Source organism: Oncorhynchus keta, chromosome 17 (genome assembly GCF_023373465.1).
Source record: "Oncorhynchus keta strain PuntledgeMale-10-30-2019 chromosome 17, Oket_V2, whole genome shotgun sequence".
Taxonomy (NCBI): domain Eukaryota; kingdom Metazoa; phylum Chordata; class Actinopteri; order Salmoniformes; family Salmonidae; genus Oncorhynchus; species Oncorhynchus keta.
In genome coordinates, this window is record NC_068437.1 from 11153344 (window position 1) to 11273622 (window position 120279).

Genomic DNA, 120279 nt, shown 5'->3' on the forward strand with positions numbered 1-120279 from the left:
ACCATGACATCTGACAGGAGACGAGTCCATCCATGCTGTATATGGTTAAGATGGTCTAGCTAGCTACATTTTCAGATATTACACATTTCTAATTGACATTGCTAGCTAACGTTACGTGTATCATCTTATTATTTGTATCTCAGAGCCATTTGAGATACCCCAAATTAACCTGAAGTCAACAATCCAATTAAAGTCAATAGTAATCATCCGTGAGTCATTTAGGCTCGTAACTATTTATCATCAATCATGAAAGAATACAAACAGTTGTTATTCAATCTATAATCCCCATTAGTTTGATATCAAAGTCGATCAGTTAGCAAACAATGACGTTTCTCATTTCACCCTATCAATTGTCTTCATGTGTACTTATAATTAATTTCATTACATATTAACCATATCTATTGCATAATTGGCCTATGAGGATCCGTAGGGCCATGATCATTGACAATTCACATTACACAATATGTTTGAAGCGTGCGCTCCAAGCCGCGCTCCGCGGTAATAATGATAAGCAATAACTGATGGCCCACTCCCCCGATTGATAGTTCAGATGAAAGGTAACAGAGTCGGTGGATTTACGCGGATTCATGGACGCACAGAACTTCTGGATCAGACGGAGTTAAGGAAGAGAAAGCAGTGAGATCAGGCGATGGCAATTTCCTCCTTTTATGGAGTTGTGATCTGTCGGACATTTCCACCTGACCTAATTAAAGCTCCCCTGGCCCAGCTGAGTAAGTGGCAATGAATTAAAGGATTCTTCCCCCAACTCCATGGGCCTTTTCTACACTGATCATACATAAGTCACAAACTAGCATGAAAAAGTAAATCATGTCTAGAAAATAACCATGACACGAATACACAATCTAGTGGGCTAAATGTGGGACATTCAGAGTCAGTGAGGGTCAGCGTTTACAATCAACACCACAGCCCGCGTTTGGCTGGTTAGCAGTGCTAATCCTCTTATGAGAGTCCCACTTTCAATATTATAAATTTAGCATATTCATTCTCAGTTTACACAGCATGTTTCAAGTTGTGGTCTTTATATCTGTGGAGAAGAAGGAGACCGACGTTGTGCCTTCATCGTGGGTCCAGGATGGCATGAGCTACTGGCCCCCTTTATATATCCACAGAATGGTGCACAAGGGCAGTGAAACGGCAAGCACCTGGGTTTGTTTGATGTGAACTTCAGGTACACTAGAGGTGAGTTAATGTTATATTTGCAGTCAACTATTTATAACTGACGTCAACCTCCTGAGATAACAATATGTATCTGCAATCTAAACACAATACATTAATATTCCCTTACAGACACATATGAAGAGGCTCGCCGTAGGCATCCTATGGCTGTGGTCCGATCTGATCTTCAGACTGAGGAGGAGGATGACCGCCCCATATATATGAAGAGAAAAGGAAGGTATACTGTAACAACTATATATACTTTTCTCAGTGGATGGCCTAAATATCCAACATATGTTTACTTCACTTGTCGTTCTTATGAGTTTAATAACCTTGTATTTTTTACCAGGTAAGTTGACTGAGAACACATTCTCATTTACAGCAACGACCTGGGGAATAGTTACAGGGAATGAATGAGCCAATTGTAAACTAGGGATTATTAGGTGACCGTGATGGTTTGAGGGCCAGATTGGGAATTTAGTGAGGACACCAGGGTTAACACCCTAACTCTTACAATAAGTGCCATGGGACAGGACACCCATTTAACATCCCATCTGAAAGACGGCACCCTACACAGGGCAGTGTCCCCAATCACTGCCCTGGGGCATTGGGATATTTTTTTAGACCAGAGGAAAGAGTGCCTCCTACTGGCCCTTCAACACCACTTCTAGCAGTATCTGGTCTGCCATCCAGGGACTAACCAGGATCAACCCTGCTTAGCTTCAGAAGCAAGCTAGCAGTGGTATGCTGCTGCTAATGTACCTGGAATTTCAGATGGAATTTAAACAGATAGGCCAACAAGGAGCTGGTTTTTGCAGATGCTCCAGGCAAAAACAGAACTGTGTTCTGTTTTGTATTTTTGCAGCAATTCTTCATTATGTATTGCTGAAAAGAATTGGTACCATTTCAGCTTTCTTCAAATTAGTATTACATTCATCATATACAAGTTTAGTTTTTTCAGTCCGTCCATGTATTTGGTACTGTCTGGAGGGATGACCACTAAGGAGAATCTTTGGAGAATCCTCTCAAATCTCCTTTCAAATGGCCTGGCCATGAAAATGAGTTGGAGAGGGGCCAATTGGGAAACAGGCTTTTGAACTTCTTTCCTTAAAAAGTGTTGTTATCGGTAAGTTTGCATGGGACAGAGAGGCATAATGTCACAGAAGTGATTAATGAAATAAAACAGGCAATAAATTTGATTGTCAGTAGGGAAGTTCATTATCACAACACAGTTTTCAAGGCAGGAAGAATATAATGAAATGGAAATATTTCACAAAAACCCATTGATAAAACAATTTTGTAGGGATAGGGGAGTTGCATATACTACGAGTCATATTTCAGGCTGTATCTCAATAAGTGTTTTATTTTCTCTCTAGCTGATATTTACAAAGGTGATGTGTGTCGCAGACATTCTGAAGTTCCTGATGTGGAGATAAATCCATCCACTGACTGACATGGATGGAGAAAAAGGAGAGAGCGAGTGAGAAGTGACCAGACCTTGGAGGAGTGATGGAGAACTGAATGCCTACCAGAGCTTAAATATAAAGAAAGCTTAAATAGACAAAAGACATCAAACTACTTCTCATGGTTTCTGTGATCAAAATGTTTTAATTAACATTTAAATATAATTCTTTGAGTCTTTCCTGTTTAAGTAGTATTTTAGTATTTTGATACTTTGCGCAAGGCAATTAATCAGCATGAAAAACTTTGGATGGGTATAATTTGTACGTATAAAATGTATAAAAGTAATATTTAAAATGACTAATAATAATTTTGTATACATTTATTTAAATTTGCATCGGCAGAAAGAAACGGCCCGATGTACTTCTATAACCTTACAAATATGGTCACTTGTTTGCTTTCTTGAGTAAGGCAGCTCCAAAATGCAGGTGTTTCAGCCTAGCTCATTGCTCTCTGTGGTGATGGGGCAGCCAGTGGAAAACACAGAGCGTAGGGGTTGGTAATGTTCTCTAGTTGTGCCGTGATTGGCTCAGTGTTCTGTCAGTCATGGGGACACTACGTCACCGCAAATTCCACGGGGAGAGCTCGAAAATTCAAGCATCTTGGCTGCTGCCATAGAGTTACATTAGTAGTGCCGATCAAAGAAGGCTCAAGGTCATTGGCCATGGATAAAATGACATCAAATCACGTTACATCAAAATCTAGACAAGCAGTCATAATCGAGAATGAAGTCATCAATCTACTAGCAAATCCTTTTCAAACCTTGTCATATGAAGAGAAATTATAGATAAAATGTATCTGTACTCATCGGCCATTGGACATTACACAACAAGTTGGAAATCGCAAATTCAACAATGAGTGGTTTTGTAGGAATCAGTGGCTAACTGCTGTTTTGGAGACATGTAATCTAATCAAATGTTATTAATCACATGCACCGAATACAACAGGTTACCTTAGAGTGAAATGCTGAGTACAACAGGTGTAGTAGACCTTACAGTGAAATGCTTACTTATGAGCCCCTAACCAACAACGCAGTTTAAAAAAAATACAGATAAGAATAAGAGATAAAAGTAAAAAGTAATTAAAGAGCAGCAGTAAAATATGATAGTGTTGATGTGAGCCATGACCAGCCTTTCAAAGCACTTCATGGCTACAGACGTGAGTGCTGCGGGTCGGTAGTCATTTAAGCAGGTTACCTTAGTGTTCTTGGGCACAGGGACTATGGTGGTCTGATTAAAACATGTTGGCATTACAGACTCGGACAGGGAGAAGTTGAAAATGTCAGTGAAAACACCAGTTGGTCAGTGCATGCTCACAGTATATGTCCTGGTAATCCTTTTGGCCCGGCGGCCTTGTGAATGTTGAGCAGTTTTAAGGTCTTACTCACATCGGCTGCGGAGAGTGTGATCACACAGTCTTCCAGAACAGTTGGTGCTCTCATGCCATTTTCAGTGTTATTTTCCTCTAAACGAGCATAAAAGTAATTTAGCTCGTCTGGTAGTGACTCGCGTCACTGGGCAGCTCTCAGCTGTGCTTCCCTTTGTAGTCTGTAATAGTTCCCAAGCCCTGCCACATCTGACAAGCGTCAGAGCCGCTGTAGTACGATTCTATCTTGTATGTCTGGCAGTGTAGCAGCTCTCGTGAGAGAGGCGTGGCTCCAGACCTTGGGCCATCATTAGGCCTTATGAAGGGATATAATGCATCATTAATAATTGAACAGTCATCTCCTGTGACATGGTCTCGCTTTGATGAGCCAAGTTCTACCTTTGGCGTGGCATGTTACACTTGTTCTTCATAGTTTTTTCTGGTCACATTAGCACAGTAGTGAAGCCGAGTTTCAATGTTCAGTTCCTGAATGGATACTTGTCTTGACAGTGACAAACCAAAACAACATTCCATTAAAAGATGTGCTCCCTTTATTACAGTATATGCATGCTATACAATGTCATTTATTTTTTAAATATATATATATTTCTAAACAGTTTCACTGCAGATATTGTGTTTTACGTTCCATTTACGTTTCTTAGTAGCAAATACAATGTTTGAGATCCAAGGCGAGATTGTAAAATACAATATGATCAATTTCAAAGAACTTTGTTGCCAGATAAACCTACTTCAGGAGTCGTCTTCCGCTCCAAACAGTAACCTATTTTATTAACTCCTCTGAACTAGGAAGGTTTAATTAGATCATGTAATCAAATACCTTGACAATATACTGTTTGTGCCACAAACTCATTATACAAATTCTTATCTGAAAGTAACAGAGCACAATAGTCATTTCTAATATATTAACAACTGGTTAAATTGGCAGCTGACAAGATGTAAAATAGACCGTCAGTGAAATCTTTGACAAACTGACTGATTTAAAATGATGAAGGAACTGACCAACAAGCTGTTCATTTCCAACACCTACAGTGTGTTGGGAGCCTGACACTTTAGGAGGTAGACTCGGTGAAACTATGTTGCAACGAGCAGCACCTCAGATATTGAGATGAGCAAGATGCTGGACTATACCGCTGTTTACGTTCTGCTTCTACGTCATATCGCTGAGTCTACCTTTAAAGTGTTCTTGGTTCATTATCTGTCACTTTGAATTTGAATAACTAGCACCCACAGTGTTAGGAGCCTAACACTTTAAAAACAGCTCTTGATTCATTATGGGTAACTTTGTAAAGTTCCAACACCCACAGACTTTTTAACACTTGGTTGAATGATGGTCCCATATGTACACTGTGGGTGTTAAAAAACTAATTCATGAATGCTTCCATCATGTACATTATTTTAGCTTACCAGCTTGTCCTCGAATTTTGGTGTTTTGTACTCTGAGAATGGAAGTACTGAACTGACTAACGGAAATTCCGTTCATGCTCAGATTTTTTGGTAAACAGTCAGGGCGTGCTTTGGGATATAGGGACTGATTTCATCAACTCTTCCTTTGTCTGTGTTTTTAAGTCTCAGGCTGAAGCAAAAGCTCACTGCGACTACCCCAGTACCTGTGCACCAGTGGAGGCTGCTGAAGGGATGACGACTCATAATAATGTCCAGAACGGAGTCAAACACATGTTTGATACCATTCCATTTACTCCAATCCAGACAATACTATGAGGCGACCTCCCCGCAGCAGCCTCCACTGCTGAGCACCCAACCCCTCTGCTCTGGCTCTTCCTATACAAAGCTCTCTTCCATGTTGGAGCACAGCAGGAAAGAGTCCACCAGTCTGGGCTTGATCAGCTGCTGGTGGTCGGCGGCTTCAATGCTGTCTGGACACCCTGCCGCCAGCCTCCTCAGGGCAGCCTGCAAAGCACAAGGAGAGGAATGGATCAGTGAAAACACTCAACACCTATTCCAATGACTGCACTATAGCACATGACATAGCATAAAATAAGATTGATCATTATAAATACACAGGTAACTGACAAAATGAGCGTTGGGCCACCACGAGCCGCCAGAACAGCTTCAATGCACTTTGGCATAGATTTTACAAGTGTCTGGAACTCTATTGGAGGGATGCGACACCATTCTTCCACGAGAAATTCCATAATTTGTTGTTTTGTTGATGGTGGTAGAAAACGCTGTCTCGGGCACTTCTCCAGAACCTCGAATAAGTGTTCAATTGGGTTGAGATCTGGTGACTGAGACACACAACCTTTAAACCCACTATGCTCTTTTAAGACCCCTCTTTCAAAGTCACAGATCTCTTCTTCTAGCCATGGTAGCCAAAATAAATGGCATATTTATACATGGCACTTAATTGCTCAATTAACTCAGGAACCACACCGGTGTGGAAGCACCTGCTTTCAATATACTTTGTATCCATCATTTACTCAAGTGTTTCCTTTATTTTGACAGTTACCTGTAGGTCAATAGACTATAGAACTAGATATGGCTGATTCGCAGATATACAGTGCCTTCTGAAAGTATTCAGACCCCTTGACTTTTTCCACATTTTGTTATGTTACAGCCCTATTCTAAAATGGATTAAATAAAAGAAAAAACATCAGCAATCTACACAATACCCCATAATGACAAAGCAAAAACTGGTTCAGAATTTTTGGAAAATATATATTTTTAAAAAACAACTTATTTACATAAGTATTCAGACACTTTGCTATGAGACTCGAAATTGAGCTCAGGTGCATCCCGTTTCTATTCTATCATCCTTGATGTTTCTACAACTTGATTGGAGTCCACTTGTGGTAACATACATTATTTGGAAAGGCACACACACACCTGTATATATAAAGTCATGTCAGAGCAAAAACCAAGCCAAAAGGTCGAAGGAATGGTCCTTAGTGCTCCGAGACAGGATTGTGTTGAGGCACAGATCTGGGGAAGGGTACCAAAACTGAGCAATCAGGGAAGAAGGGTCTTGGTCAGGGAGGTGACCAAGAACCCAATGGTCACTCTGACAGAGCTCTAGAGTTCCTATGTCGAGATGGGAGCACTCAACCAATCAGGTCTTTATGGTAGAGCGGCCAAACGGAAGCCAATCCTTAGTGAAAATGCACATGACAGCCTGGTTGGAGTTTGCCAAAAGGCACCCAATAGGCTGACCACACCACGAGCGCTGCAAAATAAATTTAGAAATGTATCTTATTCAATTATTGCATCCACACTGCTCGCGCGCGCCAACAAGTGTCTGCGTTGCCAAGGGCTAAAATAGAAATTGGTTCTATTTCTGATGCAGATCGCGCTGCAGGTCCTGCCTCTCCCATCTCATTGGTTTGTAGAAGCAGGTACCCACGTGCCATCTCCTCATTGGTTATACCCACGTGGGTGACTGAAGACGAATAAGGTCAGTGGCGATAATGCACCTAATTTATGAACGTTGCCAATCGCAATATAATGTCAAGAGAAGAAAAAGCCTGGAAGGTTGAGAAATGACTAGAAACGATTCGGTTGACCATTTTATGTGTGGACTAATTGTAGGAGTACCTTGGGCATTTCAGGTAAAATAACAACTCAAAGTTTATATCACAGGACAAATTAGCTAGCAAGTGCAAGCTAACTAGCTAAATTGCCATACATGTTTAATGCTTTTCGACCTGTCCCCAAATTAAAGTAATTGGTTCAGAATTTGTTTTGATATTTTAATCTGCATGTCGTGATCGCGTTTGGTGTAGGGGAACAAAATACATTTATGCACGATGGCGCACACGCGCAGCCGGTTTGGGTTTCGTGTAAAGACTCTCAGACCATGAGAATCAAAATTCTCTCATAAAACCAAGATTGAACTCTTTGGCCTGAATGCCAAGTGTCACGTCTGGAGGAAACCTGACACCATCCCTGCATCATGCTGTGGGGATGTTTTTCAGCGGCAGGGACTGGGAGACTAGTCGGGCTTGAGGCAAAAATTGAACGGAGCAAAGTACAGAGAGATCCTTGATGAAAATCTGCTCCAGTGCACTCAGGACCTCAGACGAGGGTGAAGGTTCACCTTCCAACAGGACAATGACCCTAAGCATACAGCCAAGACAACGCAGGAGTGGCTTCAGGACAAGTCCTTGAGTAACCCAGGCAGAGCCCGGACAGACCTGAAAATAGCTGTGTAGCAACGCTCCCCATCCAAACTGACAGAGCTTGAGAGCATCTGCAGAGATGGGAGAGACTCCCCAAATACAGGTGTGCCAAGCTTTTACCGTCATACTGAGTAAAGGGTCTGAATACCTGTGTAAATGTGATATTAGCAAACCTGTTTTTTTGCTTTGTCATTATGGGGTATTGTGTGTAGATTGATGAGGGGAAAGGCTGTAACCTAACAAAATGTGGAAAATGTCAAAGGGTCTGAATACTTTCCGAAGACACTGTAAATACTTCAGCTACTTGCTGATGGGCTGAGGATTGACTGACTCTGCAGTGCATGACTGCTTCAGTATTCTGCATTAAAACAGAGGGAGCATGGCAGTATGAAACAAAATTACAGTTCTGCAGCAGGGGAATACCACATATTTACATATCAGTTAACAACATTATCTCTGAAAGCCAACCCTCTTTGAAGGCTGGTTCAAGACCTACAATATCTCAATTTTACCCCTGGCGATAACGATTAAAACAATTTGCCTATTAAATTGACTTGATTATAGCAAACACTGTAAGACAGTGAAGGAGAGAGCCATCCATCAGTCTTAATTAAGCCTATGACTCTTATACACAGATCTAAAGAGTTCTTTATCTAGCCTGTGATCTGGCCTTATCAATTATGAGCAGGATGACTGAATGATAAAGGATGAACAGGAATATGTATGATATGTGCCTATTTAAGCATACCCGGCTACATAGTGGGATCTCCTTATAATGAGAAGACTGGTTCAGATGCAAGGACTGCAGTGTCTTTCAACTTTGCCCCATGGACATCAACCTCTCATTACTTACATCTAAGTAATTAGCTACACTTATGCACTATGCCCTGGAAAGATATTACTTCAGAGTGCTGTACAGGTATATGGGAAATATACATAGCAAATGCTTTAAAAATGTACATAAAATACACATTCAAACACATTCTCAGGAATATCACTATTGTACACAGACAATCATACTAACATATACTCAAAGATCTAGTACATACCAGACATGCAACCAGTACAGAGTCGCTGTTGTTCCTCTCTGCTGGTGAGCGACACAGTTCGATTAGTCGAGGAACAGCTGGAGAAATGAAAGACCATGGTTAGTTTAGCATGGTTAGTTTGTGTTGCTGATTGATCCACATAAAGTTCCTTTGATTACTGTGATTTAGGGCTGGATTCAATCCATATCACCGAAGATCCGCGGTATAGCGCAATTCAAATTTAAGGTCATTTCCGATTGAGCGTTTATCCTTAATGCAGTCTCCACAAACATTACTTGGGGCCCCACGAGGGTGCGTACTCAGTCCCCTCCTGTACTCCCTGTTCACCCATGACTGTGTGGCCATGCACGCCTCCAACTCAATCATCAAATTTGCAGACAACACACACAACAGTAGTGGGCTTGATTACCAACAACCACGAGACTACAGGGAGGTGGTGAGGGCAGACTACCACCTCACTCAACAAAACTGGACTTAGAGACTGGAAAAACAGCAGTAGTTTTATCTTCAGACAAAGAAATGTCATCAGACTGTTAAACAGCACTTCTTCAATCACTAACATTAAAAGTGGCTGCTGCCTGCATCATACAGACTCAAATCATTGGCTACCTGCCCTCCACTTCACAGGAAGGCCATAAAGATCATCAAGGACAACAACCACCCGAGCCACTGCCTGTTCACCCCGCTACGATCTCGAAGGCTAGATCAGTACAGCTGCATCAAAGCTGGGACCGAGAGACTGGAAAAACAGCTTTTATCTTAAGGTCATCAGACTGTTAAACAGCAATCACTAACATTGAGTGGCTGCTGCCTACATACAGACTCAAATCATTGGCCACTTTAATAAATGGATCACAAGGCACTTTAAATAATGACACTTGTTTGTATATTGTTTACATATTGTAGCAGGTTCAAGGGTGTGAGGTGTCCACATCACCAAGTTCAATAACCAAACACACCCAAGGAGCACAACTAGAATGCAAAATTTGGTGTTTGGCAGTGGGGAAAGGGGGGGAATTCACCAACCATTTCACAGTCCACAATCCGTTTTCGTTGTCCGTTCCATTCTCCGGGGGTAATCCTAAAACTCGGGTCCTCAGCCTGGTTGGGTACACAGTGGGGGTAATCAGACAGATAGTTTTCTCTTCTCACACCCTCTCCCATTCTCTGCCCCTTTGTGAAGGCCGCTCCGTCCTTTATCCCCAAGCACTCCCTGGGTTAATGAAGTCCATACAAGGCTCGGGGATGGAGCAAGCAAGCAAGGTATCTCCTTTCAATCACCACTCCTCCCCCCAGCTCCGGGATGGAGGGGCGGTCCAACTCCCTAGAGCATCCCTTCTGGAGAGGGCATCGGCATTTTCATGGGCTGCGGCTGATCAGTGTACGACAGAGAAAGCAAAGGGCTGTAAGGATAGGAACCAGAGGGTGTTCTTATTCCGTAACATCCTAACTAGGGTGAAGTGCCGTCCCAATAGGTAATATTTCAGCGTCACCAGGTGCCCACTTGATCGCTAGACATTCTTTCTCCACAGTGGAATATATTTGTTCCCACGGCAACAACTTCCGGCTAATGTACATGACTGTGTTCCTCACTTTATTGTAGCTGTGATAGGACGGCATCCACCCTTGTTTCAGACGCATCGGTCTCGACCTCCAGTGGTTTGGAGAAGTCCGGGGTCACCAGCACAGGTCCAGAACACAGTGCTCCCTTTAGGTCCTTGAAGTCTTTCTCCATCTCCTCTGTCCACGTCACCTGGGCGAGCAGACGGCTCCTGGTCAGATCTGTCAGGGGGCTGGCTAGGGAGGCAAAGTGGGGAATAAATCTACGGTAGTAACTAGTCAACCCCACAAATGTGCGTACCTGCTTCTTGGTGAGGGGGCGGGGCCAGTCCCGAATAGCCTATACTTTCTTCACCTGGAGTTTGACATCCCCTCCCGATTTTGTGTACCCCAGGTACTCAGCCTCCCGCAGGCATAACTGACATTTCTTTGGGTTCGCTGTTAGCCTCGCCTCCCGTAAGGCCTGCAGTACCGTGCTCGCCTGGTTTAGATGTGTCTCCCACTCGCTCCCATGGATCACAATATCATAGTTGTAGGCTGCGGCATACTCACGATGGGGATGGAGAATCCGGGCCATCAACCGCTGGAAGGTGGCTGGGGCCCTGTGCAGCCCAAAGGGCATCTTCTGGTAATGGAACAGGGGTGGCGAAAGCGGTTTTCTCCCGTGCCTCGGGAGCTAAAGGCACCTACCAATAACCCTGATAAAGCAGACGGTCCCCAGCCATTCGATTAATTCATAACTTCGAGACATGGCTTGGGCGTCAAACTTTGAGAGTTCTTTCTAAAATCAGTTTGAGTTACCTTTCTAAAATCATTACAGAAGCAAATGGTGCCGTCTGGTTTCAGCACCAACACTATGGGGCTGCACCACTCACTATTCGATAATATCAACTTTTAACATTGTTTTTACCTCGGTCTTAACAGCCTCTCTCCTTGCTTCCGGTATGCGGTAAGGTCTCAACTTCACCTTTTTCCCGGGTTCGGGCATGATGCTTTGCTTTACCAGATTGGTGTGTTCTGGTTCACTGGAGAACACATCCTGGTTCCGGCCGACCAACTCCCTCAGCTCGTGCTTCTGTGCTTGGTTCAGCTGCTCACACAGTGGCACCTCCCACGGCTTGGTCTATGTGGTAGCCTTCTTCGGGGAAATAGAGTACATCACATGCATTCCATTTCTTTAGCAAATTCACATGGTAAATCTGGGTCAGATATCTACATCCCCGCTGTCTGACCCTATAGTTAACTTCACCCACCTTCTCAAGGACTTCGTATGGCCTGTTCCATTGGGCCATAAACTTACATTCTGAGGTGGGGATCAACAACAACTCTGTCTCCTGGCTGGAAGTCCCTTCATTGTGCCCCTCTGTTGTACACCCGCACTTGGGCCTCCTGGGCCCTGCAGCGTGTGTTCCTATACCAGGTGCCAGAGGGTTGCCATCCGGTTTCTCATGTCCTCCACGTGCTCCACCATGGTTCGGTGGGGCGACGGTTGCTGTTCCCAGGCTTCTTTAGTCATGTCCGGCAGTCCTCGGGCTCGTCTCCCATACAGGAGTTCGAAGGGAGAGAATCCTGTTGAAGCTTGGGGCACTTCTTGGCTCGAGAACATCAGGTGGGGTAGCAGCTGGTCCCAATTCTTTATGTTTGCCTCCATCACCTTGTTTTGCATCTGCTTCAGGGTTCGATTGAATTGTTCCACCAACCCATCGGTCTGCTGGTGATACACTGAGGTGAGCAACTGGGTTATTTTCATTAGTTTGCATAGAACCTTCATGATTCGCGACATGAACATGGTGCCCTGGTCGGTCAATATCTCATCGGGAATGCCTACTCGGGAGAACAGCATAACCAACTTACGTGCGATTCCCTTGGTGGCCATGGTGCGCAGGTGAATGGCTTCCGGGTAACTGGTGGCATATTCCAGAATCACTAGGATGTATTGGTGCCTTCGGTTGCTCTTGGGTAGAGGTCCCACGAGATCCATTGCGATCCTGCTGAAAATGGACTGAAATAATGGGTAGGGGGATTAAGGGGCATCAAATGGGGTTTAGGCGCCACCTTCTGGCACTCTGGGCAACTGCGGCAGTAATCTTCCATTGCTCTCTTCACCCCCAGCCAGTAAAATCGTGCCTTGAACCTGTTTAAGGTTTTCTCCACCCCAAGGTGAGCCCCAAGAAAGTGGGAGAGCGCCAACTGCAGGACAGATGGTACAAAGGGACGGGGTACCAACAACAACGCCATACATTCGTCATTCTTCTTCACAACCTGATATAGCAACTTCTCCTTTATAGAAAAATGGGGGTAGGTGATTTGAATTACCCCCTCCATGTGCTTTCCATCCACCATGGTCACCTGCTAAAGAGCGCTGGCCAAGTTGGGATCCTTCAGTTGGGCCGTGCCGAACCGCTAGAGAAGTGGGCTCTGGTGCCACCTCATGGTCCATCGGGAACATGTCTTCTAGACTCGCCACCTCACCCTCCAGTCTGGCTTCCCCCGAGTCGCCCCCTGAGAGGGGTTCTGTAGAAGCCTGGGGGTCCACTTCCTGGAATCCACACATCTGGGCATCCGTCCTTCTGGCATCCTTCCCACCTCTACGGCTTCTTGTTCCCTCAGTTCCTCACGTCTCCGGACATACTGGTCCACGGTTGGTCGAACATCAGGAAATCCCTCTCGGTAAGGCACCGGCACAGGCAGGTTCGGGACGATTCCCACTGGCCCCGTGTGTTGTCCCTTTGTCATTGTCCCTGAGGCCGAAGGACATTTCCTGCTGTCCAGGAAGGGCGTTGTCTCGGGGAGCTGGCGGTTGTTGATCCCCCCAACCTTGGCCGGGGTCCCAGCGTGGTCCTCCACTCCTTCAGGGGAGTGGAGGGTTCCGCCTTCCGTGATTGTCCGCTGTGCAGGAACTCCAAAGCCACCTGTTGTCCTTTCAACAGTTCCACCAGCTGATCTGGGCTCTGCGGGTTAGCTTGGCTTTCTAACTTTTTAGCTTCGAACAGGAGAGAGCATAGAAATGTATCTATGACCTCTTTCTCAATGGGCGTGAGCATCAGTGATTCAGCAGTTAGCCAGCTCTTGGCCAGTCTAATTTGATCATGCATTTACGATCGGGGGAATGCTTTAGCATCATATGCCCAATCATGGAATCTTTGTGCACTGCTAATCAGGGTGTAACCATACCGGCGCAGGATTTCCTTTTTCAGCCCCTCGTAATGCGTCTCCTGGTCAGCTATCAGATCCTGATAGGTCTTCTGTGCCATGCCTACCTGGAAGGATGATAGCAGACTGGCCCGTTGCTCATGAGGCCATTTCTCCCTATCCGCCGTCCTCTCGAAGGCTTGGAGATAAGCCTCAATGTCATCAGCTTTAGTATAAACCTACTGGGTTTGGAACGAGAGACTGCTGCGCCTCTTCTCACACTCTTCTCACACTCTTCTCACACTCTTCTCACACTCTTCATAACATACTTGACCCTCTCCATTCTCTGCCCTTTTGTGCAGGCAGCTACCTCTTTTATCCCCAAGCAGTCCCTGGCTTAATGAACCACAGGCTCGCCTCGTTGGGGCATGAAGTCCATACACGGCTCAAGGTATCTCCCTTCAATCACCAATCCCCTCACCTCTCCCTGCAGTCTTCCACAATATCTTACATTACTCATCTCATATGTATATACTGTATCTTATAACATCTATTGCATCTTGCCTATGCCGCTCGGCCATCGCTCATCCATATATTTATATGTACATAATCTTATTTCATCTCTTTAGATTTGTGTAGTTGTTGTGGAATTGTTCGATTACTTGTTAGATACTGCTGCACTGTCGGAACTAGAAACACAACCATTTCGCTACACTCACATTAACATCTACTAAACATGTGTATGTGACCAATAAAATGTGATTTGATTTGCTTTGATTTTAAATTTCAGTCATGCTATACTGCAGATCTTCCACGATGTGGATTGAATCGAGCCCTAAGAGAGCCAAAAAAGGCTTGAAAGGTAAGAATTTCCTCTAGTAAAATCAGTCCCTATAAATAGATATCCCCCTAGACGGAACTTCTGTTGCGAGTTGGACACATATGCGTTCATCACACCAAAATGTCTCAAAAATGGGGTCATCCCAGTCGATCTTGAGTGCAACTAAAAGCAAAAGGCCAAAAGAGTGGTCTAAATGCTATACGCTTAGGTGGCAGAGAAGCCAATGGCCTATGAAGTAGGGGGAAGTTGCCTCTAGACACTAATCTTGAATAGGTTTAGCATTTTCCCCACTAATTGTGAAATGTACGATTGGGGGAGGGGAAGCTAATCCTAGATCTGTACCTAAGGGAAACTTGACGCCAGAGCAATGGCCTATACCTTGCAGCTGGATGGCTGTTTGGGCCACGTCCGGGTCTCTGCTCAGACGGGCCAGTGTGACAGCGGCTTTCTGCTGGACCCGCTCGCACGCCGCGCCCTCCGATGGACTGGAGGAGGATGGCTTCTCGCCCAGCAGCTGGAGCAGTCTCTCAATACCTAGCAAACAACAGACACGCAGTCAGAGGACGTAGACACACAACACAGACAGTCAGAGGCCGTAGACCAGGGATCATCAACTAAATTCAACCGCGGGAAGATTTTTTTCTTGAGCGGATGGTCGGGGGGCATGAACATAATTACAAATCATTTGTAGACTGCAAATTGACTGCAAGAAGCCCAAACAGATATAATGTTTGACTAAAACATAATAATTTCAGACCTTGTTTACATTTGTATACGATCCCATCTCTATTATGCATAGTAATACTTGGGAACAGATTTCTTAAATTAAAATCACTTGGAGCTGATTTCCTGGGGTTTTTACAGTATTTTATATCCAACAATAAAATCAAATAAATGTATACATTTTTTGGGGCTCAGAAAACTCTGGGGCCCTGCCGTAGACCATGCCCGCTACTGGCCGTTCTCCCGCCATAGGCAAGGCCAAAAATTGCAGCCCTCCTATACCCTGCAAATCTAGAATAGTCCCAGTAAGCTTAATTATGTTGAAAAGATGTTTAACATATATATATATATATATACACTTAACCAAAATATAAACGCAACATGCAACAATTTCAACGATTTTACTGAGTGACAGTTCATACCTGTATAAGGAAATTATTAAATTCATTAGGCCCTAATCTATGGATTTCACATGACTGGGCAGGGGCGCAAACATCGGTGTTCATAATTTTTGGGGGGGAATTAGTTTTTCCCTACAAAAGGGTTTTATTACAGACAGAAATACTCCTCAGTTTCATCAACTGTCCGAGTGGCTGGTCTCAGATGGTCCCGCAGGTGAAAAAGGTGTGGAGGTCCTGGGCTGACGTGGTTACAAATGGTCTGCGGTTGTGAAGCCGGTTGGACGTACTGCCAAATTCTCTCAAACAACGTTTGAGGCAGCTTATGGTAGGGAAATGAACATGCTCTGGTGGACATTCCTGCAGTCAGCGTGCCAATTGCAAGCTCCCTCAAAACTTGAGAGTGGCACAGCGGTCTAAGGCACTGCATCTCAGTGCTAGAGGGGTCACTACAGACCCTGGTTTGATTACAGGCTGTATCATAACCGGTCGTGATTGGGAGTCCCGTAGGGTGGCACACAATTGGCCCAGCGTCGTCCGTGTTAGGGTTTGGCCGGGGTAGACCGTCATTGTAAATAAGAATTTGTTCTTAACTGACTTGCCTAGTTAAATAAAGGTAAAATAAATATTAAAAAAACTGACATTGGGTTGTGTAACAAAACTGCACATTTTAGAATGGCCTTTTGTCCCCAGCACAAGGTGCACCTGTGTAATGAGCATGCTGTTTAATCAGCTTCTTGATATACCACACCTGTCAGGTGGATGGATTATCTTGGCAAAGGAGAAATGCTCACTAATAGGGATGTAAACAAATTTGTGCACAAAATGTGAGAGAAATATGCTTTTTGTGCATATAGAACATTTCTGGGATCTTTAATTTCAGCTCATGAAACAAGGAACCAACACTTTACATGTTGCGTTTATATTTTTGTTCAGTATATTTTCCAGACGTTTAAGTTAGGTTAATTTAAAGTTCTAAACAAAAGGTGAAAACACATGTTTTCCAGACATTGAAAATACGTATTTTCCGGATGTTGAAAACAGGTTCATTTTTCAGTTCTGAATGAAAGTTGAAAATACGTCATTTATAGATGTCTTTTTTGGACCAAATCAAGACCGGTCCAGACCGGACCAAATCTGAACCAAACATTGACGTGTATGTTTGGGCCAAAAAAATTATGACAGGACCAAAAAAAGATGTCGCCGTCAGCCTGTGTTTACTGGGGTGTAGCCTACAGTGTCAGCCTGCTACGGAATTGTATAAATGCCCATCCATATGGTAGGCTTACCGTTTGTAAAACAGGCTTATTTATTCCTGATTTCTGTGACTAATCAATTTGGCTATTTAAACTCTGAATATCAGCTACCCAACTTTATCAGGAGTTATCCTGAGCTTATTTGCAATGTGTTTACACAGAGGGAAATGCAGAAGTATTTTCTTTTTCACTATGATCAGCTCGTAAAAAAATGTATGGATACAAACTTAAAACTACTGATTCATGACAATTTAGCCCACGAGTTGAAACTCCTAGACAGCAGTTGTGAGTATCTTTATTGTCCATTCCATATTGTCCATTTGACTTTGACCTGTTTGTGCACTATTTAGGTTATTTGATCGGAGAAACATGCATGAAAAAAAAAAAGTGTGCACTGATTATCACAGGGCAGCATCAGCGCTCACCAAAAAGACTAAATGCCACTGGTTGAGAGAAATTGTTTTGGGGCAGAATTATGCGAGAGTTTTATGTGTTGTTACAGGTGCGTCGTTGTCAATTAACTTGGAAAATACCGCCCTTGTCAATCCGCCACCCTAGGCGGCGGCCTAATCCTGCCTCATGGGCGGGCGGGCCCTGCAGTAAGAGGACGTAGACACAGAACACACAGAATATGAAAAAATAGACGCAGAGGCAAGGGCTCAATAGAAAACATAAACAGCAACAGGTTCGACGACAAAACTAATAGGGCTGAAGAAGCAGTCGACATGATAAAAATGTGGGTTTACGTTGCCATCTTGAGGATTATAACTGCAATACAATGGATGGGTTCTTTCCCCTTTAGCTGTCCTGTGGGATTCTGTCATTTATCTGCAATACTTTTGATAGCATTCTTTGATATTAATCCATTTCTCCATCATGACCAGTGAACACACGTGTGGAGATGTCAATTGTGAAGTCATCCTCATTCAGTGCCTTCCTGTATTATACTAATGCTCAAATGTTTATTTTACTCTACTGGGCCATTTACTTTATATTCATATTCTTATATTTGATTATTTCTTATTGTTGAGAAGGAACCTGCAAGTAAACATTCCAATGAACTGTATATACCATGTGTATTCTGGACATATCACTAATGAAACTTGAAACTTGAGATATCAAATACTGTTAAAAATGTGTTTTATTTGCATACCCTTCTCTTGTAGGACTTCAGATGAAGACTGCTCCAAAACAGAGAGGTTTGCCAAGATGGTCACCACCTGAAAAAGGACCACAGTCAACAGGGTATGTTATACCAGAGATTTGACCACGCGCAACACATTTTAGCTATGGATCAGTGTGTCCTCTACCTGGTCTTTAGAGTAGGGAGTATCCACTCTTTGGCGGTCTTTGCAGGACTGGAGGAGGATGTGGATGGCGTTGAGCTGGAGAAGGATCTCACAGGCCATGCTGTCGAAGAAAGTGATGTTGGCAAGGGCAGCAGACGCCAGGAGGAAGACCTCGCCACAGGAGGCACTCTCGCACAACTCTGGAAGAAACGCATGCACGCGTTTATCTCCGGAAATCACCTCGACCTCATCTTGACCTTACATTCATAGCTCCGTCGATGAATTTGAGAGTGGTCACATTTCTGCAGCCCCACCCCAGGACAAAGTTAGCTGCCGTTCTCTTGTTTTTCATATTAAAGAGTGGGCCTTTAAAGTGTTTCCGAACGAATAATGATCCAGCTCAAGGACCTTTGGAAATATATCAAAGCCCTGAAGTACAGCAGCCATGCACTCACTGATGAGGGCGGTGACGATGTCCTGCATGCTCTCTAAGAAGCTGCCCAGGTGCTGGGTGGAGGTGTGGTGGGGCGAGGTGATCTGGGCCACCACGGCCGCTGCCTCTGCCCTCGCCGCCTCAGCACTGTTCCCGTCGGTCAGGATGTCCGCCAGGCACAGGATCCCATCCACCTAGAGTATAGAAGGATTGACACGTTGCACACGACAACAAGCACATTCTGTTATGTCAAATCATCTCGTGACATAAGGGTGACACGACAACTTGGCAACTGGTTCAATGACATCCAACCAGTAGTGGGAAAAGTACCCAATTGTCATACTTGAGTAAAAGTAATAGAAAATAACTTGCATAAAAGTGAAAGTCACCCGGTAAAATACTACTTAAGTATCAAATTACATGCAATTGCTCAAATATACTTAAGTATCAAAAGTGCAAGTATTAATGATTTAAAATTCCTTATATTAAGCAAACCTGGCGGCGCCATTGTTTTTGTCTATTGTTTTTTTTGATGGATACACAGAGGCACACTCCAACACTCAGGCATAATTTACAAATGAAGCATGTGTGTTTAGTGAGTCCGCCAGATGGCAGTAGGGATGACCAGGGAAGTTCTCTTGATAAGCATGTGAATTGCACCATTTTCCGGTCCTGCTAAGCATTCAACATTTTTGGCAGTCAAGGAAAATGTATGGAGTAAAAAGTATATGATTTTCTTTAGGAATTTAGTCAAGTAAATGTTACTTCAGTTGACAGAGCATGTCAGAGCAAAAACAAAGCCATGAGGTTGAATGAATTGTCCATAGAGCTCAGAGACAGGATTGTGTTGAGGCCCAGATCTGGGGAAAGGAACCAAAAAATGTCTGCAGCATTGAAGGTCACCAAGAACACAGTGGCCTTCATCATTCTTATATGGAAGAAGTTTGGAACCACCAAGACTCTTCCTAGATCTGGCCGCCCAGTCAAACTGAGCAATCAGGGGAGAAGGGTGTTGGTCAGGGAGGTGACCACGAACCCAATGGTCATTCTGGCAGAGCTCCAGAGTTCCTCTGTGGAGATGGAGAACCTTCCAGAAGGACAACAATCTCTGCAGAACTCCACCAATCAGGTCTTTATGGTAGATTGGCCAGACTGAAGCCACTCCTCAGTAAAAGGCACATGACAGCCTGCTTGGAGTTTGCCAAAAGGCACCTAAAGGACTCTCCGACAATGAGAAACAAGATTATCTGGTCTGATGAAACCAAGATTTGAACTCTTTGGCTTGAATGCAAAGTGTCACGTCTGGATGAAACCTGGCACCATCCCTACGGTGAAGCATGGTGGTGGCAGTTTCATGCTGTGGGGATGTTTTTCAGCATTAACGACTGGTAGACTAGTCATAATCGAGGGAAAGATGAACAAAGCAAAGTACAGAGAGATCCTTCATGAAAACCTGTTTTTCTTTGCAGTTATGGGGTATTGTGTGTAGATTGATGAGGAAAAAACAATATTTATTTTTAGAATAAAGCTGTAACGTAATAAAATTTGGAAAAAGTCAAGGGGTCTGAATACTTTCTGAATGCACTGTACATGCATTTGGCCTTGTTTCGACGACGGAGGTCATTAGAATAATATCCAGCATGCTTTGAAAGTATTAATGTTTCCATTTCGGTCATTTAGCTGACACTCTTGTCATAACATAGTGCCATCAGACTTCTGATACCAATGTAGGGTGAAAAGGGGAATTGCAGTGAAAAAAATGGTATAGAAAAGTATTTTGAACATACAAATTAAATATAAATACTGCCCACCTCTGGCCATGTACAGAGCCACATATGATGTAACAAGCCCCGAGCAGGCGCCTTTGATTAACCAAAGAATACCTTTATAGTAGTTATATTTTTAGGCGGTCCAGACAGATTGTTAAGTGTCGGGGTCAACCTGGGTGAGACTTATTAGCTCTGCCGATAAAGCCATCACAATTAAACAACACCACTCCAAGCTGACTCCGGTTGTCAGTCGAACAGTGTTTCCTCCAACACATTGGTGTGGCTGAAATCCGGGTTAAGTGAGCAGTGTGATAAGAAGTAGGCGGCCAGGCAGGTCATGTTTTGGATGAGGCGTGACCCTTCTCCTCTACCCGAGCCAAGAAACCTAATTCGGGGAGAAAAGGGGGTGAACAAAAATAAGCTGGTGGCCATACCACCTGGGACGCAGTGGTGTAAAATTACTTTGAAGTACTACGTACGTTTTTTTATTGGTATCTGTACTTCAATTGACTATTTATATTTTTTTGGCAACTTTTACTTCACTACATTCCTGACACCTGAAAGTACTTGTTACATTTTGAATGCTTAGCAGAACAGACAAAACGTCCTATTCACACACTTATCAAGGGAAAACCCTTGGTCAAACCTACTGCCTCTGATCTGTCGGATTCACTAAATACAAATGCTTCATTTGTAAATGGTGTCTAAGTGTTGGAGTGTGGCCCCGGCTATCTGTAATAAAAAATAATAAAAACGGTGCCGTCTAGTTTGCTTAATATAAGCAATTTGAAAGGATTTGTACTTTTACTTTTGATACTTAAGTATATTTGATCAATTACATTTACTTTTGATACTTAAGTATATTTCAAACCAAATACTTCTAGACTTTTACTCAAGTAGTATTTTACTGGATGACTTTCACTTCAGTCATTTTCTATAAAGGTATCTTTACTTTTACTCAAGTATGTAAATGTGTTACTTTTTCCACCACTGCTGGAAGGGAGACCGCCTGGGAATACCAGGTGCCGTAAGTTCCTCCCCAAAATGTCTGGATGTTTTTGCCCTGCTTTTATCTTAATTCTGATTGTACGTTGTTTAAGATGGCCGAGGGTTGTGGGTGGGTATGTGTATGTATGCGTGTGTGTTGTGTGGTGGGGGTAGGCAAACTAAGAGACATACATAACATGTTTGTGTGTGTGTGAGAGAGTGCACGTAAACGCAAGGAATTTGAGTCAAATGAGGAGTGTCTGTCTATACAGTGAACTTTGTCATCCAGGTTTGGAAATAAAATCTTTATCCACATGGTGGCAATGTTGTACAGACAAAGCTCTGTGGTACACTTCCCACTGCTACTCTAAACCATTTTGACCTTGTGTCTTTGAGCAGTGGTGCCAGTGACCTAGCATATATTAATTAGTGCCCAAATATACTGTGGATGAAATTTCTAAATTTTGAATTCATATTAGCACAAGATGTTACCTTAAAACAAATAACCTGTACAACTCAGCCTTTTGAAGGATTTGAAAGTCTAGTCCGTAAGAGTAGCGAGCAAATGACAACACAGGGCACGCAAACAGAAAAACATTGAAGTAATTGGCACTTTTTGCTTTTATGTCTCAGCTTGAGTAGAATCGTTTGAGGGAGCTCATACAATCTATCCCTCATAGATTCACCTGTCAGTCCTTTCCTGAAGACCATCACTATGAGCTTCATGATAGGGCAACTCCATATTTCTGGCTCCTAATCCGTCACCAGTGTGCCAACACAGCCCATTGAAGCGGAACAATCCACCTCTAACTCCCGTCTTCCTCAGCAATATTCTGCACTGAGATGAACTTCTCATTCATATTTTGCCCCCCGGGTCTACTCCGGGTCTTTTCCTACAATTGTTTCTCATCGTATGGAAGAAGACACTCACATGGCTTGATTTATGGCAGTTTTGTAGCCTAATAACAAATGTCTACTACCTACTTTTTGAAAGGGGCATATATAATAACTTTGTTCTGAAGTTAAGCTGCCCAAAAACGAAGTACTTTTTGTCAGTGTGGATTTTTTCTCCGAGTGCAGTAGACACTCAACCAAGCTCCACGACCATGGAGGTTAAACTTCATCGTGATCATTTGTGATATTTTAGGGCTCTATTCGATATGTATCGCTGAAGCATTGCAGATTGCGCAACAGAAATGATAAGGTCATTTCCGACTGAGCCGACATATGCAGCGTTTACCAAAGGAATGCAGTCTCCGCTGACGCGGAAACATTGCCTTTAAATTTCAATCAAGCTGTAACGCTGAACTTCCACGAATTGAATAGAGCCCTTACTGTTTTAACCACCTGCTCCAGCAGACGTAAACAAACAGTTTCCAACCAATGAGATAAAAAGGTGGGAATCAGTCTCTTTCCTCCATCACCCGGCAACTGCGACAGGTGTGGTTGTCGCGGCTGAGCGGTGGCTTGCGTTCGGTTCGTAGCATCAACTTCAGCAACAGTTCCCCCCTGGAGGCATTGGATCTAATCTGGGGCCCATTGTCGTTCTTGTTCTGTCTGGCGTTTCTACACCTGACTGCCTCCGTTCTCCAAGCTGCTCTTTGAGCAAACACAGACGCCGGTGTGGCATCATTAATCAGGGAATGGGATTGTATTTGTCTTTCATGGCTGCCACTGGGTTGAGATACTTTGTGTTTTTTGTGTATTCTCAAAAGGGGGGGGGACACAGAAAATACTGTTTATATAGGTCGAAAAGCACGAGAACTTGCAGGCGTGCACACTATGCATTCAAACACACACACACACACACACACACACACACACACACACACACACACACACACACACACACACACACACACACACACCACACGCACATCAACTGTGTCTCGGTCCAGTGGTCTCTTACCAACCTAAAATTCTTACTTGCAGAGCAAATTGAAACGCAACATTACATAAATCAATCTGCAAAGAGCCTATGGTGAGCAGCGAAATAAACGCTCCTTTGTACGGTGTCTGTGAGCTCCTGATCAGCGAGCATCGCTTACATGGCCAAGTCTCCCGCTACTATCATTGTTAGCATGTTTTCACCTGTGAAAATAAACTTGCGCCCCTGTGAAAATAAGCCATGCCTGTGTGAGGCCTACAGTCCCAGTGTGTATTAGTGGAGCATTATACCTGCCCACAGGGAGACTAAACATCTCCCACCAAAGCTCTCACTCCAGCAGACCAATGGAAAGAAGTCTGTGTCTGTCTGTCTCTCAGCCTGTCTGGTCTGCCTGTCTGCTTATCCTCTGCTGCTTATTAGTACAGACATTTTAGTGTATGGATGTACAGTACCAGTCAAACGTTTGGACACGCCTTATTCAAGGGTTTTTCTTCATTTTAGACTATTTTAGAGTGATGGAGTGAGATGGTTTGGGATGAGTTGGACTGCAGAGTCAAGGAAAAGCAGCCAACAAGTGCTCAGCATTTGTGGGAACTCCTTCAAGACTGTCGGAAAAGCATTCCAGGTGAAGCTGGTTGAGAGAATGCAAAGAGTGTGCAAAGCTGTCATCAAGGCAAAGGGTGGCTTACTTTGAAGAATCTAAATATAAAGTATATTTTGATTTGTTTAGCACTTTTTTGAATACTACATGATTCCATATGTATTGTTTCACAGTGTTGATATCTTCACTATTATTCTACAATGTAGAAAATAGTAAAAATAAAGAAAAACCCTGCAATGAGTAGGTGTGTCCACATTTTTTAAATATTTATTTATTTTGTTACTTTTACCCCTTTTCCTCCCCAATTTCGTAGTTACAGTCTTGTCTCATCGCTGCAACTCCCGTACGGACTCAGGAGAGGCGAAGGTCGAGAGCCGTGCATCCTCCGAAACACAACCCAACCAAGCCGCACTGCTTCTTGACACAATGCCCACTTAACCTAGAAGCCAGCCACACCAATGCGTCGGAGGAAACACTGTGCATGGCAACCGTGTCAGCGTGCACTGCGCCCGGCCCGCCACAGGAGTCACTAGTGTGCGAAGGGACAAGGATATCCCTGCCGGCCAAACCCTTCCCTAACCCAGGCGGCGCTGGGCCAATAGTGTGCCGCCCCATGGGTCTCCCGGGCGCAGCCGGCTGCGACAGAGCCTGGACTTGAACCCAGAAACTCTAGTGGCACAGCTAGCATCACCTTAGACCACTGCGCAACTCGGGAGGCCTAGGTGTGTCCAGACTTATGACTGGTACTGTATGTGTGTCAGTTTGTATCTGCATCCATACGTTTCTGTGTAAATCCTTTTGTTTGTGTATCAGACACCAGTAGTGGTGTCCAACCACACCCCCAACCAGCACCTGGGCAGCTTTCTGGAGTGCATGCAGGACATATTCCACTGCCCACATCGGTGAGTACCAACCTCTGAATGTGTGTGTGCGCTAGTGTCTACATGTTTAAACGCTGCACTACAGTACCTTCTCTAGCTGGTTGATGCCCTCCTCCACGCAACATATGGAGGCCACCGTCCTCAGGGCATGTGCGTAGAGGTCGCTGAAGCAGTCCTGCCGGCAGATCTTAAACAGGGCCACCACAGCGCCCTCCTGTGGACAGACAAAAACAACACCATTAGCATCATTAGCATCGCAAACAACGCTCAGTGCTAAACAAGCTAGCCTGAGCTTATGTTAAACATGGTTTGATATGTTCAAGGGTCCGAGCACAAGGTTTTGACATGCTTCCTATAATGGTTGTTTATGTCGTTTGCATTGCAGATTGGGGTAAGCAAACATAAGCAGTCCGGTCATTTCCACACGCAGCCATTTCCTCTCACAAAAACACTTGCTGGCAGAATTCTATTCACCATGGAGATTGATAGAATTACCTGCAAGACAAGGCCCTGTAACTACCACCATTATCCTAATAAGGCCCATTATAGGAGGTGGTGGTATGTCTCATGCACAGATAGGGCCACACAGCCAAGCCTGGAGTGGCTAATCGTCCTGCCCCTACACCCTAAACACTCTTACCTTCTCTGCCCACGCAATACATTCCCTAGAAAACCAAACATTTTAGCCAATCCCCGAGCAGCATTCTTCATTCAATCTTACACCCATTCTAAAGAGCGAAACTCCAAAACAAGTTATTATTTGTCAATCTAATGGAGGAGGGCTGTAATCGTTTCATCACTTTTCTGTGACGCAGTTGTTGATGTTAGCCCTCAGAGGTTTCATGCATTTTTTCAATTTAATTGAACCTTTTGAGGTTTTGAGGAGAGGAAAGAGGTTTACCCATTTGCTTTATATGTGTATATTTAAATATTTCATATTATATATTTAAATATCACATTATACAACTCAATGGCGTTCTGACGTGTGTTTGTGAGAGTGGATTCAGAAGGGGAAAAAAAGGCATTACAGTAGACTTACCACACATGCAAGTGTATGAAGTATAGCACGAGACTAACTCATGAAACAGCTGATCTACATTTATGATGTAAAGCCTGCATGGCCGTCGCCTTTGAAGGAGTTGAAAAAGACTGAACTCCATCTAAATCAATCAAGGAAATGGTGCCTCTCCAACACAAGGTTTGAATGAATCCATGATTCATCCACGTTTTATCCATGAAGCTGTCTTTGACATGTTAACATATGGTTTGTCTCTGGGAAGCCTAATGATACATTTTAGCGAATAGAGACAGAAAGAGAGCGAGAGAACACAGCCTCTGTCCTTACATGGTGCAATCTTAGTAATGGATTTGAAAACTCTGTGGGAACCCCCGCATGGTTTGAACAGGACTCACGAGACGATTGCGTGCTACAATTATAACTACATTATGCTTTCATGCCCCAGCTCTTTCTTCGTTTCAAACGGCTGCAGGAGAGCCAAGATGTAGATTTGTGGAATCTGCAGATTGTGTATATGCACCAAAACACAGCTCTGTCTATTCTCCTCATACTAAAGCAAATGTCTTTCTTTCATGGCTCAATTCATATTTAGGCTAAGGGCCAGACTCATGCGTGAGTCTGGCAAGGAAGCAGGGTGTGCATTGACATGAGTGAGCGCTGCCTGTATATACTGTGCAGAATGAGCAGACCTAGAATACATAATGGATTGGTGGGAGGATTTAACCAACGGTGATTGAAACACCAACAGACAATTAATTATACAGTAACATACTCCAGGCTAAAAAACAGACAGGCTGGGCTTCGCACACACCCTCATCTCATGGAGTCAAGTTAGCTCCCTGGACACCTGATTGGGTTCCAGTACACTCACCGGACCTGCTGCATCCGGGCTTCTCATCTCGCCACAGCCAGACTTTATGCAGACCGTTATGCAGCACATCGTAGACTAAAAGCACATCTATCAACAGTTCCAGGAAAGCAGGGGGACAGAGGGGAGAGGAAATAGATGGCAAATGGCAGATATTCAACAGCTAAAAAGAAGGGGGATGTCAGCGCTACCAAGGCACAAAGATGACAGAGGAGCTTGGCCATCCACCCGAGAGACAAAGGCTTTCGAAAGAAAGCCGAGTAATTACATTCAGATGCCAACAGATGTTTTTATTCATTAGCCCCATTGGCAGCCATGATTTCTTAACCAGCCCTCTGAGGGTTCTCAGAGTGGAGAGAGAGAGATGCTGTATGGGGGAAGGTAGAGCGGAGTGATAGGTAAAACAGTGGCAGGGAGGCGGTGTGATCAATGCCCAGTCCTAATGGTAACTGACACTATTGATCTCATCTGGCAATGAGGGAGGTGTGTGTGTGTGTGTGTGTGGGGGGGGGGGGGGGCTCAGTCTCCCACCCGGAAAATTCTTATCAAGAGCATCCTGGAAGCGTCTGGTTGGCTAATGGCCACATGGACATAGTGTCTGGCCTGTCCTCTCTTATCTCCTGGAGCAAATTACTCTTTAGCTATAGAGCTTATTATGGTGGATGGGTTCCCAATCCCAAATAAATCCCTAGCCCCTTTACGACCTGCAAGGAAGAGTGAACAGGGACATACAGGGGCCCAGGGATCTGTTTTGGATCGGGCCAAGGGTTCATGTGGAAGGATGGGGAAGTTGATGGCAGAGAGAGGTGGGACTGTGTTAACATGGGGATGTAGCAGGGCCATGTTCATTTGGCACAAAACAGAAGAAAACAGACTGAGACAGGGAGGGACTACTTGCACTTGTCCAATAAGAAACGCTCTATTTCTGTTGCAAAAGTTTTTTTGGGGGGGGTGGGGGAATCTGTTGCGTGTCCTAATGAAAATGACCTAGACCATCATCCCCTCACATAATGGTCTTCCTGTGTGTATGCAGACACAAGGGTGCGTCTGCCTGAGGGGTGTGTCTCACCTTGGCGATGATTCTGCAGAGCTGCGGGCCGTCCTGGGTGAGGGAAAGCAGGTTGCTGATGGCACTGCCGATGGTGTACACACTGTCTGATGACTCAATCTGCCTGATCAGGATCTGGAGAGGACCCCGGGACCGACACACACACACACACATACACACGGAAGTCACTGAGATTGACATCTCTTTTCAGCAAGTGGGAAGCAGCAAGTTCAATTTCAATGAAAGGAGGAAGTTTTGGAAGATCAATAGTAGCACTAATTAATGACTGTATTGTGGATCGCACTGTGGTTAAGTTTATATGCTATATTATATACAACAAACTCAGCGTCATTTCATTATCTGAATACAGGTTTAATTTTCTATTGAACTCAGTACGCAATTCCTTATTACCAGTTCATACTCCACACTATTGTGATCATTCAAATAGAGGCGAAAGTCTAAACCAGTGATGCAGGAATGATGTAATCCCATATTATAGTGGCGGCTATATTAGACTTGGTAAATGTTTACCTTTGCATTCGCCCTTCCTGAACTGTTCTGGTTTGTTTTTAGTCTCTATAACAATACATCAGGGAGACTAACGAGCTAGCCAGGAATGGGTCTGATTGTGGAGTGTTTGTGTGAGTGGCTATCTATCAACCACGTCAAGAATGAGTAAGGCATGAACACATCATTGTCCTTTTCTGTCCGTCAACGATACAAGTCAAGTCAACTATTCTCTAACAAATTTGCCCATCAAAAGTTGACAGTTTATGGGGGGGGGTTTTTGTCGGACAGTCGTTCGTTGTCATTCATCCGGCAACGGATGACTTCTATTGAGTAAGCATTGGCTCCATTCGAAATTCTAGGAATCTAAATCCCAGGAATTCTGGGTGTAGTCAAAGCCTCATACCTGGATCTCATTGGCCAGGGCCATGTCAATCATGTGGCTGAACGAATCGCTGACATCAGTGAGGATCTCGTGAATGGCCTCCCTCATGGACTTCAGGAAGAATTCATCCTCGGTATGAAGGCATCTGGAGAAGAGAGGGCAATGGTTTGGGTAAACCTTGAACATAAACACGTATTTAGCTACTGTGTTCAAATGTGTACGACAATATTCAGAGGTCATTAAGAGTTTTTGTGTGAATGTTTTACCTCTCTGTTATGGTGGTCAGCTCCATGCACTTCTCAAGCAAAGACTTCTCATACTGCACTCAAAGAGGAGAGACACATTTCAAGTTCCAATAAGACAAACACACATTAGACACAGACAGTAGAACACTCACACGCACACACAGACAATACACACACACAAACGCACACACAGACAGTAAAACACCCACACACAGACAGTAAAACACCAACACACAGACAGTGCACACGCACGCACACAGAGACAGTAAAACACCCACACACAGACAGGACAAACATACACACACACACAGGCAGTAAAACACCCACACACAGACAGTACAAACATACACACACAAAGCCGAAGCTAATGCAATTCTCCAGTCACGGCGGATGATCAGCTATATGTAACAGAAGCGGAACCTTCACATCATCATGTTAAAACGGATGAAGTGGGTGTACTCCGTATCATACGTTGCAAGTGTGATTCCATTCGACGGGAAACCTGCATGAACTGCTTTGGGGAAAGGGCCATCAGTGGCGGCTCATTCGTGTCTTCAACAGCCCGTCCGAGATGGAACCAGACGGGTGGCTCTCAGAGACTCATTTTAATATCATATTTGTCTGAATTTCGCTCTGGGCATGAATAGCGTACGGGACCTATAATAGGGACTATTTACATGCGGCAAATGTACAAGAGAGTATTCCGGAAGTCTTTATTCATTTGTCCCTCTGGTGTTACTGACTAAGAGCCAAGCAAATGCAAATACAGTAGAATCACACAGACAGAAGATGGAAGCGCGTAGTTTTGAGTCAACAATACTCCTTTTGTGTTAAACGAGTGAGTGAAGGAAACTCCTTTAAAAAAAGCCGGTTCTCATCCCCCCCCAGAAGAAGGCCACCCACTGGGCACACACTGGATGAATCAATGTTGTTTCCACGTCATTGCAATTAAATGAAATTGAACCAACGTGGAATAGACAATGGGCAGTGCCACAAACACCGAACCTTCTCTCTAGAGTTTTAGACCACCCCTCCATCCTCCACTTGCTCAACCAGCCCAGTCCACCCCTCCTCCATCCTCACCTTCTGCATCTCTGCGGGGGTGTTGCGAGCGGTGCTATACTCATGCACCAGCGAGCGCACGTGGCAGTTTGCCCGGACGGCGGTGCTGTGGACCCGCTGCCAGCGGCCCTTCTCCAGCCGCTGGAACATCTTGCCCAGCTCGGTGCTGACCACCAGCGCCCGCCGCAACAGCGTCTGCAGGTTGTTGCGGGCCACGTGGTCCCCTGTGGCCACGATGAGTTCGCCCTGGGTGTCCTCCTCCACGCCGATGGGCTTGGCCTGCAGCACGCACATGCACTCCACCTCCGTCATGTGACGCAGGTCCTCCATCCAGCGCTGCACCGAGTCCACCTGGAGCGAGTGCATCCTGCTGCATGCACACACGTACGTACAGGCACACACAAGCACAAACGGGTAATGTGAGTATGGAGCAGTGGTCACCAACCTTTTCTGAGTCAAGATCACTTTCTGAGTCAAAATGCAAGTCGAGATCTACCTCTTTGATTTTCTTTTACATGACTTTAAAAAAATGTAAGCCTATGCAACATTAACCAATTAAAAACTGTTCTGTGCCAATGAGGTTTATGCAGTAGGCTATAGGCCCAATACATTATCACTTTTTATTGACTATGCTTGAATTGCCCTGCCAATGTTGTTATTCTCCGACCATTTAGAAATTAAATGTAAAAAAATGTAGGTATATGATCGCACTGGTAATAGATCATTTGTTATATTTCTTGTGTAGCACAGCTAAGTGAGCATAAGAATTGACGTTTTGTTTATGGGCTGATGGCCTACATCTGATGGTTAGTCTGAGCAGAGGAGCAGCGGTGAGGCTGCCTCTCACCCGACTCGCCGCCCCTCCGCCCTCCGTCCCTCCACTGAGAAAAGGGGACGCGGTCTTCCAGCTGATTGCGAAATTAAAGTTGCTCTGCCTCATGCACTAATTCATGTTGTTACTCCAATGACCAGAGAAAGTGAGATATTCCTCGCTATTAAAAAAGCCACAAGCCACGAATAATAACATAGCAAGCTTATCGGAACACTTTGCTCTACTTATTCATTGCAGCTGCAGTGCTGGTTGTGGCGTGTGGAAGTAGGGAGAATGCACATTTTATGGTTCATAAAGATGTTGAACAAAGTGTTGAAAGTGCTGAGTAAGAACGTGAAGTTACACATAAAAACAGCAGCTCTTTGCTGTATTCGCTGAGTCTCTCTCTTGTCGTGGTTTTACATGTTTTGAAATCTCACAGTATCAACTTTGCTGTGCGTTCGAGGGTTCTTTTTACAGTCTACGGCTCGAGGAAACTGTGCAGACACAGCGATCTGAGCTATCTGATTGGCCAGCGGTAGGCCTTTAGGTGCATTTGATTTGCTCCCTGGGCCTGCCGGGTAGGCGGAGTTCCACTTCCAGACACATGAATGGTTTGAAATGCGAACATTTTGTTTTGCCGGCTCCAGGGCTGCTGAATCAAGTGCACCTACCTCCAACAGACGAATACAAAAAAAGGCTTTATTGGGTTTTTTACAAAAGAAATTGGTGATCGACTCGGAATACCTTGGTTGGTGACCAGTGGTTTAGAGCATGCACATCTACTTTTGGTAGTCATGATAGAGATAGTATCACATATTTGTAACTTGTCCCAATATTGCTACTCCAATGAAACAACCATACTCGGATATCCTCACACAGGTACGGGCCGAGACGGTTCAAATCTAGGTGTGTTTTTGTTTTCGAAACTTTAGCCTAGCCATAACCTTAACCACTTGCTAGCATGCCTAAACCTAACCTTTCCCTAACATGCCTAAACTTAACCTGGTGCGCTTGCATTTACTGTAAAAAAAAAAAGTGTCACGCCCTGACCTTAGTATTCTTTGTTTTCTTTATTATTTTGGTTAGGTCAGGGTGTGACATGGGTGATGTATGTTTTTTTTGTTCCTGTCTAGGGGTTTTGTATGTCTATGCGTGTTTACTAGTCTAGCTGTTATGTATGTCTATGGTTGCTTAGATTGGTTCTCAAATAGAGGCAGCTGTTTATCGTTGTGTCTGATTGGGAACCATATTTAGGCAGCCATATTCTTTGGGTATTTCGTAGGTTATTATCTATGTCTATGTGTTAGTTGCCTGTGTCAGCACTATATTTAGCTTCACGCTCATTTTGTTGTTTTGTATAGTTTGGTTAGTGTTCCTCTTCATTAATAAATTATTAAGGGATTTTTAATCAATAATGACTAATTATGTATACATTTCAATCAGGACTGACAAATCAGAATACTATCATGTTACTGTATATGTATGAATTTTCTTTTAATCCTAGTACTGAATATAATGTGTGTAATTATAATCAAGAATTAGAACAATGACTGTCTGTTCCTTGGTAGAAACGAATGAACTTATCGTCAGACTGGCTAGAATGCTTATCTACACAGGGAGGCTTTGGCCTGGTCATAAATTATCTATACTGTGGGGGTAGATGTAGGAAGGCTTGAGAACTATACTGCCATTGTACCGGAGTGGAGGAGGGACGGGACAGTTTGAAACCTAATGACGTCATTTTCAGTTTATAACCTGTTGTAAATTGTATCATGTTCAGTACTCTCGAGAATAAACGCTAGTGCTCTCCGCCCATTTTATGCAAATAAGTTTCTTACAAATCCTTAGAAATGGGCTGAGTGTATTAATTTAATTGGGTATTAAACATATAGGAATTTAATTCCTCTAACATAAATAGAAGATGTATTCATATCCTGCTGCGCCTTGGTCTCCTCCGTACAACGAACGTGACAGAATAACCCACCATAAAAGGACCAAGCAGCGTGATAAGGAGGAACAGCGCTTTGTGGAATCATGGACTCGGGATGAAATACTGGACGGTAAAACATTCTGTACCTGGGAGGAGGTAATGGCAGGGGACAAGACCATGCCATGGAAGTAGGGGGAGAGAGCACAGGAGGAACGGCGACGATATATGGGTACACGGCTAGCATGGAAGCTCGAGAGGCAGCCCCAATAAAAAAAATTTGGGGGCACACGAGGAGATTGGCTGAGTCAGGTAGGAGACCTGAGCCAACTCCTCGTGCTTACCGTGGGGGGCGTGTAAATGGTCAGGCACCGTGTTATGCAGAGATGCGCACGGTGTCTCCAGTGCACATTTCTAGCCAGGTGCACTCTATTCCAGCTCCTCGCATTTGCCGGGCTAGAATGGGCATCCAGCCAGGAAGGAGGGTGCCTGCTCAGCGCTCCTGGTCTCCAGTATACCTCCATGGACCAGGATATCCGGCGCCGGCTCTGCGTACTGTGAGTCTGCACAGCCCAGTGCATCCTGTGCCAGCGCCCTGCATTTGCAGGGCAAGTATAAACATCCAGCCATGACAGGTTGTGTCAGCTCTACACTCCAGACCTCCAGTGCGCCTCCACAGTCCAGTACATTCTGTGCCTGCTCCCCACACTCACCCTGAGGTGCGTGTCCCCAGCCCAGAACCACCAGTGCCAACACCACGCACCAGGCCTCCAGTGCGTCTCCAGAGCCCTGTACGCCCTGTTCCTCCTCCCTGCACTCGCCCTGAGGTGCGTGTCCTCAGCCCGGTACCACCAGTGCCGGCACCACGCACCAGGCCTCCAGTGCGTCTCCAGGGTCCAGTACTCCCTGTTCCTGCTCCTCGCACTCGTCCTGAGGTGCGTGTCCCCAGCCCGGTACCACCAGTGCCGGCACCATGGCCTATAGTGCGCCTCGCCAGTCCAGAGTGTCCGGCGACAGTACCCAGTCCAGAGCGTCCGGCAAGAGTACCCAGCCCAGAGAGTCCGGCGACGGTCTACAGACCGGAACCTCCTACGACGGGCCGCAGAGCGGAACCTCCTACGACGGGCCGCAGACCGGAACATCCTACGACGGGCCGCAGACCGGAACATCCTACGACGGGCCGCAGACCGGAACCTCCTATGACGGGCCGCAGACCGAAACCTACACCGACGGGCCGCAGACCGGAACCTACCACTACAGGTCGCAGTCCGGAACCTACCACGACGGGTCGCACACCTGAAACCTCCTATGACAGGCCGCAGACCGGAACCTACCACGACGGGTCACAGTCCGGATCCGCCAGAGTCTCCCTCCAGTCCGGATCCGCCAGAGTCTCCCTCCAGTCCGGATCCGCCAGAGTCTCCCTCCAGTCCAGATCCGCCAGAATCTCCCTCCAATCCAGAGGCGCCACTCACTCCAGACTCAGTCCAGTGGCGTCCTCTAGTCCGTGATCAGCGGTGAGGGTTCCCGCTCCAGAGATATTAAGTAAGTGTGACGAGTCAGAAGTGGAGCGGGGTCCACGTCACGAGCCAGAACCACCACCTTTGAGTTATGCCCACCCAGACCCTCCCATATAGGCTTAGGTGTGAGTCCGCACCTTTGGGGGGGTACTGTCACGCCCTGACCTTAGTATTCTTTGTTTTCTTTATTATTTTGGTTAGGTCAGGGTGTGACATGGGTGATGTATATGTTTTTGACCCTGTCTAGGGGTTTTGTATGTCTATGGGTGTTTACTAGTCTAGGTGTTATGTATGTCTATGGTTGTCTAGATTGGTTCTCAATTAGAGGCAGCTGTTTATCGTTGTCTCTGATTGGGAACCATATTTAGGCAGCCATATTCCTTGGGTATTTCGTGGGTTATTGTCTATGTCTATGTATTAGTTGCCTGTGTCAGCACTATATTTAGCTTCACGTTCGTTTTGTTGTTTTGTATAGTTTGTTTAGTGTTCGTCTTCATTAATAAATAGAGGATGTATTCCTATCACACTGCGCCTTGGTCTCCTCCGTACAACGAACATGACAAAAAGGCTGTTACGAATTGGAATCAGACAATATTTATGTTTCTTGTGAGACGGAGTTGATTCTTCCATATCCATACAAAACATATAGACTGATTGCCCATGAAATGAGATCTCGTCAATGCTGCCCTAGCCTTTAGTTGATATCCCCAAGAGCAGCCAAGTTTTCCAATCAAATACCCAGGGATCTCAGAATCAATAGTGTGGGAGCGAGGTCAAATACCCACCAATAACTGGTGGTGTTGGGACTCGTTAGTCAAACCTATTATTTCACCTCGGTGGAGAGACTGCATTATCCACTGGGTCGAAAAAAACAAACAAAAACCACTGAGCACACACTGGTTAAATCGATGAAATTACGTTGAACCAATGTGGAATAGACGTTGAATTGACGTCTGTGCCCAGTGGGTTCTTTCTCTTCAGGCTTATTGAACCTAATGAACGTGGGCTTACTGGAGGCTTTCAGAGGGGTTTCTCCGGATGAGTGAAATCTACCCAGCGTTAAGGAGGCTGAGAGGTCTATCGCTACAACGCCCTCCTCTGCTTTGAGTAAACAAGAGGGTGGAGGTTCACCAATCTGTATTCTACGCCAAGCTTTCCCAAACTCGGTCCTCAGCTTGATGATGAGTTCATTGAATCAGCTGTCTAGTGCTAGGTGAAAAACCAAAACGTGCAGCTCTTGGGGTCCCCAGGACTGAGTTTAGGAGATGCAGTTCTACACGAAACTCTAGACTATCTGGCATTCATGGTAAATACTGAGTCAATTAGTTAATCTGGATATTGCATCAGGGTTAGGGTTGCAAAGGGAGGGTATATTACTGGAAACTTTCGAAGCTTACGTATATTTCAAGGATTTTATGTAATCTATCACAACACATCTATAGTGGCCCTTTTGGGTACTTCAGATTTGTACAAGTGTCTAATTATCTCTGGCCCTCTGTGGCCTTTTATCACATGGTTTATATTTAGAACAATGTTTTACATCTTTGTCATTCCATTTTTTTCTTTCATGTTGAAATAATATTATTACATTATTTCATATATTCATATATGTGATGAGGCTCAAACAAAAGTCATTGCAGCCAAGATTATAATAAATTGTTCCAAGTAGAGGTTTGCGGCACTAATTCCAAAAATAGTCCAGGTAAAAATATATCCACAGGGACAACGCGCAGGATATCAAAGTTATATGCGTAGTATTTTGATTTATTTAGAGCCAGCACATAAACACCCAAAAGACCAAGTCGAAATGTTGGGTGTAATGTATAATGCCATAGTTCACGTCAAACTCATTCCACGGAGGGCCGAGTGTCTTGCGGGGTTTTCGCTCCACCCTTGTACTTGATTGATGAATTAAGGTCACAAATTAGTACGGAATTCCCCTCACCTGGTTGTCTTGGTCTTAATTGAAAGGAAAAAACTCAAATCCACATACACTCAGCCCTCCGTGGAATGAGTTTGACACCCATGCCATAGTTGATTAGATGCTTTAATAATTTATACTTGAATAACGTTTTAAAAATGTATCCATATAGCGTTTTATATCTATGTCCAAATTGACCATGAGTTTCTAGTAGATAGACCATATGGTTCAAGAGAAAATAGCCTAATCAATTAAACAAGTTCAGAGAGTGCCTTAGATTTTCGTTTAATTACCAAAATTACGGAAGATTCGGTAACTTTGGTAAAATACCGGAAGCTTTGCATCTTGTGTTGACAAAGATCTCTAATAATACCCCAAGCTCATTGGGTGTTTGGGTGCTAAAAGGAAGCGTCATTGTGTGCGAACTTTAAACAAACAAAAATCCAATTTGAATAGTCAAAGCCTGCCTTTGAGACAAATGTAGAGCTGAGTCACTGTGGGACCATGGTGATGATGGATGATGATGATGTATGTCTATTGTCTGGTATCATTCATTTTATTGACCCATAGGAACAAACAATGCCTGTATTCTGTCTTTCCGCACGTATCGAGTTTCAGCTTTTAACACAGAGCTGGGTAAATATTGTCGTGCCATTGAGAAGGCACGTTTGCAATCGAGAGTATTTTCAATATCAGTCACTATGAGTGTGCCTGTTTACTAAAGAAAACCATCCATTTGTTTTATGAGGTCAGCAGTGGTGTGGTATCTGATTCCATCAAACTATTGTCTGAGGCAGACGGAAATGAGTCATCATCCAATGACACATAATTGAATGTACCCCCTTTTGGAATATCTACAGTTCGATTGAGTTAATGGTTAAAATAACTATACTCAACTATAAACAAGTGTCATGTTTTCATTATCACTACAGAATGGCAACTATGTTGTAAATACAAGTGTAGGCATTCTCCCTTTTTCTAAATGTTTCTCTCTTTTTCTCTCTTTTTCTCTCTCTCTCTCTCTCTCACACACACACACACACACACACACACACACACACACACACACACACACACACACACACACACACACACACACACACACACACACACACACACACACACACACACACACACATAAAATCAAATCCTAACTCTTGCACTTTGGGAATTGACATCGTCCTCCGCCCTGTCACTCGTCTCCTCGGTGGGGTGACGTGGGGATGCATTATGGGAAGCTGTAGGCAGAGATTTCCGACATCATCCATAATGATGAGGTTCACCGGTTCAAATAGCTATCCCACAAACCCACTCACTTTGGAGAGGAGATATGCTCTCATTTGCTTCCTAATGAAGAGAGGTGCTACTCTCAAGGTCAAAGGTCACACTCTCAAAAGGTGCCATGTGATTGATTTCCTCAAATGAGAGAGACATGACGAAAATAGGCCCAGCTCTTGAGGAAAAGAGGAGCAGCTCTAACTCTCTCAACTCAAGAGCTGGGCCTTGTCTCTCGGACATGTAAAAGGCAAAAATAAAATGCTTCCTTTGAAGGCCCAGATAGAGCTGCTGATGCCGATAGTGTCTCTAGCCAATTAGCCCCGGAGAGCTGTGTGTGTGTGCGTCCACATTCTAATGGTTTGATGGTTCCCCCACCTTCATGCTGCAGAGACACGACACAGCCATGGTTGCTGAAAACTGCACCCCACCAGGTCACCCCGGCGATCAGATGGGCAACACTCCTGCAGCCCCCCTGGACCCCCCCTCTCGACAGAGTGGACGCTAATTAGTAATGTGTCACGGGTGACGGGGAGATTGGAAGGGTCAGGGGATTTAATTGCCCTGCCATTTGTTTCACAAGCCCTGCAGAGATGCCCTCGCAACATTTTACCAGGTGAACATGACTCAATGGTGTTTTTAAAAAATGACTAAAACAGGAAAATGGCCACGTTTGGATTTCTCCTGCAATATCATGCCATGCTTACATCTTATGCTGGCAATGATCATCTTAAAAGTTTACTGACTGAAATCGCTGTTTTCATTAAACACTATGAGGGACATTTCTCTATCTGTAAAAAGGTCCTCTCAACATGACCATAGCATTTGAAATAAATCACTGAATCTAAAATGGATTGGAGTAGAAAAGCTGGTGATTGTGTCACATGCAACACATTTTCCAGCTGATGTATTTAAATCTGCATTTAAATAATTGCCACCTTCTTACATTGTAAAAAACAAATAGCAAGGAGCTATCATTCCCGCTACAATATTGTGATTATCATCATGATCTGAAGCGAGTCGTTCTAAGGTTCAGACAGAAAATGCACAGTCTGGGAATTTGCTTTTAAAACCCACTTGGCGCACATAGACACAGTACAAGTCCAGATCATTTCGGAATTTAAAAAACTAGAGGTTCCAGAATTACATGAATGTATACACACAAAACCTCCAGTAAAATGACCCTACCTTCGCTGAAGAACATCATAGTAATAATAGGTGTGTTTTCCAAAAGGGAGTGAAAAAGCACACTCCAGTTTGCGGGAGATGACAAATATTTACATAGGGGGCCAGGGATGGGGTCGGCCATGCCGGTGGCTGTGTTATCACAGACCGGGAACTGTGAAGATGAGGCGTCCCTCTCAGCCTCTGGAGGCTGGGGGGACAAGGGAGAGTCGTTTACACAGTGGTTGGAGTGTAAACACACTCGAGGCGCATTGACAGAAATACAGAGACAGAGAGATGGGGCCCCGGTGTCAGCCGGCTCCCGGAGCCTGGAAAACTATGGGCTGAGATACATGGAGACATGATGTATGTTAGTGGGATTGGGCAGTGAGGAGGTGGGGTTATGTTACAGCCTGAATTTAAAATGGATTAAATTGAGATTTTGTGTCACTGTCCTTCACACAATACCCCATAATCTTAAAGTGTTTTTAGGAAAAGCTGAAATGTATTCAACCCCTTTGTTATGGCAAGCCTAAATAAGTTCAGGAGTAAAGATGTGCTTAACAAGTCACACAATGCATTGCAAGGACTCTGTGTGCAATAATAGTGTTTAGCATGATTTTTTAATGACTACCTCATCTCTGTATCCCACACGTACAATTATCTGTAAGGAACCTCAGTCAAGCAGTGAATTTCAAAAACTGATTCAACCACAAAGACCAGGGAGGTTTTCCAATGCCTCACAAAGAAGGGCATCTATTGGTAGATGGAAGAAATATATCACTTTGAACATGGTGAGGTAATTAATTACACTATGGATAGGGTATCAATACACCCAGTCTCTGCAAAGATATAGGCGTCCTTCCTAACTCAATTGCCGGAGAGGAAGGAAAACGCTCAGGGATTTCACCATGAGGCTAATGGTGACTTTAAAACAGTTACAGAGTTTAATGGCTGTGATAGGAGAAAACTGAGGAGGGATCAACAACATTGTAGTTACTCCACAATACTAACTTTGATGACAGAGTGAAAAGAAGGAAGCCTGTACAGAATAAATATATTCCAAAACATGCATCCTGTTTGCAATGAGGCACTAAAGTAAAACTGCAAAAGAAATTGGTAAAGAAATGGGGATTCTAGCATGTATTGACTCAGGGGTGTGAATACCTATGTATATTTATGAGATATTCCTGTATTTCATTTTCAATAAATGTGCAAACATTTCTAAAAACATGTTTTCACTTTGTCATTATGGGGTATTGTGTGTAGATGGGTGGGAAAGAAATCTATTTAATCCATTTTGAATGCAGGCTGTAACACAACAAAATGTGGAATAGGTCAAGAAGTACGAATACTTTCTGAAGGCACTGTACATAAACATTAAAATATTTAACGGTTACATTTATGGAGGATTATCAGTGCTACTTTGAAAATGACATTCTTAAATGCAAAATTGAAATGTTAAAATGAGAAATGCATTTAGGGCCCTCTAAAGGCTAGTACCGGCCCTGTCTGTGTGTGTGTGTGTGTGTCAATGCCCTGTATGAGCCTCTGAGAATGATGCCACAGAGCATAGTACCGGCTAATAGGGCCCAAATGAATCGCGGATAGTAAATAAGCTCCATCATTCCTCCCTGGTTCCATTTGCGCTATAATTGATGTTAATGTGTCCATTGCGTCTGACAACACAATCACAACATACTGTACATTAGAGTAGCGCCATTAAGTTACACGAAGCCCAAAAAATTAATATAGACCATTTCACAGTAGAATAGGCCTTGACTGTGAGCTTTATTCCTAATCTTTATGACTGTGATAGACAGAAATAACAGTGTAATATTATATCATTCGGATTCTGCACACAGAGCATGTCTCGGCACAATGAGCTGAAGAGAAAAGAAAATTGGAGAAATGTATTTCGCACAATGAATTGCGGAGGTGGAAAGGAACTAGCAGTTATAAATAGAGGACAGCAGTCATTTCCAGTGTAGTTTGTAGGTGGAGTATACTATCTAGGGCCCCAATAAGAAAAATTACGTTGACGACAGGTGCATTTTAGGTGTTGAATTAAAAGGTGAAAAGTGTTGCGCTCCACTTTCTGGAGGACCGAGTTTTGAAATCAGTGAAATTAGAGTATGATAGCTAAAACACTTGTCTCTGGATTACATCTTCAATCTAAGGGCAACTATGGCATCCGTGACAGGAAGAAGCGTCCAACCATGATGTATGTGGGTAGGATAGTCTAGCTTGCTATATTTTCAGATATTACACATGTCTAATTTTGACGTAGTCTTTTCCTTTCAAGTTAAAGTGTACTGTTAGCTCGCTAGCTAACATTAGCTGGCTTTCTTGCTAATTTTACGTGTATGATCTTATTATATGTATCTCAGAGCCATTTGCTTGGTTAGATATGGCCTAATGTTAGTTAGCTAACATTGAACTTGGTTGGTTAGCTACCTGCAGATTCATGCAGGGTAGTAATGTCATGAGTTGGGATTATGGTTCATTGTTTAGCTAGCTAGCTACATGTCTTAACAAAAGACTCCACTATGCAAGTAACCATTTCAGAGCACTCTCATCTGAGTGTGCCAGAGCGCAGAATAACTGATGAACGAATGAACGTCCATTGAATATGGCCGGTGTCAGTAAACTTCGGCAAAAAAGCATAATTAAATTGTTGCCTGCAGCACAGGTACAGTCACCAACGCTCTGGGTAACATAAAAACAGCCTAACCAGCTGTTAGGGTGAGTAAAATGGTCAGAATTAGATGTTCTCTCATTTGTGTCTGGAAGTAGCTAGCAAGCTAGTGAATTAGCCAGTTAGCTTGGGTGCTTGACTGCCGTTTCACAACGCTCGAATCAACCCTACACTTGGCCAGAGTGTCCAGTGTTACACTCTGAACGCCCCGAGAGCGAAATACTCTGAATTTACAAACGGACAATCTGACAACACAGTTGCAGTCACCAACGCTTTGGATAACATAAAAACAGTCTAACCAGCTCTGCTAGGACGAGTAATGTTACATTACATTACATTGAAGTCATTTAGCAGACGCTCTTATCCAGAGCGACTTACAAATTGGTGCATTCACCTTATGACATCCAGTGGAACAGCCACTTTACAATAGTGCATCTAAATCTTTTAAGGGGGGGGGGGGTGAGAAGGATTACTTTATCCTATCCTAGGTATTCCTTAAAGAGGTGGGGTTTCAGGTGTCTCCGGAAGGTGGTGATTGACTCCGCTGTCCTGGCGTCGTGAGGGAGTGTGTTCCACCATTGGGGAGCCAGAGCAGCGAACAGTTTTGACTGGGCTGAGCGGGAACTGTACTTCCTCAGTGGTAGGGAGGCGAGCAGGCCAGAGGTGGATGAACGCAGTGCCATTGTTTGGGTGTAGGGCCTGATCAGAGCCTGGAGGTACTGAGGTTCGTTCCCCTCACAGCTCCGTAAGGCAAGCCACATCAACTACCATTCTCAGTAACAAGCACCATGGTCTTGTAGCGGATGCGAGCTTCAACTGGAAGCCAGTGGAGAGAGCGGAGGAGCGGGGTGACGTGAGAGAACTTGGGAAGGTTGAACACCAGACGGGCTGCGGCGTTCTGGATGAGTTGTAGGGGTTTAATGGCACAGGCAGGGAGCCCAGCCAACAGCGAGTTGCAGTAATCCAGACGGGAGATGACAAGTGCCTGGATTAGGACCTGCGCCGCTTCCTGTGTGAGGCAGGGTCGTACTCTGCGGATGTTGTAGAGCATGAACCTACAGGAACGGGCCACCGCCTTGATGTTAGTTGAGAACGACAGGGTGTTGTCCAGGATCACGCCAAGGTTCTTAGCGCTCTGGGAGGAGGACACAATGGAGTTGTCAACCGTAATGGCGAGATCATGGAACGGGCAGTAGCAACTTTCAAAGCAGAATTACTTTCCCATTGTTCCTCACATTCAGTGTATGACATACCTTTTTGTAGATTTGTGTCTCTGCTTTATTCCAATGTAAAAAAACAATTTCAAATGTTGCTACATGAGACTGAGGCGGTCAGTCATAATGTTCAATATATTCCAATTTACAGAATAAACCAACAGGCCACATCAACTACAATAACATTCTCAGTAACGGTTACAAATCTGAACAAACGATAGATGTTTGTTTTTTGTTTTTTTTTTTTTTTTAACCTTTATTTAACCAGGCAAGTCAGTTAAGAACAAATTCTTATTTTCAATGACGGCCTAGGAACAGTGGGTTAACTGCCTGGTCAGGGGCAGAACGACAGATTTGTACCTTGTCAGCTCGGGGATTTGAACTTGCAGCCTTTCGGTTACTAGTCCAAAGCTCTAACCACTAGGCTACCCTGCCACCCAATGTCTAGGCCATGTTTCACAAGTTTGAACATCACATTACAATACGGCACAGTTTAGTACAGTAAAGCACAGTATGGTACAGGAGAGTCAAGTTTTATTCAGTAGAGTACCGTACGGTACAGTACAGAATAGTTTCATTCAGTGGAGAAGAGTACACTACAGTACAGTAGAGTTTAATTAAGTAGAGTACACTACAGTACAGTAGAGTTGAATTAAGTAGAGTACAGTACAGTAGAGTGCATTAGAGTAAAGTAGGGTACAATAAATACAGTACACTATACTTTGCTTTGCTTTATTTTACTATGCTCTATTGTATTGTACTGCACTATACTCTACTGTACTATACTCTACTTTCATTTACTGTACAGTGTACCGTAATGTGAGGTCTGTGCTGTCCAAACTTGAAATATAGATGTCTATGTAAGACTGGTTCAGATTTGGTCCAGACTGGACTGTTTGGGCTAAATCAAGACCAGACTGGACCAAATCTCAACCAAACACACAAAAAAAAGGCAGGTGTATAAAATATATTTTTATTTCACCTTTATTTAACCAGGTAGGCTAGTTGAGAACAAGTTCTCATTTGCAACTGCGACCTGGCCAAGATAAAGCATAGCAGTGTGAACAGACAACACAGAGTTACACATGGAGTAAACAATTAACAAGTCAATAACACAGTAGAAAAAAAAGAGAGTCTATATACATTGTGTGCAAAAGGCATGAGGAGGTAGGCGAATAATTACAATTTTGCAGATTAACACTGGAGTGATAAATGATCATATGGTCATGTACAGGTAGAGATATTGGTGTGCAAAAGAGCAGAAAAGTAAATAAATAAAAACAGTATGGGGATGAGGTAGGTAAAATTGGGTGGGCTATTTACCAATAGACTATGTACAGCTGCAGCGATCGGTTAGCTGCTCAGATAGCAGATGTTTGAAGTTGGTGAGGGAGATAAGTCTCCAACTTCAGCGATTTTTGCAATTAGTTCCAGTCACAGACAGCAGAGAACTGGAACGAAAGGCGGCCAAATTAGGTGTTGGCTTTAGGGATGATCAGTGAGATACACCTGCTGGAGCGCGTGCTACAGGTGGGTGTTGCTCTTTGGGATAGTGTAGCCTACTAGCCTTCCTCTTGATAGCTAACCTACGAAATGTGCAATGCATATAACAAGGAATATACAGTATAACAACAGCCACGTCAATAATCAAACCATTCTCCTTATGTTTGAGATGTTAACTATCTCTCACCACTCTGCGTAAAGTGTCAGATTTCTCCAAAGTGGAATCCTTAAAATAGGCAATGCGGGTTCTTCTTTCAGCTTCCTCGCTAAAAGCAGTGCTTCTTGGCAATCGTCACAAGCTTAACTTGCGCTGAGGCCCATATACGGTGACAGGGATGCATCAATGTCTTAGGACAACCCATCAGATGCAGAGAGAGAGAGAGAGAGAGAGAGAGAGAGAGAGAGAGAGAGAGATCAACCTCGAGACTAAACTTTTTTCATTTCATTGCACCATGAGTCAGTGTTTTGAGAGCTAAATATAGCACTGCCCGGTGCTAGCATAGCATTAGCATGTTGCTCGCATTCTCTCTGGTGTGATTGATGCGCTGTTGGTGTGTCACGCAATTGCATCACAGAGACAAACTTTCAGGCAGGCACAGAGAGAAAAACACATTCAATTGTCAACGCCAGTGCTACGCTATTTATAGTTGCGACTATGTGTATGTATCACTATATTTCGGTGCTTGGGTGCTTTCGTCGATAAGCGCTGTATGGTAAACAGACAAGTAAAGCCCAGCGGTGTTGGGAGGACCACCTGTCTTCAATCAAGCGCGCGTGAGTTATCGGGCAGGAGGAACTGGCATTGCAAGCACCATGCTCTATGGGAGCCACATGGGACCATACAAATACAATCCCCAATTGTGAAACCTCCGCCTGGTACGTTACAGAAACTCAGTGATGCATTGGGCTGTGTAACTCTTCAAATGTCTTTGGAGACGGAATTCAATTGATAAGCGGCTAGTTTGGCTGTGCTGTGGGAATCCCAACCGGGGCAGCGAAGGTATGGCAATTGGAAGGTTCCAACCCCAAGTAAGGGCAATCGACCAGGAGCCAGAGGCAAACGCTCTTAGACTTCTCAGCAAAAGATTTCTACTTAGGTCTCCAATAAGAAAACCTCTATTGTAGCATGTGAACCCACATGTGCTTCAATGTCTGGTTTGCATGAATGGCACCATATAATGTCTGGCACCACATATGAATATTATGCAGATACCACAAGAGAACCACATTCAGACAGTCCGAGGGAAAATGTAGGCTGAATGAGCTCTGAGATTTTGAAGAGCAGGTCAATGAGGCTTTGGAGAAGCAGAGGAAACAGAAACAAGGAGACACTTGTCCCACACAAAGAAATAAACATGTATACAAAATGTAGTAAGCAAGAATGCTAAAGTATTCTTATTGGGTTATGAACATTAAATACACATGAATGGAAAATCGTGCACTACATTAGCAGGTAGCCCAGTGGTTAGAGCGTTGGGCCAGTAATCAAACGGTTGCTGGATTGAATCCCAGAGCTGACAAGGTAAAAATCTGTTGTTTTGCCCATGAACAAGGCAGTTAACCCACTGTTCCCCGGTAGGCCGTCATTGTAAATAAGAATTTGTTCTTAACTGACTTGCCTAGTTAAATAAAGCTTACATTTGAAAAATGTAATTACATTTGACAAACAGCCTTTGCCACAATAGCAGTGCTTGAGCTGGGAGGTTCCAAATGAATACCAAAAAATGTCTAGTCTTTCCTGTTTATGATAGCATTGCAGAATGGAACGGTATGAGTGATAAGGGAAGGGATGAAGAAACCACTTTGGTAACACTTTATTTGGACAGTCCATCTGTAGATGCTCTACAGACTATCAGTAACATTTCAACTAACTATCTACTAACCCTAGCCCTAACCTTAACCCTTATCCTAACCCTAAACTAAACCCTTACCCTAACCATTTCTCTAAACCTAACCCTAAGTGTAACCTTAGCAACAATTGCTTTTCAACAGATACACAATATATATACAAAAGTATGTGGACACCCCTTCAAATGATTGGCAGGTGTATAAAATCGAGCACACAGCCATGCACTCTCCATAGACAAACATTGGCAGTTGAATTACCTTACTGAACAGCTCAGCCGTGAAGTGGTCGGCCACACAAGCTCACAGAATGGGACCGCTAAGTGCTGAAGCACGTTCAAATCGGCTTCGGCACTCACTACCGACTTCCAAGCCACCTCTGGAAGCAACGTCAGCATAATAATTGTTTGTTGGGAGCTTCATTAAATGTGTTTCCATGGCAAGCAGTCGCACACAAGCCTAAGATCACCATGCGCAATGCCAAGCATCGGCTGGAGTGGTGTAAAGCTTGTCGCCATTGGGCTCTGAAGCAATGGAAAAGCTTTCTTAGGAGTGATGAATCAACCTTCACCATCTGGCAGTCCAATGGACGAATCTGGGTTTGGCGGATGCCAGGAGAACCTTACCTGCCCCAATGCATAGCACCAACTGTAAAGTTTGGTGGAGAAGGAATAATGGTCTGGGGCTGTTTTTCATGGTTCGGGCTAGGCCCAGTGAAGGGAAATCTTAATGCTACAGCATACAATGACATTCTAGGCGATTCTGTGCTTACAACTTTGTGGCAACAGTTTGGGGAAGGCCCTTTCCTGTTTCAGCATGACAATGCTCCCGTGCACAAAGCGAGGTCCATACAGAAATGTTTTTTTCGAAATCGGTGTGGATGAACTGAACTGTCATGCACAAAGCCCTGAACCCAAGCCCATCGAATACCTTTGGGATGTTCCAACATCTAGTGGAAAGCCATCCCAGAAGAGTGGAGGCTGTTAAAGCAGCAAAGGGGGGACCAACTCCATAGCCCATGATTTTGGAGTGAGATGTTCGACAAGCAGGTCCCCAGATACTTTTGATCATGTAGTGTAGTTTGTTGATAGATGCTCTACAGATGGTCGTACTAACCAACTTTATCTCGGTGCAGAGCCGAACCATATACATACCGACTGTCTAAATAGTCAGGAAAACAATACTTTCCTGTGGATATTTTGTCAAAACTTTAGAGCAGCTGAAGGATAAACTGCACAGACAAGCGCTAGAGTAAGTTCAAAGGTCATTTTATTTAACAGTCTGGCTTGTAAGGAACATTTACACGATTTTGCATACAAATGTTTCAGGCTGTATTAGGGTTGCAAAGGGAGGGTATTACTGGGAACTTTCAAAGTGTGCTTTTCCCTTTGGATATATATTTTTACATGGATTATTTTTAGAATTAGCACCGCAAACATCTACTTGGAACAATTTATTATAATCTTGCCTGCAAGGACTTTTGTTTGAGCCTTATCACATGTCAAATATTAAATAATAAAATAAGATGATTATAATGTAAAAAATACAATGACTAAGCTGTAAAACATTATCCTCATTTTAACCATCAACTTAGTGAATGCCATTGGTGTTTAATATGAAGGTTTGAGCATGAAATATCATTCTTTTACACACATTTATTTGACTTGTTTGTTGTCAATGTGCTGGTGGCAGTTTGTAAAGAAAACGTCTATAGTTGGAAGACATGCAGAGTAAATTGAAAATAATAGTTCATTAGATGCTTTTTTCATTAATTAGGCAATTAGGCCATTTTCTCTTGAACCATATTGTCTATCTACTAGAAACTCATGGACAATATGGATACCATTTATGAATTTGAAAAAAAGTGAGTTATTCAAGAATAAATTATTAAAGTTACGATAGATTGCAATAGATTTTCCTTTAATTACCAACATTACTGAAGATTACGGTAACTTTGGTAAACTACTGGTAGCTTTGCAACCCTAGGCTGTATATACCAATTAATTAGCCTGCTGTGCTTTGATGATCGAGGTTGTCGCATACACTCCTCCTGAAGTAGAACATGGGATAGAAATGCCCTGCCCGAGACTAAGAGACGGTGATTGGGATCTGAGGTATGAGGCAGACATCTGACTTCCAGATGTTTCCATCAGCGCAAAGCAGACTGACAGCTCTTAAGTGCAGTCCAGGAATGGGCTCCACACACACACACACACACACACACACACACACACACACACACACACACACACACACACACACACACACACACACACACACACACACACACACACACACACACACACACACACACACACACACACACACACACACAAACACACAGTAGGCCTATGCACGCTAGCACACATAACATCATCTGTAAAAGAGCACACACACACATCTGGCTGATTATGAAACTGCTGGTCTCCTGGCTGCAGTGTATGACATTGCCTCTTTCAGGCTTGAACCTGAGGCAGAAGGTGACCAACCAAACAGTTTGCATGCAGGGATAGTGTCCTCTGTTACCTTATAGGGTCTATTTCAGTGTATGTCTATGTAGATGTTTTTGTGATATCTGCATATGTGTATGTTCTTTTTTTATTCCTATGTGTATGTGATTCATGTGTATGCGATTAATTTGAATCTGATTGAAAAGTAAGTGTGTGAGAACATGTCCCGTGCATTCCTGACTGTCTGTATGTGAGTGCCATATGTTGGAATCTTCAGAATACGAAACAGTCCTCGCAGTGCATTTGAATGTATTTGCGTGCATGGAGGTCTAATCCTAGACTGTGTGTGTGTGTGTGTGTGTGTGTGTGTGTGTGTGTGTGTGTGTGTGTGTGTGTGTGTGTGTGTGTGTGTGTGTGTGTGTGTGTGTGTGTGTGTGTGTGTGTGTGTGTGTGTGTGTGTGTGTGTGTGTGTGTGTGTGTGCGTGTGTGTGTGTTTTGGCAACTCAGAGACACATCCCACTCTAACAGTTGCAGGGTGGTGATGCGTTCGCTCTCAAACCCAGGCAAAGACTGCATAATGACACCATATATCCCATGTGTTTTTAGACCCATTTACAGATCTGAATCTGAGGTTATTTTATTACCAGTATTACTACTATTAGTAGCAACAGTGTACACAACATTATTGTGCCTTTGTGTAGCCTATATGTGTGTGTTATTGTGCATGTGTGTGTTTGTATTTGTGTACTCATGCGTAGGTTATTGCGCTGTTGAATGTGTGTGCAGCCGTGTGTGTGTTGGTGTGTGTCTCAAGAGACTGATGCGAGGCTGACAGTCCCATAGATACAGACAAAGCATATTATGTCATATGTGCACCATGCGAGTCGTGTGCACTTACCTCATTGGAGATGATGAAACAGAGCTACTGTGTCTGGAGCTCTGAGGAGTGGCCATTCTGGAGCTCTGAGGAGTGGCCATTCTGGAGCTCTGAGGAGTGGCTATTCTGGAGCTCTGAGGACTAGCCATTCTGGAGCTCTGTGGACTAGCCATTCTGGAGGTCTGAGGAGTGGCCATTCTGGAGCTCTGAGGACTAGCCATTCTGGAGCTCTGAGGACTAGCCATTCTGGAGCTCTGGGGACTAGCCATTCTGGAGCTCTGAGGACTAGCCATTCTGGAGCTCTGAGGACTAGCCATTCTACCTGTGTCCATACCACTTCAGCACAGCACCTGCAATAAACAACATTAGATTATTATTAGACCATCCAAAGTCACACATTGCTATTTTCTATCAATTTCACCATTTGGTAATGTAGAGTAAGTAATACACAATTTATTGCATCACCTATCCACTTGAACACGAATTGATACTTTATTAGAATCCTAAATCGAACATTGTAAAAGAAGGACCTGAACATTTTACATAATCATACACAGACAGATGCACACACGCGCTGACGCACACACACACACACACACACACACACACACACACACACACACACACACACACACACACACACACACACACACACACACACACAGCCTCTTTGGCTGTGTCGTTTCCATGACACCGTACCCACTACAATCTCTCCTTATTGATCTGCATCCAAGCCTACTATTCTTTTTTTTTTTACCAGAGTAATTCAATTATCAATAAAGCTCCCGTTTTAAATAGCTATAGGCCCCGGTGTGCCAGTGGAATAATATTTCTTATCTTCTAATTTATTGGCTGGCTGCCAGCCAGTAACTCTCCACTTTGAACCCAGGCAAGGGAGCTGAAGTTCTTAAGTGCCTGCAATTTTATTCTGCATTTTTATTGATGTATCCCATTTAGATTAGTCCATTTTTAAAACCCGCTGTGGCATGAGGGGGCGGGGGGGTCCCATATTATAATCCATTTAGTTAATGGCATCCTGCTGTGGAATGATTACAGATTACAGATTTCATGTTTACTGTAGGACTATGATCAGCACATAGCTACGTATGAGACTCATAGTCAACTTCTCTGGCCCAGTGACTTGGTTAGTCACCGTGGTAAACTATGAAAATAAAGAAAGTCGCACACTCCATGTATAAACTCCCAGCAATTGAATGGGTATTTACCAGCGTTTCGACATCACTGTGAGGAAGGCACAGTTTATTCACCGTTAGTTAGAACCTCCACACAATTTTTATTCCTGGGTGTGCGCCAGCTCATGTTTTTTTAATCTACATATCAGTTTGCAAACAATGTAAAAACATTTTTTTTAAATGTATCATTGAGTTAATAAAGCCGCATGCAAACAAGGTCTCTTTTTTGCTGTCTTGGTTAAGGCAGCTCAGTGCTTTCTGTGGTGGTGGGGCAGCCAGCGGAAAATACGAAGTGTAGGGGTTGGTAATGTTCTCTAGTTGCGTCGTGATTGGCTCAGTGTTCTGTCACTCATAGAGACACTACGTCACCGCAACATGTACGGGTAGAGCTAAAATATTCAAGCCTCTTGGGTGCTGCCATAGACTTACATTAGGCCCATCCAACAAGGCTCAAGGTCATTGATCACAGATAAAATTACGTCAAATCACGTTATATCTACCTTAGCTTTGATTGGACTGATTATGTCAACATCCTACTTTCAAAGTCTTAGGTAGCAAGCTAAACAAGGAGTCATCATCCTGCATCAAGTCAGCAATCTACTGGGAAATCCTTTTCAATCCTTGTCATATGAAGATAAATAATAAATAAAACGTATTGGTGCTCATCGGCCACTGGACATAAACATTACACAATAAGTTGGAAATCGCAAATTCAACAATGAGTGCTAGGATGCCACTGCAGCCCAAGGTTCGATCCCAGCTGCCCGTGACCGAGAGACCCATGGGACAGCGAGCAATTGGCCTAGCGTCGTCCGGGTTAGGGGAGGGTTTGGCTGGCCGGGATGTCCTTGTCTCATCGTGCTCTAGTGACTCCTTGTGGCGGGCCGGTCGGTCGTCAGTTTGACAGTGCTTCCTCCGACACATTGGTGCGGCTGGCTTTCGGGTTAAGCGAGCAGTGTGTCAAGAAGCAGTGTGGCTTGGCTCTTGACCTTTGCCGAGTCCGTAGGCGAATTGCAGCAATGAGACAAGATTGTAACTACCTATTGGATATCACAAAAAAAGGTTCAATACAACTGGGAACTCAGATAAAATTAGCTCTGACTGGGAAAATACAGATTTTTTTGGGGAATGGTCATCCAACTCTGAATTCCAAGTCGGGATTTGGGCCTCTTTCTAGAGCCTACAAGTACATTTCAAAAGTGCTGAACAACTAGTTATATTGACTACGTCCGTCCTAGCTCGCTCATTAATGTCTTAATCGAAATTACGGATCGCCTCTTATCCGCTCTTTGTCCCCTTATGCCATAGTTTGTAAATCTCAATTGTTAGTAGAAACTACATTTGTTCAAACAAGTCAGCCATATCAGCTATATTTTTATTAAAGGCTGTAAATGAGTCTGAATGAACTGTTTCGCTGACAGACAAGGCTCAGCTGACAGCCAGGTGTAGCGGTGGTAAGGTGTTGGGACTGCTGTTGGGACTCTGCTGTTGGGACAGATTAATGTAGGCCCTAACAGTTTGTCGGCAACGTTTGTCACCATTATAGTGCAATTAATGTATTCTTTAGTGTTGTATAACGGCTTTGCTGGCATTCATCAACAAAACATTTTATTACCCCACCAAGGTTTACATGCTAAAATCGCCATTGTTGGTGAGAAAAATAACGACGAAGTCAATTAGACAAATCTACTATGAGAGAGAGAGAGAGAGAGAGAGAGAGAGAGAGAGAGAGAGAGAGAGAGAGAGAGAGAGAGAGAGAGAGAGAGAGAGAGAGAGAGAGAGAGAGAGAGAGAGAGAGAGAGAGAGAGAGAGAGAGAGAGAGAGAGAGAGAGAGAGAGAGAGAGAGAGAGAAAGAGAGAGAGAGAGGTGAGTACTGTTTCACTGCAGTCTTGGCACCGCAAGTACAGTACAGAGAGGGCAAATCTGATATCATCACCAACCAGGATTTTATCCAACATTTTATGTGAGTAAAGTTCATGTCAGATAAAAAATGTATCAAAGTTATTTTTATCTGCACTATGTCATCACGCACAGCCTTTTATCCACAACAAGTCAGTTTGATGGAAACACCTCTGGTGGGAAAATGCACATACTGTTTTTAAGCACATTTTAATACATTTTAATACTATGAAGGGTGAGATTGTTGCAGCTGTTGGTAGATATCATCCCCTTTGTTTTGAAAGGAGGCCAGAAAACCGTCACAGAGGTCAGAGGTGATTGTGAGAGAGGGGTTGTCCAATGGGCGGAGAGGTTTGTTGATGATCGAGAAGAGCAGTCTTGGGTTTCCTTGTTCATTCCTTATGATGTTGGAGAAATAGGCAGATTTGGTTGTGGCAAGTAGGTCCTTCTGGTCTTGGTAGGCCTCCTTATGGACAATAAGCCCTGTCTGTGTTTAGAGCCATTCTAGTCGTCGTCCTATGGCTTTCATGGCAAGCAGCTCAGGAGGGTACAATGGCGCTGGGATGTTGACGGAGACCACCCTTGTTTTAAGGGGAGCCAGAGCATCCAGGTGGGAGGAGAGCTCAATGTTATAATGAGCCACCAGGTCAGTCACTGAGGATACATGAGGTTCAGGGGTGTCATGTGATTGCATATCCAAGCTGTGTTAATCCTTTTTATATTTCTCGAGGTGTTGGTGCACTTGTTGGCTTGGGCATGGGGGCGGGCACACTGAACAGTATGGCCTCATGGTCAGATATGGATTTGTCCAGACCTGACAGGTTGGAGGGAGCCATGCCTGTTGTGCACACAAGGACAAGTACATGGCCTCTGTCATGGGTGGGGAAGTTTACATGCTATGTAGAGTTGAAGCAATCCAAAAGGGCAGTAAAGTCTCCGGCAAAGCACATCCTTCAGAGTCCACATGAATGTTAAAGTCCCCTAACAATAGTTTGGCAGGACACAGGGAGCTCAGCTAACTCAGAAAGAAAGACTGGAGAGGTTTTAGGTGGCCGGTAGATGAGGACTATAAGCAGTGGTTGAGGGACAGATATTGTACAGGCTATATGTTCAAAAGAGGTTACCTGGAGTACATGTGTGACTTTGACCTTCGAGTCAGATCAATGAAGGACAGCAAGCCGACCTCTACGACCCAGAGCACAAGGTTTGACAAGGTAAACGTAGCCAGGTGGTGTTGCTTGGTTAAGCAGGTAATAGTCATTAGGTTGTTGCCATGTCTCTGTTGGGCACAGAACATCAACACATTCGTCCACAATAATGCCACTGACGAGTAGGGCTTTGTTGTTCAGGGATGAGTATTAAAAAGAGCAAAATTGCCAGGTGACTGGCGAGTGGAGTGTGCTGGGATGAATGGGCTTTTGGGCAATGTTCTTAAATTGTTGCGGTCAACACTACAACATTCAGCCGCGAGAGGAGCAAGAGAGGGAGGCTTACAGTTCTGTGTGGACTCTTTTGGCTTATTAATGGATTTCTAAACGCCTCATCATCTTGGATGTTTGAGTTTTTTCCGCAAGGATTCCAAAGTGGAAGAAGTACATTTTTGAGCTCCATACTAAGGGTTTGCTCTATCCTTTTGAGACTAAGATGGAATCCACTTGAGTAAAATATGTGAGTGTCTCCCATTCCTGTACTTCGTGGTCCTTTGTAGTCCTCCAGGAGATAAGGTGAATAACTTCAATGCAGGTATTCATTGAAGGAATTCAAAAGAAAACAAATCAGCTGGCCAGCTAGACTTTGTTGATAGGAAAAAGTCACGTTTCTTATCCGGTTTCGACGTCGAGGTTCAAAGTTACTAGATTAAAATCCTTAAGAGTCAATCTAATGAACATGAGGAACAAAATACCCATCGAAACCCGTCAGTTTAAGCTAGACATCCGTTTTTTTGCATGGGTTGCGAATCCACCGCATCCGCCTGGCGTCATTCCGCATCTGTGGTGGAAAGTGGCATAGCTATGGCGCTGTTTGTCAAACCTGGAGATGCCCCGAAAATTATTCTTCTCACAAAATTGTCTGTAGTGTCCAAACGGTTTGGCCTACTAACTCGCCTGAAGGTAACCCAGACAAATGAATGGGAGCATGGAAGCAGTTTTGTGGCAACAAAAATAAGGGGATAAATATGTTAAATATATCAATATTTCCTGAGCTTATTCCTTATAAAAAAATGCCATTTGGGACATTGTGAGAAAGATTGGGGCTGCTGGCAAAGGGTCTTCCTGTGAAGCGACGTCGGGGGTGGGGTTGTCTGAGGCCGGGAGAGCCGAGTGAGACTCATTCCGGTTTTCTTTGGCAGTGTTCAGAGTCCGGATTATCCCTGGTTGGCTCTGGAGGGTTTTTAGAATGTGAGTCAAATGACATCAGTCCGTGGCAGCCTAAGTCCGCAGCTTTGTATTTATAAGGGGTGAGTGAAGTATTTGTGGATAATACGCCTTTGACGGAGCTGTGTCGTAGGACGGCAGATCACCTGGGGGTGGATTGGCTGTCTTCTCCCCCGCAGTGGAATTCCTCCAGGAATTAGAGGTCGGTTTTTTACCGTCTTGGTGCTTCTGGGCAGCGGTGGACGTCTTGGCACAGACACCATTCTGGGTCGAAGGAGTGTGGGGTGAAAGCAGATCCCTCCGCAGCGCAGGGGAAGAAGCAGACCTCGCGACCATAGGTGGAGGCTGGGGGCTTGTTCTTGGGGGCCTACTCCCCATGCATTTAGAGTGACAGCACTGCTACCAAGTGGCTCGTCAATGGGGGAAAGTTGCCAATTTGCCGGTGTGGGTCGGGTATCAGAATGGCTGTACCACAAAACATTGTTTCTACCCAAGGTTCCTCTCTGTTCAGGGGTATCAAGAGTGCGGTATTGTCCAGATGTGGGCATAATAAACAGTTTCTTCCCCACATTTGTCAATAGTGGTGGATATTTTAAAAACCATGAGAGAAAAAAACAAAGGATCCCAGTCCTCAGAGCAGCATTCTGCAGCCTTCAGGAGATAATGTATGGGAGACTGGCAGCGTGCTCCGTCCAGTGGCGTTTCACCATAGCTGATGAGGACAGTGACGAGGGGGTACAGTCTGCAGATCGCTGTGCTCCTCTTTTTTTGTGGCGTCATTACGTCAATGATCCCCGAGGTCATAGCGCCTGTCTTAAGAGAGGTGGTCCCTGGTGTCAAAAGTACAGAGCAGTTGGTACAGCCAGTACTTCTTAATTCCCAACAGCGAAGGAATGTTGCGTCCCATCCTGGACTTCAAAATGCTCACACTTCGCAGGCTATTGTAGTCGGTGCGTCCCAGCAATTAGTTTACGTCCATAGATCTGAAGGATGCATTTTTTTTATGTGTCTATACTTCCTCCCCACAGAAAATTTGAGGTTTAATTTTGAGGGTGTGGCGTATGACTTCCTGGTTCTGCCTTTAAGTCTCACCCTACTGCCCTGCACCTTTTCTATGGTTGTGGAGACGGCTTTGGCACCTGTGCAGTGCGAGGGTGGATCAGCATATTGGCCTATCTGGATGATTAGCTGAACGTAGCAGAGTCGAGGGAACGGGTTCAGCTCCACACTGCCAAGCTGGTTTCCCATTTTCAGTCTCTGGGGTTCATAATGAATTGAAAGAAAAGTTGTTTGACTCCGGCTCAGCGCATTCAGTTTCTAGGGCGCTGCATTTAAATTATCTAGAGCTAATAAAAGTGTTTTTTTAGAGCTGATGCTTTTCCTTCTGATGTTGGATGGCCAGCATATGTTGGTAAGGTACTACAATAGGATGGTGGTGGCTCATATGGAGCAGTGCTTATGTCTAACGTATCTTCCCGGATCTCTCAACGTGGGTGCGGATCTACCTTCCAGGGGGGATCCTAGCTCTACGGAGTGGAAACTGCAACCCTCGGTGGTTGCCCAGACATAGGACCGTTTCAGCAGAGTCGACGTAGATCTTTAAGTATCACGAGAAAACTTGCATTGTCGTCTGTTTTTCTCAATGAGCGATCTGGCTGGGCTCTCTGTTGGGAACCGATATTTTGGAGTATCAGTGGCCGCGGACCCTGCGCTATGATTTTCCTCCGGTGGTCCTGATTCAAGCCACCGTGGAGAAGGTCCGTCAGGAGAGTCTGTTATTGAATCTTGTGGCTCCTTGTTGCCCCAGACAACCCTGGTTCCCGGAGATTATCCACCTGTTGGGCGGGGACCCTTGAAGGGTTCCGTGTCATTTGGTGAACATTTTGATGTTCTTGCATTAACTTTTTGAGCAGGGCCTTTCTTTTCCCACATTAAAGGTTTATATGGCAGCCACCTCGGCGTGTCATGAAGAGATTGACGGCTCTACCCTGGGGTCTCATCCCCTGGTGGTGCGGTTCCTGAAAGGTTGCGTCGGCTCAGACCAGTGTCTAAGCCTATGGCACTGACCTCAGGGACCTGGCTTTGGTCCTGGACACTGTGTGAGCCTCCGTTTGAACCATTGGAGTCTGTGGACCTGAAGGTCCTTTCCTACAAGACTACTACGCTAATGGCCTTGGCGTCGGCCAAGCGCGTTGGGAATCTCCACAAGCTAGTAGTACACCCTTCCTGTTTGGAGTTCTCACATGGGGTAGGGTGCTTTCTAAGCAGCGTCATTCCTATTGGATTGTGGCATACGACAGCAAATGACAAGGGTTGCCTAGCGGTGTGTGGTAAACCTTAATCCACTAGGGGTGTGGCTGCATCTTCGACATAGTTCAGGGGCATGATGATTGGTGATATGTGTGATTCAGCGAGTTGGGGTTCCTCACATACCTTTGTGAGGTTTTATTGCTTGGATGTAACTGCTACAGGTGAGGCTCATAGGGTTCTTATGGCAGTGTGCAGGTGGAGCATTTATTCGGGTTAGCAGTGTTCCCTGTGGATTTGAGCCTTGGGCTGTCTTGGGGTGCGGCAGCGCATGAAGTGTGCATTATCAGGATTACCACAGTTTGCTGTGGGTTTGAGCCTTGGGCTGCCTGGGAGTGCCTGAGTACACCATTTCCAGGTTACTGTAGGTTCCTGTGGGTTTGAGCCTCGGCCTGCCTAGTTCATCGATTGGTCGATAATATGCAGCCGAGATTGGGTTCTTCACCAAGTCACGACAAGGGTTCTGTTTTGGACTTGCGGTTCCTTGCGATACGTGTTCTGACATGTCAGGCTCGCAAGGTAAGTATTGTTTTTGGAACCATGAGGTCTATGGACTGTCAGTGCGCATAGCAGAGTTGCAGCAGGTTCTGATTCCATATATGGGCTCTGACAGTTCAGGCCTCATGAGGCGCTGACAGCTCAGGCTTCTCGGGTAAGTTAAGCACATTGTTACTCCTGAACCTATTTAGGCTTGCTATAATAAAGGGATTGAATACTTGACTCGAGACATTTCAGCTTTTCATTTTGAATTAATTTGTACAAATTTCAAAAAACATAATTCCACTTTGACATTATGGGGTATTGTGTGTAGACCAGTGACACGGAATCTCAATGTAATCCATTTTAAATTCAGGCTACAACACAACAAAATGAGGAAAAAGTCAAGCAAGGGGTGTGAATACATTCTGAAGGCACTGTAGTTGCTCCGCTACCATCTAGAAGGCAGAGACAGTACAGTACCCTGCCCTGAACCTTAGAGATTGCTGGCATATGTACTGTACATACTGTATTTTATTCATGACTCATCCTATATAACTATTGCTGTTCACATCTTTTCTATTCATATACTGTCCATACTGTCTATACACACATCATTCACACAAATATATATTTATAATCCAGACTGACATTGCTCGTTATGATATGTCTTACTTTCTTGTTCTTTTTTTAAATGTTATTGTGGATTATGCGTGTATTGTTTTGTATTGCTAGATATTGCTGCATTGTTGGAGCTAGAAACATAAGCATTTCGCTACACCTGCGATAACATCTAAAAGAAAACGTTGTACTGTACACGACCAATAAACTGTGATTTGATTTGTGACCTGCACAACATGGTACTATTAGAACACGTCAAAGCTCTGACATCTTGGTATTTTACTGACTTGAAATTATAGTGCTGCTGAGGTATTTTCCTAACGTTCCTCAGAAACCATGTTTCAGTGTTATTTTCAAGTCTAAAAGGAAATCTGAGTGTCCAAATGGCTTCCTGCCCGTGCCATGGAGAATGTGGTCGGCTCAGGTGCAGAAACAAAGGACACTTCTGTTTTAGCCGTGTCACATATGGGGTAGAATAACAACCGCCTAGCGGTTTGTGTGTCTAAGGGCTGCTGAGGGAAATCACTCAGGTGTGCACTTTCATTTATTGCGGCACTTGCAGTTTGTGTGTGTGGGTGTGTGTGCGCGCGCGTGTGTTGTCTTATGTGGTATCCATCTCCAGCGTGTATTGTCAGCCCCTGCATTGTGCATGAGATCCATCTCACTAATTCACCACAAAATATTCAATTCCTTAACCGCATGGGGTAGCAAACAATGTGACATACATTGCACTAAAGGTTTATGCTGATTACTATGAAAGTCCTGAATGTCGGCCATTTAAAAACTGAGCTACCGTACAATTAGCAGAGTCACTGAGACACCACACAGTCGTTGCTATTTTCCTTTATTTGGTGTAAGATACTGCAAACAGTTCCAGACAAACATGTCATTGTCTGCAGGCCTCAATGTCTGTGGTCTTAATAATTGCAGAGTCACAGTTAGCAATACATTTTCAGGACTTTTTAATGCTTTGTGGGGGAACATTAAGCCCATTTCAGTCTTTACGTGAAACCACTGCCTGTATTCAGCAATTGGGTCCACAAGCCAAAAACATAAAGCAAAATACAGCCCTATAGAGCTCCTCATTAGTTTGCCAGAGGAAGTAAAATATAACAAAAGAAGAATCGGGATACTATGCAGTTTAAGAAGGAATAAGGAAGCCCACTTACCATCTAATAAAAAACTTAAAGTTCAGAGTGGTGCTAGACAAATTCCTCAAACCAATCCCACAGCTCTGTTTTCCCTTGGGAGAGTGGGTTCCCAGGAAGTAACTAACTAGCGCAGCCATCTGACCTCCCTGGCCTTTAAATAGACATGATATGCCCCGTATGGGCGACTAGACGGCATAGTGTCCTACCAGTCCTCTAATTGAGCTATGAGAGGAGGTTCACAGGAGGAGACTGTGGTCACAACCTCAGCTATGAGGCTGTCATTGGGAGGGGAAGGCCTGGGAAGGATGGGTAGGATGGCTGGGTGGGTGGTGGGAACATGACGGCACTTTGCTCTGCTCTGGCATTCCAGTCCCACACACAGTGGGCTGTCTCAATGTGGGCCCTGTCCTCTCAGACCCACAGGGCAGCACTAACAGAGCCTGTTCACAGCGACTGAAGCAGCAAACAAAAGCTATAGGCATGCTAGCAACAAAAGATAGTTATGCTGGAAGAGACTACGGTACCATGGAACCCATAGTGATATAAACACCAGCATGGTGGGCACGGGAGGAGACAGTGTTAAAAGAAACAAACCGGTATATCAAAAATGCTGCTAGCTACACCATAGGTGGCTAAGCAGATTGACACCAAATAGTCAAGGACCAAATAATCAGTGGGCTAGCTGGCACACTGAACAATCTGCCCTAGGTTTAAGAATATTGCAAAGATCAACAGGTTCTTTCCAGAATCCAAAATCCCCTCTTGTTGATATCTCAAGAGAGTCTAAAAGTAGAGCATTCCCCAGATAACAGTGGTATTTTTGGTTTGAGTTAGCTTTTTCCCAAACTAGCGGTTACCTTATTTCAAAATGGGGTTACGAGAGAAACTGAAATAAAATGTAAAGAAATTCATAGAACTGGGGATATGTCAGTAATAAACAGAGCAGTTCTGTTTTCTTCCTACAAATGTGGCTCTACCTTTTGAACAGTTTAAGCTACAAAATATTATAACCCCGTCACTGGAAGATCAAACTGTTTTGCTCTACAATGCCCACAAGTCGCATAGGAGTCAGAGTGGACAAAACCAGGCACTAAATCAGACTGGGGGAAAAAAGAACATCATCAATGATAACTTTATTTTCTACACAAAAGATCATACATAATTATTGCCTGATGATCTTCTGAACTTCCTGATACCTTTCTGATTGATTTCATTCACTTCAAACCAGACTTCCTTCAGATTGAAATACTGTCAAAAGTTCTGTCAGACTGATTTGTAATAGACTGTCATAGTCCATTGGCCATTGATTACATCACTTTTTTTTACATGGTGGGGTCATGAAAAATAGTTTATCAAATTGGGGTCACGGGCCAAAGCGTTTGAGAACCCTCTGACTTAGCTTATGGCTTGCCAATGCTAACAGAGGGGGGAAATAACTAGTTACTTACTTTAGGCCAATGGACTGCGGTAACTGCTGGTAAGTTTTAAACACACGTGTATGAAATCACTGAGCATAACTATTAAGCCATCTAACATCTATTCAAACTACAGGATCTAGGCACTCACGTTCTCCTGCACATTTATCACATCTAGGAATCTCCCTCCTACACACTGCTGCCACATGACCATAAGCTTGACACTTAAAACACTGTAATGGATTCAGAACAAACACACAAGTGATAACTGACTTTATCTGTTAAAGACTCTGCATCAAAACTCAGTAGTACAGACAGTGTCTTCTCTGTTTCACCACGCTCCCCACTGGGTCTGCGTCGCACCAATTGGCGGGCGTCACAGACACCGGGAATCTTCAACTTCAGTTGATCCTCCTCAACACTTAACGCCACCCCAGTTATCACTCCTTTTAACGGCACCCTGCTCCGGAGAGGAAAGCAAGACACAGTTCTTGTCCCCAGTCACGTGGTGTGGTGCACGCTCCCTCTGGACAGCAGAAATGATTCCACTTTCACCAACCCAACATTCCCCAACCTGCTTTCCACCCAACCTGACACCACATATGGATCTGCCAGAAGACAAGGATCCATTCTCTCCAAAAAAATCTAACTTCTACTGGGCCAGAATCATCTTTGTCATCATCAGGAAGAGGCTCAAACTCAGCAGTCTTCACCGGACCTGCCACCGCAGTTAATTCATCCTCACTCTCGTTTACATTCAATTTCCTTCTGTTGCTCTTCCAAAAGTTCTGTGTCATCCACCACTCCATATTCACTCAAAACATGTTCCACTTTTCTCCTTTTTTTCTGTCCACCATCTTCTTCTTCATCAGATCTTCCAGAAGGCTTGTGGATTCCCTCATTCCATATTTACTTCTAAAATGTTCCACGTTTATCCTTTTTTCCTGTCCGCCATCTTAACTTTAGAGAGAAAGTACCACAATATATCAGAAGTCTGATTCACTGAGGACAAGTTTCACTTGTTTTGTTGAAATACTTCTCCATTCGTCGAGCAAGGGAGAACTGTGAGGCTTCATATTAAGAAAAGAAAAGCTTTGATGTTGTTGGAGCTCAACTCTGGTAGAGCTGGGGTGGCAGCCCATTGGCACAAGCAGAGAACATACAGTGCATTCGAAAAGTATTCAGACCCCTTTCCCTTTCCACATTTGGTTACGTTACAGCCTTATTCTAAAATGGATTACATCAATTCTTTTGCTCATCATTCCACACACAATACCCCATAATGACAAAGCAAGAAATGTTTGCAAATGTATTCAAAATAAAAAACAGATACCTTATTTACATAAGTATTCAGACCCTTTGCTATGAGACTCGAAATTGAGCTCAGCTGCATCCTGTTTCCATTGATCATCCTTGATGTTTCTACAACTTTTTTGGAGTCCACCTGTGGTAAATTCAATTGATTGAACATGATTTGGAAAGGTACACACCTGTCTATTTAAGTTCCCACACTTGACAGTGCATGTCAGAGCCAAAACCAAGCCATGAGGTCGAAGGAGTTGTCCGTAGAACTCCGAGGCATGATTGTGTTGAGGCACAAATCTGGGTACGGGTACAAAACATTTCTGCAGGTCCCCAAGAACACAGTGGCCTCCATCATTCTTGAAATGGAAGAAGTTTGGAACCACCAAGACTCATTCCAAGAGCTAACTGGGCCAAACTGAGCAATCGGGGGAGAAGGGCATTGGTCAGGGAGGTGACCAAGAACCTGATGGTCACTCTCCAGAGTTCCTCTGTGGAGATGGGAGAACCTTCTAGAAGGACAACCATCTCTGCAGAACTTGACCAATCAGGCCTTTATGGTAGAGTGGCCAGACAGAAGCCACTCCTCAACAAAAGGCACATGACAGCCCGCTTGGAGTTTGCCAAAATGCACCTATGGACTCTCAGACCATGAGAAACAAGATTTTGTGGTCTGATGAAACCAAGATTGAACTCTTTGGCCTGAATGCAAAGTGTCATGTCTGGAGGAAACCTGGTACCATCGACTACGGTGAAGCATGATGGTGGCAGCATCATAATCTAGGGATGTTTTTCAGAGGTTAGGGTCTGGGAGACGAGTCAGGATCGAGGGAAAGATGAATGGAGCAAAGTACAGAGAGATCCTTGATGAAAAATACTTAAAATATGTTCAAACCCCAATTTACACCACTTCTGTTGAATCACCCATATACTACAATTCTGTGCCCTGTCCTTACATTCTTCTCTTCCTCCTCCTATTCTCTCCTGCCCCTCTTTCTCTTTATCCCCCTCTTTATTTTCCCTCTTCTGTCCTCCCTTTCTCTTCTGCTCTGTTTATTTCCTCCCTACTTCTATCTCTCCTCCCCCATATCATCCCCTCCTCTCTCTTTCGCTCTTTCCCACATCCCTCTATCCACAAGTCTCCCTCGGAGAGAGAGAGAGAGCACACTGAGAGTTGGCCTCTACCTGGCTCTGGATGACCCCCCCTCGCCGACCTTCCCCTCCCCTACCTTCTCTGCTATGGAGATGGAACTCTCCGAGTAGGAGAGCCTAATTAGCCCTGACACTCCTGTATAGTGACTCACTTTGCACAGGACGCATCCTCCCTCCCTCCCTTCCCCTCCCCTCCTCCCTCGCATGTCCCCTTAGCTCCACAGCTCTTTCAACCTACAAAACAGGAAGCAGCGACTTTCGATAACAGCAACTTCAACAAAAAACCTGGACCCCCCCACAATCACCTCCCCCAATGCATTCTCCCGCCCACTCCTTCCCAGCATCGTTCCGTGCGTCTCAGCCTCTTACATCTACAACGCTCCTGAACTCTATCCGTCAGCATCCCCAGGCAGGCAGAGGCATCTCTCAGGAAGACGTCAAACGTTCTACACCTTTTTGTGTCATTAGCTGCACAGTGAGACTGCCTGTGGAAATGGTTAGTGCTATAGGTCCTAAACTATAATAACTACCGAATCGAGTTGTTCTTTGATAGCGATAAGGGGATTTTTTAAAGTGCACTTGCAAGACCATATAATAGGCACTTGGTGAAAATACAGTGCACATGAGATAAAGAGGTTCTAACCCAGCGTTTTCCCAATTGGTCATGGGGACCCCAAGCACTACACAGCAGATTCAAATGATCAACTCACCATTAAGCTTTAATTATTTTAATCAGCTGTTTAGTGCGAGGGTAAAAGACGAAATGTGCACCCTTTGGGGTCCCCAGGAACGCTGTGCCAACCCTTTACATGAATTAGGTGTGCTTGCTGAAGGCAAATGATTTGTATTATTATAATTTGATTTATTCAGAAGAAGAAGAAGAACCAATTCACCATCAGCAGCCTCGCGGCTGTGCCGCAGTCACTAGTAATACCAATACTATTACATTAACTACCACTGCTACCACCACCACTACCGTCACAGTCCCCACTACTTCCCCTACTAGCCCACTATAACAACTCTTGAACTGTTCGAGCTCGAGACACCAAACCAAATTTCACATGTTTAAGCTATCTGTTCGTATCGAATCAATCAATCAACCTTTCCCTCTACCTACTTTTTCAACTTTAATTAGTCACCACCATTACTACGGCAGACACTATCACTACTATTTCTTATTTCAAATCTGTAAATATTTTAAAACAAGCTAGCAAGCACACCACATCTTCAGGAAATGTACTTCTCTAGTTCTAAATTCTTTTCAAGTAGACCATATTTTAATATTGTCAAATATATCATAAACCCTTAGTTGTCAGGTAAAGTTTTCAATTGAATGGAGTGTATCTCCTCGTGCACTGGAAAAGCTCTGATTACGTGAAGCTAAGCTGACTGCGGGAGCTGTCAGTGCTTTCCGTGGAAGGTCCCTTACTCTGTTTGACTGCTCTGTCTGAAATGATTGAGTGGCACTTTGAAGGCTATATTATTTTGACAGGCCAACTTAAAGGCCTCATGTGGGCGATGGGAGAATTAATAAAACATGGCAGTGTTGCTATTTCAACAAAAGCCAAGTTTAGACCAACTGTAATATAAATAGGGAGACATGTTGAATGCACACAGTGGATTGTTCACTTCCTGGATTTCACATTGCACACCATTTTAATAGAAAACTGAGAAATGAAGTGTCAGAGAACTTTTCAAAATACAACTTTATTTACTTTACTGTTCTTTAGCAGGTTTATTTGACAGGGACAATGCTCGTTAATCAACATTTACGTAAATGTGCCAAGGTTAGCCAGCTGTCAAATTTGAACGGTAGTCTTTGGACAGGAAGGTAAAAGTACGTCCTGTTGTTTGGAAAGAGTGATTTTAAATATTTGTTGTTCAGTGTGTTTGAGAACCACCCTCAAAGTTACGTTTATATGAGTAGAATTCAATTGCCCTTTAAGCTACCTCTTAGACCTACAGTGCATTCGGAAAGTATTCAGTCCCCTTGACTTTTTCTACATTTTGTTACTTTACAGCCTTATTATTAAATTGATTAAATTGTTATTTTTCCTGATCGATCTACACACAATACCCCATAATTACAAAGCAAAAACAGATTTTTAGAAATAAATAAAATATTACATTTACATAAGTGTTCAGAACCTTTACTCAGTACTTTGTTGAAGCACCTTTGGCAGCGATTACATCCTTGAGTCTTCTTGGATATGGTAATCGGAATATCCAGTAGGTCATAAGATCCATTTTAGAGTAAAGCTGTAACGTAACAAAATGTGGGAGGTCAAGGTGTCTGAATACTTTCCGAATGCACTTTACATATAGGTATGGATAAAGTGACTAGGCAACAGGATAGATAATAAACGGTAGTAGCAGATTATGTGATGAGTCATTTTTGTTGTTGTTGCAAAAACAGTCAATGCAGATAGTTAAATAGTTAACAGATAGCTACCCGGACTAACTATTTAGCAATCTTATGGCTTGGGGATAAAAGCTGTTCAGGATCCTGTTGGTTCCAGAAGTGGTGCTTCGGGTACCGCTTGCCGTGCAGTAGCAGAGAGAACAGTCCATGACTTGGGTGTCTGGAGTCTACTATAATAAACAGGAAGCAGCGCAGGTCCTAATCCAGGCTCTTGTCATCCCCCATCTAGACTACTGCAACTCTCTGTGGGCTGGGCTCCCCGCTTATGCCATCAAATCCCTGCAATTTACCGAGAATGTTGCAGCCCGCCTGATGTTCAACCTTCATGAGTTCTCCCATGTCATCGCTTCTCCGTACATTCAACCCTCTTATGACAGGAAACCTTTGATTCACTTCAAAAGGTTATCATAACATGTGCTACAAAGAACGCAGTCTACCTATTTAAACACCCTTGAGGCCTGGCCTATGTGTGCAAAATGCGCCGGGCACTCAAGACACGCATATCCGAACAGGAGTAGTATCAGAAACCAAGATCCCAAAAGTCTAGTTACTATGCACTTTATGAGGTGGCAGATAGCCTAGTGGTTAGAGCGTTGAGCCAGTAACCGAAAGGTTGCTAGATTGAATCCCCGAGCTGACAAGGTAAAAATCTGTTGTTCTGCTCCTGTACAAAGCACTGTTACTAGGCCGTCATTGTTCTTGTATTTGTTCTTAACTGACTTGCCTAGTTAAATAAAGGTTAAAGAATTTTTTTTTTTTTTTAAATGACTGCCAGACATAATGTTGCCTCATTAAAGTACATGGGTATCGAGCATGTCAAAGTCCCGAGGCGAGGAGGGGGACATCAATAGATATTCCGATTGGAAACCATGTCGCCAAAAGGACAAAATGAGGACTTATTCTAAAATGTATTAAATAAATTCTTCTCCTCAGCAATCTACACATAATACCCCATAATGACAAAGCACATTTTTGCTAATTTATTACAAATAAAAACTGAAATATTACATACACATAAGTATTCTGACCCTTTACTCAGTACTTTGTTGAAGCACCTTTGGCAGCGATTACAGCCTGGAGTCTTCTTGGGTAGGACGCTACAAGCTTGGCACACCTGTATTTGGGGAGTTTCTACAATTCTTCTCTGCAGATCCTCTCAAGCGCTGTCAGGTTGGATGGGGAGCGTTACTGCACAGCTATTTTCGATGTTCCATCGGGTTCAAACAATTTAATTTACCACAGGTGGACTCCAATCAAGTTGTAGAAACATCAAAAGGATGATCAATGGAAATAGGATGCACCTGTGCTCATTTGCGAGTCTAATAGCAAAGGGTCTGAATACTTATCTCAATAAGGTATTTCTGTTTATTATTTTTTATACATTTGCTAAAAAAAACAATACTGTTTTTCGCTTTGTCATTATGGGGTATTGTGTGTAGATTGCTAAGGATCATTTTTTTAAATCCATTTTAGAATAAGGCTGTAACGTAACAAAATGTGGGAAAAGTCAAGGTTTTCTGAATACTTTCCGAAGGCACTGTATAAATTATTGTTTTTGTGCTGCCCCTTTTAACTTAAATATGTTTATACAACGGGTGGGTCTAATCCTAAATGTTGATTGGTTAAAACTGAATTCCAGCCCGTGTCTATTCCACATGTTACCACCGGCTATATCTATGATGTTAAAATTACTATTTATTCTGTTCCATCTGACTGCGCAATCCACTGTTTCATTAGCCCAGCCAAGCAATTTATAAACTAGATCTCCACTATAAAAAGCATCTAGACATTATTTCACAATTCTTTTAGACTAACATTCAGTTTTCAACAAAGGAGATTTGCACAAACCATGTTTTTCTCACCGACATTTGCAACATTGTTTCAATATTCAAATTCGGTCTCCAGCTGTCCCATAGTAATGAACGAGTCAGGACGAGACAGACATGCAGGCAGCGTTTCTCAGCCAGTCGAAATCATGAAGTAGTATGAATAAATTCATCAAAGTAACGGTTTTAATGAAAATATGTCAATCATTATTTGAATATGTTGGTAACCCATTTAAAAGTGATAATGCCCTCAAAGCTGACGTTTTGAGGATACATTGGCAGGGTTTGCCAGCCGAACGACTTCGTTTCGGGCCTAACACCCGTGCCAATATATCCTCCAAACACCGGCCTCTCGGCCGAATTGGTGCTTGTTTTAGGTCTATAAACATGAGTGTGGTACACTTCCGGTGAAGTAACCAGACAAAGATCCTTGTAGGATCGAAACTCTGTTTGTTTATTAAATAAAGGTACAGGGTGGAGCTCATTTGGCTCGATTTATTTTTTAACTACTTTTTTCATCCCTGCACCGCACGAAATGATGTGTGTTTGATCAAACTTGACTAATGAATTAAAACATATCATGATGTAAATAGATTTCCTACGTTTTTTTATTGTTATTTTATTGGGGACAGCAATTTGCATCACTTCTATAGAATCATCCATATAGGGAAACCAAGTTTCATTGGTGAGACTGCAAGAACACAAGTGTGTGAATAGGGGAATAAGGGATGCAAAGAGAGGGAAACAGGGGAGAGAGAGAGATGAAGCATATTGGGATGTATTTTATGAAGTAAGGTATATGAGCCCCTTTCTGCCTAACTTAAGTGGCCCATTACGGAATGAAGGAGAGAAAAGGAGGCTGCTATCAGAGAAGAGAAAGATGGATGTCTGACATATTAAGTGTGCGTGTTATCCCCAGCTGACAGGTGGCATTAAGTATGAACTTTACTCCTATCACTCTTTTCATATCCCTCTCCTCTCTCCCACATCGCTCAACTCACATGTATTGTACGTATCACGATTGTTTCATCAACTTGGTCTCATTTGTATTTGTATTTATTAAGGATCCCCATTCCCCCTGGGGTCCAGCAACAAACATTAAGACAGTTATAGTATATAGAGTTTAAAATATTACATGATATTACATTTCCTAACACTTTACCCAATACATTTAGTGTATTCCCTCAGGTCACTAATCCATTATCACATATTTAGAATACAATATCATCTGTACATGTGTGTAGAGAGCATGTCTTATGTGAATGTGTCTGTGTTTCTCTTCACCCGCCGTTCCATAAGGTGTATCTTAATCTGTTTTTTTTCTTCAATCCAATTCTACTGCTACAGTTACTTGATGTTGAATAGATATCATGTAGCCACCCCTCTGTGTAGTACTGTGCGCCTCCCATAGTCTGTTATTGACTTGGGGATTGTGAAGAGACCTCCGGTGACATGTCTTGTAGGGTATGCATGGGTGTCTGAGCTGTGTGCTAGCAGTTTAAACAGACAGCTCTTTTTTATTTTTTTATTTTACCTTTATTTAACCAGGCAAGTCAGTTAAGAACAAATTCTTATTTTCAATGACGGCCTAGGAACAGTGGGTTAACTGCCTGTTCAGGGGCAAACGACAGCTCGGGGGTTTGAACTCGCAACCTTCCGGTTACTAGTCACACGCTCTAACCACTAGGCTACCCTGCCACCCTACTCTGTGCTTTCAGCATGTCAATACTTCTTACAAAAACAAGTAGTGGTGAATTCAATCTCTCCTCCACTTTGCGCCATGAAAGATTTACATGCATATTATTAATGTTAGCTCTCCGTGTACATTTAAGGGACAGCCGTGCTGACTTATTCTGAGCCAATTATAATTTTCCAAAGTCCCTCTTTGTGGAACCTGACCACACAAGTGAACAGAAAATAAAGCCTGTAGGACCTGTCTTGTTGATAGTGTTGTTTAAAAGGCATATCAGCACTTTATTATGGACAGACATCTCCCCATCTTTGTTACTGTTGTATCAACATGTTCTGACCATGACAATCCAGGGATAATCCAAGTAATAGTCACCTCAACTTGCTAAATTTCCACATTATTTATTATAAGATGTAGTTGAGGTTTAGGGTTCAGTGAATTATTTGTCCCAAATACAATGCTTTGAGTTTTTTAAATATTTAGGACTAAAATATTCATTGCCACCCATTCTGAAACTAACTGAAGCTCTTTGTTAAGTGTTGCAGTGATTTCACTTGCTGAAGTAGCTGACACCTATAGTGTTGAGTCATCCGCATACGTAGCCACACTGGCTCTACTCAAGGCCAATGGCATGTCATTAGTAAAGATTGAAAAATGTAAGGGGCCCAGACAGCTTCCCTGGGGAATTTCTGATTCTACCTGGCTTCCATTAAATAACACCCTTTATGTTCTGTTAGACAGGTAACTCTTAATCCACAATATAGCAGAGGGTGTAAGCCCATAACATATCCTTTTTTTCCCATCAGCAGTCTATGATCAATAATGTCAAAAGCCCCACTGAATTCTAAGAATATAAACTCAGCAAAAAAAGAATCGTCCTCTCACTGTCAACTGCGTTTATTTTCAGCATACTTAAAATGTGTAAATATTTGTATGAACATAACAAGATTCAACAACTGAGACATACATTGAATAATGTGTCCCTGAACCAAATAATGTGTCCAATTCAAAAGTAACAGTCATTATCTGGTGTGGCCACCAGCTGCATTAAGTACTGCAGTGCATCTCCTCCTCATGGACTACACCAGATTTGCCAATTCTTGCAGTGAAATGTTATCCCAATTTTCCACCAAGGCATCTGCAAGTTCACTGACATTTCTGGGGGGAATGGCCCTAGCTCTCACCCTCCGAACCAACAGGTCGCAGACGTGCTCAATGGGATTGAGATCTGGGCTCTTCGCTGGCCATGGCAGAACGCTGACATTCCTCTCTTGCAGGAAATCACGCACAGAATGAACAGCATGGCTCGTGGCATTGTCATGCTGGAGGGTCATGTCAGGATGAGCCTGCAGGAAGGGTACCACATGAGGGAGGCGGATGTCTTCCCTGTAATGCACAGCGTTGAGATTGCCTGCAATGACAACAAGCTCAGTCCAATGATGCTGTGACACTAATTCGAATCCGACCATCACCCCTGGTGAGACAAAACCGTGACCCGTCAGTGAAGAGCACTTTTTGCCAGTCCTGTCTGGTCCAGCGACGGTGGGTTTGTGCCCACTGCCTTACAACAGGTCTTCAAGCCCTCAGTACAGCCTCTCTCAGCCTATTGCGGACAGTCTGAGCACTGATGGAGGGATTGTGCATTCCTGGTGTAACTCGGGCAGTTGTTGTTTCCATCCTGTACCTCTCCCACAGGTGTGATTACAAGTGGTCTGCCACTGCGAGGACGATCAGCTGTCCGTCCTGTCTCCCTGTAGCGCTGTCTTAGGCGTCTCACAGTACGGACATTGCAATTTATTGCCCTGGCCACATCTGCAGTCCTCATGCCTCCTTGCAGCGTGCCTAAGGCACGTTCACACAGATGAGCAGGGACCCTGGGCATCTTTCTTTTGGTGTTTTTCAGAGTCAGTAGAAAGGCCTCTTTAGTGTCATACGTTTTCATAACTGTGACCTTAATTGCCTATCGTCCGTAAGCTGTTAGTGTCTTAATTAACGACCGTTCCACAGGTGCATGTTCATTAATTGTTTATGGTTCATTGAACAGGCATGAGAAACAGTGTTTAAACCCTTGACAATGAAGATCTGTGAAGTTATTTGGATTTTAACAACTTATCTTTGACAGGGTTCTGAAAAAGGTCTGTTTCTTTTTTTGCTGAGTTTTGCTCCTACAATCTTTTTATCATCACTTTCTCAAAGCCAATTGTCAGTAATTTGTGTAAGTGCAGTCAGTCCTTGTTGAATGTCCTTCCCTATAAGTGTGCTGAAAGTATCTTGTCAATTTGTTTACAGTAAATAGCGTTGTATCTGGTCAAACACAAAAAAAATCAACCGTTTACTAAAGGTTGGTAACAGGCTGATTGCGCGGCTATTTGAGTCTTTAAAGGAGGCTTTACTATTCTTGGGTATTGGCATTACTTTTGCTTCCCTCCAGGCCTGAGGCCACACATTTTCTACTAAGCTTAGATTGAAGATATGACAAATAGGAGTTATTATCCTCAGTAATTTGCCATCCAAGTTGTCAGACCCCGGTGGCTTGTCATTGTTGATAGACAACAATCATTTTTTTCACTTCTTCCACACTCACTTTACGTAATTCAAGCTTTCAAACTTCTCTTTCATAATTATATCAGTTATACTTGGATGTGTAGTGTCAGCGTTTGTTGCTGGCATGCCATGCCTAAATGTGCTAATCTTGCCAATGAAAATGGCAGTGGTTTTTGATGGAACTGATTTTGCCTTCTTTGCCCAAAATTTCATTTAGGGTGCTCCAAAGTTTTTTTATTATCATTCTTATATAATTATAATTGATCTTTGTTTCATAGTGTAGTTTTTTATTCAGTTTAGTCAAATTATTTCTCACTTTGCTGTATGTTTGCCAATCGGTTGTGCAGCCAGACTTATTTGTCATTTTATTTTGCCTCATCCCTCTCAAACATTCCATTTTTAAATTCCTCATCAATCCACCGTATACAATAGCTGTAGGATCAGCAGAGGACATACATTAGGTTACTTACATTGTGTCTTCCAACGCCCCTGGGATAATGTACATTTGCTGAAGCATTCAGCGACACAATGGTAGGGATTAACTGAGCTGGGCTTGGGTCATTGATAAGTCATTGTCTCAACGCAGGCTTATAAATGCCGTGGAAGGATGCAGGAACCCAAACGATTTGGGTGAATCGCTTTGGTTCCAGAAGGTATCAAAATGGTCAATATATTTTATACCCACAGAGCTGCAACAGTCTGTTAGCCAGTTATGGAGGGATAAAAGTCTGCTGAAACATACAATGCCATGATTTAGGGATGGCACAGGGCCAGATATTATGCGCCATTTGTTGGTGTCAAGCAGAGACCCAATCAGTTCTTTCAAATCCATCTTCAGCTGTTCTGAGCTGCTCTTTATAATGTCATTGAATCCCACATGCAATATGACAGACTCAATTTCCCGATGCAGGTTTAAAATTTTTGGGTGCAGCTTATTGATGGCTTATACTCGTGCTCCTGGATATCACAAGGTTTTTGCTCCAGGGACTGAGACATTTCTCACCATAGAACTGTCCAATAACAACAAGAAGGGGATGGAGAAATCCGTCCATTCCTACCACTCACACAATTCGTTGAACCTTTCACGGGCCCATGAGAAGTAGGATAGCGTACAACCGCTGCTTCTGGCAATAGGTCCAGACCTCCCACAGCAAACAGTCCGCCAGATCCAGAAAGAGAAAGCGGAGCCAAACTCGATGACGAAGCCACCGCTGGAGTCAGTGTAGTTGGAGTCATCACAGCTGTCGCAGACACAGGCAGTTCCAGCGATGAAGGCACAGGTAGATCAGGCACCAGTGCAGCGAAGCTATTCCTTATGTCAATCTGATCCGAACCTCTTGCAGCCAATCCAGTCCGCTTAGCAGCATGCCGCTGCCTTCGGTTTCCACGACTTGTGACATGGGACCAGTGCTGATTGGAACAGTCCTCTTGCTGTTCTCCATCTACTCCTCTACAAGATGGAGGAGGAGAAGCAGATGGAGGTGACTTTCTTGGTATGCAAGTTCCAGGGAGCACAGGCCGTTCGGAGAGGGACAGATGGCGAGGTGGGGAAACATCCATCAGGTCCGAGCGGCGTCCAGCCACAGGAGTTGAGAACGGGAAAGTTCCAATTTGTGTTTCCCCCATAAGTTCACTGAAAACTGAGATTTGCTTGCTAAGCATAGCCACCTCATTCCTGTAATTATCCGCTCGCAAACAATTTCCACATTGGAACTCTGGATTGTCAATATTGTCCCAGACAAGAGCGTAATAAACACAGCTTCTACAGCGCTACAGCGCTATTCCAGGCGAAGGGGGCTCCATTGAAACCTAGCTAGCTGGCTAGTTGGTAGCAGGTGTTGACAAACACTTATGAACAAAATGAAAATAAAACAAAATCAAACTTAGGAAAAAACAGCAACAGGTCGAGGCGCAGGAGGTATCCGAGTTAGCTACATTTATTGTTTCCTAGTGAATACATGCATTCCTTGTCTGACTTGACATGGATGCATCTGATGTCCCATGTTTGTCTCACTCTGGAACAGTCTCTCTTTACCTGCATAATCCTGTCTCTCCATATTTAAAATAATATATATATGTATTTTATGGAATTTTCAGATTGTATTGAACAGGTTGACAGATAGCGAGAAGTTGTGTCAAACGGCAATAGGCCGGATTTGAACCTATGCCGACACTATAGAGGCTGCAGCATACTGCTAGACCAGCCTGGTCACTTTCCTTCACTGCCCTGAATAGCTTTCTCTTTTGCAACAAAGGGAAATCAGGGTTTTCTGGCCTTTCGATTGTGACAATTTTGTAACTGTCACACACACACATAGAAAACACAATCTTCGCACACCGCACAAAAGTTCTAGTTCCACTTCTGGCTACACACAAAAGATCTGTAAAAACACACCGTAATGAGGCTTTGGAGAGAGTCCCGCAGATTTGGTTTTCTCTTGTATGCCACAATAATTCCTAATTGCCCTCTGGAGCCTTGTTAGTCACCAGTTTGGGAGAGGACAACTCAACGCTCCAGTCAGAGATTGATTTGACTAAATAAGAGGACATCCTTGTATGGCCAAGTCAGGCCGACAGTGGTCTACCAAAAACCATGTGAAGTATTTGGCCCCCGGAGAATCATTTCCGAAGGCATCGTATCAGAGGACCAGTGGTCTGCTGCCTATAGTGGTCTGCTCTCTCCCTAAGATCTCATAGCAACCTGCTCTCCTTATGTAACTCGGAGAATGAGATAAGCCTGGGTCAGGTTACATAGACACACTTGTGCACACACACACAGACATAGACACAGACACAAATGCATAAACACACACACACACACACAGTCTAGGATTAGACCTCCATGCACGCAAATACATTCAAATGCACTGCGAGGACTGTTTCGTATACCATACAAAGGCACATAAACACAAGTGTGCTCTGAGGTCAGCTGCTCTGTTAAACGTCACGCTAACAAGCATAGACAGATACGCTACAAATTATGGAACCTCTGCTTCAAAGTGAGTGTAATCGCAAAGTGTTTCCCAACCATCTCGTCTGGTTGGACACCATGAGCCAACGATTCACCCTTTTTTCCAAATACAACTCGGGCCTGTAAATATCCCAATAGCTTTACCACAAGGCTGCTCAAACAAACACACTGTCATTTTAATACTTAACGGTCAATAATAAAAAATAAAAAATCATTGACTTTAAAAAATAGTGGATGATGTAATTGCCATACCTTCTGAAAGATGACCGGCAAGCCAAGAGAAATATCTGAGTGCATTCTAAGATCCCCCGTCCATCAAAAATAGTGGGCTAAATACATATAACGTGAGAGAGAAGCCGCGCCACAGCCTAACACACAGCTAATAGAGGCCCTGAATGGCTCTAAGCAGCAGGGAGACTACGAAAGTCGGAATCTGCTTCCCAAATGGCACCATATTCCCTATATGGTGCACTACTTTTGACCAGGGCCCATTGGGCTCTGTCCAAAAGTAGAGCACTATTGTTGGCAATAGTGTGCCATTTGAGACACTCTTAAGCTGCAAATGAATCCTGAGCCTCGGTCCAATGGAGGAGATTGTTGCTGTACCTGACACCGAGTAACGGAGGGGAGGAAAAACACAAGGAGCGTCTTATTAATAATGAATGGTGTAGAGAGAGATCGAATGAGACCACATAACACATGGCACATAGGTGACAGAGTCCTGTAATACGGTCATTATTGGAGACCAGTTATCACATGGTCAAGTAGTGGGGTAGTGCACTATTAGAAAAAAGGGTTTAAGCAATTATTATAAGCCATCCTCCCTTCTGCAGCCTCCACTGGTTCCAAAAGGGTTCTTCGGTTGTCCCCATAGGAGAACCCTTTTTGGGTTTTGAGGAAAACCCTCTGTGGAAAGGGTTCGACATGGAACACACAAAAATTCTACCTGGAACCAAAAATGGTTCTCCGAAAGGTTCTCCTATAGGAACAGCCAAAGAACCCTTTTAGGTTGTAGATGGCACCTTTTTTTGCTAAGAGTGTATAGTCAACTTGACACATGCTGGTATTAAGGCCTTTGGGCATGAAGACATCACCTGATGAATAAGATAAGATGGCTTTGAACTGAAAATGTGGCCAGGTAACAGCATTGACACATTTGTACTGAACATTTAGCCAGGTAACAGTACCGACACCATTTGAGACCGCCTGAATTCACAGGCATTGATGAAACAATGGCCACATCATGAAAAAAACAATCTGCCACTAATACGCCACAGCGTAATATTTCTGGTAAGGTTTTATGAGATTGGTGTGTCCGTCTCCCATGCCAAGAAAGAGATCAAACCAAAAGGTCCTTTGAAGTAAATTGTCATCCATCGCAGAGAACACCATTTTGGTTCAATCTTCTACTGTAAATCTCTTCCCAATGCCTTTGAAGTTGCCGCAACACTGCTCCCCCAGGTAGATTGAGTGCCTTTGCAATAGCTTTGCCACAGTTTGCTGCATGTGAGAACGGCAGATCTACAAAACACAGGAGTCAAGAGCAATCAATCCATAGGCCAGATTTACTGTACAACCCGCTGTCCATCCATCCATCCCCACCCACTGACACCTGCCATGTAGATAATGCCCCTCATATCCCATGCCCAAACCATACGTTTGTACTGTGTGGATACTGTGTTGGGTTCCTCATTGGGTGTGGAATCAATCCTACATTAAAGGGACACACAGAAAGCTTGAGGGCATGAAAGTGAAAGAAGGGGAGGAGGAGAGGGAGGGGAAAGGGCGGGGCAGTACGATTCTTTTCAACTCGGAAATGATTCTCCGGGGCCCAGCTGGTTGACATTAGAGGAGGGGGTGAATTGTGTGTGTAGGTGGAGAGGGGGGCAAGTCCTATGCCCAGTCCTTACTCGTGCCAATAAACACAGGCATCACTTCAGAGCCAAGGTAGAATTCAGTTTTTTTTTTTGGGGGGGGGGGTGTTATTCCACCACACAATCAAAAGCCCACGGTAAATGGGGCACGCATTGGGTCAATGAGATAAGTACATTTAGTCTGAAAATTCGCTGGGCATGTACAAAACCCTTGGCACATAACCGCTAAGCACACACGCCACTTCAAAAACACCTCTGGTGTTTCAAATTAAACGTGTGCGTGTGTGTGTGTAGAGGTCGCACACTCAGTCTTGTCTCGTTTGATGTGAACAGGCACATTCCCAGAAGGTAAGGTACGGGCGGAGATCATGAGAAACACACTTCTTCATTCGCTACCATTGCTAAAGGACGGACCAGCTTGTAAAGGAAGCCGCGAGGGAGCACAAGTGAGAGGCCACAGAAACTAGAGGAGAGAATGAGGAGGGCTGCATCCCATATGTCACCCTATTCCCGTTATAGTGAACTACTTTTGAATAGAGCCCTATGGTCCCTGTTCCAAAGTAGTGCACTATATAGGGAATAGTGTTCCATTTGCGATGCAGGTGAGAAGTCCCCTCTCAAGACTCCCTGAGGAACCCTCCACTGCAGCAACACTCGCTGTAAGGAGGAGATAGATAGACATGACCCTTATATGTACTGCACACACACAATGGATTTCTATGTTCACCCACTCACTCAACTGAAAAGTTCCCCTACTCCATCTCCCAATAGTCCAATACAAAAGACCTTCCAGCTCATAGACCTCTTCCACCTTTCCAATCAGAGCTTAGAGAGGGGGGTTTAGAGACAGGCAATGGAGGTAGAAAGGGAGAGAGGGGGAAACAAAGGAGGTAGGGAGAGAAGGGGAAACAAAGGAGGTAGAGACAGAGGGGGAAAGACAAGAGGTACAGAAAGAGGCAGGCGAGGTAGCTAGAGAGGGGGGTGGGCAGAGGAGTAACATACTGTAGGAGGAAACTCCCCACTGGGCAAACACTGGTTGAATCAATGTTGTTTCAACTTAATTTGACAAAGTATTGTGACGTGGAATCAACATGGAAAATACATTGTTGTTTTTTTTAAGTCACCAACTACAGTAGTACTGTTTTTTTTCTCATTTCAACCAGCGTTGTAAACATTGAAATAAGGGTAATACTTCAACTTAAATATATTGACTTCACATTACTAATTTGTTGTTAAAATAATCATCAGAACTATGTATATGTTGAAAGTGCGTTGAAAATTCCACGTACAAATGTAAAAAACATTTCCATATTTTTCATCCTATATTCTGTCGTGACGTGACTATCATTAATGTGATGACTGCTATTTATCGAATAATTAACTACTACATTTAATTATTACTCGATTCAATTGATCATGTAACAATTAACTCATTTGGAATTTAGGGCACCACGGGAAAAGATAGAGTTACTATCTCCCGACTTAAACTCTAAAGATTCATAAATATCTCTTACATCAATGATAGTCAATTATTTATTATTACCTCATCAGTCTCATTCTGATTGTCGCAACATCCCTGGATCCACAAGAACCCTAGCCCTTTTGAATATTCAGTACTACACCAATTTATTTATTTATTAACTAACTAAATAATAACGTTTTTTACAATCGCTTAGACACTAAAAGTGGTACTTGAGGCACATTCAGTGAAACCATTAACTAATTATCTAATCTTCAGACCAAGTCTGCAAAACTGCAAGCACATTATCGGCTTTACACTCAGTTTGCTATTGTAAAACACACTTTTTGCAAAACACTAAACACAGTTCATTAGACACATCATTCAAAACTAACAGGTCTTGTGTTTTGTTTTGGAAACACTTCCATTCAAAATGCCACACTCATTTACCGATTACCTACACCCAGTGCTCGCTCACGTGTGAAAACACTTATAGCAAATATCTTCACTTAGAAATCAGAGTTTGAGCACTATAAATAGGCTTCAAGATGGCTTTCTTGGTTTGGACAACAATGGAGGCCAATTTTGGAGAGAGGGTTAGAGGAAGAGGAGTGAGAGTAAGAGGGGGACGAGGACAAGGAGGAGGATGAGGAGGAGGAAGAGGGCAAGAACGAGGAGGAAGGAGAACAATCACAGATGAGATCCGGGCCACTTTGGTTGACCATGTGGTCAACCGTGGTTTGAGTTTCAGGGAGGTTGAGCCGTTACACTGCAGAAAGTGTCATCCGGACATTTCGAAATGAGAGCACGTAAGTAAACCTACGTGAATATGGTCATTTCAAACAACAGCGTACGTTTACGACAACTGCAACACCACATCACTGACAACACAACATTCAGTAACATAAATAGGGTGAGTCTCCTGAAACGCCATCAGATTCGTATGCAGCAGCTCTACAGAGTACCATTTGAGCGGAATTCTGACAGAGTGAAATAACTGTTCTATGAATACGTACAAGTAAGCTATACTATCCTGTCATTAGTATTGTATTCCAGTGTATTGTGCTACATATTGACTGCTCTGTCTATTCATACTGTCATACAATAATATGTTTTATCTGTTTCAGAGAGCTATGGAACTAGATGCTGCTGCAGAGCATCATGATTTAGTTTACGTTGATGAGGTCAGTTTTAACCTAGCCAAAACAAGACGCAGGGGAAGAAACCTCATTGGACACCGCGCCATCGTCAATGTCCCGTGGTGGCAACATCACGTGCAGCCATTAGTCAGAACGGTGTCCTTCATCATCATGCCAGTCTTGGTCCTTACAATACTGCCCACATTATCACCTTCCTGGACACCCTGCATAATATCCTCATTCCCAATGACCAGAGGAATGGGCCAGAGTAGTCCAGGTTTGTTGTCATCTGGGACAACGTAAGTTTCCACCGGGCCGCTCTGGTCTGCAACTGGTTCATTGACCATCCGCAAGTTTTGATGCTCAACCTGCCACCATATTCTCCATTTCTAAACCCAATAGAAGAGTTATTTTCGGCGTGGCGTTGGAAGGTATACGATCGCCAACCCCACCAACGCATAACCCTTCTCCAGACGATGGAGGAGGCCTGTGGTGATGTAGACGAGGGGGCGTGCCAGGACTGGATACGCCACTCCAGACGCTACTTCCCCCGCTGTTTAGCCAGCGAGAACATCGCTTGTGACGTTGATGAGGTGCTATGGCCAGACCCAAATAGGAAACAGAATACACCCTAATAGTTTTTTTTTCTTTACAGTAACAAGCCTATTTGTTTATATTCTACTGTATCTGTTACTGTTCATCCCAAAATTTGGATGAAAATACAATGTTTTGAGAAAGAAACACATTTTATTTCCCTCCCCTTGCATTTCTGTTTATAGTGTAAATATATACTGGATATGCATACATACTGTATATATTTGTGCACATACATGTACGTGTGAGAGCTACGACAAACTGCCGTGGACTCTGTACACTAAACACTGAACATGCAAAAGACACAAGATATTAGTGTTTCACATTTGTCACATCCGTGTGTAGTTGGCGTATGTAAGAGCTAGTCATTTGATGGTTTGCGTGTAGAGTTGACGCAAAAACAACGTTTTGTTGCTGCTGGCATTCTAGGCAGAGTTCCTCGGTCCAGTGTTCTTTTGCTCATCTTAATCTTTTCTTTTTATTGGTCAGTCTGAGATATGTCTTTTTCTTTGCAACTCTGCCTAGAAGGCCAGCATCCCGGAGTCGCCTCTTCACTGTTGACGTTGAGACCGGTGATTTGCGGGTACTATTTAATGAAGCTGCAAGTTGAGGACAGTTGAGGACTCTAATATACTTTTCCTCTTGCTCAGTTGTGCACCTGGGCCTCCCAATCCTCTTTATATTCTGGTTAGAACCAGTTTGCGCTGTTCTGTGAAGGGAGTAGTATACAGCGTTGTATCAGATCTTCAGTTTCTTGCCAATTTCTCGCATGGAATAGCTAGCCTTCCTTTCTTTGAACAAGAATAGACACAAGTTTCAGAAGAAAGGTCTTTGTTTCTGGCCATTTTGAGCCTGTAATTGAACCAACAAATGCTGATGCTCCAGATACACAACTAGTCTAAAGAAAAACAGATTTATTGCTTCTTTAATCAGAACAACAGTTTTCAGCTGTGCTAACATGATTGCAAAAGGGTTTTCTAATGATCAATTAGCCGTTTAAAATGGTAAACTTGGATTAGCTAACACAATGTGCCATTGGAACACAGGAGTAATGGTTGCTGATAATGGGCCTCTGTGCGCCTATGTAGATATTCCATAACAAAATCTGCCGTTTCCAGCAACAATAGTCATTTACAACATTAACAATGTCTACACAATTTCTGATCGATTTGGTGTTATTTTAATGGACAAAAAATGTGGTTTTCTTTCAAAAACCAGGACCTCGTTGTGTATTCCTTGTTTCAATGTTGATAGAAAAAATGTTACGTTTTAATCTATGTCCTCCCAGAGCGCTAAGAACCTTGGCGTGATCCTGGACAACACCCTGTCGTTCTCAACTAACATCAAGGCGGTGGCCCGTTCCTGTAGGTTCATGCTCTACAACATCCGCAGAGTACGACCCTGCCTCACACAGGAAGCGGCGCAGGTCCTAATCCAGGCACTTGTCATCTCCCGTCTGGATTACTGCAACTCGCTGTTGGCTGGGCTCCCTGCCTGTGCCATTAAACCCCTACAACTCATCCAGAACGCGGCAGCCCGTCTGGTGTTCAACCTTCCCAAGTTCTCTCACGTCACCCCGCTCCTCCGCTCTCTCCACTGGCTTCCAGTTGAAGCTCGCATCCGCTACAAGACCATGGTGCTTGCCTACGGAGCTGTGAGGGGAACGGCACCTCAGTACCTCCAGGCTCTGATCAGGCCCTACACCCAAACAAGGGCACTGCGTTCATCCACCTCTGGCCTGCTCGCCTCCCTACCACTGAGGAAGTACAGTTCCCGCTCAGCCCAGTCAAAACTGTCCGCTGCTCTGGCCCCCCAATGGTGGAACAAACTCCCTCACGACGCCAGGACAGCGGAGTCAATCACCACCTTCCGGAGACACCTGAAACCCCACCTCTTTAAGGAATACCTAGGATAGGATAAAGTAATCCTTCTCACCCCCCTTAAAAGATTTAGATGCACTATTGTAAAGTGGCTGTTCCACTGGATGTCATAAGGTGAATGCACCAATTTGTAAGTCGCTCTGGATAAGAGCGTCTGCTAAATGACTTAAATGTAAATGTAAAATTGTTTCAACGTCATGCTATCAACCTAAATAAGGAGGTATATTGAAATAAAATGGTAAGGCACAGTCCAACAGTTCCTGCCTGAACATTGACTCCTACTGGTATATGAAGGGTAATGCACTTCAGTGAGATCAAGTCTACCATTCAAATACCAACCTCGACGTACGCTGCTTAGCTTTGGAAACAAGATGTGCTCGATTCAGCTGACCTATCAGGTCAACACATTGATCAGCTTCCATACTCATTTGATAGACTACCTAAATAACATTAAATAGTTAAAAGTGACTAAGTTTTCTTACACAAACTGTATGTGAAAGTACATTCGGAATGAGGTTTATGTAGGCTAAATAGACATCTGATTTGCTCAAAGGACAACATTTCAATGTTAAGCTAACTATGCTATCATTCGTCCATGGTTGATTGGATCTTTGGAAGTAGTTAACTTGAGCCCTATAAATCGAATGTCAAATTCATTATATTAATAATACACTTTTACATTTGGAAATAGTTTTTATATATGTTATTCATGTATTTATACCCTTGACTTATTCCACATTTTGTTGTGATGTAGCCTGATGTAAAAACGGATTAAAAAAAGAATGTTCAATCCACCCATCTGCTGTACACACGATACCCCATAATGATAATGTGAATGTTTTTATATTTTGTGGGAAATGTATTGAAAATTAAATATATTAAATATCTAATTTACACAATTATTCACACCCCTGAGTCAATACTTTGTAGAAGCACATTACAGCTTTCAGTTGTCTTGGTTATTTCTGTATCAACATTGCACATCTGGATTTGGGGATTTTATACCATTCTTTATTTTATTTTACCCTTATTTTACCAGGTAAGTTGACTGAGAACACATTATCATTTACACCAACAACCTGGGGAATAGTTACAGAGGGGGGGGGGGTTCTCAAGCTCTGTTAGCTCTGTTAGTCTGGGCTTTGGCTGGGCTACTCAAGGACTGTATGCATGGGCTCATTGTCCTGTTGGAACGTAAATCTTCGCCACAGCCGGTGGTACTCTGACGCAGGTTCTCATCAAGGATTTACCTGCGTTTGGCTCCATTTATTGTTCCCTCTATTCTTACCTGTCTCCCACTCGCTGCCGCTGAAAAGCATCCCCATAGTATGATGCTGCCACCACCATGCTTCATGGTAGGGATGGTGTTAGATGAGGGTGATGAGCTGTGCCTGGTTTTCTACAGAAATAGCCCTTCGTATTCAGGTGAAATAGTTACATTTTTGTCTCATCAGACCACAGGGTATTTTGCCTAATGCTCTGTCTTTCTGCAAACTCCAGCTCTAGGCAGAGTTTGGTTTGTTCCATACTTTTGGAGAACACTGTGCTCTTGGAAACTTTCAACACTCTAGAAATAATTTTATATCCTTCCCAGATATATGCCTCATCACATTTCTACCTCCTTGGACTTCATGGTTTAGTTTCTGCTCTGACATGCACCGTCAACTGTTGGACCTTATATAGACAGGTGTGTTTCTTTCTAATTCATTACTTGACCACAGGTGGACTCTAATCATCTTAAGGATGATCAAAGGAAATTAGATGCACCCGAGCTCCATTTGGAGTGTCATAGCAAATTGGTGTGAATACTTATGTAAATGAGATATTTCTGTATTTCATTTCCAATAAATTTGCAAACATTTCTAAAAACATTTTTTCACTTTGTCATTATGGGGTATTGTGTATAGATGGGTAAGAAAATAAAAAAGATTTAAGATTTAATGAATTTTGGCTGTAACACAACAAAATATGGAATAAGTCAAGGGGTATGAATACTTTCTGAAGACACTGTACTATCCAAGCAGAAGATACATCTCCTTCAAGTGTTGATATTTGGTTGTGTTCACAATATCCTGTTTGTATATAAATGAGTTATTGATATGTAGGATTCACGTCTCCATCTCAACCAAAAATCTATCAAGCTTTAAATGCACTTCAAATAATGTTTGATTTGATAGTACTATTTTTCAACTTTGATTTTTTTGGTTGAGATGGAGACATGAAACCAACATAACAACCAACCGTCCTTCATATACACAATACAATATGCAAAGGTAAAAGTGTTTTATTAATATTACGCATTGGGCATCCTATTTATAAGGCCAATGGTAACTACTTCTAAACTTCTAAACATCCAATTCAATCAACCATGGATGAATGATAGTATACCTAGCTTCGCGTTGAAATGATGGTGTCCTTTGTTGGGAAAATCAGATGTCAACGTAGCCTACATAGGAGGACGTCTCATAATAATGGCTGGAATGGCGTCAATGGAATGGTATCAACCACATGAAAACCCATGTGTTTGATGTGTCCGATCCCGTTCCGTTGAGTCCGTTCCAGACATTATTATGAGCCGTCCTCCTCTCAGCAGTCTCCACTGGTCCACGTGACAGCTCAGCTGAAAGTAACACAGTTTGCTTCCAAAGCTAAGCAGGGGACAGAGGTAGTCATCTGGATGCTAGACTTGTTCTCACTGAAGTGCATTACCCCTCATATACCAGTAGGAATCCCTATTCAGGCAGAAATTGTTTTACTGTAGCTTCACAATATACTGTATTTCAATATACCTCTTTATTTCAGTAGACAGCATGACGTTGGTTCAAACATACCATCTTACTATCAACATTGAAACAAGGTCAAATAAAATGTGTCTAATAAAATATAACATTCTACATGATTTCAACCACCCAATGAATTTCAAGGTTTACAACGCTGGTAGAAAATTCATATATATATATTTTTTAAATACAATGTATTTTCCACATTGATTCCACGTCACAATACGTTGACAAATGACATTGAAACAATGCTGATTCAACCAGTGTGCGCACCACTAAGTGGAAAAGTATACGTGCACTCTCTTAATTGAGCCCCACAATGGGGAGAGCCTCTACTGAGTCACAAGCTCCCTTTCTCTCGCCGATGCATCAACAGCCCAACTGTCCACAATAAAGAAACCAGAGATGTCCAACGGTTAATGCCTGTCATCCATATTTGTGCTGCAAATAAAAATGACAGCAGAATCTCATGCTTAACCTGGGCAGGCCCATTAGGTAACGTTTGTCCGCAATTGATTAGGTGTCTTGTCTTTAGCTGGTTAGCAGTTAGCATGTAAGCGGAGGCTAGCTTGTGTAATGCTAGCCTACTCGTTTATTATTAGTGACAGACACAGGCATCTGGCTCCATGTGGAGGGCAATACATTGAACTCCTTCCCGGGGTTAAAAGTCAACAGCTGGGAGTCAACCGGCTTGTTGTCATGGCAATGCCTGTCTGGAATGTTTCTAAAAATGGGAATTGTTCTGGAATGGGCCCGGCTCTCGTCTCTGCTTTCAATTGGTCCGTCGAGAAGCTTGATGAAACCGAACAGAAGACCAAGTTTGTTTTTGCGTATGGAGTTTCATGTAGGGACGTTCTGCTAACCTGGCAAAGTATTGTCATGACTAATAGCAGCATGACTGTGTCTTTAAACACAGCTAACCACTTCAGTTGTTGCCAACTTTTGAAACATTTGCAATTCATCAGGCATTGCACTAACTTACTCTTTTGGCAGTGGACGTTTCCATAAAAACATGTCAAGAGAAGAGAAAAGAGGTCTGACAAAGTTTCAGAGCGTATTCTGAATTTGAGTCAGGCTTGAAGGAGAAATCTGTGAAACCTCAGAGTAGGAGTGCTGATCTAGGATCAGGTCCCTTCCTGTCCATGTGATCTTATTTATTATGACCTAAAAGGAAAAACTGATCCTAGATCCTACACTCTGAGCCTGAGATGCTTTATGAATAAGGGCCCTGAGAAAAAACACAGTATTAGCTTGGGTTGGAAATGTGAAGACGAGAGCAGGCCGACACCATGTGAGCGATGGATTAAGCCAAGGGACGCCAGACAGCAGGGAGCGAAACCCGAACTGACCTCGCCTTGACTCACGCTTCGGCCACACAGATGCAAGACAGAAGAGGAGAGACGGAGAATAACAACCGGGAAGGATGGAAAGTAGCCACTTGTGGAAAAAGATACTTGCCACGTCCAGACACAGCTAAAAACGTGAGTCATGGGCATGGCAAAATGCTAACTGGAGGCCAATCTCTTATCATCGAAGGTCAGAATTCATGGTGATAGAAAACAACAGCTCGCCAATCTAAGAAGATAACCATAAAACATTAACTCTATGGGCCAGTTTCCCAGTCACAGATGAAGTACTCATTACATTTTGAATGCTTAGCAGGACAGGAAAATGGTCCAATTCACACACTTATCAAGAGAACATCCCTGGTCATCTCTATTGCCTCTGATCTCGCGGACTCACTAAACACAAATGCTTCGTTTTTAAATTATGTCTGAGTGTTGGTGTGTCACTGGCTATCCGTAAATAAAAAAGAATACAAATAATACAAATAAAATGTTGCCGTCTAGTTTGTTTAATACAGAGGATTTGAAATGATTTATACTTTAACGTTTACTTTCAATACATAAGTATATTTTAGCAACTACATTTACTTTTGATACTCAGGTATATTTTGAAACCAAATACTTTTAGACTTTTACTCAAGTAGTATTTTACTGGGTTACTTTCACATTTACTTGAGTCATTTTCTATTAAGGTATCTTTACTTTTACTCAAGTAGGACACTTGGGTACTTTTTCCACCGCTGTAATGAAACACATTTAAGTAAGCTGAAACATAATGGGTTCCAATTATAGTATTCATCACTGGACTCAGCCACACCCACAACAATCGTGCTATACCCATGATCTGACAAAGGCGACGACAACACATTATCCCATCATAGCTCTCTTATGATGAGTAGTTACTACGGGTGGAGGGTCATGATAGAGGAGAGAGGAGTTTTTTTCAAAAAGTTGAAGCTACCAATTACCCCACCCATAGAGAGAGGCTAATTAAACAGTATGGTAGTAGAGTCAGGAGCCAGACCTAGGGGCCACACCTACACGGTTGGGTCACGTTAGTTAGTTAAGCACGCCACTCCCCTTCCCAGCTGTTCAACAGGCCTGAGAAGAATGAGAGAGATTCTCTTCTAATGTGGCAGGCAAGCAGCCAGTGGATCCAAATAACACACAACCATGAACGTATGCATGCACGTGGCATACACACACACACACACACACACACACACACACACACACAGACACACACACACACACACACACACACACACACACACACACACACACACACACACACACACACACACACACACACACACACACACACACACACACACACACACACACACACACACACACACACACACACACACACACACACACACAGACCTATCATTGTTGCCTACTCATCAGTATCATTAGCATCACTATAATCACTGTCATCTTCCACAGCAAACAAAGCTGGCGTCCACATCCACCAACACCCACTCCACAGATTTACAGACTCCAGCCAGCCGTGGCCTCTCAGTGGTTTACAGCCCGGGCATGACTCTGGAAAAGCACACACAAGGCATATTTTCTGTGGAGGGAAACAGAGAGAGAGAACTGGAACCACTGAGTGGTTTGGCCTGGCACATATTGCTCTATGAGAGGAAGGGTAGGCCATGATGTTGTCTTGTTGGCAGCATTTGGCAAGTTGGGGGATGTATGGGCGAGGTGGGGGCGCAGTGAGTTGGCAGTATCTCTGTTAGGGCACATGATTCCCTGTACTGTTACGAGTGGTGTGAATCTTTGTCTCTCAGTTTGACTGTGCAGAGAATAGCACTTACTATACCCAAACACTTCTCAAATACAGCACCAGTCAAAAGTTTGGACACACCGACTCATTTTTTTGTAGAGTAATAGTGACAACACCAAAACTAAGAAATGACACATATGGAATCAAGTAGTAACCAAAAAAGTCTTAAACAAATCAAAATATATATTCTATTTTAGATTCTTCAAAGTAGCCACCCTTTGCCTTGATGACAACTTTGCACACTCTTGGCATTCTCTCAACCAGCTTCACCTGGAATGCCTTTCCTACAGTCTTGAAGGAGTTCCCACATATGCTGAGCACTTGTTGGCTGCTTTTCCTTCACGCTGCGGTCCAACTCATCCCAAACCATCTCAATTGGGTTGAGGTTAGGTAATTGTGGAAGCCAGATAATCTGATGCAGCACTCCATCACTCTCCTTCTTGGTGAAACAGCCCTTACACAGCCTGGAAGTGTGTTGTGTCATTGTCTTGTTGAAAAACAAATGGTAGTCCCACTAAGCACAAACCAGATGGAATGGCGTATCTCTGCAGAATGCTGTTATAGACATGTTGGTTTAAGTGTGTCTTGAATTCTAAATAAATTACTGACAGTGATACCAGAAAAGCACTCCCACACCATCACACCTCCTCCTTCATGCTTCACGGTGGGAACCACACATACGGAGATCATTCGTTCACCTACTCTGCGTCTCACAAAGACACGGCAGTTGGAACCAAAAATCTCAAATTTCGACTGAATTCCACTGGTCTAAAATGTCCATTGCTTGTGTTTCTTGGCCCAAGCAATTGGTGTCCTGTAGTAGTGGTTTCTTTGGAGCAATTCAACCATGAAGGCCTGATTCACATAGTCTCCTCTGAAAAGTTCAAGTTGAGATGAGTCTGTTACTTGAAGCATATATTTTGGCTACAATTTCTGAGGCTGGAAACTTATCCTTTGAAGCAGAGGTAACTTTGGGTCTTCCCTTCCTGTGGCGGTCCTCATGAGGGCCAGTTTCATCATAGCGCTTGATGGTTTTTGTAACTGCATTTGTAGAAACATTAAAAGTTCTTGACATTTTCCGGATTGACTGACCTTCATATCTTAAAGTAATAATAGACTGTCGTTTCTCTTTGCTTATTTGAGCCTGTTTCATGCCATAATATGGACTTGGTATTTTACGAAATAGGGCTATCTTCTGTATACGACCCCTACCTTGTCACAACACAATTGATTGGCTCAAACGCATTAAGAAGGAAATAAATTCCACAAATGAACTGTTAACAAGGCACACCTGTAAACTGAAATGAATTCCAGGTGAATACCTCGTGAAGCTGGTTGAGAGAATGCCAAGAGTTTGCAAAGCTGTCATCAAGGCATAGGGTGGCTACTTTAAAGAACTCAAATATAAAATATATTTTGAATTATTTAACACTTTTTTGGTTACTAAATTATTCCAACTGTGTTATTTCATAGTTTTGATTTCTTCACTATTATTCTACAGTGTAGAAAATAGTCAAAATAAAGAAAAACCCTTGAATGAGTGGGTGTGTCCAAACTTTTGAGTGCTACGGTACATTTGAATGACAACACTATTATAGATATTGTAGCGATGGGATGGGTTGCCTGGTAATAATGGTAGAACAAAATTTAAGTGATAGTCCCACTTTCAACAATAATCTGTTCTGCTTTGTAATGCACCGACCTTTTACCCTTGTAATGTTATTACTTTTGTTCTTGCAACCTAATCAACGTCGGTACACTATGTTACAGTGCTGTTATGTAGTATTTACAACTGCGATGCCTGTCTGTGATTTAGGCAAAAAGTTACTCCATTAAAATATCAGTTTTGGCGCTACCACCGTGCGCCCCTGACGGACACTAACTTCATCTCCAGTTAAATATCCTGACCTGCAGATGAAGATAGCATTGCCATGGGAGACACTATTGTAATGTGGCTTACAGAGTCAATGAATCAACTAACACAATAACAGCGGTAAACAGTGAGAAACGGTCTCAAAGATGCCCTGAGCTCTCTATGAGCTTTGAGGTGAGTGAGCAAGAGGCAAATGATGCCACCCAGGACTTAGTCAGACACCAGGTAGTAATAGACAATTCTCAAGTTTATCCCATTGTGACGTCACTTATCTCTTAAAGAAGTACAGACAACCTCACAAGAGCCGTCTTCTGCGGATCCCCAGGGAGTAAACACGAGGGGAGTGTTTGCCAGACTTACCCTAGCCTCAGGTCAGCGTCGTAAAGGTTAAGTGTCCCCAGGAGTTTTCATTGTCGAGGAGCAAGCCTCTACCAGTGCCCTGCGAGCTCCTCTCTCCTCGCAGCTTAACTGAGGTACTGGTAGCTCAACTGGAAGGAGCTCCCTCGGTCTTTCGTAAGGATTTGTGACCTTAAGGTTTTTTTTGGGGAGAAAAAGCCCACATCCCTCTGTCAGTCAAGCAGCGGAGCATAGTTTCAGCTGGGCGGCCGTCCAAACAGACATGAAAACTATTCTATTTCTGTCTGCCATATGAGCCGCAGCACTGTATTTTGGAGAGAATTTGTGGTCAAGCATGTAATTGCTGAGTTGACCAGTTATGGCGAAATGTAATTGTAGACCTCATCAGATTTGTGGAGAAACTGCCAAGTGAACAAGGTAGAGGACTTTTAAAGTCCCACAAAAACAAGGGAGACCACATAAATAAATGAGGAACTGGGATCCAGATGTGGGAACAGAGGGAGGGGGAGAAGAAGAAGAAGAAGAAGAAAGGGGGTGAAAAAAAGAGCCAGACGTCAGTACTTGCCATCGCAGCAGAATGAAATCGCATTTCTGACACTGCGAAAGGGTGTTTACCTTCCTCTGAGAAGTCACAGGAGAAAAAGGGGGTTTGGGAAGGTAAGAGGCTGTGGCTGTGAGTGTGTTGTTTCTGGAGTTTTACTGTGAGCCTTTCAGGGTGTCTGGTTGCACGTCAGGGTTGGAAATGACTACCTCCTGGAAAAATTGGTAGCTTTAAATAAGAGTCGGGTGGTTTGCGTTACGAGGAAACACATGGAGTCTTTGGCGGGTCTGCATTACTTCTTGCTAGGGCCCAGAGTTTTTCCCGGTCTGGTCACAAGGTCCGCAGAAACCCCTAGCCATAGTTGTTACACGTTTGAGTGAATGATTGGTCGGTTATTTTATTGTATTTTTTATATATAATTTAACCTTTTTTTAACTAGGCAAGTCAATTAAGAACAAATTCTTATTTACAATGACGGTCTACACCGGCCAAACCCGGGCCAATTGTGCTCCGCCCAATCACGGCTGGTTGTGATACAGCCTGGATTCGAACCAGAGTTTCTGTAGTGATGCCCCTAGCACTGAGATGCAGTGCCTTGGACAGCTGCGCCACTCAGGAGCCCTAAGGTTCAGTTATGTGCACTATTGCATTCATACATGTTCGTATATATGCAAGAGCATGCACACACACACGCACACATACAAGGGTATCTGTTTTATGGTATGCCGGAGTGTAGGATTAATAAGTATTGAGTGTCAGATCATCTGAGCCAAACATGCTAATTTCCTCATAAATTTTAGCTCATTTCCTGACATTAGCAACAGGTAAGTGTTTGAAGTCACTGTATGTGGCAGAGAGAGTCACATTGTAAGGTGTGAAGGTAATCCTCACTTATCCTGACTGTTCAATTGACTGAATCAGCATCAAAGTCCTAGGTTTTGAAACAAGAGTTGGGTTGTTGTATACAGTACCAGTCAAAAGTTTGGTCACCTACTCAAATCGAAATATATCCTTCAAGCCACCTTTTGCCTTGATGACAGCTTTGCAAACTTTTGGCATTCTCTCAACCAGTTTCATGAGATAGTCACCTGGAATGCATTTCAATTAACAGGTGTGCCTTGTTAAAAGTTAGTTTGTGTAATTTCTTTCCTTCTTCATGCGTTTGAGCCAATCAGTTGTGTTGTGACAAGGGTTGGTAGGGTTGGTATAGGTAAAATACCAAATCCATACTATGTCAAGAACAGCTCAAATAACCAAAGAATAAAAGACAGTCCATCATTACTTTAAGACGTGGGTTAGTCATTCTGGAAAATTTCAAGAATTTTGAATGTTACTTCAAGTGCAGTCGCAAAAACCATCAAGCGCTATGATGAAACTAGCTCTCATGAGGACCACCACAGGAAAGGAAGACCCAGAGTTACTTCTGCTGCAGGGGATAAGTTCATTAGAGTTACCAGTCTCAGAAATTCCAGCCCAAATAAATGCTTCATAGAGTTCAAGTAACAGACACATCTCAACATGAACTGTTCAGAGGAGCCTGCATGAATCAGGCCTTCACGGTCTAATTGCTGCAAAGAAACCACTACTAAAGGACACCAATAAGAAGACGAGACTTGCTTAGGCCAAGAAACACGAGCAATGGACAATAGACCGGTGGAAATCTGTCCTTTGGTCTGATGAGTTTGAATTTGAGATGTTTGGTTCCAACCGCCGTGTCTTTGTGATACGCAGAGTAGGTGAATGGATGATCTCTGCATGTGTGGTTCCCACCATGAAGCATGGAGGAGGAGGAGTGATGGTGTGGGGGTGCTTTGTTGATGACACTGTCAGTGATTTATTTAGAATTCAAGGCACACTTAACCCGCATGGGCTACCAAAGCATTCTGCAGTGATCCGCCATCCCATCTGTTTTTGGGACTATCATTTGTTTTTCAATAGGACAATGACCCAACACACTTCCAGTCTGTGTAAAGGCTATTTGACCAAGAAGTAGAGTGATGGAGTGCTGCATCAGATGACCTGGCCTCCAAAATCACCCGACCTCAACCCAATTGAGCTGGTTTGGGATGAGTTGGACCGCAGAGTGAAGGAAAAGCAGCCAACAAATGTTCAGCATATGTGGGAACTCCTACAAGATTGTTAGAAAAGCATTCCGGATGAGGCTGGTTGAGAGAATGCCAAGTGTGCAAAGCCGTCATCAAGGCAAAGGGTGGCTACTTTGAAGAATATCAAATGTAAAATATATTTTGATTTGTTTAACACTTTTTTGGTTGCTACATGATTCCATGTGTGATTTCATAGTTTTGATGTCTTCACTATTATTCTACAATGTAGGAAATAGTAAAAATAAATAAAAACCCTTGAATGAGTAGATGTGTCCAACCTTTTGACTGGTACTGTATATTTCTAGGAACTGGAGCCATGGTAAATCCTTCTCTCTGGAAATGGCTTTTTCCTGCTAGCACTTACGAACCATCTAATTTCCAACTGAAATGACCCAATGAAATGCAAATGTTCACTATTACAGTATGTCTGTTTATCTCATTGGCAAAAGGGAATGGTTTGCAGAGAAAGACACACAACTCTCCCCAATCCAGCCCTCAACCTCCAGACTCCCTCAATTATCGAAATATGGAGTTTTTTTCCCCCGTCATCCAAGAAAACTTTCCATGTGGATTCCAGCATGGCCCCGATTACTCCGTAGCTGATTCCAGCCCAGACAGAGAGAGACAGCGGTAAGGCTGTAAAAATAACCAAATGACAGATGAGGCCTCTATACTGCCGGAGGGGAATGGAGCACAGATCCACAGTTCTGTCTAGTCTCTGTGTAGACAAATATCATAGAGGAACATACAAACACCAGGGGCCGTATTCATAATAAAGAGTTTCGGTGTTGGAGTTCTGATCTAGGATCAGTTTGGCCTTTTAGATTATAATGAATGGACTGAGGGGACTTGATCCTAGATCAGCACTCCTACTCAGAGACGCTTTATGAATAAGGCCCCAGGGGCACATATTGTATGTAGCATAGTTTCAGTGCCATTAGACTTCTAAAACATATGGATGAGTTTAATGTAGTCTTCACTGCCAAAGCCTCTCCCTGGAATGTATAATCAGTGGATTTGTGTGATAGCGGTCCACTCCAAACTGTTCCAACTGGGAGATTTTGTATACATACTTGTGATTTTGTTATTCATTGTTTCCACTTATCTCAGATCAGGTTCACAAAGAGGCCTAAGATCTTGATGCATCATCTTAACTGGAGCGGTCTGGAACTCACTGATCCTGACGCAGCATCCTAACTGGAGCGGTCTGAAACTCACTGATCCTGACGCAGCATCCTAACTGGAGCGGTCTGAAACTCACTGATCCTGACGCAGCATCTTAACTGGAGTGGTCTGGAACTCACTGATCCTGACGCAGCATCTTAACTGGAGCGGTCTGGAACTCACTGATCCTGATACAGCATCTTAACTGGAGCGGTCTGGAACTCACTGATCCTGACGCAGCATCTTAACTGGAGCGGTCTGGAACTCACTGATCCTGATGCAGCATCTTAAATGGAGCGTCAATAACACAAGTCTATATACAATGTGTGCAAATGGCGTGAGGAGGTAAGGCAATAAAAAGGCCATAGTAGCGAAGTAATTACAATTTAGCAAATTAACACTGGAGTGATAGATGAGCAGATGATGATGTGCAAGTAGAAATACTGGTGTGCAAAAGAGCAGAAAAGTAAATAAAAACAATATGGGGATGAGGTAGGGAGATTGGGTGGGATATTTACAGATGGGCTATGTAGAGCTGCAGCGATCGGTTAGCTGCTCAGATAGCTGATGTTTAAAGTTAGTGAGGGAAATATAAGTCTCCAGCTTCAGCGATTTTTGCAATTCGTTCCAGTCATTGACAGCAGAGAACTGGAACGAAAGGCGCCCAAAGGAGGTGTTGGCTTTGGGGATGATCAGTGAGATATACCTGCTGGAGCGTGTGCTGTGGGTGGGTGTTGTTATCTTGACCAGTGAGCTGAGATAAGGCGGAGCTTTTACCTAGCATAGACTTATAGATGACCTGGAGCCAGTGGGTCTGGCGACGAATATGTAGCGAGGGCCAACCAACGAGAGCATACAGGTCACAGTGGTGGGTGGTATAAGGGGCTTTGGTGACAAAACAGACAACACTGTGATAGACTGCATCCAGTTTGCTGAGTAGAGTATTGGAAGCTATTTTGTAAATGACATCGCCGAAGTTGAGGATCGGTAGGATAGTCAGTTTTACAAGGTTTGTTTGGCGGTGTGAGTGAAGGAAGCTTTGTTGCGAAATAGAAAGCCGATTCTAGATTTAATTTTGGATTGGAGATGTTTAATATGAGTCTGGGAGGAGAGTTTACAGTCTAGCCAGACACCTAGGTATTTGTAGATGTCCACATATTCTAAGTCAGAACTGTCGTGATGCTAGTTGCGCGTGCAGGTACGGGCAGCGAACGGTTGAAAAGCATGCATTTGGTTTTACTAGCGTTTAAGAGCAGTTGGAGGCCACAGAAGGAGTGTTGTATGGCGTTGAAGCTCGTTTGGAGGTTAGTTAACACAGTGTCCAAAGAAGGGCCAAATGTATACAGAATTGTGTCGTCTGCGTAGAGGTGGATAAGGGAATCACCCGCAGCAAGAGCGACATCGTTGATATATACAGAGAAAAGAGTCAGCCTGAGAATTGAACCCTGTGGTACCCCCATAGAGACTGCGAGATCCGGACAACAGGCCCTCCAATTTGACACACTGAACTCTGTCTGAGAAGTAGTTGGTGAATCAGGTGAGGCAGTCATTTGAGAAACCAAGGCTGTTGAGTCTGCCCGTAAGAATACAGTAATTGACAGAGTTGAAAGCCTTGGCCAGGTCTATGAAGACGGCTGCACAGTACTGTCTTTTATCGACGGCGGTTATGATATTGTTTAGTACCTTGAGTGTGGCTGAGGTGCACCCGTGACCAGCTCGGAAACCGGATTGCACAGCGGAGAAGGTACAGTGGGATTCAAAATGGTCAGTGATCTGTTTATTAACTTGGCCTTCGAAGACTTTAGAAAGGCAGGGCAGGATGGATATAGGTCTATAACAGTTTGGGTCTAGAGTGTCACCCCCTTTGAAGAGGAGGATGAATGCGGCAGCTTTCCAATCTTTAGGGATCTCGGACGATACAAAAGAGAGGTTGAACAGACTGGTAATGGGGGTTGCAACAATGGCGGCTGATAGTTTTAGAAAGAGAGGGTCCAGATTGTTTAGGGTCCAGGGTTGTATTTGTCCAGGGTTTGCAGCTCTTTCAGAACATCTGCTATCTGGATTTGGGTGAAGGAGAAGCTGGGGAGGCTTGGGCAAGTAGCTGCGGGGGGTGTGGAGCTGTTGGCCGGGGTTGGGGTAGCCAGGAGGAAAGCATGGCCAGCCGTAGAGAAATGCTTATTGAAATTCTCGATTATCGTTGATTTATCGGTGGTGACAGTGTTACCTAGCCTCAGTGCAGTGGGCAGCTGGGAGGAGGTGCTCTTATTCCCCATGGACTTTAGAGTGTCCCCTCATTCAATGCTTACAACAAATCCTATGTTTTTAACTCCATGATGGGGAGTGTGCAAGTGCACACTTCTGGAAAAGAGTGGAGAATTGGGACGCCAGCCTTATGCTCTGACCTATGGGCATTCTGGTAGCAACTCACAATAGAGGCCACACGCTTACTTAATTTGTGCTTCACCATACTGATGATACCATGTAATGTTGTGTGATTGTTCCCACGGTGGACCAGTATGGAGAAAACAAAGTGTGCACTCAATACTGTAAGTCGCTCTGGATAAGAGCGTCTGCTAAACTACAAAAATGTAAATAGTTCTTCATTCATATTGGTAGATCTTGCAGAATTACAGTCATCACTAGCCGGCTTCCACACGGTTACGCAACCCTGCACCTTATAGGCTGCTGCCCTATATACATAGACTTGGAATCACTGGCCACTTTAATAATGAAACACTGGTCACTTCAATAATGTTTAAATAATGTTTACATACTGGTTTACTCATCTCATATGTATATACTGTATTTAATTCTACTGTAGTTTAGTCAATGCCACTCCGATATTGCTCAATCTAATAGTTATATATTTCTCAATTCAAATCAAATTTATTTATATAGCCCTTCGTACATCAGCTGATATCTCAAAGTGCTGTACAGAAACCCAGCCTAAAATTTATTTCTTAGACTTTTAGATTTGTGTGTATTGTTGTGATTTGTTAGATACTACTGCACTGTTGGAGCTAGAAACACAAGCATTTCGCTACGCCCACAATAACATCTGCATAATATGTGTATGTGACCAATCAAATGTGATTTGTGACCGTGTGGTCCATTTATGCAAAGGCTGTTTTATCGCCACCTGTTGGAACATTGTTGTAAAAACAAGAGAACCCTACATCCAAAGGTGACAGGCTACAGTAGTTTAGCATCGCCCTATACCATAACACCTGTAGTGATGTAGGTTTGAAGCATGTCCCGGAAAAGAAATACAATGCAATTCGATGCTAAATTAGGAAACCAGACAAATACAGAATGATCACTTTAAATTAGGGATGGACAACTTTGATGGGGTGAGGAACACAAAAAAATCTGAATTTATCATGGGGCCGCAGTGGCCGCAGGTCTGCTTACCCACATCCATACCCACACATGCAATCAGAGCCAGCCCTAACCTTTTGGGGGCCTCTAAAATAAAAAATCTGTTTTAGAGTTAAGTTGCTGCAGTTCTACACATTTTGCAATGTACGAAGAGAACATTTTGCAACTGTATAACTAATTTCCTGCAATTCTACACATTTTCAAATGGGTGCAGAGAAATGTTTGCAGTTTCTAAGCAAATTTCTTTAAATTCTACACATTTTAACCTGACTTATGATATCTGGGTGAGAGTGACTACCAAAATCAATAAGGGCCCCCCGGTCTTTAACTTACCAATTTAAAAAATGGTAGCTGACATGGGCTAATTGAGTGACTGTCAGTGACTGACTATACAAAGGAATAACTGTAGATGCCCATGGGCCACCAGTTGCCCATCCCTGCTTTAAATGAATAGTTGTACTTGACAATTCCACGTGAATTTAAAAAACACAGGATGAAATCAACCACAGTATTATGTCATCATGGTAACGAAATATCAACATAGACAAACCTATAAAATACACTACCGGTCAAAAGTTTTAGAACACCTACTCATTCAAAGGCTTTTCTTTATTTGTACTATTTTCTACATTGTAGAATAATAGTGAAGACATCAAAACTATGAAATAACACATATAGAATCATGTAGTAAACAAAGAACTGTTAAACAAATCAAATAGCCACCCTTTGCCTTGATGACAGCTTTGCATGCTTCAGTGTTCAGAGTAACAGACACATCTCAACATCAACTGTTCAGGGCCTTCGTGGTCTAATTGCTGCAAAGAAACCACTACTAAAGGACACCAATAATAATAAGAGACTTGCTTGGGCCAAGAAACACGAGCAATAGACATTAGACCAATGGAAATCTGTTCAAATGTGAGATATTTGGTCCCATTCGCTGTGTATTTGTGAGACGCGGTGTGGGTGAACGGATTATCTCCGCATGTGTATTTCCCACCATTAAGCATGGAGGAGGAGGTGTGATGGTGTGGGGGTGCTTTGCTGCTGACACTGTCAGTGATTTATTTAGAATTCAAGGCACACTTAACCAGCACAGCTACCACAGCATTCTGCAGCAATACGCCATCCCATCTGGTCTAGGCTTAGTGGGACTATCATTTGTTTTTTCAACAGGACAATGACCCAAAACACCTCCAGACTGTGTAAGGGCTATTTCACCAAAAAGGAGAGTGATGGAGTGCTGCATCAGATGACCTGGCCTCCCTAATCCCCCAACCTCAACCCAATTGAGATGGTTTGGGATGAGTCAGACTGCGGAGTGAAGGAAAAGCAGCCAACAAGTGCTCAGCATATGTGGGACCTCCTTAAAGAGTGTTGGAATAGCATTCCAGGTGAAGTTGGTTAAGAGAATGTCAAGACTGTACAAGACTGTGGCTATTTGAAGAATCTCAAATGTCAAATATATTTTGATTTGTTTAACACTTTTTTGGTTCCTACATGATTCCATATGTGTTATTTCTTAGTTTTGATGTCTTCACTATTATTCTACAATGTAGAAAATAGTCCAAATAAAGACTAACCCTTGAATGAGTAGGTGTTCTAAAACTTTTGACCGGTAGTGTATGTTCAATTTGTACCTTTAAAACAAAGCCAGATCTTCAATTTTATATCCACTATTTTTTTTTAAATATGCTGGGCAGCACCTCCTACTGGAGAATTGATCTACAGCTACCCTTGTCTCCCATCCAGGGTATTAACAAAGCCCAGCCCAAGACATGTGTGACAACTAAATCAAAAATCAGACATTGTTTTTCCATTGGAATTTGGTTGTGCTTTTAGATTGTTGAAAACATAGTTGAATTTCCAATGTGTTAACACTAACTTTTGATCAACGTCTCAACCAAATATATCCATGTTGAAATGAAGTGGTGTGCCCAGTAAGTGGTAAATGTAAAAATAGATATCATGGAAATATGGAAATGTAATAGAATCCTTATAAGCCTTCATTGACTCAGAGAAACAGCTGGTTGGAGGAGGGTTGTGCCTCTTAAGATAAAACAATTTATCATACAATTTACACTTGAATTGTCTGACGGAGACAATGCAACACATTTTCAAAAACTGAGCAAGACCAAGTGAACACTGGCTTAAGATTTTGCTGATTTTATTGAGCAATTCATTTCTAATTGTCTCTTATTTTATAGTTGTATTTTCTTATTCAAACTCATATGAATGTGTTCATGTTATCTTCAACCTAGTATTATTGGTTTCCATTTTGGGGATTTACTATGAAAGGTTTGTCTTTTGTATGGAAATGGATGTGTCACAGGTCCATTTGCATAAGTTGTGTACAGTATGTTTAAAACAGTGTGAGTGGTTTGGACTGAACTAGTTTGGACAGATTTCTGTGCTGTCGAATTCCCAACGTGTGTCACACAGTGAGACCAATGCATTCACGAGTTCAGGAGAGCCCATGAGAGTTCAGGAGAAATCGGCACGGTCTGAAAGCTACTCATCGCACGTACAGTAAAGGTGGAAAAAAAGATCAACAACACAACGGTTCTCTCTTCACCTAAATACTTCGTTAAACCTTGAAGAACAACACAAGTACCCCAAACCCGAATGTATCTAAAATACATTTTAATCTTGCTGAAATTCACAATTGTTACAATATTAATCTCTTTAATATTTTTTTTCCCGGTGTCATTCTCTTCATGGTCTTCTTATAATCTTGATACATACTATACAGTCATGTGATGTAAAGTGTTTTACATCAAGGCACAAGACACAGCCGTTGTGAGGGAGCCTAGGGAAGGATGATCTTTAATGTCGATCCCTGCAGGGCACGGCACAGCAAACAGGTGCCGGTGGGGACAGGGAGGGATGAGTGACGGGGAGAATGGTACAAATGTGCTCTATAGACAGAATAAATCATAATAAATAAGCACTGGTGCTTTTTTCCAATTCATTTTAAATTAATTTCATGTAATAAAAATTAAAAAAGGAATCTGGAAATTTTCTTTGGGATTTGGGGATTCAGCTGTCAATGTACATAATGGAGGTTGCTGTCATTCTCCCCCTTTTTTTTCTCTGGTTTGCCAAAAGCTAAATGAAAGTTTCATAACATTATGGTATTGAGAGGAGGAGTCCTAATATCGGAAGGGGTTTATTTCTGTGGATGTGGGGGAGTGGATGAAGGGGCCAGTGTGTTCTTTCTCTTTGTTTGTTTTGTTGTTTCCCCCCAGATATGTTCTGATGTCATCGCGTTAAGAAGGATCAACCTCTGAAAGGGAAGGGAGAGAGGAAGAGAGAACGGACAAGTCAACAACTTAGAGCCCAGTGCCTTCTGTCTGTCACACATCGTACACCTCTGAACAAAAATAAGACCCAGCAATTATTTTTCATTAACACAGGAAATCAATTCTCAATGTATAATCTTTTTTTTTTTTATGCTATCTTAATTTAGTCAAGTAAACTATTTGCCTATGGTGAGGTCAGGCATTTAACGAATTAAAAAGCTACAGAATTTAAATAAGAGATAGCTGAAAGAACAGAGACAGAAAGGACAGATACGAGGGGGAGGAGTATTCACCGTATCCCTGAAGGTTGTCGGAATGTTCACATCTGGGTGTTTCTCCTCCGCCGGCCGAAAGCCTTGGAGCCCACATTGGTGGGGACAAAGTTACTGTTGCCCATGCCCCCCGACCGGCTCAGGAAGTCTGCCAGGCGATGAGTCACGCAGGTGGCCGTGTTGCAGGCTCGCTTCTGTGCTGTAACGCTGCTTCAGGAATGGAGACAGGGTTAACAGTACCTCATACACATACAGTACACAGACGCACAAAAGCATTTGTGTTCGCACTCATGCCAGACACTTACAAATGTACACATACTCAAGCACACGCACAAACACACACCCTATCAAACACACACACTATTTCCTTATCTAATCAAGCAATACGGTTCAATGTAATTAAAACATCTGCTCTACGACACCTCCATTAAAACGAAAGTATCATTGTCATTAACAGGAGTAGAACAATTACAACTAAACACATACAAGTAGACTGTGGATTAATATAGTCTCTGAAAATGTTAGATCATGAGAATGGTTCAGTCGATCATAATTCTTACCTTGAGACTTGGTGAAGGTTCTAGAGATAGTTCAAGGGTAATGGAAATGCTATAATAACTATGATTTACTCTATCCTGCAATGAAAAAATATTAAATGCCGCTGTTGGAAGAGCCAAAGCTAGGTCCATAAAACAAATTGTTTAATGACTAATATTCTATTTCTTAAGAATAAAAAGTAAAAGCCTTCCTGGTAGAAAAATAGGTTTATTGAACAAGAAACATGGTGAGGCATGAAGAAACGATTTATTCTGGTTGAATATTACTTAGGTTATCTCTTAGGAATTTGGGTTATCAGGAATTTGAAATGCAATCAAATGATATGAATATACACACTGAAGAAAAAAAAGTCGATATATGTTGATTCATTCTTTTGAATAATTGCAATTTAGAAGAGTTGATTGTCTGAACAGATGCAACATGTCATTCTTTGCCGAAACGGAAAGGAATTGTCAAAAGAATACCAAAATGAAGAAGTGGGGGTTGCAATGGGAGATTCGCTCTTAGGTCAATCATGCAGGAAAAATCCACATGCAACTGAGACTTGTCAAACAAAAACCAGGAGGACGTTATCATGAAAAGAGAGGGAATAGGAGGAGGGCGGAGGGTTAGATGCTGTCAAATGTCTTCCCGTAGCTTGCATAGCGTTCGCTCTCGGGCGCGCTGCGTTTCTTGCCAGGCGTGCCCGCGCCCACGTCCGTGCGGGGAAACGTTTGTAATTTGTGCAGGTCCTGGGACAGTTTGCCCAGCACGCAGGTGCTGAGGTTAGAGCAGCGCTTGGTAATGGGCCTTTCCATGCTGTCAGAGGGGAGAGATAAACATGCAGAAAACAGGCTCATAGTAGCAGGACACATGCAGATTTCTCTCTCTCCCGCACACACACTCTCTCTATCGCTCTCTCGCTCATGTTAGTACTGTATCATCCCCTTTCCTTCATGCATTTCCCCTACAAAATGCATTGTCAGACATGCTGTCATAGGCAAGAAATGAACATTTCCAAAACATCATGCTTCCCTTCCAATCACTTGAAGAACTTTGACATATCAAACCCCCATGCCCCAACTCCATTGACGTCGTCACACCCACCCTCTCATATCAACCCAAGCAGAACAGAACCGGTATAGCTTCCGCTGTCATGCGACTCTTTCTGCCTCAACTTACTGAGAGCATGCAGTTATCCATCAAGGTTAAGCATTCCCCAGCTAATATAATATCTTCAGCAGGCAAACAGGCTGTTAACGTTCGTCCATTCAAATAAATGAATAAATCAAACTCATCCATGCGGGAGGGTTAAGATAGAGATATTGTTGGGGGGGATTGGGTTGGATATCCCTCCTTAAAATGGAGAGAACCAATTTCTCTGAGCACATACCTCTCTGTATGGCTTACAATAAACTCCAGCAGGACACACTGCTAAGGTGGCTAGAAGACATATCTCCAGACAGGTAACAAAATTGTGGTTACAATTGTGCGAGTTCATTCTTAGCTTAAAACGTTTGGTCAATGGACGGTTGACGCACTTCTACTCCGTGTAAAATACTGACCATCACGTTTAATTCATCATCAATCACTTAATTGGTAGTAGCCCTGAGCTAGGAGGCAAACTCAGGTATTGTTAAGAATGCAGAAAGGAAGAAGAAGCAGTTGTCTGTACCTATTGCCTTCGTTGCCTTCATTCTCTTGCTGCTCCAGCTCTTCCGCTGTCATCTGCACAAACTCCTTGACTATGGCGTTGAGTAACCTCCTTGCCTCGTAGTCCGTAAGGGTGACTCGGTCTGTCATGGACTCCATGCCCGGTCTAGTGGAGGAAGGAAGAGGGTGGGTGAAGCACAGAGATCCGCATAAAAACAAACTAAAGTTATCACCCGCAGTAAAAAAAATAATAATAATAATAATAACATGCACGGAGCGTCACTAAGTCTAAAAGGTATGACGTGCGACTGGAAGGGACCCGAGCCAACATTGAAAACATTAAAAGGGCCGACTAGTGACCAAATTCAGATTTATGACAAAATCAATGGCTTCATGAGAACGGGGAGTGGCTTGGATGTTTTTATATATCAAATGTATCTCTTCTAAATTAAATTACTTGTTTTTTTTTTATTGTGTTTTTTTTTTAAATTTACAGCCCTTTTACACTTAACTGGAGTGCCCTTCTGTGATATTGGATTAAGGAACATGAATTAATGTTTTTGTAACAGTAGACTAAATGACAAAAAAAAATCTGTAGTCTAAATTCACAGAAGAAAATATATGTATTATATTCATTTTATCACAGAAAAAAAATATGACTTTCCCCCAAAATGTCACTCAAAATGTTCATTATTAAATAATAAATGTATATTTGGTAGTACTTCCAATCCATATTCTCATGTCATATTAAACAAGGTGTGTGTGTGTGTGTGTGTGTGTGTGTGTGTGTGTGTGTGTGTGTGTGTGTGTGTGTGTGTGTGTGTGTGTGTGTGTGTGTGTGTGTGTGTGTGTGTGTGTGTGTGTGTGTGTGTGTGTGTGTGTGCGTGCGTGCGTGCGTGCGTGCGTGTGCGTGTGTGTGTGCGCGCGTTGAGTGTAATTTCCGCCTGTCTGTCAGCAAGTCTGTCTGTCTCACCTGGAGGGGGCTGCTTGTGAGCTGTACATCTGGCAAATGACCAGGGCATAAGCAACAAGGAAAGCAGAAATCTTCAACATAACCATGGTTCCCTACAGCAAAGAGACAGTCCCATGAGCTCCACAGACTTGATACAATTACATTAACATCTACATTTAACAAGAGAGAAGCAGGTCGCCATCACAATAACGATCAGTGTACATTTACCAGAATGAGATTAAGCATTGTACGGCTAATGTAACACAAATAGTTTTTAAAGGATTCCTTCGTTAAATGTGAAGTGAGCTACTATATTGATGGCTCTTTCTAACTCTGTATTGAGACGGCAGACGCCGCTCTACCGTGCTAGTTCAGCTCAGTACCACTGATATCTCAAGCTACACATCCATCCTTCTATCGCTCCATGACACCCTCCACCCAAACAGCCAAAAGGAAACTGATCCACGTGATAGTCCTGCACTCTTCTCCATGGAGCGAACTATCCCTCCGTCTCGCCATGCCCAGTACAGGACAGGACATTCTCTGAGTTGAGCCTTGGCATGTCCAGGCATGAACGGGGTCCAAGCCTGTTGCTCAGTGCGAACTGAGGGGACGTAGCATTAGCTAGCCGCTGTGAGGGGAGAGTGGCTCCATCCAGCGTGCCAACTCCCGGGGGTGGGGGGGGTGACCAGTGCATTAGTGTAATGAGCTGCTACCACTCTCTCACACACAGGCATTCCATCTCTCCTCTCAGAGAGCCTCCAGCCTCCACTCACCCATCCCTCTCTCTCTCTCGCTCTGTTTCTAGCTTACTCACAGTTTCTTTCTGTCTTTTTCTCTCTCTAACTCACTATTTGGTCTTTCACTCGCGCTTATGCACATTTTCTCTATATCTTTCTCGCTCTCTCCATCTTTCTTTCCCTCTTTTCTGTTCTGCCTCCACCACAGAGCAGACCGGACCCTCACTGAGGGAGAGTTGTGACCCCTACGGCCACACTTCAATCCCGTTAACGTCACCATCACATCACACTGCACCAAAACTCAGGTCAACACTCTCCATATCTGACGAGTTACAATGGAGCACTAAGACACAACCCATTAAGTCAACCTTCCATCCAAAACCAGTCCGTCCACCATGTGAATCTGCTTTAAAGTATCCACTTACCTTTCGTGTTAATCAACGGGCCAAAAAATATATATAGCTTTATATGAAACGCCTAAGTTGACTTCTCTCAACTTGAAGACCAACTCTTGGTTGTGTTGCATGCAGTGCCGATGCACAAGCCTATATATCCACCACTTAGATATGTGCATTGACTGTGTAGGTGTTTAATTATCTCCTGTCGGCCAATCCCGTCGATGAGATGTACCCGCGAGCCAATGGGACGATGGCCCTTACTTCTGGCACACTAATAAGGGATATGGCTTTGCAATGACGTCATTCTTTTGTCACTAAGTGCTCCATTCACAAAATCCACTGTCATTTGGACCATTTGATATCCACATTTGCATTGAGGTCATTCATTAAACCGGAGCTAATCTAATGAATGGCCACAGAAACCATCCCCAGCAATAAATATTTTATAGGATTCCAAAAATGTTACATGCATGCTATTTTTCAAATGCCAAATCGATAAGCCCACAGCAAAGTACTTGTAGGCAGGGCCATCTACTGGGAACGACGGTATACTGCAGTCCCATCCACTCCTGGGTTGATGCTACTCACCAGTCAACTCCGCCGTCTCAGGCTGAAACTCAAATTGTTCTACTCAACTAAGTTCACAATGATATGAGTGGTTCGAACAAAAGAGGATGTATTTCCCATCCTGAATACAAATCACTGCAAAGACTTCAACTCCTCAGAATGATAGGATTTTACGTCATAAGAACCAAGATTTTAGATTTGAATCATCTGATAATTGGTTTTAATGTCATCTCAGTTGAGTGTATGAACACGAGTCTTTCTAAATGATCCACAGTAACACTTTAAATGAAGGTACCCTTATGAAGGGTTTATAGAGGGTTCCTATATGCTTTATTAAGGTAACATGTTATACCCCTCATGCCAAAAGACAACATTGGTATGAATGATAACATGGCTAATGCTTTATGATGATTATCTCTGCCCCAGTCCCTCTTGAATGTGGATAAATCCCTGATTATCCCTCTACAGTGGACAAATGAAGTGGACAACGGGGAATCAATGCAGAATCAGTGATGACAACGAGAGTTGTTTACCAAAAGCAACTACAAAACTGTTTGTCAGTTGGCGTCGTCTAATTCCCCTTCCTTTTCATTAGTGGGCAAAGCATCATCAAGTGTGTATGCGTACGTGCATATGAGCGTGTGTGTACACTGAGTATAGAAAACATTAAGGACACCTGCTCTTTCCGTGAGATAGACTGACCAGGTAAATCCGGGTAAAATCTATGAATCCTTATTGATGTCACTTGTTAAATCCACTTCAATCAGTGTAGATGAAAGGTAGGAGACAGGTTAAATAAGGATTTTAAGGTTTGAGACAATTGAGAAATGGATTGTGTATGTGTGCCATTCAGAGGGTGAATGGGCTAGACAAAATATTTAAGTGCCTTTGAACGGGGTATGGTAGTAGGTGCCAAGCGCACCAGTTTCTGTCAAGATCTGCAATGCTGCTGGGGTTCACGCTTAAAAGTTTCCCGTTTGTATCAAGAATGGTCCACCACCAAAAGGACATCTAGCCAACTTTACACAACTGTGGGAAGCATTGGAGTCAACATGGGCCAGCATCCCTGTGGAACGCTTTCGACATCTTGTGGAGTCCATGCCCCAACAAATTGAGGCTGTTCTGAGGGCAAAAAGGGGGAGGGGTGTGCAACTACATATTAGGAAGGTGTTCCTAATGTTTGGTATACACAGTGTGTGTGTGTGTGTGTGTGTGTGTGTGTGTGTGTGTGTGTGTGTGTGTGTGTGTGTGTGTGTGTGTGTGTGTGTGTGTGTGTGTGTGTGTGTGTGTGTGTGTGTGTGTGTGTGTGTGTGTGTGTGTGAGAGAGAGAGAGAGAGAGAGAGAGTGAGCGTGTGTAAGAGGAGGAGAGTGGGGGGGGCATTTCCCTGCATGCGTCGCAGAGGAACCCCATTAGACAGGATGAACCTTTTAGTGCTATTGAAGAGTGAGCCGGGCCGATGTCACAGGCACTAAATCACTGCAAAATGGACCGTCCAGGGGTCCCAGCCCCTACTGCTGATGGAAGAGAGGGGGTGTGTGTGTGTGTGTGTGTGTGTGTGTGTGTGTGTGTGTGTGTGTGTGTGTGTGTGTGTGTGTGTGTGTGTGTGTGTGTGTGTGTGTGTGTGTGTGTGTGTGTGTGTGTGTGTGTGTGTGTGTGTGTGCGTGCGTGCGTGCGTGCGTGTGCGTGCGTGCGTGCGTGCGTGCGTGCGTGCGTGCGTGCGTGCGTGAGAGAGAGAGAATGAGTATTCCTGCATCTATGTCAGTGTGCAGCACGAGCAGCCATGGGAGTCCACAATGTTCTCTCTTGAAAAACAACCTTTTGAGTTTGGAGTTGACACAGTAACCTTTCATGACTGGCCTCTTCCAGCTTAGTTCAGCTCACCCATCCTCATGGAACTTACTACAGAACAAATTGAATGATTTCCCCATTTCGAGGAGAGGGAGCCTTTCAGATTTGTCCTGGATCGCTATGTGTTTGTATTTCATGTGGTTTTCATGACAACACCCAAGGTTTATGACACTGTAAGAATTGATGATTTTGAAGTCAAAGTTGTAATGTAGCCCTTTCCTGCAGTCAAATGACCTAGTGACCTCATGGGTGGAATGTTATTCATATTTTCATCGTTTCATAATTAATCAACATTAATCAATGGTTAATACAAGAAAAAGTATGTGAACCCTTTGTAAATACCTGGATTTCTGCGTAAATTGGTCATACAATTTCATCTGATCTTCATCTAGGTCACATCAATAGACAAACACAGTTTGCTTAAACTAATAACATGCAAAAAATTATACGTTTTCCTGTCTTTATTGAGCACACTGCGTAAACATTCACAGTGTAGGGTGGGGAAAGTATGTGAACCCTTGGATTTAATAACTGGTTGACCCTCCTTTGGCAGCAATAACCTCAACCAAATGTTTTCTGTAGTTGCGGATCAGACCTGCACAACGGTCATGAGGAATTTTGGAACATTCCTCTTTACAAAACTGTTTCAGTTCAGCAATATTCTTGGGATGTCTGGTGTGAACTGCTCTCGAGGTCATGCCACAGCATCTCAATCGGGTTGAGGTCAGGACTGACTGGGCCACTCCAGAAGGCGTATTTTCTTCTGTTGAAGCCAATCTGTTGTTGATTTACTTCTGTGTTTTGGGTTGTTGTCCTGCTGCATCACCCAACTTCTGTTGAGCTTCAATTGCAAAATGTCTTGATAAATTTGGGAATTCATTTTTCCCCAAACTATGATGCTTCCTCCACCATACTTTACAGTTGGGATGAGGTTTTGATGTTGGTGTGCGGTGCGGTGCCTTTTTCTCTCCACACATAGTGTTGTGTGTTCCTTCCAAACAACTCAACTGTAGTTTCATCTGTCCGCCAATTTGGTGAGCGTTTTTAATAGGGCAAGGCAGCTCCATCCAACATCTCCAATCTCGTCTCATTGACTGGACTCCAGGTTAGCTGACTCCTGACTCCAATTCACTTTTGGAGAAGTCATTAGCCTAGGAGTTCACATACTTTTCCCAACATACACTGTGAATGTTGAAAGGATGTATTCAATATAGACAAGAAAAATAAAATAATTTGTGTGTTATTAGTTTATTAAGCACACTATGTTTGTCTATTGTTGTGACTTAGATCAAGATCAAATTAAATTTGATGACCAATTTATGCAGAAATCCAGGTAACGCCAATCGGTTCACATACTTATTCTTGCCACTGTACTTCACTCTTCTGTGCTGTATATAAAGTGTAATATTGGGATGAATACAATATTGAATGCATTTCAACTCTATATCTGACATGGTACAGGTATACTTCTTTTTAATAACCATGTGTATGAGGTGTATACTTTTGCTTCAAAGTAGATTTGTTTAAGATGACCAAGAAACACCGTGTGACCCTGATTTAGCCCACTGCAGTAAAAGGTTAAAAAACAATTGAGTGTCTAATTTCATACGGGAAAGTAACATTGTGGAAAATAAACTGTAATTACATGTATTTAACTACTGGAATCCCATTAATAAAATGACATGACCGGGGAAAAACTGGCCCCTGACAAGTAAATTGTCTAAAATAACGTGAAATACAACTTGCAGAAAGGCACACTGGGTAATATGTTAATGAGACAAATGTATTTAAGCCAACACAGTATTTTACGTTGCGGGTCTCATCATCAAACTTAATCACACAAGAGAGCTAACTAAGCTGTTTGTGTTGCAAAGGCAAACTTCAGTTTACTCAAGATTGTTTTTCAAATTCAACTCAAATTGAGCAAAAATGATTTGCTTAATTCCACGTGAGCTCAACAATTTCCCAATTTGAAGTGCAGCCAACTTGGATATTTAAGCTACATGGACATTTAATATGTTGTTTTTGTGTACATATTATACTGTGTACTAATCATACTACATACTATTTAGAACATACAGTTTAGTCAAAATTTATGCAGTAAGCAACAAATATCAACATACTAGGCTCACCCATACTGAGAATGCGTCAACTAATGCGCAATTGTATTGTCACGCCCTGACCTTAGAGATCCTTTATTCTCTATTCTTTATTCTCTTTGGTTAGGTCCGGGTGTGACTAGAGTGGGCATTCTAGTTTCTTTATTTCTAGGTTGGCTTGGTATGGTTCCTAATCAGAGGCAGTTGTCTATCATTGTCTCTGATTGGGGATCATATTTAGGCAGCCTTTTCCCACCTGTTGGTTGTGGGATCTTGTTTTTGTATTGTTGCCGTTGAGCACGACAAAGCTGCACGTTCATTTCTTTGCTCTTTATTGTTTTTGTGGCGGTTCTCATTAAAGATGATGAACCCAAACCACGCTGCATTTTGGTCCGATTCTTCCATCAACGTTGGTGACAGAAGATCCCACCACCCACGGACCAAGCAGCGTGCCCAGGAGGAGCAGGGATCCTGGGCCTGGGAGGAAAGCCAGGAGTGGAGGACATCCTGGACTTGGGACGAAATAATGGCAGGAGACAAAAGCCTGCAATGGAAGCAGGCAGAAGCAGTGAAGGAGGGACAGCGACGACACCGGGGTTCGCGTCCATGACGTAGGCCCAAGAAGCAGCCTCCCCAATTTTCTGGGGGGGTACACGGGGTGGTCGGCTCTACACTCCAGACCTCCGCTCCAGATCTCCAGTGCGCCTCCACGGCCCTGTACGTCCTGTGTCGGTTCTATGCACCGTGTCTCCAGTGCGCCTCTACAGCCCAGTGCGTCCTGTGCCAGCTTCCCGCACTTGCCGTGCGAAGGTTGTCATCTGTCCAGGACACATTGTGCCAGCTCTACGCTCCAAACCTCCAGTGCGTCTCCCCAGCCTGGTACGCCCTGTGCCAGCTCCACGCACCAGGCCTCCAGCGATGGTCTGCAGTCCGGAGCCTTCAACGATGGTTCCCAGTCCGGGGCCTCCAGCGACGGTTGCCAGTCCGTTGCCTCCAGCGATGATCCATGGCCCAGAATCTCCAGTGATTATCCATGGCCTGGAGCCTCCAGTGATGATGCATGGCCCAGAGCCTCCAGTGATGATCCATGGCCCGGAGCCTCCAGTGATGATCCATGGCCCGGAACCTCCAGTGATGATCCATGGCCCGAAGCCTCTAGTGATGATCCATGGCCCAGAGCTTTCAGTGATGACCCATGGCCCGGAGCCTCCAGTGATGATCCATGGCCCGGAACCTCCAGTGATGATCCATGGCCCGAAGCCTCTAGTGATGATCCATGGCCCAGAGTTTTCAGTGATGACCCATGGCCCGGAGCCTCCAGTGATGATCCATGGTCCAGAGTCACCAGTGAGGGTTCCCAGTCCAGAGCCTCCTGCAAGGGTTCCCAGTCCAGAGCCTTCAGCGAGGTTTCCCGGTCTGTTCCTCTGTCAGCGATCCATGGGGGGGTACTGTCACGCACCTGACCTTATAGATACTTTATTCTCTATTTTGGTTAGGTCGGGGTGTGCCTAGGGTGTGCATTCTAGTTTCTTTATTTCTAGGTTGGCTTGGTATGGTTCCCAATCAAAGGCAGCTGTCTATTGTTGTCTCTGATTGGGGATCATATTTACGCAGCCTTTTCCCACCTGTTGGTTGTGGGATCTTGTTTTTGTATTGTTGCCTTTGAGCACGACAAAGCTGCACGTTTGTTTCTTTGCTCTTTATTGTTTTTGTGGCGGTTCCCGTAATAAAAGATGATGAACCCAAACCACGCTGCATTTTGGTCCGATTCTTCCAACAACGTTCGTGACATGTATGGGTTCACACCATTCCTTCTTTTTGGTACAGCCCATCCCCTTATCTGATTATCCGCTGTTTGTCAAACACACGTGGATCTGTAAACACTGTTCTCTTCCTCAGTAGCATGCAGCGAATTTGTACTAGATGAAAAGCCAAAATGTGTATGACATCCTGGCATTCAGGATGTCATACAACAATTTAAAAATGTAACCCTACTAGAACACATTCTTTTTTTGCATACCCAAACAGCCTACTATTTAGGATGCAAATGTGGGTCTCCAGACACATCCATACATTTAGACTTCTGAAGCAAACACACACATTTTATTCAGGACATTTCTAGTTAATTCATTAGTTTAAAAAGTGTTACTGTTGTTCTTTGCAAGGGATTATCAGAAGTACAGTAAGTACTATATAACATTAAGATGACGCCAGCAAAATATTTAACCTTTTAAAGACAGAAAAAGATTTATGAGGATATAGACACCTTTGAACGTTATAAAGTACACCAATATGGATGACAAATATCACATCTGATGTACAGAGATCATAAATCCTGATATCAGAGATACATGCTTATCGTGAAAGGGCCAAAGTGGGGTGATATGATCTATGGATCTATCGGTGTCTCCATTCACTGCTAGGTGCTCCGAGGTTCGGGGCAAGTACCCTGCCCAGATAAATCACTTCCTCAAGAGAAAGGAAAATGCAACAGCACTTAAGTCATTAGCCAACTCCAACCTTCTGTAATGGCTCTCAATCTCCGAATCTAATCAGTGCTGTACACCACCACCAGCAAGGATGCTCTCCCTTGATTAAATAAAAGTTCAAGTGTGTGTTCCAAGCTAAGGGAACATTTGGGAACATTTGAGGGAACATTTGAACACCAGGAGACACACATGCACACACAAACACACCTACAACATAAATATATTAATCCATTATGCTAGCGGGATAGGAGGCTCAAACAAATACCAAGCTCACATTTGTGGACAGGTCATTACTTAAAGGCCCATGGGAAGTGCCACTTGACTTGTAAGAGCAGCCAAGCACTTGCTGGCATTGCTGTTGTTCATCCTGGGAACATTACACTGGGTGAAACTGGTCAATATCAGGGGATCTCTTTATCTACAGTGCCTTCGGAAAGTATTCAGACCTCTTGACATTTTCCACAAGTTGTTACGTTACAGCCTTATTCTAAAATTGATTAAATACATGTTTTTTCTCAGTAATCTACACGCAATACCTTATAATGACAAAAAGAAAACAGTTTTTTAGCTCTTTTTGCAAATTTATATAAAACAAAAAAATAAAATACCTTATTTATGTAAGAATTTAGACCCTTTGCTATGAGATTCGAAATTGAGCTTAGCTGCATCCTGTTTCCATTGATCATCCTTGAGATGTTTCTACAACTTGGTAAATTCAATTGATTGGACATGATTTGGAAAGGCACACACCTGTCTATATAAAGGTCCCACAGATGACAGTGCATGTCAGAGAAAAAAAACAAGCCATGAGGTCAAATTAATTGTCAGTAGAGCTCCAAGACACGATTGTGTTGAGGTACAGATCTGGAGATGACCACCAAATCATTTCTGCAGCATTGAAGGTCCCCAAGAACACAGTGGCCTCCATCAATCAATGGAAGAAGTTTGGAGAAATCGGAGAAGGGCCTTGGTCAGGGAGGTGACTAAGAATCCGATGATCACTCTGACAGATCTCTCGTGTTCCTCTGTGGTGATGGGAGAACCATCCAGAAGGACAACCATCTCTGCAGCACTCAGCAATCAGGCCTTTATTGTAGAGTGGCCAGATGGAAGCCACTCCTCAGTAAAAGGCACATGACAGTCCGCTTGGAGTTTGCCAAAAGGCGCCTAAAGACTCTCAGAGCATAAGAAACAAGATTCTCTGGTCTGATGAAACCAAGATTGAACTCTTTGGCCTGAATGCTGAGCATCACGTCTGGAGGAAACCTGGCACCATCATTATGGTGAAGAGGATCTGTGGGGATGTTTTTCAGCGGCAGGGACTGGGCGACTACTCAGGATGAAGGCAAAGATGAACAGAGCAAAGAACAGAAAGATCCTTGATGAAAACCTGCTCCAGAGCGCTCAGGACCTCAGACTGAGACGAAGGTTCACTTTCTAACAGGACAACGACCCTAAGCACACAGCCAAGACAACGCAGGAGTGGTTTCAGGAAAATTCTCTGCATGTCCTTGAGTGGCCCAGCCAGAGCCCAGACTTGAACATCTCTGGAGAGACCTGAAAATAGCTGTGCAGCAACACTGCTCATCCAAGCAGACACCGATTTAGAGGATCTGCAGAGAAGAATGGGAGAAACTTGATGGCTGTGGGCCTCGGACGATTACATCCAAGAGGCGCTCCAAGGTTTCATCCGCATATCCACTTCTCCTGCGTCGGCTGGTTTCTTCTCCATGGCCAAGAAGGATGGAGGATTACTTCCATGCATTGATTACAGAGAACTCAGTGAAATCACCACAAAGTATCGGTACCCTCTCACGTTGGTGCCGGCAGCCATCGAACTGCTCTGCGGGCCATTGTATCCGTGTGCATATTTCTCGAAGAAACTGTCCCCTGCAGAGAGGAATTACGACATTGGTAATCGTGAGCTCCTGGCTTTGATGTTGGCATTAGAGGAGTGGAGACACTGGCTGGAGGGTGCCAAGGAACCATTTGTCATCCTCACCGACCATCGGTAGCTGGAGGACATACGGACAGTGAGGAGTCTGAATCCTCACCAAGCAAGGTGGTCCCTTTTCTTGACAAACTTTGACTTCACGCTGACCTATCGCCCAGGTTCAAAGAACAACAAGGCCGATGCCCTGTCCCGCCTCTAGGATTCAGGAGAGGGTCCTGTCCAGAATGCACCTATAATCCCATCCTCCCATGTTGCCCCTGTGGTCTGGGTCATAGATGTGGACATCTACTAGGCTCTGGTGAGGGAGCCCGCATCCACTAACTGTCCTCCTGAGCACATCTACATTCCTACAGGGATAATCTACTGACCTGGGCACACACAGCTGTCGTCACTGAACATCCAGGTATTTCTCGCACTACCCAATCCATCTCTGAGAAATACTGGTGGCCCACCTTGGCAAAGGATGGCAAAGGATGTCACCAGCTACGTCAACTCCTGTTCCGTATATGCCTAAAACAAATCCCCCCGTGCCACAGTGTCCCTGGTCCCATCTTTCCCTTGACTCTATTACTGATCTCCCCTCCCCTGATGGTTTTACCACCATTTTGGTGGTTGTTTATAGATTTTCAAAATCCTGTCGTTTAATCCCTCTTTCTGGTCTCCTTACTGCTCTCCGAGTTGCTGAGGCAGTATTTCAGCAGGTCTTCCAGCATTATGGCCTTCCGGAGGACATCGTCTCTGACCGTGGCCCCCATGGGTATAGAGAGCGTTTATGGAGATTCTCGGGGTCACAGTCAGTCTCACTTCCGGGTACCGGCCTCAGGTGGAGAGGATGAACCAGGAGCAGGGGAAGTTCCTAAGGAGTCACTGTCAGGACCGGCAGTGAGAGTGGGCTCGATTCCTTCCATGGGCAGAGTACGCCCAGAACGTCACTCCTCTACTGGGTTGACCCTCTTCCACTGTGTTCTGGGTTTTCAGCCAGCCCTGGCTCCATGAACGCCGTTCCGGCACGCAGAAGAAGTGTGGAGTGATGCTCCCGTGAGACTCCAGTGTGCCGTCCACTGTCAAAAGGAGCAGGCAGACTGTCACCGCAGTGCGACACCTGTGTTACACCCTAGGGATCGTGTCTGGCTTTCTATCAGGAACCTCTCACTCTGCCTGTGTCACGCCCTGACCTTAGATATCTCTGTTTTCTTTATATATTGGTTAGGTCAGGGTGTGACTAGGGTGGGTACGCTCATTTTTGTATTGTCTAGGGGTTCTATATGTCTAGGGTTGTTGTAGGTCTAGGGGGTTTTGTATTTCTATGTTGGCCTGATATGGTTCTCAATCAGAGACAGCTGTTTACCTGTCATGTCTACTCCCGCTTCTCCCCTCCGGCATTCGATAACACCGGTATACTAACCACCAGTCCTGGGATCCATCATTACGCACACCAGAAAGGGTATGTGTCAACATGCTGACATATCGAAGCCTTTGTACTTAGGCATGAACGAAGCCAACATCGTCCTATTTAATCCAAAGCATGATTCATCACTCTAGAAAACACATTTCCACTGCTCCAGAGTCCAATGGCGGCGGGCTTTACACCACTCCAGCCGACCCTTGGAATTGCGCATGGTGATCTTAGGCTTGTGTGCAGCTACTCGGCCATGGAAACCAATTTCATGAAGCTACCGACGAACAGTTATTGTGCTGACGTTGCTTCCAGAGGCAGTTTGGAAGTCGGTAGTGAGTGTTGCAACCGAGAACGATTTTACGCGCTACACGCTTCAGCACTCGACGGTCTGATTCTTTTTTTTTGTATTTTTTTTTGTTTTGAATTTTACCCCCTTGTATGGTATCCAATTATTAGTAGTTACTATCTTGTCTCATCTTGAAGGTCAAAAGCCATGCGTGCACTGAAACAAAACCCAACCAAGCCCCACTGCTTCTTAACACAGCGCGCATCCAACCTGGATGCCAGCTGCACCAATGTGTCGGAGGAAACACTGTGCTCCTGGTGACCTGGTTAGCGTGCACTGTGCCCGGCCCGCCACAGGAGTCGCTAGTGCGCAATGAGACAAGGATATCCCTACCGGCCAAACCCTCCCTAACCCGGGCGACGCTAGGCCAATTGTGCGTCGCCCCATAGACCTCCCGGTCGCGGCCGGCTGCGACAGAGCCTGGGCACGAACCCAGAGTCTAGGGTTCACAGCTAGCACTGCGCCACCCGGGAGGCCTCTCGACGGACCCATTCTGTGAGCTTGTGTGGCCTACAAGCTCACACTTCGTGGCTACGCCGTTGTTGCTCCTAAACGTTTCCACATCACGATAACAGCACTTACAGTTATATATAATAATATAATAATATAATAATATAATATATATAATAATAATATAATAATAATACAGTTGACCAGGGAAGATCTAGCATGGCAGAAATTTGACAAACTGACTTTTTAGAAAGGTGGCATCTTATGCCGTTGCTCTGTTGAAAGTCACTGAGCTCTTCATGTAAAGCCATTCTACTGCCAAGTTTTGTCTATGGAGATTGCACGGCTGTGTGCTCGATATTATACACCTGTCAGCAATGGTGTGGCTGAAATAGGGGTGTCCACGTACACTATACTTACAAAAGTATCTCAGAATATTGAATGAGTCCATAACTGGCCATAGGAAATGTCCACGTGTGATATTCTAAGTAATCTGAATATCGCATATGTCTAAAAGACATATCCAGATTCAAATATGGTTCAAATCCACAAAATTCTAAATATGCATCAGAAATGGTCTGTATTCTCTAGAACATCAAAAGCATGTCATGTAAAGATATCCCCTGATATGGACCCTTTTTCAGTGTTAGGGAAATTACATTTAATTGTTGAAACTTTGGGGCATCAATTAGATGTCCGTGGCGTATAGGGAGTGGGAGGGAGCTTGACTAGCCCTGACATCATCCAATGCTGTCTACAAGCACAGCTCTGCTACTGTAGTAGACTGCTTCCTCCACTCCCATTCAAGAAAAAGAGTCCAGAGATATAATATCCCCCTCAACAATCAACGTCTAGACCAGTGGTTGATGTGGGCTGGTGCTGGGCTAACAGATCTGAGTACTGGATCTTTATACAGTACCATGAGTATCGGCTCCCTTTTCATTCTACTTCATGCACTGCTCTAGACATTTAAAAAAGTATGTGGTTTGAGAGAATTAAAAAAAACATTTCTGAAAAGTGCCTTTGAAATATGTCTTAAATATTTCATGAAGTTGTTGCATGTGAAAGTTACACAATGAAAAACACTTAAAAACGTACAACCACAGAGACAAGGTTTGGTTATAATGCATATGGCTCACCACAAATAGGCAGAAAAAAATGTTGCAGGTGGAGCATCACATGCATTACAGCCATTATGTATTGTTCAAGTCTTAACTGTTCAACTCATATCACCTGGAACAACATATATTTTCACTGGTTATTTTTCATATATCTGATATCCCCCTGGGATCCATATCCACTTGTACATGGGATTGGGATTTGTTTTCCCTGGGATAGGATTCGTTATGAAGGAACCAATGAAGCTCTTCCAATTGACATTTAACATAGTCATCTGTGTTGATCAGAGTTAATGAACACCAACGAGATACTTTCACACAGTGGCACATTACACGTATCAATATACGCAGCAATATACACGGCTCAGTTCTACACTTCTAAAAGATACGCATCTTGCTTTGGGGCACTGATATTGCAGCGACACCACTGCGTGCTTGGCTCAATCACCACTGGAGAAGAAATCAGAAGGGTGCCTTTTCAGAAGCCAGAATGGAGGCAAGCAATTCCCCTCGAGAAAACTTGGCTCCCACATTTGGAGCCATTTCAGATTCAATCACACTTGATCAACTTGGACTGAGTCCCACGGTATTTATAGAAAGTTAAACGGTATGCGGGCATGAAACATGGCAGACACTAATGTCTGCCCGTTATTTCTGCATCCACAGCAAAGCTGAGAGTTTAAAAGGAAAGAGTCTCAGATTCTTTCTGAACTGTGCATTTCATTTCTGAAGTGACTAGTTAAAATATCTGGTCTTACAACCAGATCTATGAGTCTTTGAAAAAAACGCTGTAACTCTTTACATTGCTTTAATACCTGTGTAATAACCCTGTAATTGCTACAGTAATAACATTGTAATAGCATGTTGTTAAATGGTACTTTAGTAACGACATTATAATCACATGGTAATAGTTGAGCATTACGGTTGAGCATTACGGTTGAGCATTACGGTTGAGCATTACGGTTGAGCATTACGGTTGAGCATTACACACAAGAAATAGGAATGGTTCCATTTCCATTTCTAGAATCACTGTTACAACGCAATTACTGAAATAATGTGTTTTAACAATGTTATTGTATTAATAAGTAAGTGTTAATACATAAATAAGTTTACACAGGTATAAGAGCGACTTCATTTTCTCGAAAAATCTAATATACATAGGCTAACTATTTTATTGATGATTAAAGGGAGAAAATTGATTGTATCGTTACCCTTGTGTAGGACTAGTGTGAGCGCTACCTCGTGCATGTCAGTCAACCTGCTCGTTGAAGAGAGGACCTGGAACAATCTATACACCTTCTGAGTTCCTTGTCATCCATGGCTACCATTCACTTCATGCATGTTGCATCTCTTCAGAGGAACCGAAGCAGGAGGCGGCAGGAGGCCACCCCCTTCTTCACCTCTGACACTAATCTCTCACCTCTATGGCTGTGTCACCCTCATTGGCGTAATTGAGTCTTGAAGCTAATGGCTTGGATGGTGTGGCGACGATGAAATTAATACACCATGTTCAGATGCAGCGATTGCATTTTCCCGCCGCGCTTGGAAATGGGGCCAATCAGTCAAACGCAGTAAAAGTTGTCAATCTTAAAAAGCCATTATTGTGACTTGATGGATTCCAAAGCACAAGAGCCCATTAACGACTTTAATGAATAGATTAGCCAGAGGAGCAGCCAGGTAGCTCAGGAACAACAATTGACCACTCGTGACCCACCTAACTCCTGCAACACTAACTTATAGTGTTAGATCTTAGCAGGCGTGTATGCAAACCCAGACATTTTTTATGATGAGGACATTGACTGGTAACTTGTTTTTTTAATCGCTGGGCTGGTATTCATAAAGGAGTCTCAGAGTAGGATAGCTGATCTGGGATCAGGCGAAACTAGATTACGGCAGAGATTCAATCAACAGAAGAATGTGTATTTCTGATTGTGTATTATGTATTTCAACCCCCTTCATAACAGATACGCTGCTGAGCAAATCAAACAACTTTGAAAGCACAATGTGGGAAACCGCATGAATGAATGAATCCTGGCCTGAAGTTTCACTATCTACCACAGGAAATAAAAATACCAGTAGACGACAACGCAATTTAGTTTTTTTTTAAAAAGAGTCTCCACATGCAATTTCAGAGTTGTATTTTTGCTAAGCGTTCTGCTGTTAAATGTCCCATAGTAAGTTCATGAGCTCATTCAAAAGTGTCCGAAGTACACAGAAATACGTATTTGTTAAGCTCTTGATGCTATGGCTTGTATTTTTCCATGTCTGTACCCACAATATTGATCAACAAGGTTCTCTGTCCTATTTTGCTTTCATGATCAGTCCTCTTTGATGGGATACAGTTCCACAGGGTGGACTGGGACAAGAATTTGGCCCTGGCATTTAATAAACACCTGCATGCGCCACCAACTCTGTACTTCCTGTTATCTATCTATCTATCCGTATGTCCGTCCGTATGCTCAAGCTTTATACTCTATAAAAACCAAGCTGATGACTTATTAGTGCCTGTCATGTGTTTTCCCCTGAATCAACACCTACCCTAAGTGTTATCTACTACTACATGTGTCACAGCCTGATCTGTTTCATCGGTCTTTGTGCTTGTCTCCACCCCCCTCCAGGTGTCGCCCATCTTCCCCATTATCCCCTGTGTATTTATACCTGTTCTCTGTTTGTCTGTTGCCAGTTCGTTTTGTTTCCTGAAACCTACCAGTGTTTGTTCTCCTGCTCCTGTCTGTTCTTGCGCCTTTTTATTAGTCCTTCCCGGTTTTGACTGTTCTGCCTGCCCTGAGCCTGCCTGCCCTGAGACTGCCTGCCGTTCTGGACCTTTTGCACCCTCTCTGGATTACTGACCTCCTGTCGTTGACCTGTCGTTTGCCTGTCCCTGTACTAGAAATAAACTTTTGCTTCTTTGACACTGTCTGCATCTGGATCATACCTGAAACCTGATAACATGGCTCCAGATTAAAATTTTCCCCTGGTGCCACTAACTTTTACAGTTGGTGGCACCAGCCCATCACAAATGAGTAATCATTTTGTAAAGTCATTCATAGTGCTTTATTGAGAAATATAATAGACTACTGAGGTATTCAAGAAGTTGTTTCATCTAACACATCCAATCAGAAATGCATGATTCAAGATATTTTGATGTGCAACCTAATCCAGTGATTGTCAAGTATTTGGGGTTGACAATTAAGACTATGGTTGCTATTTTACTGTCAAA

General features: G+C 43.5%; 2 protein-coding genes across 7 annotated transcripts; both read right to left on the reverse strand.

Moving 5' to 3' along the window:
* Positions 1 to 4530: 4530 nt before the first annotated feature.
* On the reverse strand, positions 4531 to 89916 carry LOC118396422 (protein inscuteable homolog). Of its 4 annotated transcripts, none has more exons than XM_052465459.1 (13): positions 89750 to 89916; positions 49326 to 49654; positions 30118 to 30463; positions 29056 to 29108; positions 28811 to 28934; positions 27919 to 28032; positions 25052 to 25177; positions 18860 to 19031; positions 18426 to 18604; positions 18269 to 18335; positions 15117 to 15272; positions 9206 to 9282; positions 4531 to 5931 (listed from the first exon to the last, which is right to left on the reverse strand). In XM_052465459.1, exons 2-13 carry the CDS (start codon positions 49634 to 49636, stop codon positions 5803 to 5805), a joined length of 1854 nt encoding a protein of 617 aa, XP_052321419.1. In that variant the 5' UTR covers positions 49637 to 49654; positions 89750 to 89916; the 3' UTR covers positions 4531 to 5802. The 4 variants fall into 4 exon arrangements, with proteins under 4 accessions (XP_052321419.1, XP_035646514.1, XP_035646516.1 ...); XM_035790621.2 differs by having other exon boundaries at positions 30118 to 30466; positions 89750 to 89915; XM_035790623.1 differs by lacking the exon at positions 89750 to 89916 and adding an exon at positions 74902 to 75032 and having other exon boundaries at positions 30118 to 30466.
* Positions 89917 to 99560: 9644 nt separating this feature from the next.
* On the reverse strand, positions 99561 to 104947 carry LOC118396424 (calcitonin gene-related peptide-like). 3 transcript variants are annotated; one of them, XM_052465463.1, is made up of 5 exons: positions 104816 to 104947; positions 103672 to 103763; positions 102721 to 102864; positions 100530 to 100715; positions 99561 to 100220 (listed from the first exon to the last, which is right to left on the reverse strand). In XM_052465463.1, the coding sequence occupies exons 2-4, from the start codon at positions 103755 to 103757 to the stop codon at positions 100556 to 100558; spliced, it is 390 nt and encodes a 129-aa protein (XP_052321423.1). In that variant the 5' UTR covers positions 103758 to 103763; positions 104816 to 104947; the 3' UTR covers positions 99561 to 100220; positions 100530 to 100555. The 3 variants fall into 3 exon arrangements, with proteins under 3 accessions (XP_052321423.1, XP_052321421.1, XP_052321420.1); XM_052465461.1 differs by having other exon boundaries at positions 100530 to 100718; XM_052465460.1 differs by lacking the exons at positions 99561 to 100220; positions 100530 to 100715 and adding an exon at positions 101258 to 101864.
* Positions 104948 to 120279: the final 15332 nt, after the last annotated feature.

Excerpts from the sequence above, each read along its gene's own strand:
- LOC118396424 (XM_052465460.1), bottom strand. The coding sequence starts at position 103,757 with ATGGTTATGTTGAAGATTTCTGCTTTCCTTGTTGCTTATGCCCTGGTC. Across the intron at positions 102,865-103,671 it reads TCACAAGCAGCCCCCTCCAG|ACCGGGCATGGAGTCCATGA; the intron begins GTGAGACAGACA and ends TTCCTCCACTAG. Across the intron at positions 101,865-102,720 it reads GAAGGCAACGAAGGCAATAG|CATGGAAAGGCCCATTACCA; the intron begins GTACAGACAACT and ends CCCCTCTGACAG.
- LOC118396422 (XM_035790621.2), bottom strand. The coding sequence starts at position 49,636 with ATGGACACAGGTAGAATGGCTAGTCCTCAGAGCTCCAGAATGGCTAGT. Across the intron at positions 30,467-49,325 it reads GTTTCATCATCTCCAATGAG|CAGGATGCACTCGCTCCAGG; the intron begins GTAAGTGCACAC and ends GTGTGCATGCAG. Across the intron at positions 18,336-18,425 it reads CTCCCTACTCTAAAGACCAG|GTGGTGACCATCTTGGCAAA; the intron begins GTAGAGGACACA and ends GTCCTTTTTCAG.